This window comes from Leptodactylus fuscus, chromosome 1 (assembly GCF_031893055.1).
Source record: "Leptodactylus fuscus isolate aLepFus1 chromosome 1, aLepFus1.hap2, whole genome shotgun sequence".
In the NCBI taxonomy this organism is placed as follows: Eukaryota; Metazoa; Chordata; class Amphibia; order Anura; family Leptodactylidae; genus Leptodactylus; species Leptodactylus fuscus.
Window position 1 is genome coordinate 232,863,385 of NC_134265.1, and position 144,179 is coordinate 233,007,563.

The 144,179-nt window shown below is 43.3% G+C and overlaps 3 protein-coding genes across 3 annotated transcripts; 2 read left to right on the top strand and 1 right to left on the bottom strand.

The window, feature by feature from the left end:
* Window positions 1–13,842: 13,842 nt before the first annotated feature.
* PRAG1 (PEAK1 related, kinase-activating pseudokinase 1) lies at window positions 13,843–47,272 on the top strand. The gene is made up of 6 exons (XM_075284216.1): window positions 13,843–14,003; window positions 30,117–30,537; window positions 32,166–33,634; window positions 38,658–38,833; window positions 44,035–44,774; window positions 45,590–47,272. The coding sequence occupies exons 2-6, from the start codon at window positions 30,199–30,201 to the stop codon at window positions 46,622–46,624; spliced, it is 3,759 nt and encodes a 1,252-aa protein (XP_075140317.1). The 5' UTR covers window positions 13,843–14,003; window positions 30,117–30,198; the 3' UTR covers window positions 46,625–47,272.
* Window positions 47,273–63,371: 16,099 nt separating this feature from the next.
* On the bottom strand, window positions 63,372–68,774 carry MBOAT4 (membrane bound ghrelin O-acyltransferase MBOAT4). Its single transcript, XM_075262232.1, has 4 exons — window positions 68,722–68,774; window positions 66,739–66,807; window positions 66,042–66,266; window positions 63,372–64,320 (listed from the first exon to the last, which is right to left on the bottom strand). Exons 1-4 carry the CDS (start codon window positions 68,772–68,774, stop codon window positions 63,372–63,374), a joined length of 1,296 nt encoding a protein of 431 aa, XP_075118333.1.
* Window positions 68,775–101,519: 32,745 nt separating this feature from the next.
* On the top strand, window positions 101,520–126,194 carry DCTN6 (dynactin subunit 6). The gene is made up of 7 exons (XM_075284461.1): window positions 101,520–101,579; window positions 106,913–106,977; window positions 107,095–107,200; window positions 108,793–108,881; window positions 110,335–110,382; window positions 112,032–112,174; window positions 125,964–126,194. The coding sequence occupies exons 1-7, from the start codon at window positions 101,539–101,541 to the stop codon at window positions 126,060–126,062; spliced, it is 591 nt and encodes a 196-aa protein (XP_075140562.1). The 5' UTR covers window positions 101,520–101,538; the 3' UTR covers window positions 126,063–126,194.
* Window positions 126,195–144,179: the final 17,985 nt, after the last annotated feature.

Sequence of the window (144,179 nt, forward strand, 5' to 3'; positions counted from 1 at the left end):
TAAAGGTGTGAAGCGATGTCTACCAACGGAAGAGCTACCAGAGGAAGAGATGTTAGTGCCTTCAAGAAGGGGCAAGTCTTTGGATTGCATCAGACCAACAAATCGACTAAGGAGACAGCCGAACTAACTGGTATCAGACAGAGAACTGTTCAGCGTATCATACGAGCATGGCGAGATGGTGGAGAACCCCCTTCCAACCGTGGAAAGTGTGGGTGTAAGACTATACTCAAAACTCGAGGTCGTAGGTCCCTAAAGCGACTGGTGAACAATAACCGCCAGAAAACCACCTTTGAGCTCACACAGAAGTTCAACTCGACGGAGCGACACATTTCGGAGCGAACAATGCGACGAGAACTCAAAGGAATGAGTCTCAACAGTTGTGTCGCCACACAAAAGCCATTGGTGACAGAAACCAACAGACGTCGGCGCCTGTCACTTGCAAGAGACCACAAGGATTGGACCCTAGAGCAGTGGAAAAAGGTCATGTGGTCAGATGAATCACGTTTCACATTGTTCCAGAGTGATGGTCGTGTCCGGGTGCGACAAGAAGCACACGAAACACTGGAATGTGCTGGAAAGGAACCTGTGCTGTTACTCACCACCCCCAACGAATCTGCGTAACCTGGGCTCCCTGATACTCGAGAATTGGATCAAAATCCCTGAGTCTACACTACAGAACATTATAGACTCCATGCCGAGACGGATGCATGATGTTATTCGTGCTTATGGTGGCCCAACTAAATTTTAACACTCGTGACTTTTTTTTGGGCCAGGCAGTGTATGTGAAAAGGCTGGGATTACACCACAAGGTTTATTATAAACAGTGTGTAATATAAACAGGTGCCATGGCCCCTTCATACAGCTCAAAGGGGACTCACTGATCTCTTATTGATGATCTATTCTGAGGAGAGATCATCAATAAAAATGAGGTGGAAAATTCCTTAAATTTGACATGACATGAAGTGTGAAGCAGCATTTTTTTATGTTAATTTATTGCAATAGGTAGTGACTGATAATTTACTAACCCATCCACACTCCTACCCAGGCCATCTTCTGCTTTTACCTGTAGGTGCTGCTGTACATTGCCTCATAACACATAAGAATGCCTAGATGTTATGTCCTGGGACAAAAAAAGGGGGCCATATACTGTATAGGATATAAAAAAAGGGCCATAAACATTGTGTGGGGGTCAAAAAAGGGGGGCCATATACTGTGTAGGGGCAAAAAAGGAGCCATATACTGTGTGGTAGAAAAAAAAGAGTGTCATATACTGTGTTTGTTGGGGGGGGGGGGAGCAAAAAAAGGGAGCCGTATACTGTGAGGGGTCCAAAAAAGAGGGGCCATATACTGTGTGGGCAAGAAAAGGGGTCATATACTGTATAGGGGGGCTAAGAGGGTCATATACTGTGTGGAGGGGGCAAAAAAAAAGTGGGCCATATACTGCCTGCTACCTCACCACTGTGCCCCCTATGTGCTCCAACTCTGGGAACTGTAGGCACGATGTGGTGACGTCACTCACATTGCTCCTGCAGCTCCCTGAACACTCCAGGACAAGAGACTACAGACTCCAGAGCAGGGAATGAGGAGAGGTGAGTATCAGTTTTTTTATGTTAAACTTTGGTAGTTGAAGAAAGACATTAACTATGGAGGCAGATGGGGGGGCAATAAACTGGGGGGGCATATGAAGGGTACATCAAACTAGGGGGCATATGAAGAGGGACATTAAACTGAGAGGCATATGAGGGGGACATTAAACTTTGGGTGCAGATAGAGGAGGACATTAAACTTTGGGGGCAGATAGAGGGGGTATTAAACTGGGGCAGATGAAGAAGGACATTAAGCTGGGGGCAGATGGAGGGGGCATTAAACTGGGGGCAACTGTAGGGGAACATTAAACTGGGGTGGTAGCTGGAGGAGGACATTAAAATGGGGAAAACTGGAGGAGGACATTAAACCGAGGGCAACTAAAGGGGGACATTAAACTGGGTGCAACTGGAAGGGGACATTAAACTGTGGGTGCACCAGGAGTGAGTCTTTATACTGTGGGGCCAATTTGAGGAGAACATTATAATATGAATATAATATTAGGGTGACTGTAGGAGCATTATGCTGTGTGTGGAGCAGAAAGAGAAATGGATGGGAATAAGCAAAGTCAATTTAGTGGGTGGAACTAAATTTTGTCCCTCATTCTGTTCTTTGAAAGTTGGGAGGTATGCTATTACATCACACTGAGCATATACTGTAGTTATCAGAAACTGTGCCTGAGCCATTATTTCCAACACTCAACTGTGTTACCCCCCGTTAGTAGCGGTCACAGCATCCAGGAAATCTGGGGGCAAGATGCCCCCCCCCCCCACCACCACCCCTTGGACCCCCACGATAATATCACAAGTTCCGATGGGTTGATTGCAATGCTTAAATTTTGGTCACTAAATAACAAAAGTGATCAAAAAGTTGTACATACCAAACATTTGTACAAATAAACATTACAACTTGCCCCGCAAATAAAAAGCCCTGACATACTGTAACTCTGTCAACAGTATAGTAAAAAAAAAAGTTATAGGCGGCAGAATACATTCACCCCAGGAAAATAGTTCATTTTCAAAAAGTTACAATTTATTTGTAAAAGCTGTAAAATGTAATAAAAACCAATAGAAATATGGAATTGCTGTAATCGTAATGACCCACCGCACAAAGCTGCCATGTCATTTTAAATGCATTAAACTCCATAAAAATAAAATGTGAAAAGTTATGATAGAATTATATGTTATTTCCCATGGACCCCAAAAAACATAAATAAAAGCTAATCAAAATATTATATGTACCTCAAAATGGTGGCAAATGAAAATACAACTTCTCACACAAAGAATAAGCCCTCACATTGTTATGTCAACAAAGCATTAATGTACAAACCACCCTGCCCTGCCCTGTTCACACGGGGCAGGGGATGGCATATTTTGGTCCTGATTTTGACGCGGGAAGCCATGTCAGAATAGGACCAAGATACAATTGACGCGACTGTCATGGCTTACAACAGTCACGGCTTCCCGCTCCGGAGTGCCCAAATGAATGGGCCTGGGGAGCAGGTTTCCCGGACGTTAGCAAGTACTACATGGCGTCTATCCTCGGGCAACTTAAGGTTGGATGGGATAAGACCTCTAAGTGGAGTTGGGCAGAGATTGAGGAGAGTTTGTTGGATGCCTTGCTTTTGAGTATCCTACACCCTAGAGATCTGGGCCCCACTACTGCACACCTTCCTTTGTTGAGCATTAGGGCCTCAACAGTTGCATGGCGATATTTCTTGTCCAACACTTCTTTTGAAGACCTGGCCCCTTTGACCAAACTGGCGTTACTGTACGTGACCGCATTCCTTCCTCAGTTGAGACTTCGTGGTTGGACTGGTATGAGGCTAGTGGCTTAAATATAATGTTGCGCTGGTACAGGACCCCTAGCCAGCTGGCGCACATAGACCCCTCTTTTTCGAAACTCTGCTGGAGGGGATGTGGTCACGTAGGGTCTTTTATACATTTGTGGTGGGAGTGCCCTCCAGTCTTAGCCTTTTGGGTAGCAGTATTTAACTTTGTGTCCTCCATAGCTGGTCTTGTTATACACCCCTCTCCTGGGCTGGCTCTTTGCTTCTTAGATACTGGTCTTTTCCCTTCAGGCACGCAGATAGTGCTGGCGGCTCGATCCATGATCGCTCGTCAGTGGAAATCTGCGCTTTGTCTGACCATTACCGAATTAATTCACCATGTTGACTTAGCCTTCACTTTGGAGAGGATGCTGGCTAATGGGAACCATACATTCCCCAGTTTTCACTCCAAATGGTCTCTTTGGTCCTCCTACATAGAAACTAGGAAAGCGTCCTCCCCTACTCAGCCCCAGTCTGGTCCCACAATGACTCCCTAATTGGTATATGGTACCAGATGGCTCCGTTTGATTCCTATAATAGGACCTGGTGACTGATGTGCATTCACCCTATGACTTTTTTGCATCCTATCTCGTGTGCCCTTGGTGGCGCTAGATTTTGTCCAGGTGTACTGTTCTAATTGTGTTTTGCTTTTGTTTGTTGTTTTTTGTTTTCTCTTTTTGTCTTTGGTTACTTTTACTTCCTCCCTCCCCTGTCTCTCCCCTGTCTCCCCCTCCCCCTCCTGAATCTCTCCTTTTCCCTATTCGTTCCTGATCCTACCTGGCCTCTCTACTATGATCTAGATAAATAGTGCCTGGGAAGCTCATGTGGGCCCTGCTATTGGTTTTCTTATATAATTCCTCTTTATTTTGCATGGGCAAACCTCGCATCTTGAATATTGTATGGATCAATGTTCTTCTGTTTATTCTTTCTTATGTATAGTTTCTTGTTGATTTTTTCTTCTGCTTCGTATATAATGTAAAACCTTCTTTTTTCTTCTCAATAAAAATCAAATTTAAAATGAATGGGCCTAGTCCGGAGGGTAAATCCGCCTGTGAACGAGTCCTTACAGGGTTAAATAACAGCATGCAATGTCAGTCAGCTGCTTCTAAGGCCAGCAGGATATTGTCATGTAATAAAAGAGGTATGGAATCACGGGACAGCGATGTAATATTACCACTTTATGCATCATTTGTCCGGCCTGATCTAAACCATGCAGTTCATTTCTCTTTGCCGATTCATAGAAATGTCCTAGAGTTGGAAAATGTTCAACAGAGGGCCACAAAATTGATAAGTGGCATGGAGAACCTCACTTATGAGGAGAGATTAAGGCTAAGGGGGCGTTCACACTACCATTGGTGACCATCAGTAGTGTCTGCTGCTAGTATATGTTACAAAGTTTTAACAACAGACACTATCAGAACCATCAGAAATCCATTAAATATCCCATTGATTTCAGTTGACATATTTTCAGTTGGTACAAGTTGCATTAGCCCCTTTTAAGAGATGGAGACTGATCATCTAGGAAATTTAAACTAGTATATTACACACAAGTGAATTTCTTGGGAGAATACTTCCACATATACTGCATCTAAAGGAGTAATCTACAAGTTCTGTCAGATCTATGTGGAACCTACCTGAAAAAAAACAAAACTTTTGTGATACCCCATGTGAGAACAGTAAGGGCATAGGCATCCTAATGAGTGCTCCACCATATCTCCATATAACAAGAAGAAGTCAATGGAATCCATTAACTGATTCAACACCAATTTATTTATTTATTTTTAATAGAAAAAAAAAACACTAAAATTGTGAAGCAGCATAATCTAAAGGCACTGTAAAATACAAGGTGTTTAGAATAACTTTTCTGAGCCGGCAGCGTTTGCACTTATTACAGATGACAAAGTGACTTGTGAGTCTGAATGCAAAATGGTCACAATTAGTAAAAATGTTGGAATGTAGAACATTAAGTTTCTGTGGCCTTGAAAAAAGGAAACGGAAAAGGAGCAATGAGCAAGAGGAAGCATTAGTAAATATCCAGATATTACAATTATTCCCTGGGGAAATGCTGACAACACTTCCCTTCCTGGATAGAAAGTTCTAGCTTATTGTAAAAATTAGTTCCTGTTTACAATATAAGACACTAAAAGCAAAGTAATGCTACAACACACACATATATATGTTTTTAAATGACTTTTCATTGTTCTTTTTGCTGTCTTCTGTGCTAAGATATCAAGCTGTAGCAGTTTACCCAAATGTGGAAGCTTGTGTTAACTCTGTTACATTTGTAGATATATATGTATATATGTATTGTATATTCTAATTGTATTTTGTAACGCTAGTTTCACACCTGCGCCTGGGTTCCCATTATTCGGGTCCACTTGGAGACGTGAAGAACGGAAACCTAACCCGCTTAAAAAGCGGTTATACAGACTATAATGTGGTCCGCTGGGTTTCCACCCAGTTTCCACCTGAAAAATGCGGAGAGAAACCCCGAATAGAGAGTAGGCGCAGGTGGAAACCTATTCTTATTTTTACTTTTTCTTCTTTAAACAGGTGGTTGTCATTGTTTTATATCTTGAAGTAAAAACAAGAGCTCTATTCAAGTCTTTAACATAGGTGAACAAGGGATGCTGCCCTGGTCTATCCTATGAGCTGCTGTATAGACACTAACACTGATCACCCACAAACCAGCGATGTAGGACACACGGACACTCATCTCTCCATTTAGTTCATGTTACTGAGGTAGATGTTAGATTTACAGTGAATGTAATAGAACTCTGCAGTGGAAAACAGTTAACAGTTTGATAAGGGAAAAGCAATATTTGAACGTTAGGTCAAGGTTGTGAGATTCCAGGCTGTGGCGGTGAACAGCGCACCTTCACTGTCATGGGGGAAGCACTGTCTACTCCTGAAGAACCTGTCCTCATAGTCATGAGTGTCCTAAGAGTGTGTTGCTTTGTAGAATCAAATGGCATTTATCAGTCTATTTGACTCCACAAGCTATCCAACAGATCCAACAAGGCTCCAAGCTCTCCTTCTCTCCTTGTGCATATTCTCAGGCTGTCTTTCTTGTCTACAAGTTGTCTTCCACACAAGATGACCCACTCAATGAAATTCAGGAAGGGCTATTTAATACGGAACCATTTCCACCCAGGATAACCTAGACAACGCCTGATGTCGATTAGTCAGACCAAGGAAGAGTAACATATAAGGGCTAGTTCACACGTGGGCAAAGGGGCGGATTTTGACAGCGGATTTTGCTTCAAAATCCGCCCCTTTACAATGGTGGTCTATGCAGACCGCCGGGCTTTTTTTTCCCGCTAGCGGCAGGCTGCCGCTAGCGGAGAAAAGAGACGACCTGCCCTATCTTCAGGCTTCTGCCCCCGGCAGCTCCCTCCTATGTCGGCTCATTCATTTGAGCCGACAGCGGAGGGGAAAGCCGCGACCGCAATGGTCGCGGCAGGCGGGTTTTGACAAGAGAGAGACGCGGCTCACCGCGTCTCTCTCGGTGTCAAAGCCCGCGCAGGCAGTTCACGTGTGAACTAGAGATGAGCGAACACTAAAATGTTCGAGGTTCGAAATTCGATTCGAACAGCCGCTCACTGTTCGAGTGTTCGAATGGGTTTCGAACCCCATTATAGTCTATGGGGAACATAAACTCGTTAAGGGGGAAACCCAAATTCGTGTCTGGAGGGTCACCAAGTCCACTATGACACCCCAGGAAATGATACCAACACCCTGGAATGACACTGGGACAGCAGGGGAAGCATGTCTGGGGGCATAAAAGTCACTTTATTTCATGGAAATCCCTGTCAGTTTGCGATTTTCGCAAGCTAACTTTTCCCCATAGAAATGCATTGGCCAGTGCTGATTGGCCAGAGTACGGAACTCGACCAATCAGCGCTGGCTCTGCTGGAGGAGGCGGAGTCTAAGATCGCTCCACACCAGTCTCCATTCAGGTCCGACCTTAGACTCCGCCTCCTCCGGCAGAGCCAGCGCTGATTGGCCGAAGGCTGGCCAATGCATTCCTATGCGAATGCAGAGACTTAGCAGTGCTGAGTCAGTTTTGCTCAACTACACATCTGATGCACACTCGGCACTGCTACATCAGATGTAGCAATCTGATGTAGCAGAGCCGAGGGTGCACTAGAACCCCTGTGCAAACTCAGTTCACGCTAATAGAATGCATTGGCCAGCGCTGATTGGCCAATGCATTCTATTAGCCCGATGAAGTAGAGCTGAATGTGTGTGCTAAGCACACACATTCAGCACTGCTTCATCACGCCAATACAATGCATTAGCCAGTGCTGATTGGCCAGAGTACGGAATTCAGCCAATCAGCGCTGGCTCTGCTGGAGGAGGCGGAGTCTAAGGTCGGACCTGAATGGAGACTGGTGTGGAGCGATCTTAGACTCCGCCTCCTCCAGCAGAGCCAGCGCTGATTGGCCGAATTCCGTACTCTGGCCAATGCATTCTATTAGCTTGATGAAGCAGAGTGTGCACAAGGGTTCAAGCGCACCCTCGGCTCTGATGTAGCAGAGCCGAGGGTGCACAAGGGTTCAAGTGCACCCTCGGCTCTCCTACATCAGAGCCGAGGGTGCGCTTGAACCCTTGTGCAGCCTCGGCTCTGCTACATCAGAGCCGAGGGTGCGCTTGAACCCTTGTGCACACTCTGCTTCATCAAGCTAATAGAATGCATTGGCCAGCACTGATTGGCCAGAGTACGGAATTCGGCCAATCAGCGCTGGCCAATGCATCCCTATGGGAAAAAGTTTATCTCACAAAAATCACAATTACACACCCGATAGAGCCCCAAAAAGTTATTTTTAATAACATTCCCCCCTAAATAAAGGTTATCCCTAGCTATCCCTGCCTGTACAGCTATCCCTGTCTCATAGTCACAAAGTTCACATTCTCATATGACCCGGATTTGAAATCCACTATTCGTCTAAAATGGAGGTCACCTGATTTCGGCAGCCAATGACTTTTTCCAATTTTTTTCAATGCCCCCGGTGTCGTAGTTCCTGTCCCACCTCCCCTGCGCTGTTATTGGTGCAAAAAAGGCGCCAGGGAAGGTGGGAGGGGAATCGAATTTTGGCGCACTTTACCACGCGGTGTTCGATTCGAACATGGCGAACACCCTGATATCCAATCGAACATGTGTTCGATAGAACACTGTTCGCTCATCTCTAGTGTGAACTGATCCTAATTCCTCATAAAAGTAACTTTGTTCTGGCTCCAGAGAGTCAATGTACATTACAGCTAAAACACTAGAACAAATGACCGGGCAACGTTCTACTCCCAATTAAAGTGATACTTTACATATACCATAAGGCACAATTTAACACAGATAATGTATGGTGCATAATACAGAAATATAACTGTAAATGGCACTCTGCCTCTGCTATTACTGCATGTGTAAACTGAACAGGGCTTAACCCCTCTAATGCTTACTTCAGGCAACTAACCATTAAAGCACTGGGAAAACATCCTTGTTCAAGGTGTGCATTTGTTGTGACAGAAGTTACTTGTCAGAGGGGGCCACACGGTGGCTCAGTGGTTAGCACTGCAGCCTTGCAGCGCTGGAGTCCTGGTGTTCAAATCCCACCATGGACAAAAAACCATCTGCAAGGAGCTTGTATGTTCTCCCCGTGTTTGCATGGATTTCCATCCCATATTATAAAAAAAGACATACTGATAGGGAAAAATGTACATTGTGAGCTCTAAGTGGGGCTCACAATCTACATTTAAAAAAAATAAAAATAAAAAAAAAGAAGTTACTTGTCAGAAACATAGTGGTAATGTCACAGTAGGGGTACTCTTATGTGTAACATATTTCTAATACATCATGATGTTTTCATCTATATATTGTACAAACCTGTTTTAGGTTAAGAACAAATGTAATGAATAGAGATGAGCAAACACTGTTCGGATCAGCCGATTCGAACAGCACGCTCCCATAGAAATGAATGGAAGCACCTGTGACGCTGACTTTGCCGGCGGCCGGCAAGCGTCACACGTTCTTCCATTCATTTCTATGGGTGCGTGCTGTTCGGATCGGCTGATCCGAACAGTGTTCGCTCATCTCTAGTAATGAAATCCAGGTAAAAATCGCTGCCTGCTGTCAAAACGCACGGACTCCATAGACTATAATGGGGTCCGTGTGCTTGTCGCGCACTGCCCACACAAATGATTTGTGCGGGCAGTGCGCAGCAAGCACATGGACTCCATTATAGTCTATGGGGTCCGTGTGCTTTGACAGCACAGTGCTTGCAATTGCGATTGAATTCCATCCGGGGGGTATCCATGCAGACTCTCCCCGGATGGAATACATACGCTAGTGTGAAACCAGGGGTTAAGACTGGGTAAATGCCGTGGTTTGTCGTGACAGAAACTGTGGCATTTTACAGTTATTTTACAGTCATAGCAAAGTGGATGGGATTCTAGCAAATCCCATTGACACGTTGTGGTAACATATGCACAGTCAATTTTACCTACATAAACACAGAGAGCTCCCCTATATGTATGATTGAAACAGAATGTATTTCTGCGGGAAAAACCACGATGCTTTGCTGCCCTGGTTTTTCCAGCAGCGCTTTTTTACTGTGGGAGACTACGGTACTTGGGGCTTTAGTCTGAGGCTTAGGCCCCATGTTGAAACCCAGCTTTATTTGTTGCAGATCTTGTTGCATCTTTTTAAACCAAAGCCAGGAGTGGATTGAGCAAAAGGTAGAAACATAAGTACTTTTTATATATTTCCCATTTCTTTTGTATCCATTCTTGGCTTTTGCTCAAAAAATGCAACAAATCTGCAACAGAAAAAACAGCGTTTCCGCAACGTGAGGCCTCAGTCTAAATATGCAGTTTTCACTTAGTTTTTGCTATGCTTTCCTCTGCTTTTTTTATTACATCTATCAGGAAAACAATTGCAATTTCACTGTTCAAATTAATATGCAGCGATTTAAAAAAAACAAACACATGTTTCGAGAATACAGGTTTTACACAGCTGGATGAGACAAAACAAAATCTCATTCATGTTGTTGGTATTGCTTAGCCTTAGGCTAAGACCACACTTTGTGGAAAAGCAGCATTTCTTGTTTCATATTTTGCTGAAGTTTTTTGATACAAAGCCAAGGCTGGCTTCAAAGGGAATGAAAAATATACAGGATGCTCAATACGTCTACCTTCTGTTAAATCCAACTTTTCCGCAGCCTCAGTCTTACACTGTATTGCAAATTTTAGAGGCCCCATGTAGCACAAATGCCGCTATTTTGCCATGGCAGAACCAACAAGGTTCCCGTCCACATGGAGAATCAAAACTGGTTTACATATAACCTTTCAAGGACCATATATTTTGAATTGGTGGACCGATATAAGAATGAAAAACATCAAACTGATCAGAAGGGTAATAGATGTAGTGGCAGACACACAGATTTCAGAATTGTGTCCTTTATGTGTGAAAATATTTTGGTTTTGTGAAACATACAGTTTATTAGTTGCAGCTGCATATTCATGAGTTGTGAGCCTCCCCCGCCCTCGGCCCTCCTGCTCCTGATTGAACAGCTTTCTCCTTATTACATTAGGCTGAGGCCCCACATTGTGGAAACGCTGCTTTTTAGTTGCAGATTTTGCTGTGGTTTTTTGAGCCAAAGCCAAGAATGGCCACAAAAGGAATAGGAAATATACAGAAAGCTCTTCAGAGAAATACCTTCTGCTCAATCCACTCCTGCCTTTGGCTCAAAAAAATGCAGCAAAATCTGCAACAAAAAAAGCTGTATTTCTGCAACGTGGGGCTTCAGCCTCAAGCAGTGTTAAAGGGTCTGGAGGAGCTCATAGGACATCGGGGTCCTAGATCACAGCATCAAAAACTGTAAGTTTAATAAAACTACATGGGCACATATGAGAGATAACATTCCTGAAGTCATCTTGTCACTACATCATGATGTTCTCATAGAGGGCAGCATAAACATGATGACAGGTTCCTTTAAAGGGGCTCTATCACTAGATTTACGTGTTATGAGCTATAGATATGCCTGAATAGAAGGCTATTCAGGTGCTGCTATTAGTTTGTAAACCCCCCCCCCCTCCCCGTTTTTGTTAATTACTGTGGAAATCGATATGCAAATGAGCTCAATCGTGCACAGAGGGCGTTCCATGCACCCCTTAGCATCATAGCTTCTGGACGCCCACCGCTGCCTCCAAGCCCTCCTCCTCCTGCTTATTCACCGCCTCCATCATCGGCGGTTTCTATTGAAATCACGCGTGTGTGTAGTAGCGCTCCATCCGGTGTGCTACTGCGTATGCTCCAGCACCGGAGGGAGTGCTACTGCACACGTGCGTGATATCAATAGAAACCGCTGATGATGGAGGTGGTGAATAAGCAGGAGGAGGAGGGCTTGGAGGCAGTGGTGAGCGTCCAGAAGCTATGTCACTAAGGGGTGCACGGAGCATCCACTGTGTACGATCAAGCTCATTTGCATATCGATTTCCATGGAATTAACAAAAACGGGGGGTGGGGGGGTCTTTTTACAAACTAATAGCAGTACCTGAATATCATTTGTAAAGGCTATTCAGGCATATCTTTAGCTCATAACACAGAAATCTAGTGATAGAGCCCCTTAAAAAAAAAAAACACATAGATCAAGTTCAGTATGTAGACTACCTCTATATAGTATAAAAACACTATGAAAATAACTCCATTTTATCTATGTGGAGAAAAGGCATTCTCCTTCATGCTCCCATGCGACTCTCTTTCACTGCCAGAAAGTGACATGTGAGAAGCCTACAAGAGGTCATTTGTATGCCACTTCCTCATCTAGTGCTGACCTCTGTCATTAGGAATTAGCACAAGAAGATTATCTGTTGGGCAGATGTAGTACATGACTGACCACTGCTGCTGAACAGCTACAAACTCTGAACTTCTCATGCAAAGGTTTAGAAGAGTCACCAGTTAAGCAAATCTGCCAAGTGTGATCAAACCCTAAGAGCCATCTTTGAATTTTGACCATGTGACTGACTACAGCTACGTTCACATCTGCGGCAGAGACTCCAGCGCAGAAACCACCAATAACCAGCGGAGATAAAAGTTCCGCACAGGGGACTTTTTTCCCCACCGCCTTCAGTTTGAGGCCTGGGGGCCCCACATGGCGTAAATATTACAGTCCCTGCAAAGTGGGACTGTGAATCCCATCCACACATTACAGAAAAATACCTGCAGAGGAAATTCTGCAATTTCCATAACTTTGCAGACTTTTTCTGAAAAGTGTTACATAAAAGAAACCGCTATGTGCTTCCGCTACGTGGGGCGATAGCCTTAAAAAAGTTTTTAAACGTTATAGTGAATGGAGTCTGTGGGTTGCCGCAGTTTTAGCGGTCTGGCTCTCTGTTTTTCAATTCCTTGGTGGACCCAAACAATGGAAAGCCGAGCACTAGTATGAATCTGGATATGGATATGAATATGGATGGTTGCCTTTCAAGGACTCATTCACATGACCAGATTGTGTGCACTGTTCTATAGAGCTATATAGGCTTCATGCTCTATCATACAGGCCCCCTTGCCAATGTGCATAAGTCTTAGGTCATGTGACTTAACACATTGATTATGAGATGGCTATTGACATGTCTATTACAGTCTATTTTGATGGACTGCCAAAAAATAGGACATGTCTTATCTTTGTCTGTTTTCTTGGATCCGTCATTCGTCCGTCAAGTCTCTGTCAAGTCAATGAAGGATCTGTGAAAACAGATCCCAGACAAATGCAAAACAGCCTTCAGATACTGATTAGAAATACCTGTATGTGCACTTTCTGAGTTTGCACGCTAGTCCTTGTGTTTTCCTGGCATTTCGTTCTTTTATTTTTCAAAGAATACTACGACCCGTTATTGGCTATTTGGTTATAGGAAAATATTAAAAATACAACAAATATTATTTTCTACAGTGGCAAAAGCCTTATAAAATGCATGTCAAAAATATCTGCATAAAAAGCCACCAGAATAGACTTTTACAACATATTTGTCAATACAAACTTTGAGCCATTTATCATGAGACGTTTTATTCTTTCATTGACATTTAGCTCCAGTCTCTTGTGTCTTCCGACTTATTTGTAGAGACATTAAATATGGGGAGTTGCCATTCATTCTGCTAATACATTAGGTGTAGGAACAAAGTTGCACTTTTGTTTCAGGTAAGTTTTTCCAATTGTAAGGGCGGTCTTGAGGTCAGGAGGTATTGTGCCTGCTTCCTCTGCCTGCCATTTTCCAGTAAATCTCTGGAGCTGCAGGGACTGAAATAGTTAATGCAGACAAAAGTAACAATCCCTGGTCTGTGGGTGGAGATTGTGGACTATAGAGGTTGCTGGAGGAGTACTACAAGAACACAGCTCCTCCCCAGAGTCTCCACCTCTGTCCTCACTGCTGCCTGCTCACATTATCCTACTCACTGTGTGCAGTGCACAGAGCTGCTGCCTACCAAACCTACACTGTGTCACTGGCACTGCCAGCACCAGTTATCCTCTGGCATCGTACTCATCTATTAAATCTTGGATTATTTTATCACCAGACACCGCCACCCTTTAAGGAACTGCAAACTCAGGTAATGAAATAATTCCATAGCAAGTGACTTCACACTTGTTAGAACATATCCAGCGTATCTGGTCTGTCCCATACTAAGCGTTCCTCTCTTATAACGCATTCAGTATGGTTTTCTCATTGCTTTCAAGACTTTGCTTTATAGACCACTGAGGACTTGCCTGGGCAAATTTCATTTTTTCACTTTCTAAATGGTAGTGCTACCCACCCCTTCCCCCAGGCTTCTGACACACAGCATTGAAAGGGTTACAGGGCAGGTTTACTGTCTGTCCCAAGGGATAGAAGCAACAAGCCCATGGTAGAGACATTTTGGTATTGCATTTCAGCCCAAAACAGACTTTTCTTTTGTTGCTAAAAACTTTTGTTAAGGGATCTCGGAGACGTTAAGATGCATTTTCCACTCAGGATCCTGTTTAACAGGACAGGTAAATTCTAAGAAAGTAAGAAATGTAGCTGGGATAATAGTTTGGACTAGATGAAATCCTGATAAACTGGTGATCGGATCATGTTCCATGAGGAAAGATATAAGGTGGTATTATGAGGGACTTAATTCACTTGTTTGGAAGGTGCTCGCCTGTCTATAGAAAATGGTAGGGGAAGTTGAAACTGTTTCTAAAAGCAATTAATGCTATTGAAAAATGGGACCTTTTGTGGGACATCTCAAGTCAAAACAAAACGTTACCATATAAATGTGAGAGTGCTTTCATATCTGCTGATGTTAGGCTAGGTTCACACCTGCGCCTGCTTCACGTTTGGGGTTTCTGTCCCTGAATCCTCTTGAAAAATATGAAGAGAAAAGTCTATGGGGTCTTTTTAAGCAGATTAGGTTTCTGTACTTTGGGTTGACAAGCAGACCCGAAAAACTAAAAGCCAGGTGCAGGTGTGAACCTAGTGTCAGTCCAAACTAAATTAAATAAAACCGCAACGAGAAACAGAACAAAAATAGAGGTAAAATACCTCCCATATCATTTCCAACCTTTACTATCCATTCTTGACCTATACTTTAAGCATTGTTAAAAAAAAAAAAAAAAAAAAAAAAATATGGATGTACCCTCTCAAAGACTTAGAACTGATATCATAAGTGAAATATTTACACCTGTAAAGGAGGATGCTGGGAAAACATAAAGCAGAACGTGTATCATCCTGACCTGTGAACTTGAACAGTCATCTAATAATAATGTATAGAATAGTCAAAATAGACCTTGAGTCTTAGGGTATGTTCACACTGAGTTTTTTGGCAGCAGGTTTTGATGCCTAGCTAGTAGCGGAAAAAGAAGTGACATGCCCCATCTTGCCGCGGATTCCGTGGCTGAATCAGCCACCGTGTCTGCAACTCGAGACATGCTCCAGTGTAGGCCCATTCATTCGGGCCTGCACAGGAACGGGATGTGGCAACGGAATGCTGATTCTGCATCGCCATTCCGTCTTGCCAAGCGGCGCGGAATGTTCACACGACGGAAAAGGTTTCCGTGACTTTTTCCTCTGTGTGAATGTGGTTAGACCTGGTTCACATCTGCAAGCGGTACTTTTCTCTCTGCATGATTCGTGTGATAAACACACGGACCCCATTATAGTCTATGGGGTCCATGTGGTTTCTGTGCTAACCGCTTTTTAATGCGTTCAGTATTCCGTTTGGGGGGTCCCCAAGTGGACTCCCCGAATGCAATACTGAACACAGATTTGTACTAGGCGTGACCTGACCTGAGGTGCAGAATAAGGATGTGACGCATCTTTGGCACAAAAGATAGCCTTGCACCAAAGGTGCGCCACCTTACCACAAATCTACACCAGAAAAGTGACGTAATGTCTTTAATGAATTTTCTACATTGTTCTCATTTGGACTGCAGCTGTTGCTCAGTAGTTAAAATCAATTAAAGCGCTACAAATTGTCACAAGGTAGCCTTGACCTAAAAGTCCATGCTTTGCCATTATCATTGAAACTAATGCATTGGTTATGGAATGCACTGTTTTTCCTATTTTGTCTACTTGTCAGCATTTTTTATGGTTCTATTGTTGTTATAAAAGTTCCTCCAGTTACATTCCAGGGCATGATGGGAATCCCCCTGCATTGTCAATGGCTTGCCAATGTCACTAAGTTTCTAAACAATAGGTAGTAGTATTAGCACACACTTATTTGCTTGTAAGTGTTGCTTAGGTAATCAAAGTCAGGCCATAAGGATGTTTGGCAAGGGGCAGTAATACATCTGTTCCCACTGTGTTAGTTTGCTTGGCAGTCTGTGTATAACAGATGTCCAAGGACCCAGGTGTCTCCTAGTAATTTGGAGTACAATTGGTTTATATTACCATGTCGGGTGTTGGCCCTATTCATACTCTGACTGATGCATAGAATGTAGTGACGGTATTGCCCCCAAAACTATGGCTGTGCTTCATCAGAAAGTGATGGCACCGGATGTAAACCATAAAGAATGCCACGCCTTTTATCCAGCTGATTGACGGAGGTGCTAGGAGTCTGACTCCCACAAATCCAATATTTATGGCCTAGTCTATTGGTAGGCCTTCCGTTTTAAGAAATTGGGGCTACTCTTTACATAGATGTCATGCAAAGAATGGGTAAGATATGTCAATGCTGCATGAGCCTACCAGTTAGTCTGTACCTGTAGATGTCTTTTTGGTGCATTTTTGACTTTACTGCTTACAGCCATTCAGGAATTCCTTCCATCATAATTCACTATTACGCAGTGAGTTACATTCACACAACTGTGGTCAGTCTAGGAAATATGGTTTGCACATGGAGACAAAACACTGTCTCAATATATATAATATTATATATATATATATATATATATATATATATATATATATATATATAATATTCAATATAGCTGTGTGAACGCAGTCCAATGCAATGGTTTGTATGTAGTCTCACTGTAAATGGGGACCAAGCACTTGTGGAGATTAGATGGCTTGATATCTTTACAATGATATCTTGTCATGTTGGAAAATCAGGTGTGACAAGGGATAGAGAGAACCACAACTACGACGTTGGAATTGGTAGTAGAGCAGGGTTAAGTTGACAAGATATAGTGTATATTCAATGTATATAACCATGAATAAGACATTTCACCATGTGGACCATATATGGTTTATGGTTGCTCACTATTTTCTTTACGCCAATGAAACAAAAGTTTGAAAGCTTAGAATTTTTTTTTTAAGATTCTTAATATTCTTGACCCTTAATGAGATTTCTTGTGTTAATTGGAATCCAGTTAATCCTTTTACTTTAAAGTGAATCACTTGAGCTTTTCTGGGAATATTATTCCTTGACCTATTTCTGGTGTGGAATGCAGATCCACCAGAATGGGAATCTCCCCTCCACTCCATAACAAAGGCAGTAGTAACTGTCCATAAAGAAGTCAGGAATGTGAACTGATCAGGCCATGCAGATAGGGTTTCACAGGAATTCCAGCGCTGTTTTCACAGCCAGTTAGTGTCTGAAATAAACCGCCTGTGTGTATATAGTCTTCATATTAGGACTAATCCCTTGGTATCTTGGGTAGCTGCTGGTGTATGGATTATATAAATGGCTGAATCCAAATTCTAAGATTGCTATAGTATAGCATGCCTTGCCAATGAATAACTAAAAATACCATTGTTTGTGCAAGTAGCAAATAGTAGTATATAACTCATTCTGACAAAATACTCAGTCATTTGGCTAAGTGAATTATTGATGCTATATCTATACCATATACTCTATCTAGCACGTGAAGCAGGGGCATGGTCATAACTGGGTGCAGAGATCACAGTTATACCTGGAATACATTGCCAATGGGGACCCAAAGTCCCTCTTCCACATAAGACACTAGTGGTATAAACATGGCAAGTGGTGGAATGTACAAATTTTGCATTGAAACCCAGAAGTGACAAGTTCTTCCTCTAGTATGAAGTACAGATGTAGCAGAGTTAACCTGAACTTCTGTACCTGGTTAAACTGCTACATAATGATATTTTATCATAAAGACATATTACAATAAGATATCACTCACAGCAATTCAACCAACTGCGGACGATCTATTTATCTCTGCTATATCTATCTCTATATCAAATATGGACACACTGTATATTCTCATAGGTGTCCTTTGTATCTAACATGTACTATACATATTTGACAGCACTTGTCTAGGAATCTTGCTATTTTTAAGGTTCTCGGCCTACTAGATTATTCAGCACTTGCATCTGTTTGCACAGTCCTCTTGGGCAAATAAGAGAAGTAGTATAAAACAAAAAATACTTTCTCTTGGGTACTTCAAATGTATAGTAAAAGCCTTAAGTATTTTTGATATTACTGGAATTAGATTTTCCTTTAGTGCACATCACTTCCACATCAGACTGTGTTAACATGGAGGTGACAAAATGAGTCACTCAGACTTTACACCCCGAGGGACCAGCTCTTTAGGAATGTACAAAGAATTGCTGATGATCAGGTGACATCGCTCATTTTCTTTAACCTCCTCTAGGAAATGAAATCCACACAAGCGGTTAGGCTCCGTTCTCAAGGAGTAACACACCGCTCATTTATACACGTGTTGGAGCGCGGCGCTTCAAATCAGATCCTATTGATTTCAATGGGTGGCGGCTTACACGCGTAACACATTGAAATCAATGGGAATCTTTGTAACTAGAGACGAGCGAGTACTGTTCAGATCAGCCGATCCGAACAGCACGCTTCATAGAAATGAATGGATGCACCTGGTACTTCCGCTTTGACGCCGGCCGCTTAACCCCCCGCGTGCCGGCTACGTACATTCATTTCTATGCGAGCGTGCTGTTCGCATCGGCTGATCCGAAGAGTACTCGCTCATCTCTACTTGTAACCCATTGATTTCAATGTGTTACGTGCGTAAGCTGCCACCCATTGAAATCAATGGGATCTGTTTTGAAGTGCCGCGCTCTGACACTTGTATACGTGTCTAAATGAGCGTCGCGTTACTCCGTGAGAACGGAACCTTACCGTTGGCTGTTGCTGCAATTTACTAATTTATTTTTAGGATCTTCTCATATTTACTCAGAATACAGCAGGTGTATAGACGTATGCAGAGTGCAAATACGTAGCTGACCCTACACGTTTCTACAGATGGCATAGATTATGGAGGTGCACTTACTGAGCCAAAATTTGGACATTACAAGACTAAGGTTAATGGGATTGTAATAAAAAAAAAAATATATATATATATATATATATATATATATATATATATATATATATATATATTATATATTATTCCTTGGGTGAAACTTAACCTAATTATTTTAACCAACCAATTATGGCCAATAACAGAGTCAACAGAGCTACAACTGTTTGGTTAATAGTTCAATAACAGATCTTTCAGTAACAAAAAAATGTAATACATGTACATGAATGTGTTTGGTTTTTTTTTGGAAAAACAATTCCTTGAAAATTTCTAGTTTATCACTCAAAGTCATGGGTCATATGTGGCCAGTGTGAACAACTGTGAGGCCACCTTTTAGGTCGGGGCCCCATCGGACGGAAACACTGTGATCTGCTGCAGGAAAAATCGCAGCATTTTAGAGTAAGGGCAAAGTGGATGCCCATGCCCACTCTGTGGTGAAAACCGCAGTGCGGACATGCCAAAATTTGCAAAATCAGTGCAGTTTTGGAAATCGCAGCATGTCATTTATACCTACGGAAATACTGGCGGTTTCTCCATAAATATAATTGTAACAAAGTCCGTGGAGGAGAACTTTGCCAACTTTCTGTCTAAAGTGCTGTGGGAAGAACCGCAATGCATTGCCGTTGTGGTTTTACCCGCAGCGCTTTTTTGCTGCTAAATGTCCTGTGGGGCTTTAGCCTCAAAGAGCATTTCTAGGAGTGATCATTCCCAATATCTGCCCTGTCTAAATGAGCTACCATATTAGCTAACCAACAGGCAAAACACTTGTCGGTCGACTAATGGCAACTTATACATTGCATAAAAGATGCATAATATCGGTGGTACATTGCACTGTGTAAACATGGAAGTGTCAATAGTAATCGATGAAGAGGAATGAGGAAAGCAATAACTGCAGTAGTGATATTCCCCCCCCCCCCATTCATTTGGCCTATGTAATAAGCCGATGCATGAATCAACAAGCTTATGCTCAATTGACAATCCTTGCATCTGTAGGTGTATAAGGAGCTTTACAGTTGAGTCACCATATGGCACCTGTGGTATATGGCTGCCGTGTGATATAATCTTGCTGATAAGAATATATAAGGAATTGCTATTTTCTCTGCTGGGCGTAGATTTGCCTCAAAGAACTGAAACTCAGAATGTTACCCGTATTTTAAAGCCTGCTATAGAAATGTAGGCCGGCAAATACAGTGCAATAGCCCCCATTACATTTGTCCTGCTTTCACCAGCATGTTCTACAACAAGCTTTTCAGGAAAGTAAAACAATAAGCGTATTACATGACCGCTTAGTTTTGGTGAAATAGGATAATGCAGGCACATGAATTACAGGCTTTACTTTTGGGACGTGAAGCTGAAATCCTAGGTCTGCTGAAAGCATAGGTTTCATCTCATTTCCTAAGTCTTTTACTCCTGCCCCTGCTTATTGTATATTAAGGAGCTTGCCATATGCACACAATGGTATATAATGAAAAATCCTATTTTCTATTTTATGTTAATTTAGGGAAGGATTATACAATCTCTTCGTTCCAAAAAGCCTAGCGCTTTTTTTTTGCAAAAAAACAGCGACTGAAAACGCCTATCGTTTTTTTTTACAGTCCATTCACTTTAGGGGAGGGGAAAACCGCCTGGCGTTTTCTGAAGCAGTTGTTACCAAAATCTGCTCCAAAAAATCGCTTCCTAATTAGAAAGCGTTTTTTTTCAGAACCAAAATAAGACTGGAGGTTTTTACGTATGAACTAGCGGGTCCATTCACACGGAGGTTTTTGATGAGGATTTTGGCAAGGAAAAAATCCGCTTCAGGAATTAGGAAATGGTTTTTTTTCCTCCAGCACAGTGTATGGACCTTGAAAAAACTGCTAGCTGTTTATCCACATGACCTTTGCCAATTTCACTTGGATTTTCTGTCTCCCATTGACTGCGTTGGTTTTTGCAAGCGGAATCCGTCTGAAGGAAGCTTTTTTTTTTTTTTTTTTTTTTTTTTTCTCCGCTAGCAGGAAAAAAAGCTAGCGAAACCCATAGAACTCTATTGGGAGGTGTTTTTTCCACATGAATTCTGACGTGGATTGAGCCAAAATCCTCGCCAAAAAACTCCATGTGAATGAACCCTAAGGGTCAGTTTACACTGAGTTTTTTTTGGAACTGATTTTAACACTGAATCACCCTCAGTATTAGCCTCCAAAAAAGCCACCCAATAGAGTGTCAAAATCGGAACCAAAAAAACTGTGTGCACTGACCCTAATTAATGTGAGCGCCTCCTGTCATTTTTATTTTACTCAATTTCCCCTTATTTATTAGTATTTGATTTAAAGGGGTATTCTAGCAGTTAACTGGATAGATGATATGTTAGGTCACTAGGATCCTCGGCAATAGTTTTAAGAAGGGATCCCAGTCAGCCAATCTCTCAATTTAAACCAGTAAAAAAAAAAAGGTGTAAAGATTGAGAGTCCTCAGTCAAACTTTACATTTCATATCCACTGGCTAATACGGTACAAAGATATATTTTTTTTTCTTAGTAAAAAAGTGGTAAATGCTTTCTGCAGAAACTTCCCTTTTTAGAGCACAGCTTTGTCTATAACCAGGAAATTTATTCCCACATTTGGAGTAGCAATGACCCAGGACACAAGTGTTGGGTTCCTAAGGGCTAGCAGAAATGCAGATCTGTTTCTGTTATCTGATTTATTTGTTTTAGACTTGTCACATAAGGATGGATCATGCAATTCATCAGCAAGTGTCTCAAGGTGTGATAGTTTATGTGACACATGACCTCACTGAATGGCAATCTTAGCAGTGTTTGTGGTGTTGGGACAGGATTATCTACGTTTGTTGAAAATACCATTTAGGAACTTTTGGATGTTGTCCATGTACTCCTAGGTTACTAAGCTACTAAAAGTTATTTTAGGCTAAGGCCCCACGGAACAATACGCAGCGCTAAAGCGCTATGTGAAAAACCACGGTGGGAACACATTGCGGTTCTTCCCGCAGCGCTTTGAACAGAAAGTTCAGAGTTTTCCTCTGCAAACTTTCTGTTACTATTATATCTACGGGAAAGCCGTTGGCGTTTTTGTAGATATAATTGACATGCTGCGATTTCCAAAACTGAGCCAGTTTTGGAAATCGCAGTGTGTCCACGCTGCGGTTTTAAACGCAAAGTGGGCATGGGATTCGCATGAATCCCATCCACTTTGCAGTTACTGTATAATGCTGCGATTTTTCTGGCTATAACCCATTAAAGGGTACAAGAAGATATTACATGTCTGATGGGATTATTCATTTACTTTCTCGACCTGCAGGAAATGCCTAACTGTAGTCAAATACAGTCCTATGAAAAAGTTTGGGCACCCCTATTAATCTTAATCATTTTTAGTTCTAAATATTTTGGTATTTGCAACAGCCATTTCAGTTTGATATATCTAATAACTGATGGACACAGTAATATTTCAGGATTGAAATGAGGTTTATTGTACTAACAGGAAATGCGCAATATGCATTAAACCAAAATTTGACCGGTGCAAAAGTATGGGCACCTCAACAGAAAAGTGACATTAATATTTAGTAGATCCTCCTTTTGCAAAGATAACAGCCTCTAGTCGCTTCCTGTAGCTTTTAATCAGTTCCTGGATCCTGGATAAAGGTATTTTGGACCATTTCTTTCTACAAAACAATTCAAGTTCAGTTAAGTTTGATGGTCGCCGAACATGGACAGCCCGCTCTCAAATGATCTGAAAACAAAGATTGTTCAACATAGTTGTTCAGGGGAAGGATACAAAACGTTGTCTCAGAGATTTTTCCTGTCAGTTTCCACTGTGAGGAACATAGTAAGGAAATGGAAGACCACAGGGACAGTTCTTGTTAAGCCCAGAAGTGGCAGGTCAAGAAAAATATCAGAAAGGCAGAGAAGAAGAATGGTGAGAACAGTAAAGGACAATCCACAGACCACCTCCAAAGAGCTGCAGCATCATCTTGCTGCAGATGGTGTCACTGTGCATCAGTCAGCAATACAGCGCACTTTGTGTTAGGAGTATTTTGGTTCATTGCTTTCTATTTTTCTTACCTGGGGAGTTTTTGGCTGCGCGGTGTCTGGGGTGGAATCCTGGCGCTGCGGGGTTGTCCTGTCGTGGGTATTGGTGCACACCTTCTGACTTGCACGCGCGCACTGCTGGTAGACAGCTTTATTTCCTGGTTGATTAGTCTGTCCTCCCATTTGCACCTGGGAGGAGTGGTCTCTACTCTGTATTTAAACCCATGCCTCCCATGGTTCTGTGCTGAGTGACGCTTTTACAGAGCTAGGCCTTAGCAGGAGGAGTAGGTGGTTATCTGGGATAGAGGAAGTTCCGTGGTTGGTTTTTGGGAGGTTTGGGTGAACAAGTTGGTTTGTGTGTTTTCCCTTCTGTGTTCACCAATCCTTCCTCTGTGTATAATTGACTGTGTGAGTGAATTGCCTTATCCTTTGATTTCTACTCAGTTTCCCTGTGTTTGTTTCCTAGTGTAAGGTTCCTTCCCATATTGGTTTGGGGGAATCCTTTCCCACATTTTTCCTGTGTGCTGCTTGTGTTGTTAGTCAGCGCACACCCTTGTCAGTCCCTGTCAGTAGCAGCTTCACTTGTTCGTTAGGGGTGACCCCCTTTAGTCTCCAGTCCCTAGAGGTCTTATAGGGCATTCCTTCTCCCACTTCCCTCTAGGCCTACGGTATCAGTGAGAGAGGAGCTGTCGGGGTCAGGCTTAGCCTGAGAACAGCCGACCCACACCCGTGAGGCAGGGACCGGGATAGCTAGTGGGAGTAGTGCTGGGCAAGATTTCCTACTGCTATTCCTTAGCCCCGTTGCAGCTACCTGGACTGACATAACACTTTGCACAAGGAGAAGCTGTATGGGAGAGTGATGAGAAAGAAGCCGTTTCTGCACGTACGCCACAAATAGAGTTGCCTGAGGTATGCAAAAGCACATTTGGAGAAGCCAACTTAATTTTGGAAACAAAGATTGAGTTGTTTGGTTATAAAAAAAGGCGTTATGCATGGCATCCAAAAAGAAACAGCATTCCAAGAAAAACACTTGCTACCCACTGTAAAATTTGGTGGAGGTTCCATCATGCTTTGGGGCTGTGTGGCCAATGCCGGCACCGGGAATCTTGTTAAAGTTGAGGGTCGCATGGATTCCACTCAGTATCAGCAGATTCTTGAGAATAATGTTCAAGAATCAGTGACGAAGTTGAAGTTACGCCGGGGATGGATATTTCAGCAAGACAATGATCCAAAACACCGCTCCAAATCCTCAGGCATTCATGCAGAGGAACAATTACAATGTTCTGGAATGGCCATCCCAGTCCCCAGACCTGAATATCATTGAACATCTGTGGGATGATTTGAAGCGGGCTGTCCATGCTCGGCGACCATCTAACTTAACTGAACTTGAATTGTTTGTCCAAAATACCTTTATCCAGGATCTGATTAAAAGCTACAGGAAGCAAAAGGAGGATGTACTAAATATTAATGTCACTTTTCTGTTGAGGTGCCCATACTTTTGCACCGGTCAAATTTTGGTTTAATGCATATTGCACATTTTCTGTTAGTACAATAAACCTCATTTCAATCCTGAAATATTACTGTGTCCATCAGTTATTAGATATATCAAACTGAAATGGCTGTTGCAAATACCAAAATATTTAGAACTAAAAATGATTAAGATTAATAGGGGTGCCCAAACTTTTTCATAGGACTGTATTTGTGCATGTATGTAAGAATATTATCCAGTTTCATAATAAACTATAATATATACAAGTTTCTCAAACTGAATTGTTAAAATAAATGTGGCTGTAATACATCTGTCCTTTTAAAGGGATTATCCAGTTCTTGTTTTTTTAAGTATATTAGGCCAAATAACAGAATGCATAAATACAAAATACTTCCTATTCGGGGCAACACGGTGGCTCAGTGGTTAGCACTGCAGCCTTGCGGTGCTGGAGTCCTTGATTTGAATCCTGCCAGGGCAGACATCTGCAAGGACATAGTATGTTCTCCCCGTGTTTGCATGGATTTCTTCCCATTCTACAAAGACATACTGATGGGTAGGAAAAAATAAATAAAATATTTCCTACTATATATCATGTTTAACTTCGGCACCGTTTATCTGATTTTTAGCTCATTAACTGCAGCTGTGACATTTAGTTTGCAAGCCCCTCCTTGTGAGCGGTTCATCCAGCAAACAAAACCACCTCAGAGCAGCACGTGACCTCTTTGTCACTTGAAGCCACTCATAGAAGTAATTTATTGCCTGGTAAGGTATGTGAAGGAGAGCAATAGTGCACTGACTGAAGAAGTGAGACTCAAGACAGACACTGTGATGCAAAACAGACTATGTAGCAGGAAGAGAATTTGGTCACAGGAGAAGGGAAAAGGGATGGGGTACACAGAGTGAGAGCCGGAAGATGACTCGTAGAAAATGTAGTTTGTCCACAGATTTGCTGTTATTTACTTGCAGTGATACAAGAAGCAGCAAGTAAAATGAAGCCTAGCAAAGGATGTACAAGGAACAGTGAGTATTTAGGGTATGTTCACAAGGAGGAATTTGCATTCTGCGTGTGAATGTTATGCACAGCTAGCCGCGATGGGATGCTGGTGCAGTGCACCGACATCCCATCGCGGCATTCCGCTCCGGATTAGGCCCAAATGAATGCAGGTGTTAAAGTAGCGTAAGTCTGGTAATAACAGATGTTAATGTAATGCCAACTTAACATCTGGGCCCATGCGCACTGTAGCCAATCCTGCTGGTTTCCGTCTGCCAAGCTGGACAGGGGACAAAAACCCGGCAGTTTTCAAACCCATTCAAGTGAATGGGTTTGAAAAGTGAGCGCCCGTGACCAGTTTGTACCTGTCTGCAGCAAAACAGTTTTTTTTGTTTTGTTTTTTTTTTTCTAACCGGACACAAAGTCGGACGTGCAGGACTTCATGTTCGGTTTAAAACAAAAAAAAAAAAAGGTTTTGCTGCAGACAGGTACAAACTGGTCACGGGCGCTCACTTTTCAAAACTGACTGCCGGGTTTCCATCCCCCGTCCAGTTTCTCGGGGCAGAAGACGGAAACCCAGCAGGATTGGCTAAAGGGCGCAGATGTGAACCCGCCCTTACCTGTTATATTGTCAGGTGGCACTATTTCCAAGATCAGTTGACAGGGTTGCCTGATGGCACCCATAAATGTTAAAGGGGCTCTATCAGCAAAATCATGCTGATAGAGCCCCACATATGCGTGCATAGCCTTTAAAAAGGTTATTCAGGCACCGTAAATGTTATATTGAACTACCCCCCCCCCCCCCCCGTTTTAAAATAAAACCCTAAAAAAGAATGTGATCTACTTGCGCATCGTGCACGCTGGGCGGGCATTCAGGGTGCGCCGTCTTCTTCATCCACGCCTCTTCTTCCTCCGATGTCCTCCGGTCCCGTCCTCCTCTGGCGCTCGCGAACGGACTTTGATTAAAAAAAAAATTACCTGGGCGCATGCGCAGTAGCCGTAGTAAAAGCCGCATGCTACTGCGCATGCGCCCAGGTCATTTTTTTTTTTATCAAAGTCCGTTCGCGAGCGCCGGAGGAGGACGGGACCGGAGGACATCGGAGGAAGAAGAGGTGTGGATGAGGATGAAGACACACCCTGAATGCCCGCCCAGCGTGCACGTTCGGTAAGTAGATCACATTCTTTTTTAGGTCATTTTAAAACTGGGGGGGGGGGGGGTAGTTTAATATAACTTTTTTGCGGTGTCTGAATAGCCTTTTTAAAGGCTATACACGCATATGTGGGGCTCGATCAGCATGATTTTGCTGATAGAGCCCCTTTAAGTCTCTCACTTTTACCATTTACAGTATCGGCCATTACTGACATTTTATGATAACTGAAGTAATTCTAGGTGAATTTCTATATCTATGTCTGCCGCGATATTTGTTTAAGAGATATAAGTAACGTGTGGGTCATTGGTGAAACAGTTTACGAGAGGAAATGCCAATTGGTGTGGGGTTTAAGTGTGCCGGTCTGGAGAAGCTGTGAAATGGCAATGAAGACTTTTGATATGGTAAATGTTCTAGTTGTTACTTTTAATTGTCAATGAGCTGGGAAAGGAAATGCATATTCTACATGGAAGATGAATAAGAGTTTTCTTTCAGAACTTTGTCACAGTGGATTTAAGTAGGGAGGAATTGCAGGGAACAAAGATATCTTACAGTATCAGAGCAAATCCCTGTTTCGTGACAGGCATGATCACAGGGAGGATTCATGGTCATGCAACTTGCCAAATGCTGAGTAACAGATCTGTCAAACCACACGTACATTATATTGGTGATTCATTCCACTGAATTTCATTTCATACATAGTTACTGGTGGTGACCTTAGTTGAGTTGTAGCGTCAATGCTTCATGAGTCACCTTGATATAGTTAATGACATTTAATCAGATAAACCTTTCTGAGCATTCTCTGCTGAATAAGACTCGAGTGTTCACGTATGCAAATGAATGCAGACAAGTAAGTACTGTATCTGCCCACCGTATGGCCTACTAGTTAGAGTCCTAGTTACCTTTCTTGAAAGTAATAGTCACAAGCTATGGGGTTTATTCAGCAAGGAATTTTTCCCCATGATAGTAGACAGATGGTTTGTGATCCTTTTGGATCATCTTTTATAGAATTATAAGTTGGACTTGATGGATCTGTGCCTTTATTATATACTAGCTGGTACCCGTGACTTCGTCTGCGGTGATTGTAGAAGTGGGTATATACAGGCGCGGGTAAGGTTTTCGTAGTGTGTATAAGGTAAGGGATATGAAATGTAACTTTGTATCTTGTTTTTGCTATAATTCAGAGAATACATGAGACTTTTGTGTTGAAGTTAATTTGTATTAGAGCTGCTATACTGTTTTGTGAGAAACTTTACATAGTGACTTTGGGACAGAAGTATTTGAAGTTAACCCTTTCCCGCCGATGGCATGTTTTGATTTTCATTTTTGACTCCCCTCCTTCTAAACCCCATAACTTTTTTATTTCTCCGCTCCCAGAGCCATATGAGGTCTTAATTTTTCCTGGGACAAATTTTTCTTCATGATGCTACCATTATTTATTCTATATAATGTACTGGGAAGCAGGGAAAAAATTCCGAATGGGGTGGATTTGAAGAAAAAATGCATTTCTGCGACTTTCTTACGGGCTTTGGTTTTACGGCGTTCACTGTGCAACCAAATTGACATGTCCCCTGTATTCTGTGTTTCCTTACGATTCTGGGGATACCAAATTTATATGGTTTTATTTACATTTTGACCCCTTAAAAAAAAATCCAAAAGTGTGTTTAAAAATTTTTTTTTGAAAAGTCGCCATATTCCGACAGCCGTAACTTTTTTATACATGCATGTACGGGGATGCATAGGGCATCTTTTTTTGCGGGACCGGGTGTACTTTGTAGTTCTACCATTTTCGGGAAATGTTATTGCTTTGATCACTTTTTATTCAAATTTTTATCAGAATCAAAACAGTGAAAAAACAGCGGTTTGGCACTTTTGACCATTTTTCCCGCTACAGCGTTTATCGAACAGGAAAAATATTTGTATAGCTTTGTAGAGCGGGCGATTTCGGACGTGGCGATACCTAATATGTATGTGGTTCACAGTTTTTAACTACTTTTATATGTGTTCTAGGGAAAGGGGGTGATTTGACTTTTTAATCCTTTTTATTTATTTTTTTATATTTTTTTTTCCTTTTTTTTTATTTATTTTTTATTTTTTTGCATTTATTAGACCGCCTAGGGGTATTGACATGGGTGGGGGGTGTCGCGGATTGTCAGATTGCGGTGGGGGTCGGCAAACATGGCTGCTCAGGAGGCGCTCTTTAACGCTCCGGGAGTATCGTTAAGGTGAGGGGCAAAGTGGTAAAGTATATGTATATGTGATTGTGTGGGGTTAGGGGCGAGGCTGTAGAGGGCAATATGAATTTTGTGGCTTGCTATGGTCCAAAGTGTGTGAGATTGCAGAGATGGTGGTGTGAGTTTGGGTTTTGTGGGGGTCCTGGCACAAACGTATGTGCGCTATTGTGACGAAAAGTAGCCTATTGTTTAATGGGGTGTATTAACTATGTTTGTGGAAAATTTCAGCCGAATCGGTCGAGCGGTTTTTCCGTGATTGAGGAACAAACATCCGAACATGCAAACATCCAAACCCACAAACTCACAAACTTTCACATTTATAATATTAATAGGATGTTTTTTTTTGTTTTTTTTTTATACTCAAACTATGTAACTTTTATTTCATTTTGTAACGTGTAAAGCTTTAATAGTGTAGGAGTGCCACTTTAATAGTTGGTGCTGATAAGTAAAGGTATGTTCCAAATATAAGGATACGCTAGTTTCATCCTCTGGCAGAAATGGTTCTTGTTGATCAGCTGTCCATACCTGTTCAATGCTCTCCACATGTTTTAGGCAGGGTTTTTTGGCCCGGATTTAGAGGCTGAGGCCGCCTTAGAATCTAGTTAAAAAAAAAAAACGTAAAGCCGGCTTTACACGCGCTCCCATTGAAGTGAATGGGATGTGTTTTGAAGCGCTCGTGTATACGTGTCTGAATGAGCGGAGCGTAAACTCCGTGTGAAGGGGCCCTTACACTGCGGCAAATTCCGCCACGGAATCTGCAGCAAGAAAGGGCAGGTTGTTTCTTTTTTTCCGCGAGCAGTAACAAAACACTCACGGAAAAAGGAAGTGAACAGCTCCCATTGAAGTAAATGGGAGGCGGTTTTATGAGCCGGATTCTGGCACAGATTCCGCGTCAAAATCCGGCCCAAAAAACCCCGTGAGAACCCAGCCTTACAGTGTTCTCCTTTTAAATGCTCCTTGTTTTTGCAGTGCAGGCCTAATCCAGTCTTTGTATATTATATCCAAGATTTATATTGTTCTACTGTGGTTCTGTTTTATCTTATTTTTTTATCTTATTGACTCAAATGTGATGTTTTTTCTTTTCTAGTTGCATAAAAAGCATCCACTTTTGTCCTCTACATTTGTGTGCACAAGATGAGACTGGTTATCCTGAATATCCTGAACCTAAGATGCAAAGAGCTCTCACAGTGACCAGTCAAGGCCTGAAGATGTCTGCCTGCAATGACTTTGTTGAACATATTTGGAAACCAGGATCCTGTAAGAATTGCTTTCACCCAAAGAGTGACCACCGAAAACATCAAGTATCCTTTGATGGAAAAGCTGCCAACTTGCCAGACTTGCCAGGTCTTAATGGGATTAGAATCAAGCAGGAGAGTGCAAACCAAGATGATGACATTGTAATTGCTGCTCTGTATTCAAAGCCCACCATAGCAGTGAAACCAACTATGATCATGTCAGAGACTGCTGAGGAGTGGGCACAACTGAACAGTGCCGAGACCCTCACTCAGGTAAGGTTTTTTTTTTATTTAGAGACCATACTAATAATGTCTGAGCAATAATAGCTCATTTAATTTTGTCACAAGTGCACAGATCAATAATCCAGCATTCTGGCTCGATGACTTTCAGTTTTTCCTGAGATCTATCTGTTAAAGCTGGGTTTCTACATTAGGATTTTGTTCAGGTTCTTTGTTGATATGCTGACGCTTGCCATTTTTATAGGGGATTTCATTACAGCAGTCACCTTATTCACATCACAGACAGAATTACAATAGAAAATAACACTACTGTAGATAACACTACTGATAATAGATCTCCTCCTCCCTGCACAGAGGATGACTAGAAAACTCTTCCATAGATCTCAATTAGGCCGGTTGCAGACGATCATGGCCAAACAGCCAGCCTTGAATTAATAGCACAGGCAATGCACTGGGAACATACGGCTGTCCCCTGTGTACTGGCCGTGTTTCCGGGGCCCCTTTCATTAAATGAATAGGAGCCATGGAAGCAGGGCCTGTAAAATAGAACAGGAATAGAACCTGTTCTATATTTTTGTGGCCTGGGCTGTCAGCCTGCACATGTGACATGTACATGTGATGTAATTCACGGTCGTGTATAGGCCCATGGAAATGAACATCAGTGTGCTATCCGGAAAAAAACATGGATAGCACACTGATATCACTCAGTCATCTGCAAGAGGTTGTACTCTGAGCCATAGTCAACTACAGATGCAAAAGTGCTGTAAAGTATATCGGTAAATGCAGTTAACCGAGTAGAAGAGAAGCTCAAGCAAGATGGCAGCTCCCATAATCATATACAGAAAATAGGGAAAAAAAAATCTAAAATGAGAAAATAAAAATGGGTTAGACAATGTGATAATAAAAAAACTTAGCTATACACTTTGATTTCACAAAAGATACCGACCACCTGAGCATTGTAAGATAGATAGAGAGATATATCATGCTTGGATGAATTCATTAAAGTAACTGATATTTTCCCTAACACTAGATCCTAAACATTCATTTTGTCTTTGTGAGAGGACCAATAAAACACAGAGAAAAGTTTAATATAAAAGGGGTCAGAATTGGAAGTACTCTAAGGCCTTATTTACACAAACAGGTTTCTTGTTCAAGTATTTCAGGGTTGTTGTGTTTTGGTTTTGGTTTTTTGTTTGTTATAGAGAAAACCCATACAATTCCATGGTGCTATTTACACAAGATTTAGTGTTTGCTTTTTTTAAAATATATGTGTGCATTTCCTAGTTTTTCTGGACCAGTTTAGCCCACTGAAGTCTATGGGTACATAGCGGTACAAATAACATACACTTATAGCCCAGATCTGTTAAGTGATGCTGGAAAGAAAAGGAAAAAGAAAATCTGTAAATACATTCCACAGCCAGCAACAAAATCGGACATTTTGTGCCTACATTAGTGTAAGGCAGATTTGTTTTATGGATTTATAATATGGGCTAATACTTTGCAGCTGTAAAACGCAGTGTGCACACTAAAGTGAATATAACATTAGGGTATCATATGCCTTATAGTTTTTGGAGACATTTGTTTCATGTAGGCCTCATAATTTGTACCTGTAATTTGATCCTTCAAAATGTCTTATTGCTCTTATCTATCTTTCTACTCAGGTTAGTTGGAAAGAATCATCAACCAGCAATTCTATCCTGAAATCTGCAAATATTTCCAATGTTGTCTTGGACAACTTGACAAAGCCTTTCCCTTATAACTTCAACTCCTCCAATGATACATCTAAATATGTTTTTAATGGTTCGGAAAATCGTGATAAGAATATTGAGATAAATGCAGTACAGAATTTAACATATGTGAGCCATTTTGGTGGTCAGGTTGACAAAGCAGTGTTTCTTAAGGAAAAGTTGCCTGTATCTTCCAAGGAATGTACTGTGCTGTCAAAACAAACTAAAGACGGAGATGCTAAAAAGCTGACCTGCCTCCAATCAGAATCTCCCACAGGAAACCTTCATTCTAAAAACGATACAACTCGTGAAGGGTTTGTCAAAACTGATTCAGGATTGTGCAACCAAACAAGGTCTCCAAACGAAAGCAAACCGTGCCATAACTCCGAACCAGCTTCTAGTAAGAGCATGTTTTTCAGCAGAACGAAAGTATCACTTCATTCTGAGTCACATAACATCTCTGAGACGCTCTCATGTGTTGGTATGAAGGACAGTCCTCTTGCATCACCAACTTTTACAGGTTCCCAGTCTGGGATTCAGTCTTCTGTAGTATCGGTTGATGGAAGGGACAATGAACCAATCTATGCTGAAAGTACTAAAAGAAAAGGTGTTGCTGGCAAGGGGACAAAAACACTTACGCAAACGGAGAAGATGAACTCTAAGCAAGAAGAGAGTGGTGTCAAGGAGAACCAGTGCTCTATGAGCATTGAGAGAGTGCTACAAGAGTCTACAACACACGTGGCAGCTAGGATTACTGTAATGGCTGCACACACAGAAGACGACAATAGAACAATTTACTTGAGCAGCCCTGACTCTGCAGTTGGGGTTGAATGGTCGTGCAGTAGTCCCTCATCTGTAGAGAATGTGAATTTATCTCCTACTTTTCTCTGGGCAGAAAGGAACCATGGGAAAGGTGATGTTAATAGAAAGTACCTGGCGTCATTGTCACAGAAATTCCATAGCAGCTCTAGTTTGGTGGTGCCAGCTAAAACTACCAAATTGGAGGATTATTCCACTTCTAAATTATCTTCTCCGACTCACACTGCTGCAATGTTATCCTCGACATTGCACAAAAAGGAACTCTTGGAGCTGAATGACAGGTGTCTGCTGACTGGAGACCGTAGGCAGAGAATCACACAGACAACATGGAGCCAACAATGCAGGATTGATGAAGAGGAGGAGGAAGAGACGTCACCTGCTTCACCTCAGCCACAAACAAATGCTGCAAGCAGTGGACAGCCTGCTATATCTAGCCATATTGCTGAAGGAGACACCCTGAATGAAGAGAGGGGTCAAAAGGGCATGAGCAAATCTGTTTCTTGCCCCGTTGAACTTTCCAAAGCAAGTAATGACATTGAAGATTCTTCTGAGCCACCACCTCCTCCACCCAAAAAACAGTCAAGGTATGAGCTATTTGCTACTTACAGTATATTTCTTAACTCTAAAGCTTGTGAATCACTTTGCTAATACAGTAGTGTGTGTATTTATTTGCGGGGATTGGATCCCTATAAGTGTCAGGATCAACCTCCTAAGACAGGTCAGAGCAATTATTAAGATGACAGAACCTCAGTCAATGCAACTCCAATAAGGAAGGGAAATTAGAGCTATAAATAGGCTGTTAGCTTGGTATCAAGGCATATGGCTAATATTTGTTTAATATTGCTCCTATGATGAAAATGATGGCACTGTTGGATCTGTCACATGATGCACCGATGGTGCTTGGTATTGAATGACACCTTCCCGCCCCCACACACATACATGCTGCAGTATTTTGGCGTTTTTTTGACCGAATCTGTGACGGAGTCTCCAAGCGCAGATGTGAACAGAGAGATGTTTATAATGTGTTTATCTCTTTTTCATAACTTTAGACGTTGCATTGTACAATGTAATATGTATTAGTGACTATATACATTTTACTTTTCTCACAACCTAAATGAAAATGTGTTTTTTCCGGTCTTTGCTTGTAAATTGCCAGTAATGACAAGGAAGATGAAAGTTTAGTGCAGAGGAATGTGTCCTATAGTATTGTACGTTGCCCATTGCCTGTGGGGCTGTAAGATACTTGGCTTTTTTTCCCCTAATTACAAGAACCTACTAGCCTAACGAAAGTTGAGGCTCTGCCAAGACTCTGAGAACTGCATTGTGGAATGAAATGTACTTAGAGCTATTTATACTTATGTTTTATAGGAATGAGTCTGCTGTGAGATGACTGAAGGAATGCTTAAAGATCTCTTCATATAACTCCATTCTTAATATTCTTTTATTTTACTTGTACTAAAGTATTAAGTTATTACTTGTCTTGCTATAATATAATATATTTGACACTTATGCTGTGACTTCTGTACATGCCCAGACAAAAGAACTCCTAGGAATCAAAACCATGGGCTATGTTTTTCAGTTTTCTATTGATCTCTATGGTAGTTATTGTTTTTGTGTTCTAATGAGAACTTCCCATTGGTGCCTGCAGGAATCTTAGTCTACCGTAATTTCTGGCCCTGCTCAGGACCATGAAGCTTTTCCTACCTGTAACAAGTTATACATGGATAACTATTGTAGGATCGTCATAATGAAGTCTGTAGGAAACGTTATCATTTCACATGGGTTGTTTGTTCTTTTTAAGGATATAATAAGATAACGCTGTCAGTCTTTTTTCTTATGATATGAATTAGATCCGTGGCATTTGGTCTTAAATCCTCTCTAGCTTGGGCTTTACACTTTAAGCAGTAGGATGTGGAGAGAGAATGTAATGCTAGTTATGTAACGCATTTATTCATAGTCGCTATCTAAGTCTGTAATGCTGTGTAATAATGAAAAAGGTCACTTCACCTTAATGATACGTGCAACTTGTCTGATCGCACCTCTCATCACCCTCCTCCCAGTAGTCATCACAACATTCCTTAAAGGCATTGTGCTGCAAGATGACTTTCTAACTACACACCCCAGACAAGTGTGTGACTTGATAGCTCCTGTCATTGGCATGTGTCATAAGATCAATGGGATCATTGACTTGGGACACACAAAAGGTTGTCTGTTAGGTTAGATCAATACATGACTGTGAACATTATCTCTGTTTCTCACATCCCTCGTAGACAAGATGGTGAAAAGTCCTTAAAATGTTACCTCTGGAAGATTGGGGGGGGGGGGGAATCATGTATTGGAGAGCGATACTTAATAAGTTGATCTCTCCCTGTAAAATTTCTGGCAATGGTGAACAAACAACATAAAGTACATTTATAGTGTCACATCATGGCATTACATTTATTAATGACGTACCCAGTAAATCCCAGGATTCTTCTATTTCTATTTTTGGACCTTATATCTTTGCTACACACTAACAGTATCCTCTTATGTTTGTCTTATGAAGTATTAGTCATCTGTTTCAGAACTCGCGGGGATTCCGGCTTATGCCATCTCTTTTCAGTTTTTGGAATTCAGGTTAATAGAGAGAGTAGAGGCACCTAATACTCATGAGTCAGAGTGGGGGTCCACTAAAAAAGATGGACTTGCCTTCAGACACTTGGGTGCATTACACTAAAGATAGGTACCTATATTTCAATAGAGACACGGTTTTCCTTTTTCCCACTAGGAGAACTACTTTGCATATGTTTCTATGGGAAGATACAAGTCTCCCTATGTTGATATGGCTCTTTTATTCCGGTTTCTTAACACATGACTACTTTTGTGCAATCCATGTAATATAATTCTCCTGGAGAGGTGGAAATGGCAAGTTCAGTGTTGTACCAAGAGTTACAGGGCACAGTAACATAAAATTACAATTGTATGTTACAATTCTATATACAAAGTCTATATACAGTATAGTCTACATTGTTTTTTGTGACTCTCTGATTCCAATATTAACATGCCTGAACCCATGACTGTTTGGTGCCATTGGAGTCCTGTTTATCCCTGCATTTAGAATAGGTATCCCCACTAATAGTCAGACCTTGGTCAACATTTCCTATAGACTTTTATATTCTGCAGGACTTGGTAAACTGAAGAAGACTATTGTAGTATCCTTCATTTCTTCCTTCCTAGAACTCCCTCAGGAACTAAAGTGGTGATATGCCTGCCATGTGTGCATGTGTATAGGGAAGTCAGAGGAATAACGAATAGCTGTGTACTATAACTGGACTACTGTTTATAATGAAATTTGCATATTCCTCACTTTTCAATATTTTTTATTTTCCTACTATATCCAACTTTGTTAGATTTTTCCCCTTTATTGGTGACAATATTTGTAGCAGAATCTGTGCGGGTGACTAAACCTCTGTTTGACTTGTGTTTGGATCTAATCAATCTTATGAGTCATATTCGGACATGATGGGCTGCTATGGAGATGGTATGTGTCTTATACACACTTTTTTTCTTTTTTCCTGGCATGGACTGAGTATGATTTATCAAAGGCAGAACCTGTTCCAGTTATAGGGTTCAGGCTGTGTTTTTGTTTGAGAAGACTTCAAAGCCTTACATGGCATTTGTTTTCTAATTCCCAGTAGCAGAGCAGCTTGGAGTTGGGAGTTATGCAAAGAATTCCTTGTGTCCTTGAATCCAGAGACCGTCTCACAATGACCTGCTACCTTCAGTGTGGACTGTGCCTGTAACCTCTTCCCACAGCCTCTATGGCCAGGGCCTGGAGTGCGGCCTAGTCACATTCCATTCTGTAGCCCTGAACTTTCTTGTGCCATGGCTATGTGGTTGCAGCTTTGAAAAAGTGTCATCTTCACAGCCCAAATGTTAAGGTGGAGGCAACCAAGACCACATTAGTGCAAGTCAAACAAAGCATTGAGCGGGTTTCCAGTAATTTTGGTGCATTCCAAATATAGAAAGGAGAAGAATGAGGTTAATGATTGTTAATGTTCCAAGGAGAACAAACATTTGCCATCACAATGTCTTCTTTCAGAAACATTCCTGATAACTATGCCAGGACAAAGTTGCCTTTCCACATATTTCTGCAGCTTTTATCTTTGTTTTGTAGCTGATCCAAGTCTAATCACCCAGAAATATGCACAACATAAGCCAAGTACAGCCCATGTCTAGTGGAGGATCTGAACGATATGAATGGTGGTGTCTGAGTTTTGTCACTTATAGACTCCCATGTATTTTTGAGTGTCTTGAAGTTAAAATCCATGGGAAAAGAGTCTGTACATATGTGAGCATTGTGTCATTTTTCTAAGACGTCACCATCCACCTATAAAAATAAAAGGGACATATAAAACATTAAGGGGTTGTGCTGTTATCTTCTGGACCCTTATCCTTTGTTCTGTGGATAGGTGATAAATGTCCGATCACTGGCGGCCTGATCTCTGAGCTCCCCCCTATCAGGAGGATGGGGGATAAAAAGTCCCTCCTAAAGCCTCCTTGCATGACTGGTGCTCCATTCACGTCTGTGGCGTTGCCAAGACTGTAATCTCTGGCAGTGCCTGCAACTAGAGATGAGCGAGTACTGTTCGGATCAGCCGATCTGAACAGCACGCTCTCATAGAAATGAATGGACGTAGCCGGCACGCGGGGGGGTTAAGCGGCCGTCCGCCGTCAAAGCGGAAGTACCAAGTGCATCCATTCATTTCTATGGCACGTGCTGTTTGGATCGGCTGATCCGAACAGTACTCGCTCATCTCTATCTGCAACACCGTAGAAGGGAATGGAGCGCTGGATATGCAAGCGCACTGGTGCTCCATTCATAAAGAGGTTTTGGGGGGAACTTCTGGTCCACTGCCCTACTGATCACTATGTGACCTGGTGACTGGGTCTCCAATGATCAAACATTTATCCCCAGTTCTGTGGATAGGGGACAAGTGTCCACACAGAACCTCTTTAAAAGTCAACACATGATATTTTCAGGGTCCCAGGTTTCATTACAGAAACAAAATTCTCATTTAAACTAATAGAAACTTTTGCTCTTACTGTAGCACAATGTTTCTCTTCCTTAATGGGCAGTTGTGTGAGGGCAACACAAATGGGAAACATCATAGTCAACCATTTTGTAACTCTAGTCACAAGTCATCAGACTTGCTGCGGGTCCAGTTATGGTAATGTAGGTTAGGTGTGGTTTACTCTATTGTGTGATTTCAGCAGTGCCCATGTTTGCTTGTGTTTAGGGCGGTACAATACTGATCTCTCTGCTTCATTTCAAAAGTGCATTTTTGTGGAAAGAAAAACCTGTTTTACTGCTCCCTAATTCCTCTGCTAAGGATAGAGAACAGGAAACGTCAATGTGGGCATCCTGTTCTGGTAGCAATAATCTTTGTTTTGCTATTATTAAAGTATTTCAAATGGCCAGTCTTGCAAAACTTAATCTAGAAATGAGATGTAACTTTACTAAAGCATTTCAATGATTCTGGCGATTTTCTAACTGGAAAAGTAAAGTGCTAGGGAAAAATAATAAAATATTACTCATGACTTTTATTTTGGTCTTTCTCTTCCAAGATCTCTGAAAATGAACAAGACTAGCTGTGAACTAGAAAATATGAGTCTTGGATCAGTGGAAAGTCTGGGGGAATCATTTAAGGCAATAAACGTCAGCAGCTCCAATGTGAACATCGATGTCAGTTTCAGTACCGGTTCTATGGACAGCTTGGACTCCAGGACGTGTAGTGAAGGAGGTAATAATAATGTAATATGTTATGATTCTTGTGTATTACATTTGTCTTCATATCTTTTGGATAAACTATTTTATTTTATTTGGACAGAGTTTGTGTTAAAGATGTAAATGGTCATAAATGTCTTCTAAATGACTGATATACCTAGTGGTCACTCCACTGTTGTAGAGATGGCTAGTGACATGGTGGACATACCTTTTCACTGACAAAGTGCAGTCTTGCTTTCTTTTAAAAATGTATTTTCTATTTAAACCAGATTTTGGTTTAAATAAGTAGGCGATCCGAATAAATTTCAAATACTAGTATTTAATGGAGTATGCAAATTATAAGCCATCAGGTTGGCAGAAAAACAAGGACAATACAAGGAAAAGGCTGTGTCGGGGAGAATCCTAGAAAGTGCTAGTGTTTTCTGTTTATCTACCACTATATTTAATCCTCCTGACAGCTGTAACTTCAAGGACCCCCTTATTAAAAAGGTTTGTGTATGTGACACGCACACCATCAATACAGCAAATTAAATCAACTTACTTTTTTTAAAAAAAAGCACAATTATTTTTATCAAAATTGCAAAATATTGTAGTCTGATAAATTCTGTGTAAACTTTCCTCTCCCTCTCAACAGTTTTTCATTATTAATAGATGAAAGCCTTTATGTTTCCCCCACAAGCCAGTTCACTGAATTTTTTTATAGTTTAAGAAAAACAAGAACATTGAGGATAAAATCGAAAATTGCTCATAAGCTTGGGGAGGGGGGAGCCTAGATTTTATGTTTGGACAAAATTGCCCAGCCTTACTTCATATCGTAGCAGTTAGTTGTTTGATATGGTATTTATAAATAAAAAAAAAAAAAAATTTTTTTTTTTTTTTTTTTTAAAAAAAGTGTGTACTTTTTGGTAGACATTTTTGCACTGATTCATGCATAGGTGCTACATTTATTGGTAACGGAAACAGTGATGTTGGACTTTACAAGATTTTTTTTTTTAAATTTCCATTTAAAGAGTTTCCCCTTCTCTGCAAATCCCTGCTGAGATGGGAATAAGTAGCTGCAAGTCCCAACAACCAGGGCGGAACTTAAAGAAACAAACACACAGCAACATTTCCATAATTCCCATTGAGGTCAGTGGGAACTACAAAAACAGTGTTGCACAGGTGAGCCATACGGTTTCCATAGCTTTACAGTTGCCAAAATAGCATAGTTGTGCTATGCTGATTCTGTTGTTCACATTCACCTCTATAGCAGTTATGGAAACGTCGGTGAACATCGCTAGCCACCTGTTTCCAGTAGTCCCATCCAGGAGGTTGGCATTTGTGAGCAGTTATTACTCAGCAGCAGTTTGCCAAGATGGGAATAACCCTTTCAGTTTGTACATACTGTATTACAACAACAGATATGTCACTTTGAGGATCTACCACTGAGCGTATATGATCTTGCTTTTAAAGTAAAATCTTAAAGTAACCCCAGTATCTTGTAGTACTCCTTACACACTTTCCAAATATGCCTTTATTTAGCACTGGAGCTGCATTACGGATTAAATGGCTGTTTTATTCATATGTTAGACTTAAAGGGCTTTTGGGATGTTTCTCATCTTCCCTGGACACCACTCTGTGCTGTAGGTTACCTCCCCTAACTGCTGCCCAGCTCAACCCAGCATCCTTTAACTCCTCCCTTCCCCCATGGAAAGTTAGGCAGCACTTTACAACTCCCCCATGGCTTGGGTTCGGGTGAATGGCTCGCTCTCTGCCCACTTCGTCATTCATAATGGAACTCAGCAGGGATGCCCCCTTTCCCCATTGTTGTACGCTCTTGTCATGGAGCATCTCCTGGTGGCCATCAGGAATAACCCTGACATCAAGGGCCTCCAGACCCGTGATCTACATTTAAAAGTGTCAGCATTCGCGGACGATGTCTTCCCTTTTTGTCACTCATCCGCTCACCTCCCTTCCCTCCATCCTGCGGGAAATTGGTGTCTCTAGCTTCTATAGTAACTATAAGATTAACTTAACTAAGAGCACTGCCCTTGATGTCTCCCTGCCGTTGACGGTCCTTGGTGCCCTACGCTCCTCCTTCTCATTCTCGTGGTTCTCTAGGTCCATTAAGTACTTGGGGGTTCACCTTCCTACTAATTTGGCAGATACTGTCACGCTAAATTTCTCTCCGATCCTCCATACCCTACAGGTAGATCTGGCGTGTTGGGACACCAAGGGCCTTTCTTGGTTGGGCCGCATCAACCTATTGAAAATGAATGTTCTTCCCTGTTTGTTGTGTCTTTTTCAGACTATACCCATGATACTCTCGTCAAGGTTTTTATTGCCGCTGGGTCAGGCCTTCAACAAGTTCATCTGGGCTGCTAAGCCTTCACTAATTGCCAGGTCTATTCTGTTCAGACCCAAATGGAGGGGTGGGTTGGCCGTTCCAGATTGTGCAAAATACTTCTTAGCTGCAGTTGCCACACACATTCTTGACTGGCACCACTCCAGTCGTTCCAAACTCTAAGTTGCTCTTGAGGACTCACTGTGCTTTTTACCTCTCACTGCTCTACCGTGGCTTCATAAGAAGCATTGGTCTGCTAGTAAAACTCTCCCGCTACCCTTTGTAACTCGACAGACACTGGGGGTGTGCCGCCTTTATGGAGCGATGCGGAAACTATTCACCAACGATGGCTCTCTGACCCCTGATCTCAAGCAATCCAGACTTCTCTCCGGCTCTCCACTCCCCATTCTTGTCCCACTCAGTGGGGGATCCAGTTCTGAGGTTTAGACAGGTGATCTCGGCTTCCTTCCTCCTCCCCCACGCTGACATACTGGTCCAGATGTCGCGTCCTGACTCTGCTGTCCTGCAATGGCAATACATGCTCACTTTTACTCTTCTTTGAAACTTCCTGGTGACCTTCATAGGGCTCTGCTCCCTTTTGAACAGCTGTGTCTTTCCCCTCTACCTCTCGCTCACTCTGTCTCCCTCCTGTACGGTTGGTTAGTGGAGGATCTGATGGCGCACTGCCTGCGTATACGGAGCATTGGGAGAGGGAGTTAGGGGTGTCTTTCTCACCAGGTGTGTGGTCTGCCTTCCGAGTGTGCCACAAGCTTTCCATTTCCTGTAAGACACAAGAGACTAACTATAAGATACTCTCTAGGTGGTACAGAGTTCCGGCTGTCCTCTATGAGATCTAGCCCTCCAATACACACATAAATCAGCCAGAGGCTCAAAAAAGCTATAAAAGCAAGAGCTTTCTAGGATGTTGCACGATTCTGAGTATCGAAAGCATATTAGGAAAGTGTGTTTAAGAGCACTATAATGTACTGTCATTACTTTGACTAGGATTTCCTGCTGACACTCCCTTTTTTAAATGATCCATTTTTTTCCAACTGGCAAGTTAATAGAAGAGTCTTGGGAGCTGAAGGGGTGCCGTGCACTGACAAATGCTCCAGTCCATCCTTGGAGGGCTAACTCTAGACCATATTTGATTAAATTTATTACGCTGAGCCATTACAAAGTGTACCAGGAGAGCCAAAGCCTAGAGGCTATTTGAAATGGCAGGAACATGTTATGCTTTGGTGTATTTAAAATGAAGACTGCAAGGGTTTGACTACAGTAAACTAAACCCCTATAGCCAAGTCCCCACATAGTGGGTCTCCGCCAAACAGTCCCCACATAGTGGGTCTCCGCCAAAAGCTGTGGCGGAATTGTATCACAGTTTTTCTCAGCGGTGGTTTTTACGGAAGGTCTGTAGAGTTTTCCTCTGCGGACTTTCTACTTCCATGATACCAACTGAGTTTCCATAGATATAATTGACATGTTGCTATTTACAAATATGTAACGGTTTTTTGAAATCGCAGTATGTTTGCTGCAGATATCTTTCTACAATGTGTGGATGGGATTAGACAGAATGCCAGCTTTTCAGGTACTGTAAAATGTCATATTTATGTTTTGTGTGGCCCCGGCCTTAATCTGGTTTTATGCCCCTTCCACAGGCCACATATTGGAGCTACTTCTTTGATTTGCATGACATACGGTTTTGTTGTCTTGTTATAATTTCAATGTTGAGGACTATATTTATACAAAGATTCGGAGAAACTGTTTAATTCCTAGTTCACTGATCCAATTTATTTTTAATAACGTTCTTAAGATGTAGAAATACTGCACTGCATAGTCAAGCCCATAAAGTAGCTGGTGATAGTGTCTTTCATATAGCCATATTTCATTACCATCAAATGACACTTCTCTATACAGTATTTCTTTCCCATTTACATGAAGCCAATATAATCTCTCTAGAAGTAAGGGCGTCTATAAACATCCTCCCTTTAAGATATCTGCATAACTCTTGCAAAAGGAGCAAAGTCCATCAGATCTCCTGTTACTACAGTCTGTGCAAATATCTGGTAGACATTTGAATGCAGATATGCCCGGACTAAATCTGACTTTTTTACTTTTTTGGAGCAAGCATTACTATATGGATTTGGTAACTTGGATCACCGTGTAATATACAAATGCAATTATTAGTCTTTTGTACGAACACTATCTGGAATTCAGGATGGGCATAGGGAGCAGCAGAGCCTTTAGGATTTTGGTGTTACGGATGTGTTGGCTATTTTGAGTTTAGCATGTTCATCTTGCAGTGTGAGTATTGAATGCAGACTTCTCGTGCATAACTCTATTGCCTGCTTTTTAAACTGTACCAAGATAACATTAGGTTGTTTCTCAGAAGCATTGGAAAAGCTGAGTTGGTAATGGTTATGCAAGGGGTTAGCATTGCTGTTTAAGATCCTTTAAGTCTCCTGTAAGACTATTGCAACATCTGCCCTGTACTCAGAATATGTACTTAAAATAAGCTTGCCAGATCAGTGTTCAGTAGGTTGCCACTCCCTGTCTCAGTTTATAATCCGATTGCAATGAGCCTCTTGTCACAAAGCAGCCTTGGAATGTACTTTATTCTCACTACCTGAGCAACGCAAACAAACTTTATATGCTCTGTTGGCACAAAAATCTGTTTGCAGCAGCTTTACTGTTTATCATGCAGATAAGGCTTAGAGAAACTCTGCTATGAAATACAAATTAGGAGACTGTCGATACATTGACAAAAAATCTAGAAAATAAAGTTTCAATGTAAAAGCTCTTCTAGTTTACCTACAGTGTTTATAAACTCTATTTCAACTGAACCTATGATTCCAATGTCAATAAAATTAATTGGTCCTTGCTTTTGTTTGTAGGTCAGTCATGTGAAGCTGTCACTTCTCCAAGTCTTTCATCCGCTACTGAGAAGAAGCATTTTGCTCAAGTTTCATTCTCTGTGGACTCTGGAATGGAGGCCCAGAATGGACTTGGACAACCGCCTCCATTGCCTGTAAAGAAGTCAATGAACAGGGCTGTCTCAGCACCAGATAACTCTGCATGGGGTCGGGCTTTCCCATCAAGAACTGGAGTCGGTCCAACTAGTCCAAGGCTTAATCTTAGTCAGTCAGAAAGCAATGTTTGTGGAGAAGAATCCACACTGCATAGCCATCTTTTAAGTCCGGTTGATAGGCATGCTATGTTTTCTTCATCTGAGTCCTTAGAGACTTGTTGTAGAGGCTCTGGCCACAGAAATGAGGTTAGGAGCAGAAACTGTCTTCAAAGCCGAGGAACTCCAGCCATGTCCATGTCACAGCTGAGCGTTTCTAGTCATACTTCTTCTGCATCAAGTCTCCAACTCCACCACCTTCTTAGCAACATAGACAGCAAAGAGGGGATGTATGCCAAACTCAGTGGGCTATATGCACAATCCACAAGACGCTTAATGAACAAATGTGAAGATTACTTCATGCGAGACCAAAAGAAGGAACTGCATTTCAATGAAAATAACTGGTCACTCTTCAAGCTGACAAACAACAAACCATGCTGCAATGCTGGGGATGCAATCTATTACTGTGCCACTTGTGCCAAGGACCCCCTGAATAACTATGCTGTGAAGGTAAATACAATTTCTTATCTATACCATTTCTAAAGAGTATTGAATTCTTTCAATGCTCGCTAAGCAAACTTGTGTCTCTGAACAACAGCTATACCGTGCATTGAGCGTATAGACCTAGGCATACCTGGTCCATGAGGGTTCACCACATGGCATTATCTTATGCAATATTCACCAACCTGTTTTATTGGCTTTGAAGGTTATTTTGGATTTACACCTAATATTTTTGGGTCATCTGCAATATGGAAGTGCATAAGGCCAACTTAGAATGCTGATCTAGCTTGGATGAGTTCTCCGTTTTATAATTGTTCACCTTGTTGTAGAGTTGTATACAAAGCATTATTTGACCAAATTCAACAATCCGGGCAGAAGCTGCCAACATGGGGAGTTTTAGTCTGATTTTAACTGGATGTTTTTTTTTTTTCTCCCTTAATACAAGTGGTATTCAGCCAATACTTATACTGTATAATGGCTGGCTTTACTTATACAGTATTTAGTAGGCCTTTGACATCTGCCCTTCACAACACACTTCAACTACCACTTTATAGTACCTGCTAATATAGCAGAAGTCTGTAGTGTGTTGGAGTATCTTACAGAACTGTTCACAGAATGGCATGTAGCATGCTACCAAGGTAGACTGTCCTCAGGTTTGTTTATTTGAAGAAAGAAACCTAAAATTTTCCAATAGTTCAGACTTTAACTTAAATGCAGATTGCCAGTACACCTCAGCAGTACACTGCATAACAAAAAGAAAGATTGCAATATTCCGACCACTGTAACATATATTGACTGTGAATTATTTTTTCTTTAATTTGCAGTTATGTAGAGCTGATGACCCCAAAACTCCATTTTACTCCAGCCTCTCTTTGCCTGTCCACTTCAACATACAGCAAGATTGTGGGCACTTTTTGGCCACCGTCCCTTCCAGTTTGTTACATCCTCCTGAGACCTCAAAAGGAAGTTCAACAAATGAGACCTCTCATGCAGTTGGCCAGTCATCTGAGGAAGATTGTGTGGTGGTGATCACTCGTGAGGTGCCTTACCGTACTGCTGCAGACTTTGTCAAGGAGTCTGCATCCACTCATGAATCCCAGCCAGAGATTTATGAACGGCAAGTCTGTCTACTTCTACTACAGCTCTGCAATGGCTTAGAACACTTAAAAGAACATGCCATCATCCATCGAGACCTTTGCTTGGAAAATCTGCTACTTGTTCATTGCCAGACCACACCTGATAAGATTAAAGATGGAAAGTATGTTCCAAGACTTATTGTGAGCAACTTTTCCAAAGCTAAGCAAAGACCAGGGTCTGAGGATTCCAAACTCAAGAGAGATAAGACCAGGCTAGCACCAGAAATAATGGCTGCCTCCCAGTACAAAAAGTTTGATGAGTTTCAGACAGGGATTATTATTTATGAACTTCTCCACCAACGAAATCCATTTGAGGTTCGTTCAAGTCTTCATGAGCATGAATACAGTCATAAAGATTTGCCTCCCCTCCGTAACCTATCAGTTTATTCTCGTGGCCTTCAACATCTTGCCCACTTACTTCTGGAGGCTGATCCAATTAAACGAATTCGAATTTCTGAAGCAAAGCGCATTCTTCAGTGTCTGTTGTGGGGACCAAGAAAAGACTTAACGGATCAGCCATTTAGCCATGAAGAGGCATTGCACTGCGCTCTTCAGAACTGGATTGACATGAAGCGGGCCCTTCTTATGATGAAGTTTGCAGAGCGTGCGTTAGAGCCAGAGCATAACATTTCTCTAGAAGACTGGCTATGCTGCCAATACTTGGCATCTGCAGATCCATGCTACCTTTATAAGACTCTTAAACTTATCAAACTCATTACATGATCTTTTCTATTAATTCAAAATAGCAAAATTACATTTGGCTGGTGATCCTTGAGGAGGTTTCTGGGTCTATGATATTACTGGCCTATTCTTGGGTTAGGTCAGCAATTTCAGATCAGTGAGGCTCTTAAAACAAACACCCCTGCTGATCAACTGTTTAAGGCCAGGGCTACACTGTGACTCTTTGTAGCACTACTAATTGATTTTAGCTATTGAACTATAGCTGCAGTGCACATGCACATTGAGCGGAATGCCATGATGTGGGCTGCAACTCAATTGTTAAACAGTCAGTGGCGTTACACTGCAACCTTTTGTAACCCTGGCCTAAAGAGTACGTAGAATCGATACCATAGTCCCAGAAAAATCTTTTGAAGGTTACATTAATCTGCGATGTTCCATTTCATTACTTATTGTCATTATGCTGGGAACACTGTATATAACTTTAGAGACGTAATGTAAATTATCAAAATTATTAGCAGGATACATCGTACTGCAAAAACAAAACAAAAAAAATCATCTAATGCTTGGCAGCAATCCACAGCCATGTGTTTCACATGATGTCTTTAATTGACCTATATATATTTTACTCAACCCCCCCCCCCTCTCAAAATTTGTTCACCATGTACTGAGACTTTACCTATATAAACTGAAATCCTCAAGAACTTGAAAAGTTGGTTCATTGGAAGAGTTCCTATAAATTAGTTAAGTGCGCTTGCTAATTGCTTGATTGGTAGCCCAAACATCTGTAATTTTTGTAAAAAAAGGAGATGATATATTAATTTAAGCTTTCCATTACATGGTTCCTAATGTACATTAATCATTGTTTTACATATTCCAAGGGAAATCTCTCTCCAAGCACCCTGAACTGTACTTGAATATAGCATTAGTACTGTATGAGCACTATAACAAAGCTGTGGTCTCCATCACTGCTCAGTCTGCACTTTTCAGCTCAGCACTGTACAAAAAGCAATATATGAATAATTTTACAAAGCACATTGATTTATGGATGAAAGCATATTTTCCTTATTATGTGTGACTAAATCCATTGAAGGGTAACTATACACTTGGGTTACCCTTGAAAATATTATTGAGATCCGTGTACAATTTCATGGAGGTCCGCAAATATGAAGGGGGGAAAAAGAGAGTTTGACTTGATAGATTTCATCCATTTCAACCTTTGTTCCAACAGGAGATCTGTCACTTATAAGCTCTCTCTCCATTGAAATAAACAAACTCATGGAGATGAAAAATAGTTGTTGGCCGGACGCTCAGTCTCAAGTGTATGGCCAGGATCAGAAAATCAGAACTGAGATTATTTTTGTTTGGTTTTGGGCTTGAGTTTTTGTATAACTTTACCACTATTTTAAATACTTGATGGTTTTTTTTTTTTGTTTTTTTTTTTTATACTGGCTGTACACATCAACTTCATAAATGGCTGCTGTATGTCATGAGTGCCACACTGAACTTGGTAAATATGTATATATACAGAGGCTAAAGTAGCCTGGATCGCTACATTTAGCTTCCATTTGGCTAACAAGATGGTAAGTGTTCATTCTGTTGTAATCTTGCATTTCTGTATTATAGCTGTACATCTATTTTATCATTCAAGCATTGTTGTGGGAGCCTAATCACGTTGCAGTGCAATGGTTTGTTAGCTTCATATGTTATAGTTTATTTTTTGTGTTTAATACTGTTTACAAATCATTTATCACATTTTCATATGCTGAAGATGAAATGTTTCATATTTTTCGTACGTTTATATGTTCATTTTTAAGATGATATTGGAAAATAAACTCCTTCAAAATTCACCTATTATGCGTAAGGCTTTTTTTTTTTTTTTTTTTTACTTTTTCAGAAGTGATGAAGTTTAATGTGTTGTGAGATACAGACCAGACCATAATAGCTGGGGTAGTTTTTTAAACATATTACTACTCATATATCTCTCTCTATGTTATAAAAATGAATTTCTGTCTGTTCTTTATGCACGACCAAACGACTGGACTGATCGTCACCAAATTTCGTACAGAGATACTTCAGTTATCCGGGAAGGTTTAAGATGAGACTCCTACTCTTATAAAATATACGTTTGCAAAAATAGTTCTCTCATACAGCCATGTTGATGAGAAAAAAAATTAAGTTATGGCTCTCAGAATGCTGTAATGCAAAAATAAAAAAAAATCCTGAAGAATATCACTAGGCATGATCCTGGGGGAGAAGGGGGAATTCATGCCACAAGTGAAAAACCCCACCAAATTCTCCCAGAATTGATGCAGGTTTAGGGAATCAACCTGATAACACTGAGCTAATAGGAAATGTGAGAACAGAACAGTTATACTACAAGAATCTGCATAACTATTCATATGCTAAATAGTTGCAAGTCAAATTTATGTATGAGATAGCCAAGATAACTGTCTATAAATGATGGTAGCATCACATTCAAGGCTAAAGTCAGAAGTTCAAAACATTGTTACTAGAGATGAGCGAGTAGTATTCCATCGAGTAGGTATTCGATTGAATACTACTAGCTATTCACAGTAAATATTCGATTCAGAACCAGCATTGATTGGCCGAACGCTATACAGTGTATAGCATTCGGCAAATCAATGCTGGTTCTGCAGCAGGCTCGTCCTTGCTAGGAGCAGTCAGCTCTCTCATAACAGCAAGCTGCCAGCTCTCCTGACTAGCAAGGACGAGCCTGCTGCAGAACCAGCGTTGATTTGCCGCAGGCTCGTCTTTGCTAGTCTGGAGAGCTGGCTGCTTACTGTTACGAGGGAGCTTACTTTTTATTAGCGCAACCGCTGTGCAGTTAAAGCGCACGGACCCCATAGACTATAATGCGGTCCGTGCGCTTTAACTGCACAGCGCTCCTCCTAAACACTCTCCTCCTGCTATTCGTGGACCTGGTGACTCTCCTTTAGTCGAATAGTGGTTTCCCCTGAAACGAGCATTTTTTCCCATAGACTATAATGGGATTCGATATTCAATCGAGTAGTTGAATATTGAGGCTCTACTCGAAATGAATATCGAATCTCGAATATTTCACTGTTCACTCATCTCTAATTGTTACCCTTATGCTTGTCAGTGCATATGTTTCTTCCAGCCCTATTCTTCATCTGCAGGTTTTCTCCCTGTGCCATCTTCCCCCTTATGGAGAAAGTAGATATAGAATTGGAGGCTGTGGCCCAAGACCGAGAGGTTACCTGAGCGTTAGGGTGTGAGAGAATGTGGCAGGGTGAGGCCACTATGGATGGGGGACAAAGAGCTCACTGAGGCTGCATGCTGAATTGCTGAAGCTGCCTGAAAGGAGACAGCTGTATGGAAGGGAGAGCACCAATGGCAAAGGGACAATGACACCGTGATAGGAGGGTCAGCATGGGAGTACTGGGCTTGGAGATCGTACTCTTTGAGTGGATATCAAAGTGCAATTTGAGGCATCTGGTGCTGTAAGCTGCCTGGGGTGGTAGAGAATTCAGTGTCTGCCTGGGAAGGAGCAGCGCGTCAGGAGTAGGTGGTGTCATTTTGGAGAACATTGCTGGAGGTGCAGGGACAAATAAAATTGGTCACTGTTAATGCGCTGTGAAAGGTTTCCCTTTTCAACTTATTTTCAAGAAGAATGGAAAAAACATTCAAGTCCCTAGGAGACCTTCCCGCCTTTCTTGGGACTCTGGACCTGCCTCTGATATCCTTCTCAGGTTCACTTCCACCAGTTCCTCCCTGAGAGCAATGGCAGATGACACAACCATGATCCCAGAACTGCAAGAAACCCTGAACTATTGACACCTGATACTTTAGATATGCTCACTTCCTAACTGGAGTAGCTGGACTTCCTTTAAGTATCGAGTGTGGTTTGATAGCTCTCATTACATATTGTTTGGTGTTTGCCTTTATATGTTTAACTTGACTTCTTATCTATGCTGTTACACTGTGTTGGTTTGTTGCCTTTACTTAGACCCCATGGGTTAGTGTTGTACTTGACATTAGTCATCCTCTTCTCCCCAATCTTCTTTCTGCACTTTTTTTTCCTTCCCACTCTTTCCTCTTCTCCCCTCCCTCTCTACCCACCCTTACCCCTTACTCTTCATCTCGCCACTCCTTCATGACATTGCTTCAGCACCAATGATAATACCATTTAAGACTTAAGATGCCGGGCTTCACTTTCTGTACCTTGTAATGTTGAATGCTCTTAACAAACGTGGTCAAATTCTATCCTGCCTCCACAAAAAGTTGGTGATAAGATAATCCTTTAATAGTCCCACAGTGGGGAAATTTCAATATGTTACAGCAGCATAGTAATACAGATACAGGATAATACACAGTAATATATTACAGATGTAGACACCCATATGCTGAGAAGAGAAGATATACTAGGAGTCCATAGCAGCTAAGGAACAGAGGAAGAAAGAAGGAAGACATCATAATCATTAGTTTTCTGTGTGGGGTGATCTTCGTTTAGACTGATGTAGATTATGTAGCCTGATCGCGGTTGGAAGGAAGGACTTCCGATAGCGCTTCTTCTCACATTTGGGGTGAAGCAGACGGTCACTTACAGTGCTGCCAAGTGCCATCAAGGTCTCATACATCGGGTGGGATTTGTTCAGCACCCCCAGATACTTCTAGGTCTTGACTATCTCAATGCATGTTCCTTGGATCTCCACCGGGGTCAGAGCACCTCTCCATTTACTAAAGTCCACCACCATCTCCTTGGTCTTCCCAGCATTAATCCTGAGGTGGTTCTGCTGGCACCATTCAAAAAAGTCCCGGTTTAAGTCTCTGTATTCCCTATCGTCGCCATCAGTGATAAGGCCTACTATTGCAGAGTCATCGGAGTACTTCTGAAAGTAACAGCTGGATGAGTTGTGCCTAAAGTCAGCAGTGTACAGTGTGAAGAGAAATGGGGCAAGAACTGTACCTTGTGGTGCCCCCGTACTACAGATCACAGTGTCAGACACAGTGTCCCGGGCTCTCACATACTGAGGGTGGTTTGTCAGGTAGTTTAGTATCCAGTTGGACAGGTGATGGTCCACTCCACCAAGGTTCAGCTTCTCCCTCAATAGTCCTGGCTGAATGGTGATGAACGCACTGGAGAAATCAAAGAACATTATTCTCACAGTGTTCCCGGGTTTTTCCAGGTGACAGAGAGCTCTGTGAAGAAGGTGGATGATGGTGTCATCCACCCCAATGCCAATAGGCAAACTCAATGGGGTCCAGAGCGGATCTCACTAGGGGTGATCTTCATCAGGTGGGATGTCAGTGCTACAGGTCGGTAGTCATTGTAGTCTATCGGGTTGGGTTTCTTTGGGACTGGTACCACACAAGATGTTTTCCACAGTTGAGGTACCACTCCCAGCTTTAGACTCATATTGTACAATATATATTGTACAATATATTGCGTAATAACACCACACAGCTGGTCTCTGCACATTTTAAGAACCCTTGTGCCTAAACCATCGGGTCCTCTGGCCTTGTCTGCTTTAATCCTCTTGATTTACCTACACACTCGAGACTCCTTGGGGATCAGATAGTCAGATTGCAGTTGACTGCAGGTCTGTGGGGTGATCGCGGCGATGTTCCAGGAAACTCATTTTAAAGGGGGTCTATCGTTCAGATTTTTGATTTTTAACTCTAAGCTTATCTTCATGTAGCCTTTAGAAAGGCTGTTGTAGGCCTTTGGGTCCAAGGTAGACAAATATCAGCACATAGAAAAAATATATCCAGCCACAGACGTCCAAAAGTCATAAAATAAAATGGAACTTTTAATTCAGCATATATAAGATTTCATCATGAAATGAAAAAAAGCTCCACAATCGTTTGTGTTTCAGCACATCCATCCCTTAAAGGGATCCTATCATTAAAACTCAATTTTTTGTCCCTAACATGTAGGGCCTTAAGAAAGGCTATTCTTCTCCTAACTCTAATGTCTTCTCCGGGCCGCTGTTCGGTATAAATCCCAGTTTTTGTCAGTATGCAAATGAGTTATCTCAGAGGGAGTGATACTGCACACGCGCGGGATTTGAACCAAACCTGCCAGTAGAACAGAAGATCAAGGCATGGAAAAGGCAGGACAGGAGGATATTGCTGGAAGAAGAAAAAAGAGAAAGGCGTGACAGCAGATGACATCGGACAGTGCTGATAGAGCCCCTTTAATACCTGTTGCTTTGATTTTCTCCCTTGTTTCCCATTCTTTTCTTTTTTATCTTTTCCCCTTTTTGTGACATTTGAATACTGGGCATATATTCATGTACTGGACGCTTGTTTGTTCAAAATTGGTTTATGTTCTGTCTTTATAAAAATCCAATGAATCTAAAAATAACCACAAGTTATCGCTCTCCCCTAAGTACCAAAAGAAACATAATGTTGTAGATGCTGTGAATGTTACTTGGCACTATTATTTATCCTTTTATCTCCTTTTCTTGATACTCTCCGGTGTCTAGATGTTGTCATACCATTTGCTTGAGCAGTTTACAACTTCTGCTTCTAGACGTTTCATCTTATTAGTGTTAATCAGCTAATAAGGAATTCTGTCTTGAGAAAAATTTGTTTGTCCATGTCTTGTGGGAAATATGTCCTGTGAATAACACAGCAGGATGTTGAGATAGAAAGTTCTGGAAATGAGCTTCCCATGGGTGAAACAGTCCTATAGTTACAGCTGAATGCATTTCCTTCCAGTTCATTGTACATGTGCAAAGTCGTTGAAAGTGTAGAGAGACGAGTCTGAACTACTTGTACATTCTCTGAAGTGTTTTATCATTGTGCTATATGCTGTCTTTATGTTTCCACAGGACACACATTTAACCTTTCCATGTCTTCTTTTCCCTAAACACTCCTACACAAATTCCTAGGTGAATCACCATGCAGAGCAAATACAGTATGCATCTGGAGGTTAAGATGTGTAAAACCGATCAAATATTAACTATGAAGAAGCAATATACAAAATACATTTAAAATGGAGGCAGCGCCGCACCTCCCATGAGGCGACCTGAAGCGACCGCTTCAGGCGGCGCTATGCCAGGGCCCCAGGGAGGGCGGCATTTTTGCTTACCTAAGCCAGTCCAGGACAAGCTGTCCTGGACTGGCTTAGCGTCACCGTCACCGAGCGGTGGATTGGGGAGGCCCCGTGGACCCAGCGCTGCTCCAGCAGCCTCCCCTCAAGCTCAGGCAGAGAGCAGGTCCTCTCCCTGCCTGCTCTCTGCCTGCTAACGCCACCATGCCACCTCCGCTCCACCCCCCCCTTTCTGTCGTCCGCCTCAGGCGGTAGAAAAGGTTGGTTCACCCCTGAATGGAGGAGATAAGGTAAGTCATCTCTGCAGGACCACATGACTGACAAGGTATATACATATTCGGTTCACATTAGAGATGAGTGAGTAGTACTCGATCGAGTAGGTGTTCGATCGAATACTACGGTATTCGAAATACTCGTACTCGATCGAGTACTACTAGCTGTTCGAAGTTAAGATACGATACAGAACCAGCATTGATTGGCCGAATGCTATACATTGCCAATCAACGCTGGTTCTTCTCCTACCTTTAGAAGTCTTCTCCATGCAGCTTCCCCGCGTCCTCTTCCGGCTCTGAATTCACTCTGCCAGGCATCGGGCCTGGGCAGAGCCGACTGTGCATGTCCGATTGTAGTGCGGGCATGCGCAGTCGGCTCTGCCCAGGTCTGATGCCTAGCAGAGTGAACTCAAGGCCGGAAGAGAACGCGGGGACGCTGCGCAGGGAGAAGAATCCAGCCCGACCCTCACTCATGGACTTGGTAAGTAGAATTTGATCGAATGTTGCCTACCCCTGAAACGAGCATTTCCCCCCATAGACTATAATGGGGTTTGAAACCCGTTCGAACAGTCGAACAGTGTGCGGCTGTACGAATCGGATTTCGAACCCCAAACATTTTAGTGTTCGCTCATCTCTAGTTCACATTTAACATTAATATGAACGTATAGAGAAAACAAATTTAGCCATACCATGTGGTCATGTCTAGTTAAAACATCTCATATATATATATATATATATATATATATATATATATATATATATATACACACTCACCGGCCACTTTATTAGGTACACCTGTCCAACTGCTTGTTAACACTTAATTTCTAATCAGCCAATCACATGGCGGCAACTCAGTGCATTTAGGCATGTAGACATGGTCAAGACAATCTCCTGCAGTTCAAACCGAGCATCAGTATGGGGAAGAAAGGTGATTTGAGTGCCTTTGAACGTGGCATGGTTGTTGGTGCCAGAAGGGCTGGTCTGAGTATTTCAGAAACTGCTGATCTACTGGGATTTTCACGCACAACCATCTCTAGGGTTTACAGAGAATGGTCCGAAAAAGAAAAAACATCCAGTGAGCGGCAGTTCTGTGGGCGGAAATGCGTTGTTGATGCCAGAGGTCAGAGGAGAATGGCCAGACTGGTTCGAGCTGATAGAAAGGCAACAGTGACTCAAATAGCCACCCGTTACAACCAAGGTAGCCAGAAGAGCATCTCTGAACGCACAGTACGTCGAACTTTGAGGCAGATGGGCTACAGCAGCAGAAGACCACACCGGGTGCCACTCCTTTCAGCTAAGAACAGGAAACTGAGGCTACAATTTGCACAAGCTCATCGAAATTGGACAATTGAAGATTGGAAAAACGTTGCCTGGTCTGATGAGTCTCGATTTCTGCTGCGACATTTGGATGGTAGGGTCAGAATTTGGCGTCAACAACATGAAAGCATGGATCCATCCTGCCTTGTATCAACGGTTCAGGCTGGTGGTGGTGGTGTCATGGTTTGGGGAATATTCATTTGAGCCGACATGCAGTGGGGCAAAAAAGTATTTAGTCAGTCACCAATAGTGCAAGTTCCACCACTTAAAAAGATGAGAGGCGTCTGTAATTTACATCATAGGTAGACCTCAACTATGAGAGACAAAATGAGAAAACAAATCCAGAAAATCACATTGTCTGATTTTGTAAGAATTTATTTGCAAATTATGGTGGAAAATAAGTATTTGGTCACCTACAAACAATCAAGATTTCTGGCTCTCACAGACCGGTAACTTCTTCTTTAAGAGTCTCCTCTATCCTCCACTCATTACCTGTAGTAATGGCCGCGGCTCTCTCTGTGTCAAAACCCGCGCGGGCGCCCCATGTCTGAACTAGCCCTTAAACAAACTGCAGGAAGTTAGGGATGTAAACAAATGGAGAATATACCAGGAGCTGACTGAGAACCCCAGAAATCACCCAAAACACTGCTAAATGTATTTGGTTGCACTTATTAGCCTATTAACACTCACAGACCTTTTTTGTAAAATGATTTTTTACTCGAAAAAAACCCTGTCTCTGCTAGAGAAACTCCCTTTCAGATAGAAAAAGATCCGGCATTGAAATTCAATATGCCTGATCCTTCTTACATCTAAGAGAGTGAGCAAGACCCCAAGCACATAAAATGATCAGCCAGTCTCACCGAAACCGAAACTTTGTTCAACTTTGCACTATATCACCAATTTCAACGGCCATGTTTGGTCCTAGAAACACAGTTTTCGTGATTGTCACATTTCTTGGACCAACATCAAAGCATTGTTCAAGTACTGGCCAGTATAGCTATGATAGTTTGAGAATGCGCGGCGGCATCATGGTTCACTATCATACCATGTTTCCCGTAGTAAACACATTTATCTGAATGGGCCTTTATTTTGATTAAAAGCAAAAAAAATTAAGTTTTTCTTTGCTAGAAAAAATGCAATTCTAAAATGAAAGAAATATTATTCCAAGTCTTCATGGAAATTCTGTATCATGTGCGTTCATTGCACAGGTGACAAATTACTGCATATGATTCATGAGCTAAGCAATGCTGGTCTGGATACCTGACATATGAATCATACAATGAATTACGCAGGCTGCTCACTTACTGAAAAGAAAAGAGAGGAAACAACATACTTCCACCAGGATATATTTGTGTGTCTTATCTTTTGTAACATTTTTTAATCCATTATATTTTTGTCAGGTTATTGTAAATGTTAAAATGTAGTTCCTGTAGCAACTAAAGGTTAACTTTTCTACCTCTTTTGACTAGTTCCCATGTCATTAAATCATAAAGGGGTTGTCTCAGTGGCGTAAGTAGTAGTGGATGCCACAGGGCCCGGGACATTAGGGGATCCGGCATGTTTTTTAAAAACATTTTAATAGGCTATTACTCCAGCAGGTAACAGGCCCTATTTACATACCAATCCCCGCTCCTGCTCACGGCCGCCTGTGGTTCCCCTTCTGTGGAAGCAAAGGCGACTGTGATCAGGAGCGGGGATTGGTAAGTGAGGACGCGGGCCCGCCAACCCCAACACACACTGCTATCATTCTACTTTTCAGACCCCAGAGTATAATGATCAGAGGCCCAGGGAAGGCGAGGGAACATAAAAAACACTGTTACTTACCTCTCCTGCGCTTCAGCAGTCTGCAGGTCTGTTTGGTGATGTGCCAGATGTTACGCAGGCCAGGCTGACGTCCTTATGCATTGTGACTCAGTCCTGGCTCACGTGACATCTGGTTCAAGTTTGAAAATGGCTGAAAGTAGCAGGGAGTGTGCCGGAGCCAAGGAGAGGTAAGTAACGTTTTTTATGTTTGTATCCTCCCCTGGGTCTCTGATCATTATACTCTGGGGTCTGAAAAGACCCCAGAGATTAATAATAATTCATGGGTGGTCCATAATGGGGCATAATACTGTGTGAAAGGCCACTATGGGGCGTAATACTGTGTGCAGGGGCCACTATGGGGCATAATAGTGTATAATAGTAGGCTGAATAAAGTGAGCTATGAGTGAGTGAGTTAGTGAATAGTACATTTTACATTAGTATGCCCTGTTCTACAGGTACTAGAACATAATAAATTTGGCCTCAACGGGGCTATTGTACATTGTGAAGTGTTTCATCACATGACCAAACAGACCAAAATTGTGTAGACTTCACTAAAAGGCAAATTATACTATATATTGGGCTAGATATGAGACATTCAGTTATTTTCTTTTTGGGTTTTCTGCATAGGACATACAAAATGATGTAACATATAACTCCCCAGAACAGATGTTCATGTAGGTTCCCTGTCCTCTGTCGCACCTAGTGACACAACCTCTGACTGCAGCATCTAGGTGGTGAATATATCAAAAATGGCCTCAATGATACACTATCTCCAATGGAAGGAAATGTATAGACCTGGATGTTGTGACCAGACACTGACTTACCAAGAAGGATGGGGTTTCTGAATTCCCATTCTGGAGATACAATAGGTGTGGGTTCCAGAGCACCTATCAAACATGTTTGGCTTTTCCTGCTATGTCATAAATGTCTAAGGTGGAAATAACCCTTTAACCCGAATTACCTATTTCATTCATATGTCAGCAGTAAGGGTCTAATTTCACAATTTTATCTCACTGTTGGTGTAGTCAGTGCTGCAATGGAACAGCCCTAATAACAGCCATTTTTAATCATATGGTATTACATAACTTTATGAATTACAGATTTAGTTTATTTTCCAGCTTACTACTATAAAATTACAGCATGGTAAATGGGAATAATACAATTATCAAGTAAATCTAAAGGTGTTTAATTCTTTATTATAGGAAATTATACAATTTACCTTCTTTATTCCATATAGACTGTAAACGTATTAGATTAATAAAAACATGGACATCCTTAAGGGCCATTTACATTGTCCAAAAATCACAACATTAAACCAGTTTGCGCCAATAAGCACAAATCATTTCAAATATATGCTAATGAGTAAATGTATTTTGCTGGCATATAGACATCCATTCTTTTCATATTATACTGCCATTTCCTTATCCCACTCTCTGTTTCCTGTAACGGAAATAGAAGCCGTTAAGTGTTTTACATGCCAGAGCATAGACACTCTTGACATATCTTTATCTATGCTATTACCAAAAATAATGAATAACCAGAAAATTCATTCACTATATCCATTAAATTAAAATCAGCCTTTCTGAAGCCAAGATTTGCGGAAACACTGTCAGGCTTCCACATGCTGACCTGTCTATCAATGAGTAACAATGACATTCTGACAGCCAACATACAAGTGTAGGTTACATGATAAAAAAAGGTCTGGTTCAGGAAAAACGTAAGGAAACTTTTTCCTCTGTGCTTTTGAAATGGTGAAAGATTAGTATTACCAAAGTAATGAGATCACCTTTCCCTCCTACCATTAAAATGTCAACTGCACTATGTACAGTTATCTCTCAAAGTACAATTAAGATGCAGAAATTTCTTATAGTATTTGGAATTCTATATATTTATTCTGTATATTTATTTTCTAGACTTATTTTCATGCCTGATGTCTATGACTGTGATGTGCCATTGCTTTTGCTATCATTTAGCTGAGCATAGCAACATTAATGAGGTGCTTTAACACTGTGTAAGGCCCGGTTCACATCTACGTTTGGTATTCCATTTAGAAAGTCTGCTTGGGGACTCCCCCAAATGGAATACCAAACGCATTGACAAGTGGTGGGCAATGAAAGCACACGGACCCCATAGACTATAATGGGATCCGCATGTTTTCCGCATGGTGTCCACAGTCCACACGAATCATGCAGAGAGGAAAGTAGTTCATGAAGTACTTTTCACTCCTCACGTGGAAACACACGGACTCCATTATAGTCTATGGGGTCCATGTGCTTTCATAAGCTCACCGCTTGTCAAAGCGTTCGGTATTCCGTTCAGCGGGGGATCCCCAAGCAGACTCCCTGAATGGAATACTGAATGCAGATATGAACCGGGCCTAAGGTTCTTTGTAAATCACAGTGAAAATCAGACAGAGTTAAAAACCAGGGAAACCTGGGTAAATGCAGGAACAATTCTTTACTTATGTAAGCTAATTTTTAGAGATGAGAGAACAGTGTTCTATCGAACACATGTTTGATCGGATATCAGGCTGTTCAATGTGTTCGATTCCATACGGACAGCACGTGGCAAACTCCAAAAAAATTTGATTCCCCTCCCACTTTCCCTGGCGCTTTTTTTGCACCAATAACAGCGCAGGGGAGTTGGGACAGGAACTACAACAACGGGGGCATTGAAAAAAAATCGGAAAAAGTCATTGGCTGCCGAAATCAGGTGACCCCCATTTTAGACGAATAGTAGATTTCAAATCCTCCGGTGTAGTTAAGAGTTCATTGCATTGCCAAGACTGCTGAGTCTCTGGCACAGCAGAGCTGACCGTGTGCCGAGTTCGGCACTCGCTCAGCTCTGCTGCATCACCACATACCCATAGGAATGCATTGGCCAGAGTTGATTGGCCAGCCTTCAGCCAATCAACGCTGGCTCTGCCGGAGGAGGCGGAGTCTAAGGTCGGACTTGAATGGAGACTGGTGTGGAGCGATCTTAGACTCCGCCTCCTCCGGCAGAGCCAGCGCTGATTGGCGGAAGGCTGGCCAATCAATGCTGGCCAATGCATTCCTATGGGTATGCGGTGATGCAGCAAAGCTGAGCTCGGCACACACTCATCTCTGCTGTGCAGAGACTCAGCAGACTTGGCAATGCAATGAACTCTCAACTACACCTCCGGTGTAGTTAAGAGTTCATTGCATTGCCAAGTCTGCTGAGTCTCTGGCACAGCAGAGCTGACCATGTGCCGAGCTCGGCACTCGCTCCGCTCTGCTGCATCACCGCATACCCATAGGAATGCATTGGCCAGCGTTGATTGGCCAGCCTTCGGCCAATCAGCGCTGGCTCTGCCGGAGGAGCCGGAGTCTAAGGTCGGACCTGAATGGAGACTGGTGTGGAGCGATCTTAGACTCCGCCTCCTCCGGCAGAGCCAGCGCTGATTGGCCGAAGGCTGGCCAATCAACACTGGCCAATGCATTCCTATGGGTATGCGGTGATGCAGCAGAGCTGAATGAGTGCCGAGCTCGGCACACGGTCAGCTCTGCTGTGCCAGAGACTCAGCAGACTTGGCAATGCAATGAACTCTTAACTACACCGGAGGTGTAGTTGAGAGTTCATTGCATTGCCAAGTCTGCTGAGTCTCTGCACAGCAGAGATGAGTGTGTGCCGAGCTCAGCTCTGCTGCATCACCGCATACCCATAGGAATGCATTGGCCAGCGTTGATTGGCCAGTCTCCAGCCTTCGGCCAATCAGCGCTGGCTCTGCCGGAGGAGGCGGAGTCTAAGGTCGGACCTGAATGGAGACTGATGTGGAGCGATCTTAGACTCCACCTCCTCCGGCACAGCCAGCGCTGATTGGCCAAATTCTGGAGACTGGCCAATCAACGCTGGCCAATGCATTCCTATGGGAAAAAATTAGCTTGCGAAAATCGCAAGCTGACAGGGATTTCCATGTAATAAAGTGACTTATATGCCCCCAGACATGCTTCCCCTGCTGTCCCAGTGTCATTCCAGGGTGTTGGTATCATTTCCTGGGGTGTTATAGTGGACTTGGTGACCCTCCAGAGACGGATTTGGGTTTCCCCCTTAATGAGTATATGTTCCCCATAGACTATAATGGGGTTCGAAACCCGTTCGAACAGTCAAACAGTGAGCGGCTGTTCGAATTGGATTTCGAACTTCGAACATTTGGGTGTTCGCTCATCTCTACTAATTTTATGTCACTGGTATTTCATCTCATTTGCAAAAAAAAAATAGTAAACGGTTATAGTCAATAAACTTGATCTTAACACACTATAGGCAGGATGTGGCTGTAGGTTGTATTCACTATCCTGGCTCTGTACAGCTACCTCCTAATAACTTCTGGCCTTGGAACTTAGAACTGAATTTTCTGTTAGTCTCTTACCCTGGCGCTTATCCTTTGGCCAACTCCAGTCTCACAGGTCTCTGCTGGCAGCTCTGATTTTGTACTGACACCTCCAACCACTTGCACTCCTCTCATAGTAATTCTGGTGCTGTCCCATCAGCTTCCACCTGCTGCACTGCCATATTTGTAGGCTGAACCTACTTCTAGACTTGTACTGGCACTAACTGGGGACCATGGGACTATGTCCTAACTGCTGAATGAACACTGCCATCTAGAAGCTCTGCTCACTCAGTTGCTCGCTGAGCCACTGGACAGGACTTACCTGAAACAGACTTTGACTGAACTGATGTATACAAACATTAATACCTTATTGTCAGGCAGTGAAAGAAATGATTGGTCAATGGTGTAATAAACACATGATTAAATAAACAGAGGCCTAAATCTGTTACTATATCTACAGCTGAGCCTAACACCAGATACCACTGACGCTAAAGATATCCCTAATGGAAACCATAATCTTACCCTAACATTCAAAAAAGCACAGTGCTAGGACCCTAAGAAAAGAAAACCAAACTAAACAACCTGAACACTAGAAAGAAGGCAAGGAACAGATTTCTAAAGTAAAACTGGAAAAAATGGGTACAAGAAATTACAAATGAATCTAGAATAAACCCAATATTACACTAAGAACACTCCTGGATGAAATTGCTGTTTGACTTGTAATCCATTATAATATCTGTAAAAAATTAAAGGGTGATTAAAGTTTGATGCCAACATAAAGTAGAGATATTGTACAACAGATTTATTAACTAATTTTGGTGGTAAGCAAAGCTTTTTAAACTTTTTAAATTGCATATTTTAAAAAATTTTCCACCAAATTACCTATTTTTTTCATAATTAAACAAAACTTATTGACCAAAATTTACCACTAAGGTGAAGTACAATGTGTCCACGAAAAAACTATCTTAGGGCCAGTTCACACGGAGTTAACTCGCTCGCATTCTGGCACGTATACACGTGTCAGAATGTGAGTGCTCAAAACAGATCCCATTCATTTCAATGGGTCGTTATGGGTGTATAACACGCGTAAGTTTCCGCGTGTAATTTTGTGGCCGCAAAATTACGCATGCAAAATTACGTGCGTTATACACCCGTAAGCCGATACATTGAAATGAATGTACCATGCATATTATCTGAAAAAGGTTTCAGTGGCGTTGCTTCTCCAGCAGGGACCTTACTCTCTGCTCTAGATAACCAATCCTAACTACAGACAAAATGTAACAAAGTGGGAGCTGTCACTCAAGCAATGGGGGTAGAGCTGGGCAGCAGTTAGGATCAGTTATCTAGAGCAGAGATTGAAGCCCTGGCAGGAGACGATATGCCCCTAAAGCTCGTTGCAGCTATTTTGAATAAGGATAAAATCCTGATTTTCATTAAAATGAAGCTGCAATGCAGAATAAGAAAGGCAAATTGGAAAGTGCAGAAGCCACCCTTCAAGGTTATGTCATTAGATTGATAGCGATTTTCTTGCTGACAGACTCCCTTTAACGATCCTTCCTCAGCTGATGATTGGGGATTGAGGCAGCACTCAGAGCTCTGACTAGCTGCAGACCAAGTGAAAACTTCACATGTTGGCATGTCAACTTTAAAGCAACAGTAGTGAGCAGTATTACAGTGAGGGGAATTTATACAGAGAATTTTAAAAGTTACTCCATATTCTTCAGAGATCAGTAGATCAATATAATATAATATTTTAAAGGTAAACAACGCTTATCTATGGTTATAAATGAATTAAAGAGTAAGTCTCACTAAGACTCCCTTTTAACATAGAATGAATTGCTGTGGATCCAACTTCTTCTAGCCATACATTACGGCTGCAGCAGTGACAGCTATACCATGTAAAATGCTTGCATGAGCCAGGTCCGGCAGAGTAGGGGTACTCTTATATAGCTGCTCTTTGTTTGGCTCAGAGCATATAGCTAATCTGGCATAGGGATAGGGTTTATGATGTTATGGCTTTAGTTTTATCAAGAATATCAATAAAACACAATAGAAAAAAGGAAATAAACTGTTATAAGAAAAGAGCAAAGCCATTAGCATTGTTAAGTTCCTCATTTCTACAGCTAACATGATGAAAGCAATAATCATTTGTGTCTGGAACCACAGCATTACTTTGCAGAGAAATCTGATATATGGCGATTTTGATATAATGCTTAACTTGGCATGTATCCTGTAATCGGCTTCTACCATCAAAGCCCAACATATAAAGCCAAAAATTTGTCCAGGGTACAGTCCGTGCCACCAAGCAGAAAAAGCAAATGTGCTCAGTAATGGTTGCTTCAAGCATCTTTGGAATACAAGTCTTCTGAGCCATTTTGCTGTGCTTTTATTCCAAGTCCTGGCAAACACTGAGATTCTGTTGGTTGTTTCTAATGCATAGATGTTGCTGTCAGTAAATGCTGTGTAGGAACATAGTCCTAGGTGAAAGCCTGCACTGTATAATAGGGCTTCATCCAGCAGCCAGTGGGAGTAGTAGGTCAGTTTAAATGACAATGCTGTGCTCCACATTACATATACACATTCCCAATGTCTACAGTTTGTGAGGTCGTACTCAAAGGTCACATGCTCAAATAATATACCTCGTAGTGTATGGAAAAGGAAGAATAATGTGCAGGCTTTAACCGCAGTCCAGATGCACCACAGGTTATCACACACTTTACAGTTACTGATCTGCTGCTGGAACTTCACAAATGAACATAGCGGACCACCCAGGAGTGCCGGGAAAAACAGTAAGTAGGAGAGGACAGCTAGTGTGGAGCATGGTGGCAGATGAAGGCTTTTCTCCTTCAACTTCATGGCATCCTTTGTGCTTAGGGTCACTTTTCTCTCATGGATATCCAGAGCAAGGGATGTGATTTTCTGAGTCAGCAGCATAAGAGAGGAAATCATGATGGACACCCTATAGAACACATAATATAAAAATGCAAGAGAGTGTTTTGACTGTTTTGCTATTTAACAATTTATATTTTTACTATATTCTTATTAAGTACAGTAGATCATCATTTTTAATACATCTTTTATTATTCAACAGAAAGATACAAAGTTATTGATTTTGATAAGTAAAACGAGCCTTATGGTGCACAGTGATGCCTTGTAGCCTAGGAGTCATGGGATCAAATTCATCTGTATATGGCTCTCGGCCCCACTAATGAGTAACAGTAAGAAATTACAATCTCAGTACAGTGCAATACATTGGTGGTATATAGGCAGTAAATAAATATATGGAAGTTAGACTGATAATCTCTTACTGAACCAGACAACAAGTGTTCAATTTGCCTGTGGCAGTGTCACCACTGGAGAAGTGAAGCATTGCGTCAGTCTTATTGAAACAAATGAGTTGCTCTCCATTCTGGTTAGGCCTGATTCACATCTGCGTTTGGTATTCCATTGAGAGAGTCCATTTGGGGACACTCCGGAATGGAATACCGAACACATTGACAAGCGGTGAGCAGTGAAAGCATATGGACCCCATAGACTATAATGGGGTCCGAGTGTTTTCCATGCAGTGTCCGCACGAGTCATGCGGAATGGAAAGTAGTTCATAAAGTACTTTTCTCTCCACATGACTCGTGCGGACATTGTGTGGAAAACACACGGACTCTATTGTAGTGTATGGGGTCCATGTGCTTTATAAGATCACCGCTTGTCAATGCAGTTGGTATTTTGCTGTGGTTTTTTGAGCCAAAGTAAAGAGTAGCTTTAAAAGGAACAGAAAATATAAATGAAGCACTTGGTTGTTTCCCTTGTGATCAATATACTTCTGACTTTGACTTAAAAAACTGCAGCAAAATCTGCAACAAAAACACTGCATTTCCACAAGGAGGGGCCTCAGCCTTAAAAGGTTATTCTCATCATGCAAAGAGCATTGCTCTTGGACAACTATTTTGCAGGAAACTCCAGCACAATTTCAATTAAAGAGGACCTTCCAACAGATCGGGCACATGCAGTTTTATATACTGCTGGAAAGCTGACAGTGCGCTGAATTCAGCGCACTATCGGCTTTCCCGATCTGTGCCCGGTGTAAAGCACTATCGGTCCCGGTACCGTAGGGCTTTACAGTCAGAAGGACGTTTCTGACAGTTAGCCAGGGACGCCCTTCTGCCCAGAAGCGCCTATCGCGCTGTACTGTGGAGCGGGGAGGAACGCCCCCTCCCTCTGCTCACACAGCTCGTCCATAGACAAGTATTATCAGGAGGGGAGGGGGCGTTCCTCCCCAGTCTCAGAGCACAGCGCGATAGGCGCTGCTGGGCAGAAGGGCGTCCCTGGCTAACTGTCATAAACGCCCTTCTGACTGTAAAGCACTACGGTACCGGGACCGATAGCGCTTTACACCAGGCACAGATCGGGAAAGCCGATAGTGCGCTGAATTCAGCGCACTGTCAGCTTACCAGCAGTATATAAAACTGCATGTGCCCGATCTGATGAAAGGTCCTCTTTAAGAGGATATAGTTGTTCGGCAGTTTACTGAAAAGCTGGTGGTCAGGCCATTTAGAAATTAGCTGTAGCTTCTTTTAGAAATCTTGCATTGACTGAGTGTTGACCAATGAACTACTTAGGTCCCGTATAGTCTTATATTTTTAGATTTGTGTATTTTGTACCTTTCCCGATGTATATACTTACTTTATAGTCAATATTTCCTGTAAGTAGTATTGCCTGTACATCACCCATAGATGGCAAACAGTTTGCCATGCCATCTGCAGAAGAAAGGCCGATCTGTGTATGGAGTGGTAGTTGGATTTGTGAAACAATACTGTAGCACCCAGAGCAGGAGTGAACAACAATATGGCATAATGTCCCATTGACTTAATGGCTAAAATCACTCCTCCAACTAGCAGATATATGTATCTAAAAAGGAAATAAAAACAATGCTAATGTTAAAACAGTAACATATTTGTACCTTTAGATATATCTAACCATGTGTTCGCATATGATTAGCCACAAAATGTTAAAATAGCACTCACAAAAATTTATCCTCTGGCCTGTTGGTAAGGTACATGATTGTGTCTCATCCACCATCTTCTGGTTCTCCACAGTGCCATGTAACTAGCAATAAGACTCTCCAACTTACACAGCATCTTAGGTGTGGATAGGAAGTCAGTTTCTCTATTCAATACTATGAGATCTTCAATGTGTGTCTCAGGAATAAATTGAGAAACTCATATCCTGTTAGATTTTACATAAAAATCCAAAAATTGGCCCACACAAAATTGTTGCCACCTTTTCAAAATTGTGAGTAAATAACTTTGTTTCAAGCATGTGATGCTCTTTCAAACCCATCTGTGGCAAGTAACAGGTGTGGGCGATATAAAAATCACACCTGAAACCAGGTAAAAAGGAGAGACGTTGACTAAATCTTTGCATTGCTTGCCTGTGTGCCACGCTAAGCCTGGAGAACAGAAAGGGGAGAAGAGAACTGTCTGACGACTTGAGATCCAAAATTGTTAAAAATATAAACAATCTTTAAATAACAAGTCCATCTCCAGAGATTTTGATGTTCTTTTGTCCATGGTGTGCAACATAGTCAAGACGTTTACAACCCATGGAACTGTAGATAATCTCCCTGTACGTGGACAGAAGAGGAAAAATTAATGAAAGCTTGAAATTCAGGATAGTCCTGATGGTGGATAAGCAGCCCCAAACAAGTTCCAAGGAAATTCAAGTTGTCCTGCAGACTCAGGGTGCATCACTATCAGTGCAAACTATCTGCCGACATTTGACATTTGAATGAAGAGAAACACTATGACAGGAGGACCTCACAGAGACATAAAAAAGCTAGATTGCAGTTTGCCAAAATGTACATAAGTAAGCCAAATTCCTTCTGGGAAAACATCTTGTGGACGGATGAGACCAAGATCGAACTTTTTGGTAAAACACATCATTCTACCGTTTACTGAGAATGGAATGAGGCCTACAACGAAAAGAACACAGTACCAGCAGTCACATATGGTGGAGGTTGAAAGATGTTTTGGGGTTGTTTTACTGCCTCTGGCACTGGGTGCCTTGACTGTGTGCAAGGTGTCATAAGATCTGAAGAATACCAAAGGATTTAGTGTTGCAATGTATGGCCCAGTGTCAGAAAGCTGGGTTTGCATCCTAGGTCATGGGACTTCCAGCAGGACAATGACCCCAAACACACTTCAAAAATCATGCAGAAATGGATGGAAACCAAGTGCTGGAAAGTTCTGAAGTGGCCAGCAATGTGCCTGGATATAAATCCCATTGAGCACCTATGGAGAGATCTTGAAGTCAATGGGAGGCATTTCTTTGGAGTTGGATTCTGAGGTGGATTCGGCGTCAAAATCCGGTCCAAAAAACTCTGTGTGAACTTAGCCTTTAGGAAACCACTAGACCCCACAGACTATAATGGGGTCCGTTTGGTTTCCGCTCAATTTCTGCTCAAAAAATGCAGAGAGAAAAGTGCTGCTTGCTGATTCCATTCCCCTCTCCATTTTTCATGCGGAGAGGGGAATGGAATGGCCCAACCGCAGATGTGAACTGGTCCTTAGAAATAGGCAGATCATCTATAAACATTCTGCTCCAATATAATGAGAACTGAGAGGCTGCAGCTCAACCCTCTCAATCAGTACAACAAAAGGATGAAGAATTAGTATTCTGGCTTCACATTACCACCTTTACAGCCTTAGGCCTCATATTGCAGAAATGCAGCTTTTTTGTTGCAGATTTTGTTGTAGTTTTTGGGCCAAAGCCAAGAATTCCTACAAACGAAATGGGAATTATATAGTTCTTATAAGTATCAGTTCTTATACTTCTAACTTCTGCTCAATCCCTTCCTAGCTCTGGCTCAAAAAAACGAGCAGCATATCTGCAATGTGGGGCGTCAGCCTTAGGGTATGCTCATACAGAGTTTTTTCCCCCCCGGAAGAAGGCACAGAAACACCGAAACGTGCGTCGGGGACCGGTGTGGGTACTGTCCAGCAAGGCCTATTCTTACTTTCATCACTGATGGGTATGTGTTCTGTTCAACTTGATATGCTTCACCTTTAATGAATTGGTTGCATTTGCCTGTTCTCCCCCTGGTATGTTACCTGTTTATATGCTCTTTTAAATTCTGTGTGGCTACCCCTCTTTGATCCTGTCGATCTTTGTATGTATGTCACCTGACATGTTATATTGGGGATTACTTATATCTTACTACCAGGCCACTTATGCAGATTATTGATGTTTGCATCTTATACTACCCTTTATTCCTTGGGGAAACTTAGGCATAGATTTATGTAACCTACCCCTCTATTTAGTGGTGTTATTTGTATACAGTCTACCTACTTTGGTATATACTTACCTTGCTATATAGTTCTCACATACCTGCCTGATGGTATGGTTATGGTTAGTCATCTTTTATAATTTAACATGTTTTGTCAATTATGTGTATTTAATAAATTGAATTTTATAATTTGAGCATTTTCAATTCCACTTTCTTTGGTTTGTAGAGTTTTTTACAGGCAGATTACCGCCTGTAAAATGGCTCCCATTGACTTCGATGGGAGCCGCTCACTTTTTTTTTCCACTAGCTAATAGTGGAAAAATGAAGTGAGATGACCTATCTTGCCGTGGATCCCGCGCCAATTCAGCTGCGGTGTCCACGGCCTTAGACATGCTCCTGTTTAGGCCCATTCATTCAGGCCTATTCACAAGCGGTATGCCATGGCGGAATGTTCACAAGGTGGAAAAGGTTTCCGTGACCTTTTCCTCTGTGTGAACATACCCTTAAACATGTCCCTGTTAACTATACCACTATGGATGATGGTATTAACTCTTTCATTGACCAACATGATCTACAAAGCTAGCAAAAATGCCTTTTCTGCCTTAAACTACTAGGGATCTTGACAGTAGCCCCTTCTCTGTATAGAGCACCAGAAATATAGATATTAACTAGTTCACTGTCGTAGATCATCGTAGTTGCAGAAATGAACCCCTCCTTTGCCCTAGATCTCAGAGATGAAACCCTATCCCTAGCTAATTATTTGGCACTATGCAGAAATAGTTATTTCCAGTTTTTCAAATGACCAGATAAGAACAGAGACCAGGTTCCATACTGCCCCGTTCATAAGCTACAAACGCTTAGCAGAAATTCCATGCAATAAGCAAAGCCCTTGGTGGTAAATCGAAACACAAAGTATATCACATAGATGCATTTTCCTATATAATGATTTTAATTAGAGATGAGCTAACCAATTAGGAACAAACCAATTTTAACCTGACTTTTTCTTTTTAAAACAAAACCTAATCTTTAGATTCGTTGCTAATCACTATTATACAAACAATGAAGTAAAATGACCGGAAAAAAACAGGGCATGGAATAGGCTAAAGCAGAAATAAAAACACTTGTGCTACTGTCATGTCATCCACCAGTGAAAGTACTAATAATAAGATTGTGCTATTGCAACAGTGGCAAGTGACAACTATAGATTTTGAAGAAAAATATATGGCAGGGTATTGGTGTCCTTTCATTGCTTGCCTGTTGACAAGGGAAGAATTGGCTTTTTAAAACAAGTTGGCAAAAATGATCTCTGTACAGAATCAGATGCCACAGTGACATAGAGGAATGACAATTACAGAATGTTCAAGTAAAATTTGTAGCACACTTGGGGAGCCAGAAGAGAATTTGGATTATCCTGCCAGTTATCCTTTTATAGGAGCAGATGCCACAACAACATAGCATTGGCAGAGTTGCCAATTTCCAGAATTTCATTAAAAATGTGTACACTGTTAGTGCCTGGACAGCCAGCTGAAAAAGCTGGAATATCTTCGCTGATGAGAACAACACTTGTGAGCCAGAGGAGAACCTGGAGTGTCCTGCCAATCATCCCTTTAAGGGAGAAATGCCACGGCAACATAGTGGTGGCAGAGTGACAATTTGTAGAAGTTGAAGAAAAAATTTTGTGAGACTGTCAACAGCCAGAAGAGAAACAGTACTGTCCTGCTCGTCATCCCTTTATGGGAGCAAATGCCACAGCACTATATTGTTGTTGGAGTTCCAATTTACAGAATTTCAAGAAAAAATTATGGCACACTGTTAGTGTGCCTGGCATGTTGGCTGAAAAGGCTGAAGTATTTTTTCTGATGAGAACACTTGGGAGCTATAAGAAACCTGGTCTGTCTTAACCATCATCCCTTTATGGCGGATAATGCCACTAACACATAGCATTGGTGGAATAACAATTTACAGAATTTTAAGAAAAGCTAATAAAGGGCCAGCCTCCTCCCTGGCTGTGAAATACCAAGCCCCCTCCCTGCATGCAAAGGAAAGTCTTTTTCTTCTTCTAATCTGTTTTATTCTGTCTAAACTCATCCACACATTGCAGAAAAAAATCTGTGGAAAAAAAAGTACAATGCTTTTCTGCAGTATTTTTTTAGCTACACTTCGCTATGTGGGGTCTTAGCCTAAGGTAGTTTTAGACGGTGTCCTTAAGGGTTTTAAAATGCACATAAGGCACCAGACTTATTTGTCAGTAATATTTATCTGAGCCATACATTCAAGATCTGCAATAAAAAAAAGTTAAACTTTTGGGAGTATTTTTTGTAATTTTAATGTGACTGTTGGGGAGTTAAAGGGGGTATATGCCCGGTGTTGATGTGATAGGCACAAAGGTGCACTGCTTGTTACAGTCGCAGCACAGAAATTAGAGTTGTGCCTTGTAATGAATTGTACATCTGTGTATTCACCACATGATCAAGGACCGATTTTTATCCACTGTAAAAGTAAGCAAGTAAACAAAAAATGCCATCAATAAAAGATCCAGAAAACCGTGAGGAATTGATACAGAAAGTATATTTGAACATTGCATAACTTCTTAATATACCAGCAGTAACATGTATTTGCAGAAACCAGACAACTTCTAAGGCTGAGGCCCCATGTTGCGGAAACACAGCTATTTTTTGTTGCAGATGTTGCTGGGAAATATATAGGAACTTTTATTTCTACCTTGTCCTCAATCCACTCCTGGCTTTGGCTCAAAAAACCTCTGCAAAATCTGCACCAAAAAAAGCTGTGTTTTCGCAACGTGGGGCTGCAGCATAAGGATGACTCACACTTTACTACTACATTTCTTTATCAAATAATGCAAAACAGAATTTTTCACATAAACACAGGAAGAACAAATTCCATACAGATGTTGTGACCCTTAGATGTGTATGAAGGACTTTGGCGCTGCAATTGCTCACCATTCAGTTACCCAAATTATTTTAGAAAGCTGCATATACTTTCATTACAGGAAACTAGACAGCATTTTTCTATCTTTGTTTTTATTCATTGCACATAATCTACCAATCTACCAGTAGAAAGGATTGCATTAGCACATCAAAGCATACCTTAGTATGATAGGCAAATGGCCATAGGAGCAGAGATTACTGTACAGCACAGCACATGGGAAAGCGGCCAACTGGTACAGAGCGACTGGATGAAATGTAACCTGAATATAATCCATTAAAAGGCCTGTATTTACCAATATGACAGGTAGTTTGTATGATAAGAACGGTCTTCATCACCTCTGTAAAGTCGCTGTCACTCCTCATCCTTATATACTGAGGACTTGAGGAGCCATAGTGAAAACAAACACAACAAGCAATGACTATGCCTGATAACCAAGGTGACCAAGTTATCCTAAAGTGGATTGTTCTGTCTATCCAATGTAAGGCAACAAGTATTTGTTTTTCTAAGAGCTATGTCCAGCACTTTGCTTTGTCTTTGAGAAGAAAGAGGATACAGGAGAAATCTGTTAAATGTTAAGCGTGCTAGGTTCACCAAAAATCCCCCATGCTGAAGATCAAGTGGGCAGATAATGCTGAAGGGGAAATTAGATATACCTTAATCTTTTTATCAGGTGGACACAGTCTGCTGAAAGACTAATGGAAAAATGGTCAGTCTTGGTAGTGATGGATAAATAGAGAGTTCTGTGTAGAGGGCAACTTGATAGCTTATCTAAATTAGCCGACAAATATCACACTATGCATTACATGTCTTCATTTTATGCTTTTTATGGAAAACTTGATATTTACCTGAAAATTCTCAACTGATATATGTAACAATAAAAGGACTCTCAAAAGTGAATGGAACCAAGCAGCAAGATCCAGAACAACTGCTACTAAGTGTACAGCATTGTGGTATATGGACCAGTGTATGCATTAGACTAGGGCTACATGCCCAGCCGCGTTGCGATTCCTTCACTCATGTTTTGGATCAAAAACTAAATTTCTGGCATTGTTTTGTAGCTTTTATTGTTTGGTCGTTTACCATCTAGGATAAATAACACATTAGTTTTACAATATGAGTCATCATCATTACAGACACAGTGATGACAAATATGAAATTTTTTTTTACATACTGATACATTTTTAAATGGGGAAAGGTGATTTTTTTGGAATTTTTCTTAATATTTGTAACACCTAATTTTTTTTAGCCGAAGTAAGGCTAAATACTTATACTAATGTATCCCAGTGTATTATGGCTGTTTGTATAATGCAGACAACCTTCCCTTTTAGATGTACCGAGATAGCAGGCCAGTGTGGCAACACATCAGAACCCCCTGATCTGTGGTTACCTATTGACTGGGATAAATTCCCAGGGTCTGAGATATCTTGGGTACTGAAGCAAGATGTTGGGTGCATGTTACAGCTGATATCCAAACTGGCCAGCTCTGCTCCCGTGCAAGTATCATCATTGTGCCATATATGTACAGCACAGTGCATTACTGACCTTCCTGCTGTAACGCTGCTCGCTGATATTTTCACACTGGGGGTGACTTATTAAACATACTGGGGCACATTTATCAATCCAAGTACGACACTCTTCTGTCTACATTTGCAATAAAATTTATAGTGCACAGCATTTACGACATATTTATGTACAGTGTACACCAAAAAGAACAGAAAAATACGACAGGCTCAGGTTCAGAACAATGGGTGTGGTTTAGAAGTGTCTAACTTTCCGACACAGAAAAGAACGAATGTGGCGCAGATTTCCTGTGGAAAGTAGACCAAGTTTAAGACTAAGGCCGGGGCCCCACGGGCCAGAAATGCTGTGAGTTTCTGCCGCGGGAAAAATTGCGGTGTTTTACAGTACTTGAAAAGTGGATGAGATTCATCCGAATCCCATCACCACTTTGCAGAACTGTTGTGGTTTTGAGAATCGCAGCAAGTCAATTATATCTACGAAACACCGGTGGCTTCCCCGGTAGATATAATTGCAACAGAAAGTCCGCACAGGAAAACTCCGTGAACTTTTTGTTCACGCTGCTGTTGTTCCCGCAGCACTTTAGCGCGGTGTTTCCAGCCCGTGGGGCCTTAGCCTTAGGCACCACGGGACGTCCTGCAGCCAAAAAGTGCTGCGGGAAAAGCTGAAGCAGCAGTGCATCGCGGTTATTCCCAGAGGGCCGTAAACAGAATATTCGCGGAGGTTTCCTCTGTGGACTTTCTGTTACAATTATATGTATAGGGAAACCACTGGCGTTTCTGTAGATATAATTAACATGCTGCGATTTCCAAAACTGTGCTGATTTACAGTGTTTCCACCGCGGGCAAATCATGCGGTTTCCGTCCCGTGGGGCCCCAGCCTAAAATGGTGTAAACAATTTATCACAATTTACTTCGTTCGCCAAAAATTACTGTTGGGCGCCACATATTTGTCTCAATAAATGAGAGATGCTTATGTTATGCCATTATGTCTTGCGCCAAATATTTGTCTATTTTTGTGCCAAATATCTGTCTCATGGTGAAACAGGATTTTGGAGCTTCTAGAAACTTTCCATATTTATGAAGGTCTATATGACATATTCTGACCCCAAGGGTCAGAAACGCAGTGATTTGCCGGCAGCGGAAATGGCATGGAAAAAGTGCGGCATTTTACAGTAACTGCCAAGTGTATAGTATTCTTATGAATCTCCCATGCCCACTTTGCAGTAAGAACCGAGGCGCGAACACGCCGCGATTTCCAAATCCGGAATTCACAGCATGTCAATTATATCTATGGAAACGCCACTGGTTTCCCCATAGATATAATTTTGACAGAAAGTCCGTGGAGGAAAATTCTGCAAACTTTCTGTTTAAAGTGCTGCGGGAAGAACCGTGATGCGTTGCCACCATGGTTTTTCCCGCAGCGCTTTATAGCTGAGGGTTGTCCCATGGGGCCTTAGCCTTAGACAGTGTTGGTAAATGTGCCCCACTGTACTAGAATTCTGGCGTATTTGGCACCAGAACACTGTCTAGCATGCTCTATGCCACATTTATCAAGTGTTTTAGGCCAAGGCCCCACCTAATGGGTGGCAGCAAGATGAGCTGTGGGAAAAACTGCGGTGGCAAAACATACCTATAGGGAAACAGGCAATAAATTATACTACATCTGTCGTTGGCATAAATTTGACCTTTACATTTAATATTCCATTTTCATGTAGAAACAGTTGCAAAGGTACTTATAAATGCATAGAATAGCGTATGAACCTATTAGTACATAAGGTAAAGAAGAAAGACTAGCTCCAGTGTAACTTAAAATCTGTAATAGGTCCTCCACTTTACTGTGCTGTATGAATGCCATCTTTAGGCATCTGAACTACTGATGCCTCTGTAACTCCTATAGCTACAACGCTAATCTGTACGTTCATAGCAGCTCTCAAACTCACACGTGTATCTATTACAAATGTTATAATGTAGCATTATATTTGTACAAATCTTTACTGCCCTCATGTGTCAAACGCAGTGAATGACGGGATAACTACAAATAGTGACTACAAACTTTATGTGCAAACTATGCATCGAATCCTGGAGAAATTGTGAGAATACCAAAAAAAACAACTCAGTTTTGTAAGGAATCAAAAACTAGCAAAAAGTCTGACATGGTTAGATTTTATGTGACTTTTATGCAATTTCTTTTTTTTTTTTGCACAGGAAATAGCTGTCATTTTGTGGTCAACCTGTGTTTCTACTCTACATGGCTACCACTCACCATGTAGCTACGGCCTTAGGAAGTACAACATCAATTCTGATTCCTATTGGCAGGCTTACACAGTAGCAGGAATCACTCGGCCACCCATGGATTAAGGTGAAGCTAAACTAGTAAGCAGGAGAACTGGACACATAACTTGATTCTAGCTAAGGCCACATGCAGTTCATAACTAGGAATCCCCCCCCCTCCCCCCGGACTGACACCAAAGACCTCAACCAGCTGGCAACTTCCCATGCCTCCCGAACATCAAGTAGTAGGGGGTATAACCACTGGACAGCTGCTTCTGCGTGTTATACAGGTAAACCAGCGCAGGTAACCGCAGTGGCCAATCTGCACCACTTCTCAACATCCTCTCTCAAACCAAACCAGTAGAACCGACTTTGGATGGTAGCCTCTATCTTCTGAACCCCAAAGTGTCCAGATTTGTCGTGGTAGGCCTTCCACATCACACTGAGGGACTACAATCTAATGAAGGCAGGCACCACAGACAGGATCAGTAGAACATCTGTACACAAATCCCCTCTTCAGGAACAGCTTCTTCCTCTGCTTGCTCAGCTTCGGATTGGCATGAACTCCCCGGAGTCCAGTTGGCAGTATACCTTGGCTCAGAAAGTCTTGTATCTCATGCAGAACTTTACTCTCAGACTGCAACTGGATCCACAGTTTGGCTTCAGAAGACGGTATGAACCACCTGATTGGCAAACTGGACAAAGAAGGCTGGCATCTCCACTTCTTCCCAGACGTCATCAACTGCATCAGGACTGGTCTCTGTCGGCAGCCGGGAGAGGGTATCAGCTCCGGCATTGGCTTTGCTGGACTTGAACTTGACCATGAAGTTGTAGTTGGCCAGACGTGATGCCCATCTCAGCTCAAGTGCTCCCAGCTGTGCAGTGGCCAGATGTGCCAGCAGGTTGTTGTCTGTGTAGACCTCAAAGGGGGTAGCCGCCAGGTAGTCTATAAATTTCTCAGTGACAGCCCACACCAGGGCCAGGAACTCCAGCTTGAAGGAACTGTAGTTCTGGTCATTTCTTTCAGCTCCTTTCAGAGACTGGCTGGCAAAGGCGATAACTCTCTCCTTCTCATCCTGCACTTGAGAGAGGATAGCACCTAAGCTCTTGGTATTGGCATCTGTGTGCAACCAGCAAGGTAAGTTGTAGTCCGGGTAGCCTAAGACGGGTGACTCCATCAACAGGTGTTTCTGTCTCAGGAATGCGGTCTCTTGCCTCTCTCCCCACTCAATAGGGATCCTCTTCCTCATTTCCTCTTTAGGATGACCTCTCAGCAGTTCCTGGAGTGGCTTGGAGATCTGGACGAGCTTCGGGATAAACCTGTAGTAGCCGGCAAACCCCAAGAAACTCCTAACCTTTATCACAGTAGTAGGCATGGGCCGTTCTTCCACAGCCGAAATCTTGTCTGGATCTGGCCTCACCTCTTCTGCGATGACCACATGCCCTGGTAGCGAACTTGGGTCTGCAACAGGTGATGTTTAGAGGGTTTCACCTTCAAGCTGTGCTGTGCCAGGATCTGGAACACTTCAGTGAGGTGTTTCAGGTGCTCTTCATATATCTTGAAGAAAATGATGACATCATTGAGATACAGCAGCATAGTCTCAAAGTTCCTATGCCCCAGACAGCACGCCATGAGGCGTTGGAAAGTCCCGGGGACGTAGCAGAGTCCAAAGGGCATGCTGTAGAATTCAAAGAGGCCCATGGGTGTTGTGAAGGTCGTCTTCTCCTGGTCAGCAGCAGCTACAGGTACCTGCCAGTACCAACTTGTCAAGTCAAAGGTAGAGAGGTAGGCAGCAGCCCCTAGTGCAATAAGGGACTCCTCTATATGAGGCAGTGGGTAGGTATCCTTGTGGGTGATAGCATTGAACTTCCTGTAATGCATGCAGAAGCGGATACCCCCATCCTTGTTCTTTACCAGCACTAATAGAGCAGCCCAAGGGCTATGGCTTTCACAGATCACATTGGCATCCTTCATCTCAGCCAACAACTTCCTAACAGTCTGGTAGTTAGGTGGAGGAATCAATCTGTACCTCTCTTTGATAAGAGGATGTGAACCGGCAGGAATGGTATGCTCAATCAATTTAGTGTACCCAAAGTCCAATGGATCCTGTCTTGGACACGTACTCGGCACACTTCTCCCCTGATGTTGGCGAACTGTTGTTTAGCAGCCAAGAGACTGATGGTTTTCTAAATCACGCTCATTTTAGTTGGTGAGGCAGTGGGTGGTGTCTTCTGCAGGGCCTTCAGCATTTCTCCATAGGAGCCATTCAAGATGTTCATGCCTAGCACCACAGGAGGAACTCCCTCATCGCAGATATAAGTAAAAAGGACACATTGGCTGTATAGCTTGACTCCTCCTGTCTGCACATCAGGGGTCCAGTACCCAGTGATAGGCACTGGCAGTCCATTACTAGCAAGCTTTTGGCTCTGGTGTTGCAACAGCCTGTGATGCTGACAAGTAGATGCGGTGGGCTTTGGAGGAGTAAGGCTCCAGAGTGACAAGTGTAGCAGCAGGAGGTGTGGAAGGTGGTGAACCTGTTTGATAGTCTGGGCCCAGAATTTGTATGACGAGTTCTTTAAAGGCCAGGATGAAAACAGATAACTGTCTCTTTAAGGTCTCGTCCTCGGCACTTCCAATGAACTGTTCTCTCAATGCAGCATCAGGGTTCTTTGCAGCCTGAGGGTCTAGTTGAGTGACAGCTTGGAAGGCCTCCTCCAGGGATAAAGCAAACTCCCTGAGGGACTCACTGGCTAGTTGCTTTTGGCCGTAGAACTGCATCCTCAACTCAGACGTGGTCCGAAGATGTCACGGAGACCCTGCAGCACTAGCTCTACTGACGACTTGTGTGCAGAGGGCCAGGACTTGGTCTGTCTATTTGCAGCGCCCTCTAGCTGTCCCACCAGGATCTCCACCTTTTGCTCCTCGGAAAGGGGGTAAAGCTTAAACATAGCCAGAATGCTGTCCTTAAAGTCCTTTAGGGTGTGCGCTTCTCCTTTATATCGGGGTAGCCAAGGTGCACTCAGGTAGTATGGCATGGTGAGAGTCAAGATGGTTGCCGCAGTAGTAACAGAAACCACCAGTGATGCAGCACCCTCTGGGGACCCACTAGGGCTCACAATCACTAGGATCCGACATGATGGCAGTAAACAAGTCACTCTTGAAGCAGCACAGCATTATGACAAAATGTCTGTGGGAGTGATCTCAAACAAGATGGCGAACCCACTGACGTGGTAGCTGCTGAGTGGCTTGGTTTTAAATTGGTGGGCGGAGCTAGGCTGATGCAATGATGACGCAGGCCATTCCCGCCTGAGCGCTGACTTGGCGGGCTGGCGGTTAACCTCTGTGGAGCTGTAGAGCTTTGAATGATGCCTCTTGCTGAGGCTGGCTTTAACCCCTTGTGGGCTGGGCTTATATGCACTAGTGAGGTCGCAGCAACAAGTACACAGTCCAGTAATGGCTGAAAGTCCCTCTGGCTTACAATATGGTACAACTTGGCAAACAGTGTAACATACCGCAGTCTTTGCAAGAAGTCCAGGCAGGCTAGTGACAGGGCAATTCAGCACAGATAAGTCCACAGTATAATTCACAGGAAAAAGTCTCTATCACAGCCAAAAAAAAAAGGTTTTCAGCTCACCAGTAGATAGTATTTTTCTAGGATCTTCTCGGCTGTAATCTGTAGATGGTGAAGGACACGAGAGTCTGATCCTGCCACCTACACCAAAAAAATGACATGCCGCAATCCAGTGGAGGAGACCGGAGGATGGAATTAACAGTGGCGTAGGCTAAGCCACCTGCAAGACTGAGCACACTCCTCATACAACCTAATTCCACTCCAGGGCCGGACAAAGTCGAGGGAGGTCCTGCAGCACTACCAGATGGTTCTGGTAGTAGTAGTATTTCCCCCTGAGGCATTTCTAGTTTGGAGAGGGGACCTTTCCTCTCTGAGCCGGTGTGATGGAGTTCAGAAGGGCCCTGATGTGATGCAGGCATGACTCAGGAGTCCAGGTTGCAGTGAAAACAGATAACAGTTTATTATCACTCCCTTAAAGGGGTTGTCCCACGTCGCATACTCACCAGTCTTTGTTGCTGTAAATTCTTCTTTCTTCCGGCTTTGTTGCGTCATTGGTGGGCGGGGTCACATATGCAAAGCCAGCGGCGAGATGCCGCTGGTCCTGCGTGCACGCTCATAGACCAGTCTAGCCGGGTCTGTATTCGCATTGTGAAGGCTAGTCTGGTCTATGAGCATGCACGCAGGGCCAGGGGCATCTCGCCGCTTGGCTTTGCATATGTGAATACAGACCCAGCAACCGCTGTAATAGAGAGGCAGATGCCGGGGAGTGTAGACGCCGGCAAAGATGCACAGATGCCGGCACAGATGCACAGATGCCTGCAACATCGCTACGCTCCTGCCCTGCATGAAGCCAGCAGCGGCAGAAGCAATGCTGTTATTCCGCTCCTCCAACCCTCCCCCGGAATAGCAGCATCGCTTCTGCCGCTGCTGGCTTCATGCAGGGCAGGAGCATAGCGATGTTGCAGGCATCTGTGCTGGCATCTAACCGTCCCCGGCATCCGCCTCTCTATTACAGCAGATGCCGGGTCTGTATTGGGGGCCCCTTCCCCCCAAAGGGTAAACTACCCCCCCCCTCCTCCAGGCTCGCTCCCGTGCACTTAGCCCCTCCTCCCTCCCCCCTGAGAGCAGCAGATGCATCACTTGACTTATGACCAGATAAATCAAGGGATGTGTCAAAAAAAAAAATGAATAAAGTAAGATAGTGGACAAACAAAGCAGTTTTGCTGAAGCAGTGTATTTAGGAAAAGTCTTACATTCACATTAACAAGCAGTATAGATAGGATCCTTGTGATGGGACAACCCCTTTAAAAAGAGGCATAGACGATTGCGTTGTAGTTCACTGTCCAAACCCCAGCTTTGGTCACAGAAGATTGCCCATGGATATTCAGGCTCTAGAAGGTAATCCTCCACTACTACTCTTTCTCTCATGCCACTCCTAGCCAGGGATGTTGGGGCTAGTAGTGGAACAGGGAGGTCTGAAAGAGATCTTGGTATCTGGATACTAGGCCCGAAAAGGTTCCTCCTGTCAGGGTCCTTTATAGTTCCTCCAGACAAAAGTCCAGGCAAGCTTCTCCCTCAATGCAGGGCTGTCACTAGATGAGCCTGGGGAAGAAAGTGATGCTCCTTGGGGCTGTAAGGCCAAATATTGGCCCAGAGTCCAGCTGGGGTGTAGGACTCTGGGTTAGCACACTCCCAATGCTAACTCTGAAATGACACTCTAGACCAAGGGTCACCATGGAAAAAGGTCTCCTACAAACCTGCAAAAAGCCTGTGATAGGCTAGGGCTGCACTAGGAACAGTGCAGGGGGAAAACAAAGGGATGGCTGCACACAATACATATAAGACAGAAAACGGGACATACCAACATAGCCCAGAAACACAATGGACAAACACCTGAAGCAGATCCTTCTGGGATGCTGCTTAATGACATCACAAGTGAGGTACATCAAATTCAACCACTTAAATGACCCACAGAAAATGACATCACATGCGAGGGAGGAGTTATCTCTGCCATTGTAACTTTTTCTTCTATGGTATGACACTTTAAAAAAAAAAGAAAAGGCAAAAGGGGTGGAGTCTCCCATAGTACCCCAGATTTCTATATGTCAGGAAATAATTTATGGCACAAATATACTATAGCTCATAGCTGGTGCCTTTTTAAATTAAGGATGGTGGACATAAGCTACAATCCCCCCTCCACAATTTTTCCTGAAAATTTTTCACCCAGAACTATCCTCCTCCATTCCCTGGCCTGGACATTGCCTATTTCCTCCTCTATAATGATAAGTTACAATGTAAGGTGTGTTTATGCAAATACATCATTGTGATGTCACATGGCCTTGTGATATCATATCAGCTAGTGATGTTCCATGAGAGAATTAATCTAAGGTTGTTTGGAGCTGCTAAAGCAGAAAATTTTGGCACTGCCCAAATTTCCACAAACATCCTTTTATAGTGGGTGTGGCTTAGCAGATTGGATGGCGTTTTCCTAATCTTGATATATCCACTATCATTTACACCAGAAATTTGGACATTATGGCATAGAAGAGTGATAATACTAATAATACTCTGCACCCCCCAGACTAATATTGGCTTACAACACTCCCTAAGAAATCCTCCTGTCTTTTTCCCCCAGTTTTGGATAAGAAGCTTCCACAATAATTGTTATGTTCCCGTCACTTGTGTTTGTAGAATTTTGAATTTCTTTCCCGGGTCTATGGGGGGTATGCACAATTACCACTATGCGTTACAATCACATGCAGTTTTGGAGCAGTTTTTACTGTGATTTTTTTGAGTCGAAGCCAGGAGTGGATCCAAATGGAAGAAGGGGACAGATAAAGGAAGGACATGTCTATTTATATCTGTTCTATACCGGTTTTGGCTCAAAAAATTGCACCAAAAACTGTTTGTGTGATTATATCCATAGTTAAGCATTACGATTTTAATGAAATTTTTGGATTTAGATGAAAAGAGGCCCTAGGCTATGCCACTTATGAAGCCCTTTCACCTCCCATTTTTAAGGTTGTAAATGACATGAGAGATAATAAAATACATCATTACTGTGATATATATCAGGGGACACTGTCTGAATGGACACAAGGACTTTATATAGCTCAGTAATTAATAGAGGACGTACCGCAGGTGCAATCACCATTTTTTCATTTCTATAGTTGTATTGCCAATGCCAGAAAGCATCCAAATAAAATGGTCAATAAAAATGCTACTGAGCATGCCCGGACCATTCTATCACTAGAGATCTTTACTACTACAAAAACATGGCCACCGTTGTAGTCTATTGTGCATGCTCTAATACAAAACCATTAAAAAGTTATTAAAAGAACGATCGACAAGGCAAATAGTAATAACAGATCCACCGACAGAAATTAAATGGGTAAAGATGGATAAAACCTATACACCAATTGTACTAGTGGGAATAAAAAAGTGTACTAATCATAAGACGCAAATAAGATCATGTAATAAAGTGTAAAAATGTAGATAATTCACTGTATAGTGTGTATGAAGGATCAATACAAATCGAGCCTAATAAAAAAAATATATATACAATAAATCAATGATATAGAGAAATAAATTAAATAGTGCAAAAAAGTACAAATGTGCCCGAGTGCGCAGTCAGTGGCGTAACTACCGCAGAGGCAGCTGCCACAGGGCCCGGGACATTAGGGGGCCTGGTAACAGCCGCTACCGCTGCATTTTTTTCTTTTTTCTTAATAGACCGTTACCAGCTGGAGTCCAGACGGTAACGGGGCCTATTTACTTACTGATCCCTGAAAGGGCGCACTCCCAAATCATTTCCCACAAGATTAATTAAAAAAATATCAGGGGGGCGATCAAGGCGTGCAAAATGGTGAAACTCCGGCAAAAGCCTACCGCACACCATACCTCTCTGGCCTATCCAGCACATTGTAGCCAACTCTCTCGCTATGCCAAGCTGTCTACCATCCGGTCTCACCGCCGCCGGAAGAGCCCCCCAGAAAATGAAGGAATGGCCCATCAACCATATGATACAAGGCTCGTACCCTGCAAAAGAACAAACGAACACAACAAACCAGTTAATATCGATCAGGTGATGGGGGTACGTTTTCCCTTTTCTTCTAGGAAGTATCTCCTTCATCTCCCACCTGTCACATTGCGCAAGCCTGCCCTCCGCCCCTTTTTATCCCTTTTGATGTCTGCTAGGTGTCTGATAGCTAAGCAATGGCGCCAGCCGGCCCCCCCATCCCTAGAGGAACTACACTGCAGGATCAGGAATGTGCGCTCTTTGGAATACCTAACCACTGTCCTTAATAATGAGGAGGAGCAATTTCATCCCACTTGGAATCCGTGGGACACTTTTTGGGTAACTCAGACTATATGAGACAGTGATCTACTGAATTCTCTCAGTCTTCCTTTCCCGGTGTTCTCCCATTGTTTCTTGTCCTATCCGGTCTTTTTCTACTGGTGTTGTCCTTGTTTTCGTGATTGTGTAGTGTGTTTATGTTTGATTTGATGACCTGTGTTGATTTCATCCTCACACTTGCATTGATATCTTACTGGTGTGTTCTTTTTTTGTTTTGTTTCTGGATTGATACTGGTTGTCAAACCTGTTGTAACCTTTTACTATTAAAATTTTCTTAAATAAACAATTTACACTGTGTTCCAAATTATTATGCAAATATTATTTTCTCATATTTACAAAAATTACATGTATGAATTGCAGCCATTGTAATTTTCCAGTCATCAACTATTAAAGTACAATTGAAAGGTTTTTGAACAAACTGCCTATGATAACAGTATATTTTAATAAAGAATAAACAAATAATGCACTCAAAATGCATGTTCTAAATTATTATGCATAGTAGAGTTTTCAACCTTTTTATTTTTATAAAGAACAAAAAAATGGTAATTTGTGAAATTCTAAGCATTAGCAGGTTATTTAAAACTGAAATCAAACAGTTTTCAAGTCAAAACTTTATTCTAGGTGATGTTACATTTGCACGTAGGACCCCTTGTTCGAAAGGAGCTTCTGAACTCTCTTGTCCTTTGAATTTGTCAGGTTTTGGATGGTTTCTGCTTCAATTGTTTTGCATGAAGACTGAATACCCTCCCAGAGCTGTTGCTTAGATGTGAACTGCCTCCTGCCATCATAGACACTCCTTTTGATGATGCTCCAGAGGTTCTCAATGGGGTTGAGGTCAGGGCAACATGGGGGCCACACCATAAGTTTGTCCCCTTTTATGCCCTTAGCAGCCAGAGATGCAGATATGTTATTTGCAGCATGAGACGGTGCATTATCATGCATGAAAATGATCTTGCTGCGGAATGCACGGTTCTTCTTCTTGAACCATGGCAGGAAGTGCTGTTTGAGAAACTCCACATACATTATGGAGTTCATCTTTACCCCTTCAGGGATCGTAAAGGGGCCGACAATCTCTCTCCCCATGATTCCAGCCCAAAACATTACTCCACCTCCTCCTTGTTGGCGCCGTAGCCGTATTTTCATGGGGTGTCCATTAACCAGCCATCCTCCACTCCATCCATCTGAACCATCGAGCGTTGCACGGCACTCATCGGTGAACAAAACAGTTTTGAAGTCAGTCTTCATGTGTTCTTTGGCCCACAGGAGCCGTTTCTGCTTGTGTGCAGTGGATAGAGGAGGACTACAGGATGGCTTACGCACAGCTGCAAACCTTTGAAGGACCCGGCATCTTGTTGTTCGGGGGACGTTGGAGGCAGCAGCAGCTTCAAAAACGTGTCTGCTGCTATGACAAGGCATTTTTGCAGTTGCTCTTTTAACCTGACGTAATTGTCTGTTGGAAAGCGTCCTCAATTTTCCCTTATCAGCACGCACACGTGTGTGCTGTGAATCAGCTACATACTTCTTGATGCGATGCGATGAAGTGTCTTGGAAATGATGGTGCGATGATCACGATGAAGTGTCTTGGCAATGTTGATTGTAGTCATTCCTTGACCTAAATACTCCACAATTTGTTGCTTCTCAGCAGCCGACATATCCTTTTTCTTTCCCATTTTGGCAAAAAATGTAGGATGGATGCTTAGTAATGTGGGACAGCCTTCTTAAGTAGTCTTGTCTTTAATTGGACACACCTGCAAAACTAATTAGCACAGGCGTCTGCAATTGCGTTCAGTGATATAAAGAGCCCGACACACATCACCATCAATGAGTTTAACTGAGAAACAAAAAAATTCTTATCTTATCACTCCTAAACACTTTTTGCATAATAATGTGGAACATAGTGTAAAAAAAACCCAGAAAACAGTTAATATCCCCAACCGAACCGAAACCCCTCACCAACCGCTTAGCTATATCCCAAACGAACATAGGAATGGAAATGCCAAGATTCCCAGCAACCGATCCTCATAAGTTCATCACCCAAACCACGTCTAGCAGCTTCTGTCGCCATGCCGATCCGAAAGAAATGAGCGATAAAACCATCAACAGCCCAACCATTCCTTCAAACTCCGACGAAACACAGTAAGAAACTGAAAATGAGATAAAAACAATCTAGTAGAATGTATCAACAGTGGACCAAAATCCTTTCCCTTTATGGATAAGAACTCCCTAACACACAAAACCAGACACATAATACATCCCCTAACTGCAAATAACCGTACTACTGAACACTTCCTCTCTTGATCAGTTTTTGATCTCCTAAACCTAAACTCCACCCTATCCTCATATAAGTCAGCATCTTCGAATTGAATACCCCCAAGACTAGTCTTAGAACCACTGACCAACTCGCCCAAACGAAGTCCCCAAAAAACGCCAATGAAAAATCCACTCTAGTAAATAACCAAAACTCCCATCTCGATGAACACAAAGACTCAAATACCCCCCCTCCTTCCCAATTCTACTAGCAACCCAAACAATACTGATTTTCGAGAATCCTGAGTTTTCCCATCCCTCCGCCAACCCCTCAAGGCTAACCGTACCAAAAACCCTTTCTTAAAGTCTATAATACCCCTGCTCTTAAAACCAAATGCCAATCCTGCCATACATCTATTCAACTTGGCCACTGACCACCCCAATCATCTACAATGCCCCACAAACAAAAGCAATGCAATCTCCAAATTTTCCTTACCATTATCTAACATTACCAACCAGTCCTCCCAACATCTCCAGGCCGTGTCATAGGAACCCCACGTACCAGCCACCATAGAAGATCCAATCAATTCCTATGCTGCCCGACTGGCAGCTGCCACAACTCTGTCGGCCACCGGAGCCCCACCTCTTCTGCGTCTGGCACCAACCTCCGAAACCAATCTCATTGTAGGCGAGAAAGTGCATCTGCTATCATTATGAACCCCAGGCACATGCACCACCACCACACAAGCATTCAGTTCCAAACATTCCGATACCAATCTCTGCAGTACCCAAACCACTGGAAGAGATGAAGCTGAAAGCCCATTAATAGCCTGTAACACCCCTAGATTATCCCAGTGGAACCTAAGTCGCCGATTCCTAAACACCTCACCCCAAATCACCACTGACACTAAAATGGAAAATAGTTCTAAAAGCGCCATATTACGCACCAAACCTTCCGCCTCCCACTCTTCTGGCTAGGATTCCACACCAACTCCCACTCCCACTGCAGACACTTAAAATTGAAGGGCATGTCAATTGGTAGCAAAGGAATACACAATAGGTTTTAGAGGAGGAAAATAGGGGGAAAAAATTTTGAAGCAAAAAATGGTAAAATATTTAATATATGGGAGTTGTAGTTTTGCAACAGCTGCAAGGCCACATTGTATTCTAGGGAAAGGAGGTGATTTAGAGCTTTTATTTATTTCATTTTTTATATTATATATTTTTAAAGCTTTTTTTTTTTTTTTTTTTTTTTATTATTATTTTATTAGTTCCTAGGGGGCTTGAACCTGCAGTCATTTGATTGCAAGTCCCATAGACAGCAATACAACTGTACAATCCGCTGTAATAGCAAAGTGGATGCCGGGGAGGGTTACACGCCGGCACAGGTGCCAGGGCCTGAGACATCGCTACGCTCGTGCCCTGCAGGAAGCCAGCAGCGGCAGGAGCGATGCTGCTATTGCGGGGAGGGACGGAGAAGCGGAATAACAGCATCACTCCTGCCGCTGCTGGCTTCCTGCAGGGCAGGAGAGTAGCGATGTCTCAGGCTCCGGCACATGTGCTGGCATCAAACCTTCCCCGGCATCCACCTTCCTATTACAGCGGTATGTATTCGGACTATAAGACACACCCTTCTTTTCCCTCCAAATTTTGGAGGAAAAAAGTGCGTCTTATAGTCCGAAATATACGGTAGTATATTTATGGAGATGACAATATCATTTTTAGGCTCAAGGATTGCACGTCACAAAGCTGCTGATGGTTGTTAAAATTGTTACAAATATCAGGGAAAACTTGGTCAATAACGAAAGATTATGAAGATAATCTGTTTTCCCTTAGCCCAAACAGCGGCACAACATGGGGTATTCCTGCCCCTGTGTACTGTTTAGGACAGGTGGAATAAGTTTAATCAACTAACAAGTCTGACCTCCCCCTCCCCTATATTAGGTCAGAGAGACCTCTCCCCCCCTGTGTTAGTCACAAGAATAATCCATCTACCTTACAGACAGTAAATCTGAAAATAAAGGGAGGGAGCCTTGTGCCGCTGTTTGGGCTAAGGGAAAACAGATTATCTTCATAATCTTTCGTTCCCCCTACGCCAAACAGCGGCACAACATGGGGATCTAGCAAGAAGGTACCCCACTAGGGAGGGAGACCCTGGCAGGCCGCAGCTAAGATGGTCTGACCAAAGGCTACTGCATCGGAGGTGCGCCAGCCAAGTCTATAATGCTTAGCGAACGTGAGGTGAGAGCTCCAGGAAGCTGCACTACATATTTGGTCCACTGAGAGGGAATGCCTTTCTGCGCAGGAAGCAGATACGGCCCTGGTAGTATGGGCCCTTAGGCACTCAGGAACAGGCAGGTCCTGAGTTTGTAAGGAGCCAATGATGGCCTCCTTTATCCATCTGGACAGGGTAACCTTGGATGCCTTGTTACCTTTGTTGTGACCAAATATATTTATGAGTAAGTTCTCCGACTTCCGAAAGGGGCTTGTCCGCTCCAAATATATCCGCAAAGCCCTCACCAGGTCCAGGCTATGCAACTTCTCCTCCTGTTCTGAGGTAGGGGAAGGAAAAAAGGAGGGTAGGGATATTACCTGGTTAATGTTATCAGGGGTGGGAACCTTGGGTAGGAACCCGCGGACAAACCGCAATTGAACCCTGTCGGGAAAAAATTGAATATAAGGCTCTGAAGCTGATAGAGCCTGTAGCTCTCCAACCCTTTTGGCGGATGTTATAGCCAATAAAAATGTTACCTTAAGTGTGAGGTATCTTAGGTCCACCTCAGACAAGGGTTCAAAGGGTGGTTCACAGAGACCCTGAAGCACAGAGGCTAAGTCCCACTGCGGGACCGGCTGTTGCACAGGAGGGCGGAGCCTAGAGGCCCCTTTCAGAAATTGTTTAACCAGAGGATTCTGGGACAACCGCGTCCCTAGATGAGCAGACAGTGCCGACACATGTACCTTCAAAGTGGCCGGGGTTAATCCCTTGTCCAGGCCACCCTGCAGAAATTCCAGAACTGTTTCAATGGACGAATTGTCGGCCTGACTCTCTATGCACCACTCTTGATAAATCCGAGCAATCCTTTGGTAACTGCGGTTGGTAGAGTCTGCTCTTGAGCTGGCCAATGTCCTCAGGACGGCCTGGGATAATCCTCTGTCTCCACATACGGTGCGGTTAACCTCCAGGCAGTGAGGTTGAACCTGTCCAGGTCCTGGCAGAGCTGACCGTTTAGAGTTACCAGGTTGTGGACTTGTGGTCCCTCGACTCATTGACATGAGGTGGGCAAACCATGCCCTTTTTGGCCAGAATGGCATGATCACTATTGCCGATGTCTGGTCCTGCCTGAGCTTCGCCAATACCTTCGGAATCATTGGAATTGGAGGAAAAACGTAAGCTAGTTTGAACCTCCACGGTATTGACAGGGCATCTATTGCCAAGGGATTGTCCTCCCGGTAGAGGGAGCAAAATACCCCTACTTTGGCATTGTATTGGGTGGCCATCAGGTCCACCTCGGGGAGACCCCATCTCTCCGTAAGATTATGAAATATACCTGGATCCAGCGACCATTCGCCTCTCGTCGCTAGGCCTCTGCTCAGTTGATCCGCTAGGATGTTGAGCTGCCCTCTGATGTGCACCGCTGACAATTGGGATAAGTTGTCTTCTGCCCAGGTGAAAATGCGGTCTGTCACTTCCATGAGTGAGGGGGACCTGGTTCCCCCCTGTTTGTTGACATAGTGAACCGCCGTCAGGTTGTCTGATCTTACTCTCACCGCCCTTCCCTCTAGGTAAGGGGCAAAGGCTAGGAGGGCGCGGTATATCGCCATCAGCTCGCGCCAGTTGGAGGAACGGGTCTTCTCCAGTTGACTCCAGGTACCTTGGGCTAGGGTCTCCCCCAGATGCGCTCCCCAGCCCGAAAGGGAGGCATCCGTGGTCAACAGGGTCCAGGAAGTCTGGGCCGTGGACCTCCCATGCTTGAGATGAGACCACCAACTCAGTGATCGACGGGCCCTGATGGTTAACTGGATTGGCTTCTGCAGTCCTCTGGGACTGTGGTTCCATTCTCTCAGGATCTCGGCTTGAAGAGGGCGCATGTGCCATAACGCCCAGGGAACTGCCTCGATGGTCGCGGACATTAGCCCTAGGACCTTCATTACCGTCCTTATCGTAACCTTTCGGGTTCGGGAAAGGTGTCGTGCCGCTTGACCAATCTTCTCCTTGCGCGAAGAGGGCAGGGAGATCATCATCCTGAGAGAATCTAGTTTGAATCCCAGGAGTTGAATCCGGGTGGAAGGAACCAATACTGACTTCTGCCAGTTTACTAGCCAGCCCAGCTCGGTTAAGAAAGCCACGGTGATACTCAACTGTGTGGCGAGGGTCTCTCTTGACTGGGCTTTCAGGAGCCAGTCGTCCAGATAAGGGACAATAAATATCCCTTGGAGACGCAGGGCGGCTACGACCGGGGCCACCACCTTGGTGAAGGTGTGGGGGGCCGATGATATACCGAATGGGAGAGCTCTGAACTGAAAATGGCAAAGTTTTCCGCCTAAGCGGACAGCAATCCTTAGGCACCTCCTGTGAAGGGCAAATATAGGTACATGGAGATAAGCGTCCCTTAGATCCAGGGTGGCGAAAAAATCTCCTGGCTGCAGAAAGGGGAGGACCGACTTGATGGTCTCCATACGGAACCGTACTCTGCAGATATACTGATTGAGGTACCTGAGATCTATGATCATGCGCCAACCTCCGGACGCTTTTGGGACCAGGAACACGGGGGAGTAGACTCCTAGACCCTGTTCCTCTATAGGTACCGGTTCCAATGCAGCCTTGTCCACATACTCCTGTATGGACTCCTCCAAATGAAGTTGTTTGGTGCCCTGAAGAGGGCGGGTCCTGATGTATTTGTCTGGAGGTGGTGTAGCGAAGCTGATCTTGTAGCCGCTGTGAATGATGTCGAGGACCCATGGGTCTTTGATGTGTCGGGACCACTCTGAGGTGAAAGCGGAAAGGCGACCCCCTACAACCGCGGCGCGGTGCATGGAGGCGTGATAGTCATATGCCTCTCTTTGCCTCCTGGGAGGAGCCCCGACCGCCGCCTCTGGATTGACCTCCCGAGCGCCTCTGGAAGCGACCTCTTGCTGTTCCTCTTGAAGGGCGGTAGGTCCGAAAGGAGCGCTGGCCTCTTCCGAATGACTGTGGCAGGCATTTGCCTTTAGAATCTGCCAGCCCTTCCATTATTTTATCCAACTCCTTCCCAAACAATCTTCCGGCCTCAAAGGGGAGACTGCACAAGGTAAACTTAGAGGCGTTGTCCGCCCGCCATGGTTTAAGCCATAGAGGCCGCCTTGCGGCCGTAGATAACGCCATGGCTCTAGAGGCCAGTTTAGATTGGTAAAAAACGGCCTCGACAAGGTAATCCACCATGAGACTAATGTCCGATATGGACTCCAGTAACTCGTCCCTATGGATTCCTGCATCTGTGTCCTTGTGCAGGGTGTCTAGGTCAGACCGAAGCTTGGACACCACCTCCCCTGCAGCAATGCTTACGGAGGCCTGAGCTGAAGAGGCGGCATATATTCTCCTTAGGGATCCCTCCGACCTCCGGTCCATGGGGTCCTGGAGATTGGAACCATCTTCTGCTGGAAGAACTGTGCGTCTAGACAGTTTAGCGACCGCCATGTCTACTTTCGGCGGTGGTCCCCAGGAGCTCAGCTGGCTTTCGGCAATGGGAAAGAGGGTCTTGAACCTCCTGGACGTATTAAACGCCCTCTCCGGCTTCTTCCACTCCGCCTCCATCCTCTTGATTACCTCAGGGCTTGCTCTGAAGGACCTGAGAGATCCAGACGGGCCCTCACCGGACTCAGCCTCTGGTTCCCTGGCCCTGACAATCTTTAGCAGCCTAGGGATTTTCTCAAGCGGGAAGGAAGCCTTTACCGGTTCTTCCGGTTCCTCCTCAGAGGATACCTGATCAACAATCTGTAGGCCTTCCAAAGACGGGAGGGACAGCTGTGGAGACTCCAGTCGAGGTCTCTTGCCTAACTGGGCAATGGAGGTCTCCAGTTTCCTCATAGAGTCTCCTACGAACTCCTTCACCCATCCCACGACATCACGCAGAGAGGTTTCTTCTGAAGGCGAACCTCTGCACCCACGGCAGCACTGGTAGGCGTACCCATCAGGTAGCGGGATGTTGCACTTTACACAAGCCAGGTGCCGGCGCTTAGCGGTGGACTTCCTTGGTGGGATGTCCCGTGTAGAGGAAGAAGACGACATCTGGAAGGCAAGAGACAAGGGTTAACCCTGTATTGGAACCTCACTCCTCCTCCCCCTCCGCCAAAGAACTCCTTAACTTTAAGCAAATAGGGAACAGAATCCTAATACCACAAGGATACCAGTGTTCCAGCTTGAGTGCATGCAGTCAAGCACTCAGTAGCAGGAGCAAGGGCCTTATAAAGGCCGGCGGAGGAAAGGAGGAGGAGAGGAGGACGGAGGGAGGAGACAGGGCGGGACTCTACAAGTCCCACCCCCTTCCAAGGAAAAAACCCCCCTAAAAGACCCCCCCCCCTTCTCAAAAGGGGGGGCAGCCTAAGGCGGGAGAGGGGACCCCCGAAAGCCACAGCCAGATAGAGTCTCAATCCGAGCTCTATCGGCTCAAATAGGCCAGGCCGCGGCGCCAGGAACCTCTGCGCGTGCACGGCGGCCCGGCCGAGTGCACAGCTAATACCGGCCGCCGGGAACCAAAACCAGGAGGTAGGTTCCCCGGAAACAAGGATCCTATGCGGCTGAAGGCTGCCGCGCTGCTGCAGACACACAGCGGGACCCGCGGCCGCAGGCACAGGACGGAGGCTCCGAAGATCCCCCAAAGCTAAGTAACTCTAAGGGGGAGGAGAGAGATCTCTCCCCCCCATCCACCTGTCTCTGTCCACAGGACAGAAAAAAACACAGGGGGGTGGAGGTCTCTCTGACCTAATATAGGGGAGGGGGAGGTCAGACTTGTTAGTTGATTAAACTTATTCCACCTGTCCTAAACAGTACACAGGGGCAGGAATACCCCATGTTGTGCCGCTGTTTGGCGTAGGGGGAAGCTCCATTCCCAAAGATGTCATTTCACAAAAATCTTCCAGAAAGGAAATGAGACCAGTAATGGATTCAGTAGGGAACCTGTCCTTTTGAAGTAATAGTAGCTGGTGTGTAAATTTGTCCACACTTGTATTTCCCATGAAATGAACCCGCTTATTAGTAGTAAGAGTTTGCTTCTGAATGTGTATCCACAGATAATAAGATTTTAGACAGGCATTCAGCTTATACGCTGGTGTTGCTCCCTTAGGCTGCATTCACACAGAGTAACGCCAGGCGTCATTTGTGTGTAATTTGTGTGTCTTTTACGGCCGTCATAAAACGTTTACATAGAGTTCTATAGGAAAAGACGGCCGTAATTCACTGCCGTCATTTACGGCCGTCATTACAATGACGGCCGTAAATGACGGCCGTAAATGACGGCCGTCTTTTCCTATAGAACTCTATGTAAACGTTTTATGACGGCCGTAAAAGACACACAAATTACACACAAATGACGCCTGGCGTTACTCTGTGTGAATGCAGCCTTAAAGGGATTCTACCATTAAACTACCTTTTTTTCTAATGAACACGTCGGAATAGCCTTAAGAAAAGCTATTCGTCTCCTACCTTTAGACGTGGTCCCCGCCGCGCTGTTCTGTAGAAATACCAGTTAACGGTATGCAAATGAGCTCTCCGCAGCAATGAGGGCGGGCCCCAGCACTGAAAGGCTGATGAGCGCATCCCCATTGCTGCCCGAGAGCTCCAGTTCGATACAGGAGCATAGAGAGGCCACCCCAAAATGGCTGCTGGCCAGCTCCTGTATTGAACTGCAAGAGCGGCTACCCAAAAATGGCTGCCGGCGGCCATTTTTGGGTAGCCGCTCCTGCAGTTCAATACAGGAGCCGGCCGGTGGCCATTTTGGGGTGGCCTCTCTATGCTCCTGTATCGAACTACAAGAGCAAGAGAAGCCAGAAGAGGCGGAGTTGCTGCAGAAGAAGGAGGCGGTGCAGGAAAGAGCTCTGGACAGCAATGGGGACGCGCTCATCGGCCTTTCAGCGCTGGGGCCCGCCCTCATTGCTGCGGAGAGCTCATTTGCATACCGGTTAAAACCGGTATTTCTACAGAACGACGCGGCGGAGACCACGTCTAAAGATAGGAGACGAATAGCCTTTCTTAAGGCTATTCCGACGTGTTCATTAGAAAAAAAGGTAGTTTAATGGTAGAATCCCTTTAAGAACAATTGGTTCCCTGCAGATCTTTCAAGGTAAATCTAAGCCATAATTGCCAAAATTCACAGCTTTGTGCACATAGAAACCTATGGAGCAGCCAAATCCATGGGCCGGAGGCCCATGAAAAATACTGTAGTGTGCAAACAGCCACTAAGGATTCCAGACGTGTTTTTTTTTTATTTTTTTTATTCAAGTTTATTGACAACAATGAAATGTATACAAGCAGAGAATGCAGTGAGGTACAAAAAACACAGCAATACAAAAAAGCAACAACAGACTGGATAGTTGAATAACGGAGATCCAAAAGTATCAATAAACCATTTATAATTTTTTCAATAATAATAGACAACACATAAAGGATAGGGGGAAAAAAGGGACCCCATAGAGGGTCCAAGAGGAGAAGAAGAAGAAATGGGAGAGCGACGGAGAGGAGAAGCAAAGGAAAAGGGGCGGGGGGGGGGAGAGAGAGAGAGCTAGCGAGCAGGTAAAGGAGATAGCTCAGTACCAAAAGGCCAAGGGGCAATCGACCAATCAGTTATCTAATGACCAACCATGGCGACCACACTTTGAGAAAAGAACTGCGACTTCGTCTTGACCAACTAAGCATCTCCTCGAAACGCACAATCTGGTTTACTTTGGCTATCCAGTGGGATACAGTTGGGACTGCCGACTGCTTCCAGAGCGGAGGTATGAGGGCCTTAGCAGCTGACAGTAGCTGGAAGACCAATTGTTGCGAATGCGAAGGGAGGTCTGGGGTAGGAACAAAAAGAATCATGGTCTCTGGGGTAAGTATGAAAGAGTCTGAGGTAACTAATTTCAACTTGCCCTCCACTTCTTTCCAGAAACTCAAGATATCAGGACACGTCCACCAAAGATGTAGGAGTGTGCCAGGGGAAGCACCGCACCTCCAACATTTCGCCTCTGAGAGTAGACCACGTTCCTGCAGCCAGGCTGGGGAACGGTACCACCTGGATAGTAACTTGAAATGTGTTTCCTGCAGGCGTACACAAGTGGAAACTCCGTGTGCCCTCTTGAGGACGTATTGCACTTCAATAGGATCCAGAGAAATATGAAGATCTGACTCCCAGCTGGATAGGTAGAAGGGCTTAACCGTAATCGGAGGCCGTATAACCTTACTGAGCAGCATGGAGGCTTTATATTTCTTTGGGTCAGCAAGAAGGTAGAGCTGTTCGAAAGAAGTGGGACCTCTCTTCCAAGCGAAGCGACTCTCAAATTTACTTATACATTTCTTATAGTGAAGGAGATGTAGAAAGGTCAAGGCTTGGGGTTTCTTTCTGAAAACATCTAGAATTTGCAAATCATGAGCCTCAGGAAAAGTGCCCCAGTCACAGAAAGATATCAGTGGTGTGGAGACAAGGGCATCCCAAAAATCATCTATTTTGGATGGGACATCAGGTAGGAGGTCAGGGATCAAACCAGTAGGCATGCAAAGAGATGGGGTCGGAGCGATCTCAGATCTATATTTATCCCAAACTGACAATGCACCTCCTAGGATAACATCTGATTTGGAGAGGCCTCCCATGCTTCTGATGGACTAGGAAGGTAGCCATAAGTCCCCCAAAATTTTATTTCCATAAGCAGTCTCTAGAAGACCGCCCAACCCCGGAGTCATAGAGGAGACGGCAGTCTCAATCCACATCTGTAATTGTATCGCTTCATACATAAAATGGAGGTCAGGTGCATTGATACCACCCTCCTGCTTCCGTCTACTAAGAGCGGAGTATGCAAGTCTAGGTCTTCTACCGCTCCACAAGAATTTGGAGAAAGAGGATTTCAGTTTCGCAAAAAAGGAAACAGGTAACTTAATCGGAAGCATCCGAAGGACATACGTAACCTTAGGGGCAATGTATGTTTGCAATAGACTTCTCCTCCCAAACCAGGAGATACACGGGATATCGTAACGTTTCAGGAGTTTATCTACTTCAACTAGAAGCGGGGAATAATTAGAGTCATAGCGGTCATCCAGACAACGTGTGATCTTAACTTCCAAATACTTAATATGGTCATCAGACCAGTGGAAAGGGAGGTGAGACTGCAAGTTTGTAACACAATCGGGGGGCAATGAAACATTTAAGATCTCGCACTTGTCTGCATTGATTTTGTAATTTGAGTAGCTGCCATACTCCTCAATGACATCCAACGCTGATGACAACCCCACCTCAGGATTGGAAATCAATATCAAGACATCATCTGCGAATGCCAAAGAGTGAAGGGATCCCCCAGCGTGTTGCAGGCCAACAATATTCGGATGTTCCCTAATGCGTTGCAAGAAGGGCTCTAACGTGAGTATAAATAATGAGGGGGATAACGGGCACCCCTGCCTAGTGCCATTTGAAATATTGAAAGGATGGGACAAGGTGCCATTTACCTTAAGCCTAGCATAGGGATTACTATAGAGTGACATGACAGCGGAAATGAAGATAGGGGGTATCCCAAATTTCTCCAACGTAAGGGACATGAAGTCCTAATCCACCCTATCGAAAGCCTTCTCGGCATCTAAGCCGAGAAGGACTAACGGGGTGTTACGCAATTTCGAGATCTTTAAAGCATGCAGGAGGCGGATGGTATTATGGCGGCCTTCCCTATGCTTAATAAAACCGACCTGCTCATCATGGAGTAATGCAGGGAGAAGGGGTTGTAAGCGAAGAGACAGTAGTTTTGACCAAATCTTTATATCTAGATTGAGGAGAGAGATGGGGCGATAACTTCCACACAACTGGGGGTCCCTTCCCTCCTTGGCAATTAACGCAACATGAGCTTCTAGCGCCTGACGGGGAAGTGGAGCGCCTGCGAGAACAGCATTCAAAGACTTCGTGAGGGGGGATAAAAGGTGTTGCAAAAAGGTCTTAAAGTAGATCAAGGAATAGCCATCAGGGCCAGGACTTTTATGTAAGGGAAACGATTTGATCACTGACCTGACCTCCTCCTCAGATACCGGATCAGTCAGCGAGTCTGCCTGTTCAGCCGATAGGCACGGAAGTCGTAACGAGGAGATACGTCCGTATTGCCTCCTTCTTCTCCATGGGGCTAGCCTTCACTGCTGAATCCCGTAAGTTGTACAGATCTGTATAGAATTGTTTAAAAGACTCAGCAATAACAGTGGTAGAAGACTGTAAATCTCCCTGCGAAGTGCGTATCGACGAGATATAGGTCTTAGCTTGTGCTTTCTTAATGAGAGAGGACATCATGCGGCCACCCCTATTGCCATGAGCATACAGTTTCTGCTGGTAGTTCAAGAAGCACTTAGCCGCTTTTGCCGACAGGAGATCTTTAAGTTCAGTTCGGAGAACAAATAGTTTCTGAAGGTGAGAGGACAAGAGTGAGCGTTTATGAGATCTTTCTATTTCAGAGATTTGGTTAAGGAGGTCCTCCACCCTCCGCTGCTGTTGTTTCTTTAGTTTGGAGCCTTGGGCGATCAGGATGCCTCTAATAAAATGTTTGTGAGTCTCCCACACGATGGTTGGGCACATTCCGTCAGTAGAGTTAAGGGTAAAAAACTCCGCAAGATGCTTGGATACTGAGTCTCTGACCTCAACAGAGTCCAAAAGTCTCTCATTTAATCTCCAATTAAACTCAGGGCGGGGAAGTGGGATCAGCCGTAAGATACATGAGACCGGGGCATGGTCAGAAATTGATATCTGCCCAATGTGAGCCTTTTTGCAGTGGCTCAGTAGCTTGTGTGAAACAAAAAGGTAGTCCAGTCTTTGGTATGAGGAGCGTGGATTAGAATAGAAAGAAAAATCTTTAGTGGAAGGGTGGAGTGCCCTCCACACATCAGTCAAATTCAGGTCTTGGAGAAGAAAGTGGATTTTCCGTAATGCCCTCTGTGAGAGTTGCGACACCCCTCTGGAAGAATCTAACAACGGATTTAAAGTCACATTCAAGTCCGTACCAACAATAATAGAGCCTTCTGCGAAGAGTTTCAGGGAATCAAAGGTATCTGATAACCAAGAAGCTTGTCCTGTCGTTGGGACATATAAGTTAACCAGAGTATAAGTGTCCATGGCAATTTTGCCCTTCACAAATAAAGCTCTGCCATCAGGGTCTACGTATATCTTTTCACATTTGAAGGGGATCGAGTGGTGGAGCGCGATCGAAACCCCTCTCGAGGCACTAGAGTCACTGGTACTGTGAAACCATTGTGAGAAGTAGTTCAACGGCAACTTAGGTGTCCTACCTGTTTTGAAATGGGTTTCCTGGAGAAACAGAATCTTCGTTTGGAGCTTTCTCAGGAGGAGCAGGGGGCTGTGTCTCTTCTCAGGGGAATTCCAGCCGTGGACATTGAACGATGTCAGAGTCGCCGACGCCATGGATGGATGGGACTGCCGGGCCCACTAGCTCTAGAGAAAAAGTTCCAGGGAGGAAGAGGGAGGGATAAAAGGAGAAAGGAGGGGAGAGGAAAACAAAGTGTATACAAACAAAAAAAGACAAACACACTGAACAAATGAAAATAGAAATCTCAAATGAATCTAACGAACAAAGAAGCTGAAACAAGCAATAAGTGCCCAGGCCTGTTTGAGCACTGCTAATGCAAAGTGATGCTTCCCAGTATAAGGAAGCGCAGTTTCCAAGGAGGTCAAGTAACAATGTGCACGGCCTCCTATGACGAAACCTTTTGGGGAAAGATAAACAACTTGATGCGGCAAGTACTATAGCTACCCAAATCTAATAGCTAATAAAGAGCTGAAAACATGCCTAATCCAGCACCAGAGGATAGGGCTCTCTCCAACACAAAAATATAGAGCAGAAAAATACCTTGTGAGGTAGTGCAGAAACAAGAATACAAATTAACAATAAACATGCACTACAGCTCCAAGGTGCTCGAGAGAGGGATATCAAGGGGGAAACTTGTGGGAGGAATCAAATAGCTGTATAACTAAAGAGCGAAATATGGGCTGTAGGTAAAAGAAAAAGGTGGATGTCACTAAGTCTGTAAGACGACTATGCATCATCCCTCGTATCACTAGGCAGGTAACATGGATCCTTGAAGGGACCTTTTAGCCTTAGGCGACTTGAAGCGGCGTGGCGACTTCCAAGGGCCCAGGGAGGGTAATTCCGAGATGGTAGATAGGTCAGGCGTCGGGAGCCACGATGGAATATCTATCGGTGCAATCCCCAGTTGATCCCAGATATTGGCCAGGTCCGTCGGAGTCTGTACAACCAGCCGGCGACCTTTAAAGTGGATGGTCAAGCCAAAGGGGTAGAGCCATGAGTAAGAGATCTCCATCCTGCGCAGTACTTCCAGAAGCGGCCGCAACACACGGCACTTTGCCAAAGTGGACGGGGCTAAGTCTTGGTAAAAAGACAGCTTATCAGGTCCATGCACAAAATCTTGATGCGCCCTAGCAGCAGAAAGAATGTCTTGAGTGTCCACAAAAGATAGAAGGCCACAGATCACGTCCCTCGGCGGGTCGCCAGACTTTGGTTTGGGGCGCAGGGCCCTATGTGCCCTCTCAATGACTACCGATGCGGCGCGATCTGGGCCCAGTAAAGAAGAAAAAATGGCCGCCACTCTATCTTTTATGTCCGCCCCCTCACAATCCTCAGAGATACCTTTGATGCGGACGTTTCTTCTCCTTCCCCTGTTCTCCTGGTCCTCCAGGAGGGTCAAAGCGCGATCGATCTGTTCTTTCTGTTGGTGTATGATAGACTCGATGGATTTAGCATGTGCCGACAGGTCAGAACAGCGTTCCTCCGTTCTCTCCACCCTGCGGCCCAGAGAGGCCAGATCTGATCTGATGTCGGCCAAGTCTGACCGCACAGGCTGCAAAGCCGCCTGCAGGGACTAGTGAAACAGCTTCTTCATAAACGATTTAGAGATTGCAGCTGCAGCCCCGTCGTCACTATCACCATCACCATAACTGTCCATATCGGAGCCTGGGAGAGGAGCGGAAGCATCTGCGCCATCAGGCGCCATCTTGGGTAAGGCACCCCGAGCATACGGGCTCTTCTTCCTCAGGAATTTCTGCAGGTCAGATTGCTGGCGAGCAATTCTGGGGGTACCAGGTTGGTCACCCCCCTTATCTCTCCCATTTTTCCCCATTTGGCACAGGAAAGGCAGCTTCTTGGGCGCTCTTAGCACTTAGTAGTAGCGGAGCTACAGGCACATGCGTCCGCTACTCACGGCGCTCAAGCTCCGCCCCCCAGGATTCCAGACGTGTTTTGTCAGTGCGTGTGTGTATGCATACCTCCCAACTTTTGAAGAACCGAAAGAGGGACAAAATGTGCGGCAAATTTAGCCCTGCCCACTTTTGTATTGACTCCGTCTACTCATTATTTTTTCATGTGCCCGCACACAATATAATCCTCCTACAGTCACCCGTAAATTATATGTCCCCCCTCTATATCTCCCCCAGTTTCATATAAACCCTTCATCTGCCCCCAGTTTCATGTCCCCCCATCTCTGCCCCCAGATTCATGGCCCTCCATCTCTTCCCCCAGATTCATGTCCCCCATCTCTGCCCTCAGTTTCCTGTCCCCCCATCTCTGCCTCCAGTTTCTTGTCTCCCCCATCTCTGCCCCCAGATTCCTGTCCCCCCATCTCTGCCCCCAGATTCATGTCCCCTCCATCTCTGCCCCAAGTTTCATGTCCCTCCATCTCTGCCCCCAGATTCATGTCCCCCCATCTCTGCCCCCAGATTCATGTCCCCCCATCTCTGCCCCCAGATTCATCGGGACGGACGGGGGAAATCGGGAGGTATGTGTGTGTGCACGCGTGTCATCCATGTGTATGTATGCATGTACGTGTGTGCATGCATGTGATCCATGTGTATATGTGTGTGTGTGCATGCTTGTGTGTGGTCTGTGTATATATATGCATGTAAGTGCGCATGTGATCCACGTGTTTGCGCATGCGCAGTGCAAGTGTCCATGAGTGCGGTAGTTGTGTGTGAGTATGCGTGTATGCATATGTATGTATGCGTTCGTGTGTGGTCCTTGCGTGTGCGTGTGTGTGTTGTGCATGTAGTGTTGGTGGTGTTTGTGTTGTATGTGTCTAAAGTAGTCTGGTATTAGTGTGGTGTTGTGCTTGTGAGTTGGTGTATATGTGCTGTCTGTGTGATGTTGTTTTCCCCTCAGCACTTTCACTTTTTCCCATTATGTGTATCGGACCTAAATTCGGGAGGCCGAATCTCATGACAGGGGGCGCTAGCGAGATATAATGTGCGCAGTATTCTGCTCCTGTGCGTGGAGAGGGGGTGTACCAAATTTCACCCAAATCAGGCGAGAGCTGTGGATTTGTGTAGAGCAGACTACTAAAGACTTTGACTTATATATATATATATATATATATATATATATATATATATATATATATATATATATATATATATATATATATGTGTGTATCTACTGTCACTGGTGAGAACCTGGTCCGTCTGGAGTAGAGGATTTAGCCAATTCACTGTTGAGATGACTAAATACTACTTCAGTGCAGGACCTGACCACTAGGGGGCAGAAAGGTCCTTTACCAGTAAGGGGATATAGCTCGCACTGCGGCTATTTCCTATAAGTGATAAGGAGCAGGTCCTTACTGACTGTAGTGTTTAGTCACAACTATTACACAGAAAGTAAAAGCCTTGTACACGCTGACAGGGCAACACCCTGCCTCGTGACTGATCACATGATCGTGACGTCATCGCAGGTCCTTTAGCTCTGTAAGATTTCCTCCTACATAAAGATGGCGGAGCTCCTGAAGCAGGCACAGCAGCAACAGAAGAGGTGACAGCTTCTTCCATCTTTTTTTTCTGGGAGTGTGGCATGAGAATCAGGAGGGGAGGCTAGGCTGGTACTTGTCACTGTAGCAGTACAGTGTGTTGGGGATGTCTGTATATACGTGATGCCTGGAAGCCCCCATGTACAGGATACCCCTGTGTCTTGTGTGAAGTGACTGTGGCTGGAGGAGTGTGCTATTGGCGCCATCAGATTGATAAACACTTGCACATCACTACGTGTACCCATGTGTCTGTGTTACAAGATGGGCCTAGTACACCATGGCAATGTGATGGATCCAAATACTCCTCCAAATCCACTGCAGGCTGAACGATTTTGCCATCCAAAAATATGTGAGAAACCTCAGCAGGACCGCTAATGGAGTGTGAACAAAGTCATAAATAAAAACTCCAGCTGTCAATCATTTCTTAAAGGGATTGTCTGGCGCTGAGAAAATGTTGGCATATGCGCATACTAGAACATTATTTAGTCAGTGATTATCTGTACAGGCATGGCCTGTGTGTTAGATTGGAACCAGGAAGAAGGGACTACTGGGGACCCAGTAATTGCATGCACAGTAGCAGCAAGAGATTGGCGGTGTTTTAGAAAAGGGAGTATAGTATTGGGCACAATGGGTGTTCTCTCCATCCTCTCTCTGCACAGTGCTGCGCTCCTCCGGGCAGGTCTGTATACAGTACATAGGTGCAGCTGTGATAAGCGTATATACAGCTTGTCATTCCTACATCCAATCTCCACAGGAGCAAAGATGACCAGTCCCAGCAATTGATGCGGTGGGGGAGGAAAACAGTCATTTATGTTACTTTTGTTATGTTCTAACATTGTCTAGCACTAGCCACATTTATTAAATAATGGGAACAACCAATTTAAAACTCTCTGCTTTTTGCCAGTTTTTTTTTTTCCCAACTTGACTAAAGTTTCGATCTTTTCTTAAAGATGATCTTTCATGTCCTCAGGCACATGCGGTTTTATATACCGCTGGAAAGCCAACAGTGCACTGAATTCAGCTGTGATTGTTGGACGGTAAGGAATGCCCCCTCACAGTATAGCACTACTGTCAGGAGGGGCATTCCCAGCTAGACTGTCAGGAACGCCCTTCTGTCAGTGAAGAGCTCTTGGTAACGGCACTGATAGCTGTTTACCCAGGGTACATAACAGGAAAGCCGACAGTGTGCTGAATTCAGCGCACTGTTGTCTTTCTAGCGGTATATAAAACCGCATGTGAAAGGTCCTCTTTAATGGCGTTGTCTGGTTAAGCAGTCCTCTTTTTAAATGTACATTAACCCATTAAAGGGATCCTATCATAGAAACCTTTTTTTTATGATTAACACGTCGGAATAGCCTTAAGAATTCTCCTATCTTCCATTGTCTTCTCCACGCCACCGTTACGTAGGAATCCCGATTCTTGTCGGTATGCACTGCAAGCGTCCCCACTGCTGCGTGAGAACTCTCTCCAGCGCCACCTCTATGTTCGTCAACAGCATCCTCTTCTTCCGCTGCAGGTTTCCGACTTCTAGGCCTCGGGCCTTAGACAGAGGAGATTGCGCATGCCCAAAGGCCACGAAAAAATGGCCGCTTACAATACTGTGCAAGCGGCCATTTTCTCATGGCCTGTGGGCATGCACAGTCTGCGCTGCCCGAGGCCTAGAAGTTGGAAACCTGCGCTGCAAGAAGAGGATGCTGTTGACGAAGATGGAGGCGGCGCTGGAGACAGTTCTCACACAGCATTGGGTACGCCCCTAGTACTGCTTGAGCGCTGGGGCCCGCCCCCAGTGCTGCGAGAGAACTCCTTTGCATACCAACAAGAACCGGGATTCCTACGGAATGGCGGCGCGGAGAAGACAACGAAAGGTAGGTGAAGAATAGCCTTTCTCAAGGCTATTCCTACGTGTTACTCAGGGGAAAAAAAGGGTTTCTATGATAGGATCTCTTTAACCCCTTCCTGACATGCGCCGTAATAGTACGGCGCATGTCGGGTCTGTAACTATGGCGACCGCCCGGGAGCCGGGCGGCCGCCATAGCCGCCGGGTGTCTACTGCTTTAAGCAGTAGACAACCACCGGCTCTAATGCCTCCGATCGGTCCCCGGACCGATCGGAGGCATTAACCCCTCCGGCGCCGAGGTCAAAGGCGCCAGAGGCGCCATTTTCCCGGCGGCACATGGGCGCCGCCATTTTGGCCGGGATCGCCGGCTCCTGGAGCATGCTCCAGGGCTGACGTCCCGTTGTCATGACAGCCGGGAGCCTTGTACAGGCTCCCAGGCTTGTCTGCAAATCCTTTCTTTTGCAGGCTGGTCTATGCAGCCTGCAAAAGAAAGGATGCTTTTTTGCAATGCATTGCAATGCATTAGCATTGTAATGCATTGCATTAGTGATCAGACCCCCTGGAGTTCAACACCCCTAGGGGGTCTAATAAATGCAAAAAAAAAATAAAAAAAAAAAAGTTAAAAAAATATAAAAAAATTTAAAAAGAATTAAAAGTTCAAATCACCCCCCTTTCCCTAGAACACATATAAAAGTAGTTAAAAACTGTGAAACATATACATGTTAGGTATCCCCGCGTCCGAAATCGCCCGCTCTACAAATCTATAAAAATATTTTTCCTGTTCGGTAAACGCCGTAGCGGGAAAAATAGTCGAAAGTGCCAAACCGCCGTTTTTTCACTTTTTGATTCTGATAAAAATTTGAATAAAAAGTGATCAAAGCAATAACATTTCCCGAAAATGGTAGAACTAAAAAGTACACCCAGCCCCGCAAAAAAAGACGCCCTATGCATCCCCGTACACTTACGTATAAAAAAGTTACGGCCGTCGGAATATGGCGACTTTTAGAAAAAAACTTTTTTAACACAGTTTTGGAATTTTTTTTAGGGGTCAAAATGTAAATAAAACCATATAAATTTGGTATCCCTGGAACCATACCGAAACACAGAATACAGGGGATATGTCATTTTGGCTGCACAGTGAACGCCGTAAAACCGAAGCCCGTAAGAAAGTCGCAGAAATGCATTTTTTCTTCAAATCCACCCCATTCTGAATTTTTTTCCTGCTTCCCAGTACATTATATAGAATAATTAATGGTATCATCATGAAGAAAAATTTGTCCCGCAAAAATTAAGACCTCATATGGCTCGGGGATTGGAGAAATAAAAAAGTTATGGGGTTTAGAAGGAGGGGAGTCAAAAACGAAAATCAAAAAATGCCATCGGTGGGAAGGGGTTAATGTGCATTTAAAAAGAGGACTGCTTAACCAGACAACTCCATTAAAGAGGACCCTTTAACTGCTAATTTATTTTTTTCAATAATATGGGAACTGCACCATGAAAATGACCTCATGTGTGCAAGGCAATGCATGCACGTGATCAGTTTAGGTTTCCTATCACGGGTGACATCCTGCTGGAGTACGTGAATGTTCTGTTTCTATTCCTCAATTACAGATGGCGTTCAAAGGTGGGTTAATGTACCCGATACCCCAATTGGGGATCATGGCAGTTAGGGCATGCAGAGTTAAATCGGGTTGTGCCAAGATATCATATACAGTACGTCCTATTAAGAGTATATGAATGTCAAGGAGCAGGTTTCCCTACTTGAGCTCAATGGCATTCATGTAATATTACGTTTTTTTTCTGCAGTGACTGTGGCAGTGAGAATGTCTGGTGGGTACCACCAGGCAAGGCTGTGGATTCAGGGGCCAATTTTGAGTAGAGTCAAATTTGGAAAAAATTTTACCGATTTTTACTTTGGTTTCAAAATAAAAGGATTCATTTTTATTAAACTGCTTCTCCATTCTTGTAAAAATCGTCCTTTTATGCTGAGGCACATGAGCAGAAAAGGGCTTTAGGGCCGTTGCTTTCAGCTGCATGTGGCCAAAACCACATTGATGGTCATATTTAAGAAGAGTTTCAGCCACATTGGAACATGCACCCTAATACTCTATTCACACAATGTATCACCTTTTCCAATAATAATGGGCTTCACTATATGCTGCTGGTAAGTGATGCCCACTAACTATAGTGTGGATGTCTGATGATGACACACTCCCCCATCTGAAGCCAGCTTCCTTCACTTCCCTCATCAGACATGCACAATAAAGTTAGTGGGCGGAGCTGAGCAGCAGTTACCAGCAGCAGATAGTGAAGCCCTTTGAAAGCAATGCCACTAAAGCACAGGGATAAAAGGACGAGTTTTACAAGAATAGAGAAGCGGTCCTGAATAAGAAATACATCATTGTAAATTGTGCTGACAGCCCTAGAAGGTTCTCTGATTATTTAATATCTCAATTATTAATATTGTATAATTACCGGTAGTTACATTATTTGTAACATATTTACGTTCATAAGGATTCAGTCACTAGATTTGTATTGAATGAGAGGAACTTTACTGCTTCTCTCTGATCATAAATGTCAGCCCTTTATAAATCAGGCATCTGGCGTGGCTATACAGCTTGTTGCACTTGATAAAGGGCTGTGATAAGCCTGAAACGCGTAGTGTATGTTGTTCATTAAATAAAGCCGATTTGTTCGATCCTGTGGTGTAAGCGCAATTCCTGAGGCCTGGTTCTCCCAGTGAGTCCACGTCTGGTCCGTATCTTGATTGTCAGCCCTTTAAAAAAGGAATTGGACTAGGGGCCACACGGTGGCTCAGTGGTTAGCACTGCAGCCTTGCAGCGCTTGAGTCCTTGTGTTCAAATCCTGCCAAGGGCAAAAAACCATCTGCAAGGAGTTTGTATGTTTACCCCTGTTTACGTGGATTTCCATCCCATATTCCAAAGACATACTGGTAGGGAAAAATGTACATTGTGAGCTCTATCTGGGGCTCACAATCTACATAAAAAAAAAAAAAAAGGAATTGGACTGTGGTAAAATAATGGAGTTGGTAACAGTAGTATGACCTAACAATTCCAAAGCACTGGTGCCAATGGCAAAACTCAATACTGATTACCTCGCAGTGGCATTACTGTTGGCACAAGCTCTGGAGTAAATGGCAGTGAGATTGGAAGCATAAGCGCTATGATGTAGGCACATAGGCTTCTATGGGTGCTGCTATTTTATGTACAGATCCATACAATGCAGATCTGTAATTCAACTATATACATGAACATCTACATAATGTCCCGTGTGTGTCCTGCTTGGAGCTGGTATATTAATCTGTCTTTGTATCAGTAACTATGGCATCTTTAGATGGTGCCATTGATAGTTCTTTGGTTGTTGCCGGCTGCTTGGTCACTTGGAAAATGACAGCCGGACTAAATTGGTTGTTCAGAAAAACATGTCTAGTTCCAATTTTTGTAAAATTCTCTCAACAACTAAAAATTTTTATAATTTCAGTGTTAAGATTGCCCCAGGAGCAGTTGTCTGTGTGGAAAGTGAAATTAAAGGGGATGTCACAATAGGTAAGCATAACCATGTATATTTATACTACTACTTGAGGTAGCTTATTGTTAACATCAAAATTGTGTTATTAGTCACGATTGTGTATTGACTTTATTTTTTCGTTACATTTTTCTCAGGACCTAGGACTGTGGTTCACCCCAAAGCTCGTATTTATGCTGAAGCAGGCCCCATCATTATTGGAGAAGGGAACTTGATTGAGGAACAGGCTTTTATAAGGAACAGGTGATGCATTATGTGAATAGAGTATTAAAGCTGGGCTCACACGGGAGGGGGGTTTTGGACCAGATTTTGAGGTGGAGGCCGACTCAGAACCGGTCCAATAAACGGCTAGCTGCGGCCGGATGTTGGTGCAGTGCATACAGTGCACTGGCATCCAGTCACGGCATCCTGTGTGAACCTGGCTTTAGAGTGTATGTTCACAATGTGGTTGAAACTAAAGAGGTTGTGGTCACATGCGACTGTCAGACTGTGAGCATGCATCCTTACAAAACCTCATTCACTTGAGACCACAAGTTCCATTGCATAATACTATACTTACACTAGTTGCACAAATATCCATTATGCGTATCTCTGAAAGCAAAATTACTACCATTGGTGTAGACAGAATCCTTGGGAGAATTTATTTTTTTTTCTGATTTTCAATACTGCTCTGTCAGTGTCACAGATATTATTTATTTATAATATAATTTCATTTAAAGTGATATTTCAGCTTTGTGTAAATTAAACTTAAAGAGGACCTTTCATCAGATTGGGCACAGGCAGTTCTATATACTGCTGGAAAGCCGACAGTGCACTGAATTCAGCGCACTATTGGCTTTCCCGATCTGTGTCCCGGGTAAAGAGCTATCAGTCCCGGTACCGTAGCGCTTTACAGTCAGAAGGGTGTTCCTGACAGTCAGTCAGGTACGTCCTTCTCCACAGCAGCGCCTATCGCGCTATACAGTGTGAGCGGGGAGGAACGTCCCCTCCCTCTGCTCACAGTGCTCGTCCATAGACTAGTATTATCAGGAGGGGAGGGGGGCATTCCTCCCTGCTCACACTGTACAGCGCGATAGGCGCTGCTGTGAAGAAGGACGTACCTGGCTAACTGTCAGGAACATCCTTCTGACTGTAAAGCGCTACAGTACCGGGACCGATAGCGCTTTACCCGGGGCACAGATCGGGAAAGCCGATAGTGTGCTGAATTCAGCGCGCTGTCGGCTTTCCAGCAGTATATAGAACTACCTGTGCCCAACCTGATGAAAGGTCCTCTTTAAAGGAGTTGTCCTGCTCATTTAATATGCTGACAGCCATCTGGTAATTGATGCTACCGCTCCGGTGATCTTTTGAAGGCAGGTCACTACATCATCCACTCACAGGCCTAAGCAGTGACCTCTACAAAAACAGCATGTCAATACTGCACTTAGTCAGGGGACAACCCCATGAATCCACAGGGCATTCTGCAGTTTTGAGAATTCACAGCACACCCACAAGTTTTTGCTGTTTTTTTTTTTGTTTTTTTTTGTGGGTGGTATATGGTTTTACTAGGTTAGCTTATAACATTAAGATTGATTACTATTGGCTGTGTGATTTTGCAGAGAAAACTGCTATTTACTTGTAAAATTATGTGAGTAAGCTATGGCAGCTGCTTCTACACGGACCCAGTTGTTATTAATGAGAAGTATATAACCCGGACCCCAGGCTATACATACACCTAAACATTGTAGCCAAGTATAATAACATTAGAGATATCCGTGACATTTCTATTCATGTTTTGACCATGTTGACATTTGATAGAGCATTAATCTGAGATATTGTCATGAATTACCCTACAGTTTTCCAGAAAATATTGCACCTGATTCAGAAGATGTGGAGCCAAAAGCTATGATCATTGGCACCAACAATGTCTTTGAAGTTGGATGCTGTATCCTTCCCTTATACACTTTCCATGTCGACTGCATGCCATGTACTAGGCAAAATGTTGATGGCCCTTTAAAAATACCTGACCTCTTTTATCAAAATTGTGCAAAAGAAAAAATGTACTTGTTAGGGAAGCTGCATATGACACCTGAGAAACTTGTTCCTTGTGTCAGCCAGATTTACCAGCTTGAACCTCCTAGTTATCTTTGATAGTGGGAGTCCCTACCTTTCAGCAACATACTGTCCCTTAGCCTTTAAAAAGGCTATTCAGGTGCTGCCTTCAGTTCTTCCAAAGACCCCCTTAGTTTTAGTAAAAATCGGTAAAAACCATATGCTAATGAGGCTCACTGAGCACCCTGTTTTTTTTGTTTTTTTATAATAACTTTACTAGTGAAGACTTATTTATGTGGGGTAGTGACCTGTTAACATAAAAATTGTCTGTAGCACAAAACTGCTATAGAACAGCATACTGAGCATGCTGTGTTCTATAAGTAGCTACAAGAAAATGGAGCTCGGGCATGCACAATAGCGCTCAGAACGTAGCGTTGCTGCGCATTGCACGGTATTTGAAGCGCCAGGAGCAAGACTACAGAAGATGTAGGTGGTACAGTAAGTGTGGAGGAAGAGGAAATAATGGAGTACAAGCCACGGAAGGGGTACTGAGGAATGACGTGGGGGGTGCCTCATTAGCATATCATTTTTACCGATTTTTACTAAAAACAGGGGGAGCCTTTGGAAGAACTGGAGGCAGCACCTGAATAGCCTTCATATTCAGGCATATGCTTAGCTCAAAATCCGTTTTCTGAATGACAGACCCCCTTTAAAAATTTCCTCGTAAGACACCCTCTGTTAACATCCACAAGGTGTGTAGCTGCACCAAACCTCACTGCAGTGTGTGGATGAGATTTGTGTATAGGGAGTTGATGAAGTCCAAAATGCAGCCAAAACCAATAATGACACACTATGCAAGGACCTTTAATCCATACCTCTCTGTCCACAAGCTAGTGAAGTAATGCAGAGTTAATAATCTTCTTATGGATATGTAAATGAGCCTCCAAGTTTACTAGATGCAAGATATTTAGCTGGGAATTACATTTTCAGCCTCTGCCTGCATCATGGTTATCTGTAGCCAAATTGATTTCACCCCCAATGTATTTACAGGTTGAATTGCATATCCATAAAAAGATGATTATCTCAACATTGTTTCATCGGTTTGTATCACAGAGTCATGTTTCTTTTCCTCTTAAAGGAACCTACTTGGCACTATTATTAAATTGGGGGCATTTTGGACCTCATAGACTCCCTTTAAATCTCTTGTACTTTGCTGCTACTGTATTCCAGTGCAGATTCTTGTTGAAAATGTAAAAACCCTAAGCACTTCCACTCCAAGTTCTGTATCTGTCATTGTATTAATGCCAATACCGTATCCAGATCTAGACCTTAATGCCAATATCTAGATTCTCAAGCAATGAAGATAGGAGATAACAACGTTATTGAATCCAAAGGTAAGCTGCACACATCTGCAATGTCAGGTACTTAAGAAATGTTATCGTTTTCCACTTTCTTCATGCATCTTCTTCTTGCATATTATTGGTTGCTTATCACAGTGCATAATATAGACTCTTTTCACCTCAGGGATCAGTATCAATGTTTTTTTTTTATAAGAAGCTGTTTTAATAGAGTTCCTAGAACTGCTGTATGACAACCTGATTGTGTTACTGTATGTAAATCTGTAACCAGGATGTAGTGATTGGAGATTGTGAGAATGCTCCCCAAACTTGCTGTTTCATCGTTTTGGTCACTTTTTACTTTACAGGAGTCTTTCGCGTTCAAAATTCTACCAAAACAATGACAGTGTCAGGTAGACAGCTTTTATAGGAATAAAAACATATCTTTGTTGCCACAAACCAATGGTGTAATGCAGAGAGGATCCTCTTTTTGTGGTACTCAGGCTCTTCTTAATTATGGATGACATTTTTAGCTTCTGCCTGCATCATGACTGTATGTGTGACAAATCAGGCTCTCACCACCCAGTGAACTTGCTGGTTGTTTTTTTTTTGTTTTTGTTTTTTTTTATATCTATAACATATTGGTCTCTGCATTGCGTCATCAGTTTGTGATCACGAAGGTATTTTTCCTATTAACCCCTTCCCAACATCTGCCGTAGTAGCACAGCAGCTTAAATAAGAAGCCGAGCTGGCCCCATTGTCACAGGATCTACAGTACATTGTTCTGTAGAGTGGAGACCCCATGCTATTGCCCGCGATCAAAGAAAATATTTATCATTTTATGGCCATATGCCTTATGAAGTTTCCCAGGAGTGTCATAGATATCTCATTGTTGAGGCTTGCCTGTAGCAGGCCTCAATAGTTACACTATGAATACAGTTGCATTGTAGTTTATGGGACAAGTGATCTTTTTTATCACAGGTCGATGCCCGGGTGTCAGAATGTTGCAAATACAAGAAAAAAAATTTTTTTTTAACGTTTTGGATTTTTTTAAGGTGTTAAAACAACAAAAACTATATAAATTTGGTATCCTCTTGGCTGCACAGTGACTTCTGTTAAAACAAAACCTGTAAGAATGGTGTGTTTTTTTCCCACCCCATTTTTTTGCAGCTTCCAAGTACACCATATGAAATTAAATGGTATCCTTATGAAGTACAATCTGTGTTGCAAAAAAAATTAAGCTCTCATACAGCTCCATCAACAGAAAAATAAAAAAGTTATGACTTTTGGAAGGCAGGGAGTACAAAATGAAAATTTCCTGCGACAGAAAGGGGTTATAGGCCCCTTCACAGCACTAATATTGGTTTGGAGGCCTTTTGGACCTGACAGATTCCCTTTAAAATAGAATTAGTCACCCGTCAGATGTCTTTAATTTTGGTCATCTTGTCAGATCTCAACAGCTGGAAATTCATTTATAAAATAGCTGAATGTCATCGATGCCTGTGAAAAAAGGCTATTTTATGATATCAATAATTTATTTTAGTATGATGTAAACTATCTCAATGTACAAATGTAAACATTAAACTATTCCATGTGGTACATGTAATTTGATTGGAAAGCTAAGATAGTGATACTGTTTTAGTAAAGGTGATAGTATATTTTGTGACGTGGTCTGTTTCTTAGGACATCTGTTTCTCCTGTATTAGCTTATGTAGGAAGAAATGTCATCCTAACCAGTGGCTGCATAATTGGTGCCTGCTGCCAGGTGGACACCTGTGAGGTTATTCCTGAGAATACAGTCATATATGGATCTGATTGCCTACGTAGAGTACAGACAGAGCGCCCCCAGGTTGGTACAGTCTACATAATTCTCTTGTCCTGTCATGTTACAGTAAATATATAATCAAAATGTTTTGGTCAGTTGTCTATCTTAAAACTTTGTTAGGCCCGGTTCACATCTGCGTTCGGGCCATTCCGTTCCCCTATCCATATGAAATATGCAGAGAGAAAAGTCCTGCAAGAAGCACTTTTCTCTCCACATTTTTTGCTCGGAAACCACATGGATCCCATTATAGTCTATGGGGTCCGCGGTTTCCTTATGTAACCGGGTTTTTTTGCAGATAGGTTTCCGTTCAGGCAATCCCCAAGTGGACTCCCCGAACAGAAACCCGAATGCAGGTGTGAACTGGGCCTTAGTTTTTCTTCACTTATTGTAGAGCCACAGCATTACTGCATCATATCACTGCATAGAGCTGCAATGTTGTGTATAGTCCTGGCCAAATAATAATAATAATATAATAATAATAAATTTTATTTATATAGCGCCAACATATTCCGCAGCGCTGTACAATTTGTAGGGTTCAAATACAGACAGAAAGATACATTACAAAGAAAGTCATTTTCACACAATGGGACTGAGGGCCCTGCTCGCAAGAGCTTACAATCTATGAGGTAGAGAGTGTGACACAAGAGGTAGCAGGGGGTGACACAAGAGGTAGCGAAATGCAAAGGTAAGATTACATCTCATCACAACAAAGAATTAAAGTCATAAGCAACAAAACAGACACGTCATAAAAGTATATGATACTACTTTATTAATACCAAGAATTCAAAATAATTCATACAAAAATATATACTGCTGTTGAAAAGACAAAGATGAGAATGTTATTACTCCAATACACAGAAACAACACGATAATACCACTAGGAGTACATATAGTATAAAAAGTAGAGATGAGCGAATAGTGTTCTATCGAACTCATGTTCGATCGGATATTAGGCTGTTCGGCATGTTCGAATCGAATCGAACACCGCGTGGTAAAGTGCGCCATTACTCGATTCCCCTCCCACCTTCCCTGGCGCCTTTTTTGCTCCAATAACAGCGCAGGGTAGGTGGGACAGGAACTACGACACCGGTGACGTTGAAAAAAGTAGGCAAAACCCATTGGCTGCCGAAAACATGTGACCTCTAATTTAAAAGAACAGCGACGCCCAGCTTCGCGTCATTCTGAGCTTGCAATTCACCGGGGACGGAGGTTTCCGTCCAGTTAGCTAGGGCTTAGATTCTGGGTAGGCAGGGACAGGCTAGGATAGGAAGGAGAAGACAACCAACAGCTCTTATAAGAGCTAAATTCCAGGGAGAAGCTTGTCAGTGTAACGTGGCACTGACGGGCTCAATCGCCGCAACCCAGCTTTCCGCGGATCCTGAATGGAATACACTGTCAGTGTATTCCCCTATACCCGATATATACCCCCGATATCCGTTCCAACGGTGTGCCCCTCCACCTTCACCCCAGAAATACCCTGCAAGTCCCCTAGCAATAGAATTGGGGCTATATACACCCACTATTTTTGCTACTGCCATATAGTGCCATTGTCTCACTGGGAATTCAAAGAATATATTGGGCTTACATATCACTTCAATTGCAGGGAGAAGCTTGTCAGTGTAACGTGGCACTGACGGGCTCAATCGCCGCAACCCAGCTTTCCCAGGGTCCTGAATGGAACACACTGTCAGTGTATTCCCGTATACCCCATATATACACCCCAAATCCCCGTTCCAACGGTGTGCCCCCCCACCTTCACCTCAGAAATACCCTGCAAGTCCCCTAGCAATAGAATTGGGGCTATATACACCCACTATTTTTGCTACTGGTATATAGTGCCATTGTCTGACTGGGAATTCAAAGAATATATTGGGGTTACGTGCACCCACAATTTTTGCTACTGGTATATAGTGCCATTGTCTCACTGGGAATTCAAAGAATATATGGGGGTTACGTGCACCCACAATTTTTGCTACTGCTATACAGTGCAATTGTCTCACTGGGAATTCAAAGAATATATGGGGGTTACGTGCACCCACAATTTTTGCTACTGCTATACAGTGCCATTGTCTGACTGGGAATTCAAAGAATATATTGGGGTCACGTGCACCCACAATTTTTGCTACTGGTATATAGTGCCATTGTCTGACTGGGAATTCAAAGAATATATGGGGGTTACGTGCACCCACAATTTTTGCTACTGCTATACAGTGCCATTGTCTGACTGGGAATTCAAAGAATATATGGGGGTTACGTGCACCCACAATTTTTGCTACTGGTATATAGTGCCATTGTCTGACTGGGAATTCAAAGAATATATGGGGGTTACGTGCACCCACAATTTTTGCTACTGCTATACAGTGCCATTGTCTCACTGGGAATTCAAAGAATATATTGGGGTTACGTGCACCCACAATTTTTGCTACTGTAGATAGTGCCATTGTCTCACTGGGAATTCAAAGAATATATGGGGGTTATGTGCACCCATAATTTTTGCTACTGGTATATAGTGCCATTGTCTGACTGGGAATTCAAAGAATATATTGGGGTTACGTGCACCCACAATTTTTGCTACTGGTATATAGTGCCATTGTCTCACTGGGAATTCAAAGAATATATGGGGGTTACGTGCACCCACAATTTTTGCTACTGCTATACAGTGCCATTGTCTCACTGGGAATTCAAAGAATATATGGGGTTACGTGCACCCACAATTTTTGCTACTGCTATACAGTGCCATTGTCTCACTGGGAATTCAAAGAATATATTGGGGTTACGTGCACCCACAATTTTTGCTACTGGTATATAGTGCCATTGTCTGACTGGGAATTCAAAGAATATATGGGGGTTACGTGCACCCACAATTTTTGCTACTGCTATACAGTGCCATTGTCTCACTGGGAATTCCACAAATAATTTGGGGATTCATTCACCCTACATCTCAGGCTCTTGCCATATTCACCCAGGTTGTCAGTGCTGCACCAGCTCGTTCCCAGACAGCTCGGCCCGAAAAACACGTTACCTATATAGAGGATTTGGACAATGAAGACAACATGTTCTAAATCAAATGTCTGCACCTTCTCCAGAATTAAAATAAAGGCAGCGTTTAACTTTCAAATAGTACTGCACAAAGGAAGAGCTTATCGGCTTGTCTCATGACATGCTACTGAAAAGTGTCATTTGTGTATCTTAATGTAAATATAGTTGTATAAGCTTTTTGGGTTTTAGGCACTGCCAAGTTATTTATTACCACCCGCTCCCTTATAATGATGATGACGCCAAAGTCACTGTGGGTGTTCAGAGCTCACAGCTTTGGTTGACATTTGTCTTGCTCTCTGTCGGTACCAGCTGTCTTTTTGGATACCGTAAAGTTATGTTGACTTTATTAACAGCAATAGAAGCTTTAGCCAGGTTGTGACGGTGTGTAACCCTAACAACACTAAGTGGGATACACATTAATAGTCAGTCTATGTACGCTAAACGTATCACTGAAGTAATTTTTTTTCCCTCTCCCCTAATATAAGAAAGGAACAGACATTAGACCTAGACCGGGGTTCGAGGCTTGTAAAAATCCAGTATTATTTGTTCTTCATGATGTGAAATATGTGTTGAAAAGCAACCCAAGATGAAGTCAGCCATGTGTGCCAGTGTGTTACTTGGCATGCCTTTGCTGGCCCCAACTGTAAGGGTCACTCTCCATTTCCTCCATTTTCCACTCCCCTTCACACCATTTGTGGTGAAGCAATGAGATGCACTGAAGTGCACCCTCTAGCCTCATGTGGGACAGGGACATCAGATGCCACTCCAACCCCCTCGTCTTCCTCCGCCAGCCAACGGTGCGAAGATGAGAGGAGTGTGCTCTGAATGTTTTCTGCCTAGCAGAGGCTAGTTCTCACTTACGAAAATGGCCCCACTTTGACCTGTATATCAGGCACAATGGTGTAGGTTTCAAAGAAACATGGCACCAACAAGTTGGAAAACGTGGGCCATGCGTGGACCGTGTTTGAATCTGGCAAGCTCCAGATCTGCTACCAGGTTTCAGCCATTATCACAGGCGCAAAAATGCCAGGCCCCAGGTGTAGCAGGGAAAAAAAAATGCCATCTCAGCCAGGATGGCATCCCTGACCTCGGAGGCACTGTGCTGTCTGTCCCCAAAGCTGATCAGTTTCAGCACCGCCTGCTGACATCTCCCCACGCCAGTGTTACAGTGTTTTCCGCTAGTAGCTGGGGTGGAGGTTGCAGCATCGTAGGGTTTCAGTCTACTCCTGCCATGAATTTTGGCCTGGGAGAGGAGATAGGCCACCCCAGTTTGCACCCGGGGAACAGACTCCACCACATTCACCCTGCCTGTCATTAAAGATAAGCACTGCAGCATCCCTGACCACAGGCGCTTGTCCATGTGTCGGTGGTCAAGTGGACCTTGCAGCAAAGCGCAGAGCTCTGGGCCCGACTGATGTTATGGGACACATGCAGGCGCAAGGCAGGGACAGCACACCAAGAGAAGTAGTAACGGCTAGGCCCAGCATAGGGAGGTGCCCCAGCTGCCATCTGCTGACGGAAGGCCTGGGTCTCCAGAAGCATAAACAAACACCAGCATCTCCAGGGCCAGCAGTTTATCGATGAGGCTGTTAAAGGCTTGGGCATGGGGGTGGGTTGTATTGTACTTCTGCCTGCAATGAAAAGCTTGGGAAATGTGGAGTGGCTGGGAAGAGGCGCATGATGGTGCAGGCCAAAAGGGCGCATGAGGGTGAACTCCCCAATGTGTCAGAGATAGGTGTGTAGGTGTCCTTGCATCATATACTTGCACCATATTTGGCTTTGGAAGTTAATTTTGTGCCAAAAAAGTGGTTAAGACAGCGATCCCTCAGCTACTTCCGTTACACTGTCTAGTGAAATTACCATCTTTGGAAGTGGACCACCACTTGTAAGATCCCAAAGGAAGCAGGCAAGAGATGTGCAGTGCAGAAAAAAAGATGAGAAAATAAGTGTAGGCTGTAGAGCACAGAGGGATCGGAGAGGACAGAGCTGGTGTCGGCCAGGTATTCCCACAACATGCGCCTATACTTGTCCCTCCTGGTGACACTAGGCCCCAGAGTGGCAGTAATTTGTCCAGGGGGGCCATTAACATGTTCCAGACCTAGGAATAAGTCTTCCAACAGGGTAGAGTTTTGCATGCCTTTGCTTCTACCCACTGTTTTTGCTGCTTAGCTTCCCTCCACATCTACACTGCTTTAGCCCCTAAACATCACCCCAGTTTATGCCTTTGCTTCTACCCTGTTTTTTTTGTTGAATTAGCTTCCCTCCACATCTACACTGCTTTAGCCCCTAAACATCACCCCAGTTTATGCCTTTGCTTCTACCCAGGTTTTTTGTTGATTTAGCTTCCCTCTACATCTACACTGCTTTAGCCCCTAGACATCACCCCTGTCCATGTGGGGTCGGTGGCCTCGTCATCCACCAACTCCTCTTCCAATTGCGCACTGGCCCCTTACTGCAAACCGCACATGACCACAGCTTGCCCTGATGGCAACTGTGTCTCATGATCCCCACTTAGGTCCAGACAAGTCGGTGGCGGGTCCAAAACCCCAAAATTGGAAGGAAATGGCGGATGCTGCAGTATTTCTAACACCTGTTCCTGGTGCTCGGGCCTGGTCTGTGTTGTACCCTGCACCCTGCTTAACGCAGCTGCCATATCCGAAGTTGTGCTGAGCGCATGCTAATGTTTCGTGTCCAGTGCAATGGATGGGATGGGATTTCACATAAGTCTGCCACCCATGGCCACTCATGGTTGAGCAACTGAGGGAGTTGACTTTGACGAACCCGAGGGTTTTGGAGTTGGAACTACATCAAAGGTCTGTGCTGCTCACACACTCTGCTCAACACATGATATGTTTAGTGCCAGCAGTGTGGAGACGTCGCACAACAGCCGTTGTTCCAGCAGGTACAGGCGTTTTAGGAGTGCATAGAGGCTAGCAGCGGCAACTATAGACTTTAAAAACTATCCGCACAAGCGCCACACTTTCACCAGTAGCTCAGGAACATTGGGGTACCTTTTTCAAAAGATTAGCAGCAATGAGTTAAAAACGTGGCCCAGGCATGGAATATGTTGCAGGCTGCCAAGCTACAGAGCCAATCCCAGGTTACGGCCATTATCACACATGACAACATGCCTGGGCCCAGGTGCAGTGGCAAAAACCACATTGCCGTCTCATCGAGGATGGCATGACTCACTTTGTAGGCAGTGTGCTGTCTGGCCCCCAAGCTGATGAGCTTCAGCACGGCCCGCTGACGTCTCCCCACACCAGTGTTGCAGCGTTTCCAGCTCGTAGCTGGGGTCAATTTAACAGCGGAGGAGGGTGGTGTTTCAGCCCTCCTCCCAGGAATGTTGTGTGGGGAGACAAGTCAGGCCACCACATTTTGCGACCCGGTCCACGCCTCAACTACATTCAACCACTGTGCCCAAATTGAAAGGTAGCGTCCCTGTCCGCATGCACTTGTCCATTCGTAACTGGTCACATGGAACTTTAGGGCTAAGCGTTGAATTTAGGGACCGCCTCATGTTTGGGGGAAAGTGCTGGTGTGGATGGCACAGTGCGGTGGCGCAGTAGACACTCTGCCCAAAAAGGGCAGAGTGTCCCCCAGCCGGGATTCCAACATCTCCTGGGCCAGATTTCTTGAGATGAGGCCGTTGAAGCCTTGGGCATGTGGGTGGGTTGCGCTGTACTTTAGCATGAAATGAAAGGCTTGGGAGATGGGGAGTTGCTGGGAAGAGGCGCATGATGGCGCGGGCAAAAGGAGAAATGGCAGGAAAAGGTGAGGATAAGGGTGAACTCCCCAAAGTGTCAGAGGCAGATGTGGAGGTGTCCTGGCTGCTGGTCTGGACTGCAGTGCCAGCCCTGTCAACAGTGGGAGAAGCAGTGGCCGCCAGGCCAAACGACGATTATCCTGCGCTTGCTCTCACCCACTGAGCCCAGGGCTTGCCTTCCAAATGATGGCACCCGCAAGAGGTGGTGAGATTCCTCTCCGCAGATCTCCAACCCATCTTGGACTTGCAAATTGCACTAAATTTGTCATGTAACTGACATGTATATGATGAGTCTATCCATTGTCTGTTCATTTTGGTGAAAGTCAGCCTGTCAGCTGACAGACAGCTGTGCTTGTCAGTGATGATGCCACCGGCTGCTTGTACCCCCAGTTTTTGCTGCTTAGCTTGCCTCCACATCCACACTGCTTTTGCCCCTACACATCACCCCTATCCATGCCTGTGCCTCTAGCCATAAATCTGCCACCCATGGAAACTCATGGTGCAGAAAGTGAGGGAGCTGACTCTGAGGAACCCTTGGGTTTTGTAGCTGGTACTCCATCAAAGGTCTCTGCTGCTCACACACCCTGCTGAACATACGGTATCTAGGGTTAGAGCGTGTGGTGACCTCGCACAACAGTAGGTGCTTCAGGCAGATGTAGGCCTTGCTGGAGTGTATTGCGGCTAGCTCCAGGTACTGTAGACTTGGGAAAGTGGGTGTCCAAGTGCCGCACTTTCACCCTTAGCTCAGCTAATTTGGGGTATGTTTTTAAAAATCATTGCACCACTACATTGAACACGTGGGCCAGGCATGGAACGTGTTGGAGGCTGGCAAGCTCCAGAGCCCTCCAACAAGACAAAAAAGCCTGGCCCCAGGGGCAGCAGGGATAAACAAATTGCCATCTCATCCAGGATGGCATCCCTGACCTCAGAGGCAGTGTGCTGTCCGTCTCCCAAGCTGATGAGCTTCAGCCCAGCCTGCTGACGTCTCCCCACACCAGTGTTGCAGCGTTTTCAGCTCGTAGCTGGGGTCAATCTAACAGCGGAGGAGGAGGAGGGTGGTGTTTCAGCCCTCCTCCCAGGAATGTTTTGTGGGGAGACAAGTCAGGAAAATTCTTGAAACGGGAGAGTTTTGCATCTTTGCCCTTGCTGCCTATGGACATCCCTTTGCCTCTAGCCACCATTTTCCCTGCTTTGCTTGCCTCCACATCCACACTGCTTTTGCCCCTAGACATCACCCCAGTCCATGCCTTAGCTTGTACCCCCAGTTTTTCCTGCTTAGCTTGCCTCCACATCCACACTGCTTTTGCCCCTAGACATCACCCCAGTCCATGCCTTAGCTTGTACCCCCAGTTTTTCCTGCTTAGCTTGCCTCCACATCCACACTGCTTTTGCCCCTAGACATCACCCCAGTCCATGCCTTAGCTTGTACCCCCAGTTTTTCCTGCTTAGCTTGCCTCCACATCCACACTGCTTTTGCCCCTAGACATCATCCCTATCCATGCCTCTGCCCCTAGCCATAACTCTGCCACCCCTGGAAACTCATGGTGCAGAAACTTTGGGAGCTGACTTTGAGGAACCCTTGGGTTTTGTAGATGGAACTCCATCAAAGGTCTGTGCAGCTCACACACCCTGCTCAAGATATGGTATTGTAGGGTTTCAGCGTGTGTGAATGACGGACAACAGCCTGTGTTTGGACAGATGTAGGCCTTGCTAGAGTGTTTTTAGGCTAGCAGCGACTCCTGTGCACTTGCAAAAGTGGGCGCACAAGCGCCGCATTTTCAACAGTAGCTTCGGTACATTTGGGTATGTTTTTAAAAAACTTTGCACCACTAGGTTAGACGTGGGCCAAACATGGAACGTGTTGGAGGCTGGCAAGCTCCAGAGCCGCTACCAGGTTCCAGCCATTATCACAGGCGTAAAAATGCCAGGCCCCAGGTGTAGCAGGGAAAAAAAAATGCCATCTCAGCCAGGATGGCATCCCTGACCTCGGAGGCACTGTGCTGTCTGTCCCCCAAGCTGATGAGCTTCAGCACCGCCTGCTGACGTCTCCCCACACCAGTGTTTTAGCGTTTGCCGCTAGTAGCTGTGGTGGAGGTTGCAGCGTCGTAGGGTTTCAGTCTACTCCTGCCATGAATTTTGGCCTGGGAGAGGAGATAGGCCACCCCAGTTTGCACCCGGGGAACAGACTAAAGATAAGCACTGCAGCATCCCTGACCACAGGCGCTTGTCCAAGTGTCGGTGGTCAAGTGGACCTTGCAGCAAAGCGCGGAACTAAGGGCCCACCTGATGTTGAGTGACACGTGCTGGTGCAAGGCGGGGACGCCACACCTGGAGAAGTTGAGACGGCTAGGGACGGCATAGTGAGGTGCCACAGTTGCCATCAGGTCCGGGAAGGCGGGAGTTTCAACAAGCCGGAACGCCAACCTCTCCTGGGCCAGCAGTTTAGCGATGTTGGCGTTCTAGGCTTGCGTGGGTGGGTGGTTAGCGGTGTATTTCTGCCGGCGCTCCAATGTCTGAGAGATGGTGGGTTGTTGTAAAGAAGCGCCTGATGGTGCCTTTGATGGTGCAGGAGAAGGAGATAAGACAGAAACAGGGGAGGATGAGGGAGAAGTCAACAAAGTGGCGGAGGCAGATGAAGTGATGTCCTGGCTCGTCCTCTGGAGTGCATCGCCAGCACTGTGAGCAGAGGCAGTGGCATGAACGGCGGTCGACGTTTGTCCTGCCGTTGCTGCCTGCCACTGATTCCATTGATTGGATTCCAAATGACGGTGCATTGAAGTGGTGGACAGGTTGCTCTTCTCAGGGCCCCTACTCGATTTCGAGAGGCAAATTGTGTAGACGACACTATATCTGTCCTCGGCGCATTCCTTGAAAAAACTCTACACCTTCAAGAAACGTGCCCTCGATGGGGGAGTTTTTCTGGGCTGGGTACAAAAGGGAACATCTTCGGACATTCCGGGTCTGGCCTGGCTTCGGCAAAGCAGCTGACCTCTGCCTCTGGACATGTCTCTGCCTCTAGCTACCCTTTTTGGTGCTGCACCTGCCTCAACATCAACACTACTTTCCCAGCTTGACATCCGCCTTGTCCAGGTGGGGTCGGTGTCCTCGTCGTCCACCACCTCCTCTTCCAACTCCTGTCTCGCCTCCTCCTCCTGCACAATGCGCATGTCAACTGGCTGCCCTGACAGCAACTGCGTCTCATCGTCGTCGATGAGGGTGGGTTGCTGGTCATCCGCCACCAAATCGACCGGAGATGGAATGGAGGAGACTCTAGTGTTTGAGCATCTGGACACAGATACTCGTCTGTTAGGTCCGTGGAATCGCGAAATGGAGGGGCAGGTTGCGGTACAGTCAAAGGAAGGGAGAACAGCTCTGGGGAGCAGGGACAGTTGGGGTTATTGTTCTGGGAAGATTGGGAATTTTGGGTGGAAGAAGGACAAGACTGTTGGGTAAGAGGAGGTAGAGGCTGACTGGCTGGTGGACAATGTGCTTTAAGCGTTATCCGACAGCCATTGCAAGACCTGTTCCTGGTTCTCGGGCCTACTAATCTTTGTACCATTCAGCCTAGTTAATGTGGAACTTTTGTGCAAAGCGCAGAACTTAGGGCCCGCCTGATGTTAAGGGACACACGCTGGTACAAGGCTCAACTCACCCTAAGTGCCAAAAACACTGCTGGTGCAAGGCTCTACTCATGCCAAGGGCCTCAATCTCTGCTGGTAGCTCAGCTTAAGGTCCTGTAACTTTGTTTGGAAGGGCTCATGTTAAGGGCTAGAAAAGTGAATTTTGGAAGGTCTTACCACATCACACACACACACACACACACACACACACTCAAAATGACAGTTAAGGGTGAGGGCTTTTGGAATTCCCATTGCCTATTCCATTTGTGGTTGTCATGGGGAACGTGATTTAAAGGGGTGGTTGTTACTGTTTGTTGAGCTTAAATTGGGGTTTGTGTCCATCCATTTGGGGAGTAAAGAAGGTTTCCAGGTATTTTCCCACCTTGATAGAGGTTTTTTTGAATGTGGAAAGTGTGTAGTTGTTAGGCAGTGATGTTGGGGTAATAGAGGGTCTTTGGTGTGTTAGATGCCCCCAGACATGCTTCCCCTGCTGTCCCAGTGTCATTCCAGAGGTGTTGGCATCATTTCCTGGGGTGTCATAGTGGACTTGGTGACCCTCCAGACACGGATTTGGGTTTCCCCCTTAACGAGTATCTGTTCCCCATAGACTATAATGGGGTTCGAAACCCATTCGAACACTCGAACATTGAGCGGCTGTTCGAATCGAATTTCGAACCTCGAACATTTTAGTGTTCGCTCATCTCTAATAAAAAGATAAATATTAAGAATAATAATTATATCAATGACGGCAAGTTCAATAAATATATATAAATTCAGATCCTACTATTGTCATATACTTAGCATTGTATTGAAAATATCATTATCTCATAACACACCCAGTTAGTCTGATGCTAGTAGTACCAGTAATACTCCATATGCTGGTCAATAAATAAAATGCTACTATATTAATCAATGTCATGAAGCCAAATAAAACTTGGAACTTATAGATACACAACATGTATATAATTTATATGTAATAAATATATTTATAATATTCGTTTGAAAAATAAAATACAGGTCATGGATGGGGAAAAAACGTAGAAAATATAAAAAGTAAATAAAATAAATTTAAAAATTGAAAAGTAATAAGGGCAGAAATTACAATGTGACATAAATAGTATATACAAAATTATTGATTTTATCTTATAGGATATGTATACATAGGGTAATACAAAAATTAAAAAAATTCAGTGTGACAATCCAAAACAAGATATCAATATAAATGAAAATAAAAAACATGCAAAGTCCATGATGATACTGCAAATACATTGTTTCAAAAAATCCAATAGCTATATTCTTAAATCAGAACCACTATTTGCTAAATAATTTGCATATACCGTATATACTCGAGTATAAGCCGACCCGAACATAAGCCAAGGCCCCTAATTTTACCCCCCAAAACTGGGAAAACTTACTGACTCATGTATAAGCCGAGGGGGGAAATGCAGCAGCTACTGGAAAATTTCAAAAATGAAAATAGATACCAAGAAAACATTACATTAACCAAGTGAGTTACTGATATGTGAGAGACATGGAGGTAATAATTATTACATTAAACTTTATTAAGGCATTTTATTATTACCTCCATATGTCTCACATATTAGTAACCCTTATGTGGGGCACACAGGGATTAATGTAAGGGACAGGATGGGGTTAACTACTATTAATGTGAGGCACATGGAGTTACTGAAACTAAATGAATAACCCCAAATGCCTGACATTACTAGGAATAGTAACCCCAGTATGTACCTGTGTGTTTTACTTTCATTTTACTGTATGAGCTCTCCTCGATGCAGACACAGGAGCAGGGACCTGCCTCCTCCCGGGCTTTCATCTCTCTTGCTAGTGAAGGGGGGGGGGGTGTCCTATATCATTACAATAGCAACCACTGAAGGACAGTCCCCTTAAACTTAATTTATGCATGTCCTTTCAGTCCTATGCTGCATGACCGGAGTATAAGCCGAGGGGGGCTTTTTCAGCATACAAACTGTGCTGAAAAAGTCGGCTTATACTCGAGTATATACGGTATAACTTTTTTCTTCCTTTAAAACTTCAATATTGATTCCAAAAAAGTTGTGGTGATGTGTAAAATATTAAGAAAATGAAATGCAACAGTTTGGATATTTCATATAACCATATTTTATACACAATAGAACACATGAGAAAACGGAAGTTAGATATTTTTCCATTTCATTGGAAAACATTAACTCATTTAGAAATTGATGGCCATAACACATCTCAAAAAAATTGGTGCAGGACCATGTCCATTGTGTAGCATGCTGTCTTCTTGTTAAAACAGTCTGTAAACAACTAGGAGACCAATTTTTGGGGGTCTTAGGAGAGGAATGTTTTCCCATTCTTTTCTGATGTAGGATTCTAGCTGCTCAGCAGTCCTGGGTCTTTGTTGCCGGATGGATTTTTCAAATGTTTTCTATTAGTGAAAGGTCTGAACTGCAGGAAAGCCAGGTCAGCACCCGGACTGTTCTTCTGCCAAACTATGCTGTTGTGATGGATACAGTATGTGATTTAGCACTTGCTGAAATATTCAGTGAAAGCGACATTGTCTGAATGGGAGCATATGTTGTTTAAAAACACCTATATACTGATCAGCAAGACAGCGCCTTTCAACATATGTAAGTTGCCTACGCCATAGTCCACAGGACACAGCATCCATGGTTTCCATATAGAATTTCAAATTTTTATTCAGTTTCTATTTTGCGCCTTTCGATTTTAAATAAGCTTTGGCTCAGAGAAGACTGCAGCATTTCTGGATTGTTACTATATGGCTTCTTCTTTGTATGATAGACTGTGTTTAGAGACAATGATTTCGAGAAGTATTCCTGAGCCTATGCTGTGATTTACGTCACCAATTCATGCCTGTTTTTAATACAGGATCTGCCTGAGGATGTGTAGATCACAAGCATCCAGTATTGACCGTCAGCTTTGTCCCTTGCACACATAATATGTATATAATATATATATATACATTATGAAGCTCTGACAGTCTTTGCTTCTAAGAGACTCTGCCTCTGTAACATGCTATTTTTATTCACAGTGACTTTGTTGAAAATTGACCCTCCTGCTGTTTTTCATTAGTAACACTTAATTTCTAGCCGTTTGTTATCCCTTTTTGAGATGTGTTCCTGCCATCAATTTATAAATGAGTTTTTAAATGAAATGGGCAAATATCTAACTTTTAAATTCTGATATGAGTTCTATGTATGGTTATATGAGATTTCCATGTCATTGCATTCTTATTTCCTCTACAGAACAGCCAAGTACAAGAACTTTTACAATATATGTTAGTTCAGTTAACAAGAGTCTTGTTTTTTATGTTTTGTTGTTTTAAAAAATAATACTTGCCACTTTTTTCTTCTTGGACATACAGCCGCAAACCTTGCAGTTGGACTTCCTAATGAAGATTCTCCCAAATTATCACCACCTCAAGAAGACCACAAAAATAAGCAATATGCCAATGAAAAACTAATGCATCCTTGTTCTGCTCTGTTTTCCAGTGTCTCCTACCTTATGTACTAACTTTATGTACCATTATTTTCCATGCTATTTATTTATAATTCTTTGTCATATGTTCCACATTAAAGAGGTAGATAATAGCACAGAGATATATTATAGTGTATCGCTTTCTTCTTTCCAAATAAAATACCTGTTCCAACTGATAACAAGTCAGTTCATGTGCTATATATGCTTATAATGCAGAGTTCAAATGAGGTTGTTTGCTTTACTTCCCGCTTTATATTTATTTATTTATTTTTGCATTTGTTTGTGGGTATGAAGGTGTTTGGATTCCTGCTAATCATGCTTTATGTTAATTTTTATTTTATTTTTTTTTGTTAAATTGGCAAAAAGTGTCCCATGTCTGAGAATAATGAGGTAGATTTACCAATACTGTCTAAAGGTAGGACAGTGCAAACATACATTAGATAGTCTTAAACATAAATCTGGTGCAACTTTAAATCACCTATTAGTTTCCAGTTTAGTTTGGCTTTAGGTGCCAAAAAAAAAACAAAAAAAAAATCGCTAAATGTTTCAATAGTTTTGGTGTACACTTGTGCATCATAAGCCCAGCTTCCTTGTTAGGCTAAAACAGTTAATCTACCATGATATGTGTATTCTCTTGAGAGTTTCAGTTGACCTGTGACTGCTATTCTAGAAGTTCAGGATGATCTGTCTCATTCCAAAATTTGAGACGAAGTTGTGAAGTAATTCCTCATCGTGTGCTATAAGATGGAGTGCTGTGAAGATTAAGATGTATGGGCATGTGAACAGGGGTTTTCCGTGCAAAAAAGACTATATATAAAATCAGGGTCTGGGGTTGCTAGGTGGGGAGGCAAAAGTCCAGTTTCTTTAGTCCAAAACAAAGGTAAAGTTCATTTTCACTCAAAAAGGTAGTGCAGCATCAAAAGGAAACAATACAAAAATAAATACCTGCCCGGCTAGGCTCTAACTAAACATAGAATAGGTTACCTCACCTAGAATAACAGAAATCCAAAAGCCAGTAGAATCATTCAGGACACAGCTCCAAAAATATGACCTCTTTGTGGGCTCTCCAACCAAGCTCTGCCCAAAGTCTGCTGCTGGAGCTGGCTTCTTAAGCCTCCTTTGATGAGCAGAATCTCTGCAGCTGAGTCGCTGCTGGAACATCCCCAAAGTGTGGACTGGAGGGGGATGGAATGACAGGTCCCACTACCAACCTACCTGCCATTCCTAAAAATCCAGCCCAATACTGAGCATTTACCAAAATGCTGACTAATCTCGAGGCTTTTAATAGTCTCAATGCTCCAAGTTGTTCTTGGGCTGGAGCTGAGGGTCAGCTAATAAGGGGCCTGCTTTGACCAGATGTGGAAGTAGGGACATAAATAGAAGCTAGTGATTGGAATAGCTACAGTATGAGCCCAGTGACCTGGCTGCACGTATCTTACATAGTAACCTATCTGCAGAGTCTGTTACATGTCCAAGTCTATCAGTACTGCAATGGGAGACTTGTAGTGTAATTATAGGATTGTGCAGAGAGTGGTTTGTGCCATACAGTTCTCTGTGTGTTGTTGCAGTGATTTGTTGTATATTTTAAGGGGTTTTTATGTACTTCTTACGTTCTGATATAACTTAGAAACTGTGAATACTGGTGGCACGGTATCGTGCAGATGAACAGCTGCTTGCTGTAGAGTAGACTTCTTAGAATCTTTGAGATATATGACTTTTGACAAATGCAGCACTGAATATGGCAGGTCACACAAAGTGCAGTTTGTTAAAAATACTACTTTAATACTATCATTACATTACATACTAATATAAGACTGGGCATTCCACATGGTGGCCGCAGAGCAGTAGTGTGCCATGTAGTCAAAAGACCATGGCAAGACCGCATACATTATATTGCAGATTCTCAGCACCTGCGGGTATATTTACAGCTTATTTTTATTATTTCTCTGCATCTTTAGTTTGCATAGATCCAGCTGCGCACCACACAACCACTCTGCGGACACTATTTGAAAACAGTCATTGGATTGCTGTGACAAATCTCATGGCAGAACGCAAGTGCCTTTTCTCAACCACAAGATGGTGCTAGTTTACTTCTCATTGACTATATTCTCCAAGAAGAAGCTCAGAGGAAGCTTCGAAACGTCATATTCTGTCATCATTATGAGTTAGCCATTAAAAAAGGTATCACCTACTGAAGACTTAAAAAGTTTTTTTTTTTTTTTTTTTTTTTTCATATTTCATAACCACTGGCTAACACGGTACCAAAACAAATATATTCTCCAACTACACCTGGAAGCACAATTAATAGTAAATATGTTATGGTAGTTTCACACTACTGTGGTACTGTGCGTTGTTCTGATCCAGAATGATTGAAGTCAGCGGAACAATTTCCCTTTTGTGTCCAACTACATTGACTGCAGGGTTTAAAAAAAAATAGAAGAATGTTTCCTTTGGCTTTCAGTTCTTTTAGTTGGAAAAAAATCGGAGGGAAATTACCATCTTAATTTTTTTCGTAAAAATTGCAGTTAGTCATGACTAATGCCAACAGAGAGTGTTTAGTTTTCATCAGTCATCCTGACAGTTTTAATGCCATTGTTCTGATACTCTTATAGATGAAAACAATGGAAAGTTCAACTGTAGTGTCCACCTGGCTTTATAATGTACACTTGCAAATTGTAATTACAAGAATATTAGTTGTTATACAACCCTATAAGCAGCAAGCTGCAATCCCCTGTATGTTCTTACACCTATCATCACTAATATTACTTTTTTAGCAGTTTGTGTTACAGTAACTCTTCTGTGGGATGAGACGAGAAGAGCTAAGGCTAGGTTCACATCTGCGTCGGGGTCTCCGTATCTGCCGTATAATGCTTCACAGTGACACCACCCTAAATAAAATGCTCCCCAGAGCCGCACGTGGTATAAAATGTACTTCAGAGCCCCTCTACAGCATAATGCTCCACAGTGGCCTTGCACAATATGGTGCTTCCATTACACAGTGCAAGGGGGGAGCAGATGCAGCCCCATGACACGGTTAATTTACATGTGCAAACTGGAGAGGAGGGAGGGCAAAGAACATGAGCATGAGGAAGGAAAAGGTAAACTACCTGACCTCTCCTTAACATCATGATACACAGACGAGAGAATCCTGAATATACTCAAACAATGACAGAGCATCAAATGAGATACTAGAGCCGAACCAAGACAAAAGAGATACTAGAGCCGAACCAAGACAAAAGAGATACTAGAGCCGAACCAAGACAAAAGAGATACTAGAGCCGAACCAAGACAAAAGAGATACTAGAGCCGAACCAAGACAAAAGAGATACTAGAGCCGAACCAAGACAAAAGAGATACTAGAGCCGAACCAAGACAAAAGAGATACTAGAGCCGAACCAAGACACATGAGATTCTACAGCCGAACCAAGACACGAGATACTAGAGCCGAACCAAGACAAATGAGATTCTACAGCTGAACCAAGACACACGAGATACTAGAGCCGAACCAAGACAAATTGAGAATTATTACTTTTAGAGTTCCAATTAACCAACTCCCCTTTTTCTTAGTCAATTATTAGATTATGAAGTGTAACCAACAAAAGCCCCAAAATAACTTCAGTCGATAAATTTTCAAGAACCAGAAGGTATACAATGTACTAAACCTATTTTCAAAGCCACTAGTGAGGTAAAAAACTTAACTGGACCCTGAAACAGAGGAGAACTATCTATAATGAGCTACCCATAATCCAGCACCTTTTCAGTTAGAAGGGTCTAAACCTAAATTCATATGATAGTAGATACTGGCCATGTGAAAGCCATTTGTAACGGCTGCAACACAATGGCATTAAATTCTCCATATGTGTATGGGGGTTAGTCACATGACCATTGTTCTGACTGTGTGTTCTAACAGCTCATCAAAAAATAGGCCATGTTCTATTTTTGTCAGTTTTCACAGATCCCTCAATACACTCAAATGTTTGGTTTCTCTTTAATACCCAGATCATGTACGCGCTGAATACGGTTATTTATTACTCAGAATACTAAAATGTGTTACAAAATGTTTTTAAAGAATGAAATGGTTTGGTCCAGTTCTTTTGTATTGATGATCAGCTGAGACTGCAGCTCTCATGCAAGTCTCGTGCTAGAGCTGAGGGATCGGAAATGTTCGGATTCCGATCGGCGATCGAGTAAATTTCATGATCGCGATCGAAATTCCAATCCCAATATTTTCCGGCAGGATCTAGGTCGGAGGTTATTTCCCACAATGCTTGGGTACTGGCATTGTGGGAAAAGCTATAGTATCAGATGAGCGAGCACGCACCTATAGGAATGAATGGAAGCAGCTGGCACGCAGACTTTGCCAGTGTCTGTCCGCTTAACCCCCTGCGTGCCGGCTGTGTCCATTCATTCCTAAGGGAGCATACTACTCTTCTGTTTCCTCCCTGCTGTGCCGTATACATGGCTCTACTACATCTCTCTCTGTGCTGCTCAACTTACCTGCACAGATCGCTGCCGCTCCCCGTTGTTCTTGCTCCTCTTCTTTCTCCTTCACAGGCCTTCAGAGCGCCTTGCGCGCCCCCGCCTCTCTAGACTTGTGTTAGAAATGCTGGGAGAAGGCGGGGCTTGTAGCTTAGGAGAGTGTGGGTGGGTACTAGGAGGGGAGACGTGAGTGATGCACTCACGTCTCCCCGCCCACACTCTCCTAAGCCACAACAAGCCCCGCCTACTCCCATCATCTCTAACACTAGCCTAGGGAGGTGGGGGCGCTCTGAAGCCATGTCAATGAGAGAGGACCAGACCGAGAAGAACGGGGAGCGTCATTGTATCTGTGCAGGTAAGTTGATACCAAGGAGGCTAAGTAGCCGGGGGATTTTTTTTAAATCACTACACAGCGTGGAGTCCAAAAATTGAAACAATATATATACAGTCCTATGAAAAAGTTTGGGCACCCCTATTAATCTTAATCATTTTTAGTTCTAAATATTTTGGTGTTTGCAGCAGCCATTTCAGTTTGATATATCTAATAACTGATGGACACAGTACTATTTCAGGATTGAAATGAGTTTTATTGTACTAACAGAAAATGTGCACTATGCAATAAACCAAAATTTGACCAGTGCAAAAGTATGGGCACCTCAACAGAAAAGTGACATTAATATTTAGTAGATCCTCCTTTTGCAAAGATAACAGCCTCTAGTCACTTCCTGTAGCTTTTAATCAGTTCCTGGATCCTGGATGAAGGTATTTTGGACCATTCTTCTTTACAAAACAATTCAAGTTCAGTTAAGTTTGATGGTCGCCGAGCATGGACAGCCCGCTTCAAATCATCCGACAGATGTTCAATGATATTCAGGTGTGGGGACTGGGATGGCCATTCCAGAACATTGTAATTGTTCCTCTGCATGAATGCCTGAGTCGATTTGGAGCGTTGTTTTGGATTATTGTCTTGCTGACATATCCATCTCCGGCGTAACTTCAACTTCGTCACTGATTCTTGAACATTATTCTCAAGAATCTGCTGATACTGAGTGGAATCCATGTGACCCTCAACTTTAACAAGATTCCCGGTGCCGGCATTGGCCACACAGCCCCAAAGCATGATGGAACCTCCACCAAATTTTACAGTGGGTAGCAAGTGTTTTTCTTGGAATGCTGTTTCTTTTTGGACGCCATGCATAACGCCTTTTTTTATAACCAAACAACTCAATCTTTGTTTCCAAAATGAAGTTGGCTTCTCCAAATGTGCTTTTTCATACCTCAGGCAACTCTATTTGTGGCGTACGTGCAGAAACGGCTTCTTTCTCATCACTCTCCCATACAGCTTATCCTTGTGCAAAGTGCGCTGTATTGCTGACTGATGCACAGTGACACCATCTGCAGCAAGATGATGCTGCAGCTATTTGGAGGTGGTCTGTGGATTGTCCTTGACTGTTCTCACCATTCTTCTTCTCTGCCTTTCTGATATTTTTCTTGGCCTGCCACTTCTTGGCTTAACAAGAACTGTTCCTGTGGTCTTCCATTTCCTTACTATGTTCCTCACAGTGGAAACTGACAGGTTCAATCTCTGAGACAACTTTTTGTATCCTTCCCCTGAACAACTATGTTGGACAATCTTTGTTTTCAGATCATTTGAGAGTTGTTTTGAGTAGCCCATGATGCCACTCTTCAGAGGAGATTCAAATAGGAGAACAACTTGCAATTGGCCACCTTAAATACCTTTTCTCATGATTGGATAGATCTGGCTATGAAGTTCAAAGCTCAGTGAGGTTACAAAAACAATTTTGTGCTTCAGTAAGTCAGTAAAAAGTAGTTAGGAGTATTCAAATCAATAAAATGATAAGGGTGCCCATACTTTTGCACCGGTCAAATTTTGGTTTAATGCATATTGCACATTTTCTGTTAGTACAATAAACCTCATTTCAATCCTGAAATTACTGTGTCCATCAGTTATTAGATATATCAAACTGAAATGGCTGCTGCAAACACCAAAATATTTAGAACTAAAAATGATTAAGATTAATAGGGGTGCCCAAACTTTTTCATAGGACTGTAATATGTATAGTGAATAGGATCGTTTTTAAAATCCGATCTTGCATTAGGATCGGGTTTGAATGGAAAATGATCGGAAATCGGATTTTAAAAATGATCCTGAAATTTCAAGATTGGCTCAACCCGACTCGTGACTCCTTTACTAGTTACAGCACATGCCATTTGTTTCATATTGGCAATGTAATTATGCTGAGGATAGCTGATCAATAAAAGAGAACCAGAAAACCCTTTTAAACCCGTTTGTGCCTAGAATTCCATTATTGGAAAGCTAGCCTCATAGCACACAACTCAAAATTTCAACCTCCGGCATAAATGGGTTAAGTCACACATATTTAAAATCAGATAATGCAGTGAGAATGATACTGTGTGAAAGTATGATATGCTAAAAGATTTTCGACCTTATAACCATGGGGGATAGATTTTTTTATTCACACTTCCGAGGAACCTGCCCATACCACTTCCACCTGCCCATTCCACATTTGCTTTCCCAATCCCTGTATTCAGGCCCAGGATTGTTGATTGCTGTGTAAAGTATTGATACAGGCTAAAAATGAGTCTATCCCTACTGTAAAACTGACAGGTCATCTTTTTGATGGTTCTTAGAAGTATCAGAGTTTCCTGGTTGGATAACACTTTGTAGAAGAGAGTGAGCGCTAACTTATACAAACTATAGGTAGTCCTTGGGTTACAACGGTCTCGGGTTACGACATTTCATGGTTACGACTAGAGATGAGCTAAAAATTAAAGCATAACAGAAAGCTTCCAGCACTCCCGACTACCAAGGATGAGCCTGCGACAAATCAGCGCTGGTTCTGCAGCAGGCTTGTCCTTGCTAGTCAGGAGAGCTGGCAGCTTGCTGTTACGAGGTAGCTTACTTTTTCTCATAGGAATGAATTGACCAGCGTTGATTGGCCAGTGTACAGCTTTCGGCCAACCAACGCTGGTTCTGCCGGAGGCTCGACTGTGAGGAGGCGCAGTCTAAGATCGGACCACAGCAATCTCCATTGTGGTCCGATATTAGACTCCGCCTCCGGGCCAGCGTTGATTGGCCGAATGCTGTACACTGGCCAATCAATGCTGGTCAATGCATTCCTATGAGAAAAAGTCAGCTCCGGCATAAACGCAAGCTGCCAGCTCTCCCTGTATAGTACGTGATTTAGTGTGCAGCGGAAGGAAGACTGCACTGTACTGTATATGGTACAGTCTTCCTCGGTTCTGAGCCGCCGCAAACTAAATGACGTTGATCTGTTCCTACGCCGCTTAAGAATGGATCAACATTGTAAGTCGAGGACTACCTGTGTGATAAATAAAGTTGACTGTAATTTAATTTAAATGTAACGTACATAAGGCTTAGTTCACATCTGCGTTTGGCTCTCCATGCGAAATCAGTTTTTGAAACCGTTTCAAAGCGTAGATGTCCTCCGCGGTTAGTGCTGGAAGCCTCCGAGGGGAACCGCTGCAGGGAAGCGGCAGGCCCTGTCCCTGGAGAGAGGAGTGAGAGGGCATGACCGCTCTCTTGAGGGCGGCCCTGAAGCGCTGAGGGAGATCCCCTGCCGCCGGCAGGAGCGCTGAGGCCGGACCTGAAGGAAGACCTCGGCCGCCGGGCCTGAAGGGGAACTGTGGCCGGCCGCTGGCAGATGCGCTGAGGGCAGTCCCTGGCAGCCTGATGAAATGCTTACTGCATGAAACGATCGTCGCTTGATCTGTTTGTTACACCATCTACTCTATCCCTATGCACTGGATGTTTTTAAAAAGATGAAATAAAGCCTTCTGCTTTTAAAGAACCCGTTGTTTGGTGAGTGCCCTGCGCTTTTTTTCTATTTTTTGCTACTTTTTGTATGGACTTCTTATGCAGAGAGCACCATTTGTCAAGCTTGTTAGCTTTTATATTTGACAACGTGGTTACCCGTGTTTTTCTCAGGAACAAAGAACTTTGTGTGTTCGGTAGTGCCGCTTTTTTTCTACTTTTCTACTACTTAATGGTTTAAAGAGTTACATCCAATCTAAAAAAAAATATCAGTAGGATATAGCCATATAAATAATTCCCTCAAAATAAAGCTAATGACCTTAGAAAGTACTAATAGCATAATCAAAAAAAAAGAGGAGGTCATAAAAACCACAATCAATAATGTTTTCAAAAAATATGAAAATGTAATTATTACACAGAAATACAAACAAAAATACTGGTATAAAAAGACAGAGACAGGGCAGATGGAAAAAGCCCACAACTAGAGACACATATTGCTTGGGGCAAAGATTACATCCAAACCATGTATATAGAATATAAAGATTAATTTCAGTTTTGGATTATTCAGTCCTTGTTTCGAGTTGAGTAAGTTTGTGATGAACCAGAGCTTAAATTGGCTTAGAACATAGTGTATGACAGTGTTAAAGCTCTCTAGTTCTCTAAAGAAAACATAGGTTAAGTGATGTCAAAGTAAGGTCTCATGCATACGGCTGTGTGCACTGTCAGTGAACTAGATGCGTTTTTCACAGCTAGCACACTGACCCATTCATTTCTAAGGCCCCATACACATCCATATATTTTTATGGTCCCAGTATGGATCCGAGAGCAAAACACGTGACAGGTCCTATTCCTGTCTCTTTTGCGGCCTGTGCACACTGACCTCACTAAATGGAGCCATCGTGGCACGGGCAGCACACGGATGTCATACATGTGCCAGCCATTCCACTCAGTCAGTGCCCAGTAACCTGCACATGGTTGTGCGTGTGGCGCCTAACATATATCTCTATGGGAAAAGCACACACAGCACACTGTAACTTTCCAAAACTTTTTTTTATTTTTCTGTTCACAGGGTTTACACTTTATGGGGCAAATTGTACTTTGTAATGGTATTCTTTAAAGTTCCATACAATGGAATATTAGGGAGCAAGAAAAAAAATCAGAATGGAATGGAATTAGAGAAAAAACTGTGTCTGCACAACTTTCTTAAGACCTTTGTTTTTACAGCACTCATTATGCAGCCAAAATGACATGTCACTTGTATTCTATGGGTTGGTATGATTCCTAGGATACCAAATTTATATATCGTATATACTCGAGTATAAGCCGACATTTCCAGCACATTTTTCGTGCTGAAAAAGCTCTCCTCGGCTTATACACGAGTCAGGGTCCACTGAGCACAGAAAACTGGAAGGACCTGGAAAAGGGAGGTCCTTTAGTGCTACTGCTCTGTGATTGGCTTGTCATGAGGTCATGTGACTGTGATGTCATCAAAGGACCTATAGCCACTGGTATGTAACATCTGCATCTGCAGATAAGGTTGAGTCTAAATCCTAGTAGCTCCGCCCACACCAGAGTCCGATCACATGGTAATGATGTCATCAGAGGTCCTTTAGCACACTAGGGTTTAGCATCTACCCTGCAGATGAGTGGCCAGGATTCATTGTGTCATATGGAAAATGTCTGTCTATGGAGGAGAGGAAGCTACAGTAAAGTGACACACAGGGACCTTCCTTTAGTTATTCTGCCTATTAATGTCAGGCATTTGGGGTTATTAATTTAGTTTCAGTAACCCCATGTGCCTCACATTAATAACAGTTAACCCCATCATGTCCCTCATATTAACCCCTGTGTGCCCCATATAAGGGTTACTAATATGTGAGACACATGAGGGTACTAATGAAGGACCTTAATTATGAAGATACCTAATTATTACCTCCATATGTCCCACATATCAGTAACTCTTATGTGAGGCACACAGGGGGTTAATGTGAGGGACATGATGGGGTTACTAAGCTGCAATACACATGACCAGCTTTTTATCTGCAATGTTGGATTTCCCCCCCTCGACTTATACTCGAGTTAATAAGTTTCCCAGTTTTCTGTGGTAAAATTAGGGGTCTCGGCTTATATTCAGGTCGGCTTATACTCGAGTATATACTATATTTAACCCCTGAAAAAAAAAAAAAAAAAATTTCTAAAAAAAAAAGTTTCAGGTCACCATATACTGTAACCCGTAACTTTTATGTATTTCCAGGTATGAGTATACATAAGATGTCTGTTTTTCTTGGGCCAGATGTACTTTTAGTTAGACCATTTTTAGGGGGGGGGGATCTAAGTTTGTAGACTGGGTGTTTTAAGTCCCAAACAAAAAATAAATGCAACAGCCCAAATCTGTAGTAAAAAGGTAACAAAAGGTTAAGTACAAATCCACTCACTTGATCCCGTTGCTGGTATGACGTAGGTTAATGGATGCAATGCGATCGGTGCTCGGAGATCTCTCCCGGCAGAGACAGGAACAAATTAATGAAAAGTAGCAAGGTCCAGCACGAACGATCAGCCATCCATGTATCATAAAACGTAGCTTTTATTTTACATATAAAAAAACTTCATGTGCAGCAGTAGGGGTTACAAGAGCCTACATGTTTCGGGGTTGCCCCCTTACTCATGGCATATGGATGCGTGTTGAGCTGCAGTCTTTTAAACAATAAAAGAAACACAAGTAAAAACAAAGCCCCTCCCGTCTGCACAGAAACAGAAACTGATTAATTAAGCATCAAGTGTGGTGCTGGAAAGACAGAGAAAAAAGAAGACATAATATGGAGTCATCATTTTAGAATGGTGCATTGAAGTGTAGCATATCAGAAAAAAAAAAAAAAAACCCTTAAAGGTAAGTATGAATGGGTAAATGTGGGGGAATTGTTTATGTGTCATGCATAGAAACAAACAAAACAAAACAAAAAAAAAAAAACTAAATTATTGTAAAAAAAAAAAAATAAAATTTTTTTTTTTTAAAATAATAAATAAATGAATAAATGAATAAATGAAAAATAAAATTGAATAAATAAATAATAATGATGATTGTGTACATATGTATCTGCGCAGGGATCGTTTTAGTATATAAAAGCTATATCATTGCGAAAATTCATGCCGTATGGAAATCTGGTTTTAAGCATGAAAATCCAATAGGCTTCCCTGCGCAAAAGTTTCTTCTGCCAATTCCCCCCCCCCCCTAATGGGTTTACTGACCCTTTCAATGCCGTATGCTCTAAAATAAGTGGTATTCCCTCCATGTATTTCTCGAAAGTGTTTGGATGCTCCCGAGCAATGCAAGATGTCCAGATTGCTGCTATGATAAAGATGCTCGGATAAGCGTACTTTTAGTTTTCTGGTGGTACAGCCTACATAATAGATTTTACATGCCTCGCAAGAAATGATGTATACTATGTGGTCAGTATTGCAGTTAATGAAAGTTTTAATCTTGAAGATTTTATTGCCATCCGTATTAGTAAAATTCTTAGTTTTTTGAATGAATTTGCAGATATTACATCTGTTCTGTCCACAGCGATAACAACCTGTGGTATCAGAGTTTGTGAGGAAGGTGTTTACAGTTGGTGTTCTTTTTCTGAAATAACTGGGGGACACAAGATTGCCTAGGGACATCCCCCTCCTGGCAATAAAATTGCATCCTCCACTTAGGATGTCCTCCAAGATGTTGTCTTGATGTAAAATATGTAAGTTACTCTTTATGATGTTGACTATGTGTTTGTAATTGTCACTGTAATCAGTAGAAAAATACACTTCCTTTTGTTTATTGTCGTTCTTGGATGTTTTAGTGGACAATAGGTCTGATTGGTTCTTTTTGGCGACTATGTCTTTGGCTCTTTTTAAATTCCAAGTGGGATATCCCCTTTGCCTTAGTCTTTGACATGAGGTATTGGCATAATAGTTGTAATCATTGGGATCTGAACAGATCCTTTTTATCCTGGTTAGCTCTCCCACTGGGATTGCTTTACAGGTATGTTGGGGATGGTTACTCCGTGCATGCAGGATCGTGTTACCTGCATGTTGTTTCCTGTGTAGTTTGGTAGTGACAGTATTAGTGTCCGTATTCCCATGTAATGTAACATCCAAAAAATCAATGGTGGTATTATGAAAATTGGAAGTGAACTGGAGATTAGATGCATTGTTGTTTATAAAGTCAGTGAAGGAAAGAGTTTTCTGCACTTCCCCTGACCAAACAATCAAAATGTCATCTATGTAACGTCCATAGTACTCTATTAGATCAAGACAGGGGTTGGTGGGAGAGAAAATAAAAAATTCCTCCCACCAAGCCATGACCAGATTTGCGAGGGAAGGCGAAAAACGTGCGCCCATGGGCACACCACACAGCTGTAGATAGTGCTCACCATTGAACATGAAAAAATTATGTCTCAATAAATAGGTGACCACCTCAATGATAAATTCACAAAAGTCTTCAGTAAACTGTGAGTAGAGGTAAAGATGATGAGACAGCGCCTCTACAGCTGTGTGGTGTGGTATATTTTTTATTTTTTTTATTTTTTTTGTTTTGTTTTGTTTTGTTTGTTTCTATGCATGACACATAAACAATTCCCCCACATTTACCCATTCATACTTATCTTTAAGGGGTTTTTTTGTTGTTGTTTTTTTTTTTCTGATATGCTACACTTCAATGCACCATTCTAAAATGATGACTCCATATTATGTCTTCTTTTTCCTCTGTCTTTCCAGCACCACACTTGATGCTTAATTAATCAGTTTCTGTTTCTGTGCAGACGGGAGGGGCTTTGTTTTTACTTGTGTTTCTTTTATTGTTTAAAAGACTGCAGCTCAACACGCATCCATATGCCATGAGTAAGGGGGCAACCCCGAAACATGTAGGCTCTTGTAACCCCTACTGCTGCACATGAAGTTTTTTTATATGTAAAATAAAAGCTACGTTTTATGATACATGGATGGCTGATCGTTCGTGCTGGACCTTGCTACTTTTCATTAACTGGGTGTTCTAAGACACAGGGATACTGAATATATGTTTATACTTTACTTAAGTACTTTTACATGTGTTCTGGGGAAGGGGGAGTTATTTGAATGTTTAATACTTTTTTTTTTCTTTTCAATTTTTAGACCTCCTAGGGTTTTTGAATCAGAACGATCACTATGGCAATGCATTGCAAAATACCGGCACTTCTATTACAGACTTAATAGAGCAGCCTGTAACAGAAGTCAATGGGAGACAAGCCTGTGACCCTTCAATAGGTTCCCAACTGATATGTGAATAGGTGATAGGTGGAGCGTCTATGCACCACCTTGAAATAGCTGCGTTAGCTTTCACCAAGGAATAGGGGGAGGTGGGGTTTAATGTCCATAATTATTGTGGGCATTGCCACCAGCTCCTGAGCCATCTCCATATTTAAATGTAACGGGTTTAATCAAACTAAACTGTTCTCCACTAGCCCTTCTCCTATAATTTTGAAGTCCGATTGCAATGTTGGTGTTGATTTTCCACTACTAATATATTAGCAGCAATTGCTTTGGATCATGCAGTGATAACACTTCTTTCCTCTATCTTGTGTATCACAAAATGGCTTTTTCTACCCACAACATTTTATATCCTATATATACCTCTCCACGTACCACTTCTGATTGGATCAGAGGCTGTTATGTGATGCCAGAAGCCCATCTTGGTCACAGAGACAATATGAATGATCATAGCCGCTTTTACTGCGCTATACATGTGGTGGCAACAATGTTAGTTCACTAGAGACGAATCGCTAAATATTTGGCTTTGTCAAAAAATTTAACTTTTGGAAAATCTGAATCAAAACCGGATGGTACAAACTATTTGCTCTTCTCTAATAAATACTTGTATGAATGTATGTTACTGTTTTTAGTGGCATAACTAGGAATGGTGGGGCCCCATGGCGAGCATTTGATATGGGGCACCCCCAGTTCCCCCCTCTCCCCACACAAACCACATTCCTGCACACACTATTATGCCCTATAGTGGCCCCTACACACACACTATTATGGGCAACAGTGGCCCCTGCACACCCTATTATGCCCCATTGTGGACCACCCATGAACAATTAATGATCGGAGACCCAGAGGAGGAAACAAACATAAAAAACACTGTTACTTACCTCTACCCGGCTTCAGCGCAATCCCCCGAAGATCTCTTCAATCTTGGACCAGACGTCACCAGATCCAGGCTGGTGTCGTGACACATAATGATGCTAGCCTGGGACATGTGATGCCTGCCAGAGCACAAGAGAGTTAAGTAACACTGTTTTATTTATGTTCCCTTACCTCCCCTGGCCCAATGATCATTATATTCTGCGGTCTGATAAGACCCCAGGGTACAATGATAACAGTGTTTGTGGGGTTCGCGGGTTTGCAGCCTCACTTACCGATCCCCGTTCCTGCTCACAGCTGCTTCCGCAGAAGGGGAAGTGCAGGCGGCTGTGAGCAGGAGCGAGGATCGGTAAGTAAATAGGGCCCGTTACCTGCTGGAGTTACTCCAGCAGGTAACGGCCTATTTAAAAAAAATAAAAAATCAGGGGCCCACCAGACACCATAATGTCCTGAGCCTTGTGGCGGCCGCTACTGCTGCTACCCCGGTATTTACGCTACTGACTAATGATGACCTATATGATGTCACCATTCTATACAGAAACATATGAGCAGCCGTTGGTTTTATTAGCTTACCCTTGCAGCTTGAAACTTTCCCACTGCTTAATAAGAATTGAAAGCTGTTTACTTTGGCCTTGGTCAGGCAGTCCTCTAATGTACACTGCATTATAAGTGGAGATTCACATTTCCTGTTTTACCAGCTGTCTTTTATCACTGATAAGATTATGGATTGTTCATGCCTCTTAGACATTCATATAAAGCAAATATTACTTATAGTCTAGTGTTCATGATATACAAAACAGCAAGCTGCACCAAGACTGATAGGAAGCAGGATTAGCGTAAAAGACACGTAATACGGAATAATTATGTGACTTGCTGTGATCCATAGTACTAGACAAGCTATAATACCCGACATCTGCTTTGCAATGTACTATAAGGTATCTGTTACCAATCTACTAAATGAACATAAAGTAAGTAGTAGCTTATATAGTAAAGGTCACTGGTCTCCCTATAGGCTGCCTCTGCTAGAATCTATCATGAACTGCTAATCCGATCTTTCTCATGATCTCTGCCCCTGCCATCTATACTTTACTGAGTAGCCTTCTCTTTTAGGGTTCAGTTTAAAAAGGCTGAGAGTGGCAGAAAAAGAGAGCCATAAGTAGTCATATTTCCTTCCACCCATCCACTCTCATACATGCTCCAACAGTCCCAAAGTTCACATCGGTCTTTACTTCTAGGTTAATGCCTGCTCAGCTAATCACTGGTCCCAGTGGTCAATGATGTGGCCAGTGATGGGCTGAGTGGGCATTTCCTATGTATTGAGAGGGTCTATGGGAAGTACAGAACAGGATCAAAGGGGACTGGTAGGAGTAAGTAGGTATTCCTTTGTTTGTATTTATGCCACTATGAGCCTGAGCTTCTTACCCTGGCGCTGAGTAAAATCTCCTTATCATGCTGCTAAGAACCGACTAGGTAATAAGGTCCTCGGGACAGGTCATCAGTAAATGTTGGGTGGGAGCCTGACCCCAGGAGAGTGTGAGTGCTGTGACACCTTCTCTGTGTACATTGCACGCTGTTTGTTTTCTTTGTTAGCAGTTTAGCAGCAAGATAAGTGGTTGTGCAATGTAATTTATAGCTTTGTGCCATACAAGTGAATGAGACCAGATTGTAATGAGATCACAAAGCATGTAAACACAAGTGCTGCTGCCCTTGCAAACTTCTGATCAATGGGGGTCCTGGATGTCAAACGCCCTCTTATTGGTGACTTATCCCCTTAAATAATAATGCTTGAGTACCACCTTAAATTAACACTGCCCCATTCCCCTAAAGTTAAAACCCCAAAATGTCCCCATATACGTATTAACTCCTTCCCACTGGTGAAATTTTTCTATTTTTGTTTTTGACTCCCTGCTTTTCAAATCCCATAATGTTTTTAATTTTCTGTTCACAGAGCTGTATTAGGGCTTAAAGAGGACCTATCATGTCCTCGGGCACATGTGGCTTTATATACCGCTAGAAAGCTTTCCTGTTATGTGTCTATGTGTCTCCGATTATTATACTCTGGGGTCTGAAAAGACCCCAGAGTATAATAATTGTTCATGGGTGTCCACAATGGAGCATAATACTGTGTGCAGGGGCCACTATAGGGCATAATACTATGTGCAGGGGCCACTATAGGGCATAATACTATGTGCAGGGGCCACTATGGGGCATAATACTGTGTGCAGGGGCCACTGTGGGGCATAATACTGTGTGCAGGGGCCACTATGGGGTATAATACTGTGTCCAGGGGCCAATATGGAGCATAATACTGTGTGTAGGGGCCACTATGGGGCATTATAGTGTGCGCAGAAATGCAGGGAGGGGAGGGGTCTGTTGGTCGAAGTCTTTGGCGTTGGTTGGGGGGCTCCATGTCAAAAGTTCACCACGGGGCCCCACCATTCCTAGTTACGCCACTGCTTGGTGCAATTCAGTTCTAACTGTGGCAATTCAATTACAAGTGTGCTTAAGCTGCAGTTAAACATGGCAGTTAGACAGGGCAGATCAGATGAATAACTGCACCAAAAAACTTCCTAAGGCTAAGAGACTGCATGGTGACTCGCAGGAAAAAGTGCTGTGGGAAAAACCATGACAACAACACAATGCGGTTCTTCCCTCATCGCTTTAGACAGATATTTCGCAAACAACCTCCATCAGGAGATAACCTATTCTCCAGGCAATATCAGTCCCCTTCTCTCCTTTGCTCCTTATTTCAATCTCTCAATCTTTGACCCAGTAACAGAAGAAGTCTCCCATCTCCATCCATCTCCATCACAGCCGCTCTCTCTCTTCTGGAATCATTCCCTCCTCCTTCAAACATGCTGGCATAACCCCACTACTGAAAAAAAATCTACATCATCCCATCCTGTGCTACTATCGACACAACCTCCCCTTCTACTCTAAACCCCTGCAACGGCTGGTCTAGTCCTGCCTAATCTGCTATCTCTCTGCTAACTCTCTTCTTGACTCCTTATAATCAGTTTTTAAGACACTACACTCTACAAAAACGACCCTTACAAAAGTCTCCAATGATCTCTTGTCAGCTAAATCTAAAGGGAACTATTCACTACTTATTCTATTGGATCTCTCAGCAGCATTTGACACTGTAGACCATCAATGCCTCTCACTATGCTCCACTCTATTGTCCTCAGGGATACCTCTCTCTTGGTTTTCTTCCTATCTTTCTGATCGTTCACTAAGGCTGGGTTCACACGGAATTTTTTGGAACGGCTTTTGAAGCGGAGGCCACCTCTGAATCCGGTCCAAAAAACAGCTAGTCACTACTAGATGTGGTCCAGTCAATGGGCCTAGTCGTGAGGGAATGTCACAAGGCGGACATCCATGGCTGAATCAGCCGTGGAATCCACCTGAAGAAAGGGCATGTCGTTTCTTTTTTCCGCAAGTGGGAACAAATCGCTCACTGAAAAAGAAACCCATTGAAGTCAATGGGAGGTGGTTTTGAGAGCCGGATTCTGACACGGATTCCGCGTCAAAATCAGGGCCAAAAAACCCTGTGTGAACGCAGCCTTAGTGTATCATTCGCTGATGCTATAATAATAATATTCCACACCACTGTATAATTTGTAGGGTTCAAATACAAAAAGATACATTACAAAGAAA

Bases quoted from the DNA above. Each gene is read 5' to 3' on its own strand.
- PRAG1 (XM_075284216.1), top strand. From the start codon at position 30,199: ATGCAAAGAGCTCTCACAGTGACCAGTCAAGGCCTGAAGATGTCTGCC. The intron at 30,538-32,165 runs GTAAGGTTTTTT...CTTTCTACTCAG, and splicing joins GTGCCGAGACCCTCACTCAG to GTTAGTTGGAAAGAATCATC. The intron at 38,834-44,034 runs GTAATAATAATG...TTTTGTTTGTAG, and splicing joins CAGGACGTGTAGTGAAGGAG to GTCAGTCATGTGAAGCTGTC.
- MBOAT4 (XM_075262232.1), bottom strand. From the start codon at position 68,774: ATGACTAACCATAACCATACCATCAGGCAGGTATGTGAGAACTATATA. The intron at 66,808-68,721 runs GTAAGTATATAC...TCTGTTCTCCAG, and splicing joins TGTGAGAACTATATAGCAAG to GCTTAGCGTGGCACACAGGC. The intron at 66,267-66,738 runs GTGTGATTTTTA...TTTCCTTTTTAG, and splicing joins TCCTTTTTACCTGGTTTCAG to ATACATATATCTGCTAGTTG.
- DCTN6 (XM_075284461.1), top strand. From the start codon at position 101,539: ATGGCGGAGCTCCTGAAGCAGGCACAGCAGCAACAGAAGAG. The intron at 107,201-108,792 runs GTGATGCATTAT...ATTACCCTACAG, and splicing joins CAGGCTTTTATAAGGAACAG to TTTTCCAGAAAATATTGCAC. The intron at 110,383-112,031 runs GTAAGCTGCACA...CTCCTGTATTAG, and splicing joins CAACGTTATTGAATCCAAAG to CTTATGTAGGAAGAAATGTC.